General features: G+C 41.8%; 6 protein-coding genes across 13 annotated transcripts; 1 reads left to right on the top strand and 5 right to left on the bottom strand.

Annotated features, from left to right (window-relative positions):
• Nucleotides 1–2,464: 2,464 nt before the first annotated feature.
• Nucleotides 2,465–26,339, bottom strand: camsap1b (calmodulin regulated spectrin-associated protein 1b). 4 transcript variants are annotated; one of them, XM_041042300.1, is made up of 20 exons: nt 25,932–26,339; nt 24,222–24,388; nt 19,792–20,054; nt 15,403–15,564; nt 14,731–14,811; nt 11,753–11,894; nt 11,368–11,507; nt 11,147–11,243; nt 10,558–10,681; nt 9,883–9,968; nt 9,672–9,756; nt 7,115–9,395; nt 6,713–6,849; nt 6,385–6,599; nt 5,951–6,053; nt 5,652–5,764; nt 5,204–5,322; nt 4,434–4,701; nt 4,216–4,337; nt 2,465–2,932 (listed from the first exon to the last, which is right to left on the bottom strand). In XM_041042300.1, the coding sequence occupies exons 2-20, from the start codon at nt 24,385–24,387 to the stop codon at nt 2,846–2,848; spliced, it is 4,791 nt and encodes a 1,596-aa protein (XP_040898234.1). In that variant the 5' UTR covers nt 24,388; nt 25,932–26,339; the 3' UTR covers nt 2,465–2,845. The 4 variants fall into 4 exon arrangements, with proteins under 4 accessions (XP_040898234.1, XP_040898233.1, XP_040898236.1 ...); XM_041042299.1 differs by having other exon boundaries at nt 10,525–10,681; XM_041042302.1 differs by lacking the exon at nt 2,465–2,932 and having other exon boundaries at nt 4,200–4,701.
• A 1,787-nt stretch (nt 26,340–28,126) lies between these two features.
• Nucleotides 28,127–35,630, bottom strand: ubac1 (UBA domain containing 1). The gene is made up of 10 exons (XM_041043008.1): nt 35,200–35,630; nt 34,343–34,463; nt 34,178–34,251; nt 33,954–34,061; nt 33,668–33,770; nt 32,992–33,100; nt 32,587–32,887; nt 31,704–31,790; nt 31,019–31,157; nt 28,127–30,587 (listed from the first exon to the last, which is right to left on the bottom strand). The coding sequence occupies exons 1-10, from the start codon at nt 35,335–35,337 to the stop codon at nt 30,472–30,474; spliced, it is 1,296 nt and encodes a 431-aa protein (XP_040898942.1). The 5' UTR covers nt 35,338–35,630; the 3' UTR covers nt 28,127–30,471.
• A 1,542-nt stretch (nt 35,631–37,172) lies between these two features.
• LOC121184152 (neurogenic locus notch homolog protein 1-like) lies at nt 37,173–76,991 on the bottom strand. 2 transcript variants are annotated; one of them, XM_041041610.1, is made up of 34 exons: nt 76,753–76,991; nt 75,907–75,988; nt 62,955–63,217; nt 62,378–62,716; nt 60,967–61,089; nt 60,553–60,786; nt 59,735–59,890; nt 59,153–59,338; nt 58,474–58,587; nt 55,310–55,423; nt 54,880–55,113; nt 54,675–54,785; nt 53,281–53,473; nt 52,577–52,722; nt 52,291–52,404; nt 51,442–51,561; nt 51,144–51,296; nt 50,812–51,040; nt 50,060–50,261; nt 49,745–49,898; nt 49,379–49,563; nt 48,603–48,735; nt 47,608–47,865; nt 47,408–47,520; nt 46,430–47,001; nt 45,444–45,878; nt 45,179–45,327; nt 43,204–43,417; nt 42,782–42,872; nt 42,337–42,499; nt 40,683–40,981; nt 40,215–40,362; nt 39,979–40,076; nt 37,173–39,849 (listed from the first exon to the last, which is right to left on the bottom strand). In XM_041041610.1, the coding sequence occupies exons 1-34, from the start codon at nt 76,808–76,810 to the stop codon at nt 38,476–38,478; spliced, it is 7,557 nt and encodes a 2,518-aa protein (XP_040897544.1). In that variant the 5' UTR covers nt 76,811–76,991; the 3' UTR covers nt 37,173–38,475. The 2 variants fall into 2 exon arrangements, with proteins under 2 accessions (XP_040897544.1, XP_040897543.1); XM_041041609.1 differs by having other exon boundaries at nt 42,337–42,502.
• A 31,092-nt stretch (nt 76,992–108,083) lies between these two features.
• Nucleotides 108,084–115,736, bottom strand: LOC121184225 (gamma-crystallin M2-like). 3 transcript variants are annotated; one of them, XM_041041771.1, is made up of 3 exons: nt 115,722–115,736; nt 108,500–108,742; nt 108,084–108,362 (listed from the first exon to the last, which is right to left on the bottom strand). In XM_041041771.1, exons 1-3 carry the CDS (start codon nt 115,734–115,736, stop codon nt 108,084–108,086), a joined length of 537 nt encoding a protein of 178 aa, XP_040897705.1. The 3 variants fall into 3 exon arrangements, with proteins under 3 accessions (XP_040897705.1, XP_040897706.1, XP_040897704.1); XM_041041772.1 differs by lacking the exon at nt 115,722–115,736 and adding an exon at nt 109,065–109,100; XM_041041770.1 differs by lacking the exon at nt 115,722–115,736 and having other exon boundaries at nt 108,500–108,917.
• inpp5e (inositol polyphosphate-5-phosphatase E) lies at nt 110,037–116,255 on the top strand. Of its 2 annotated transcripts, none has more exons than XM_041041767.1 (11): nt 110,037–110,199; nt 111,198–112,072; nt 112,830–112,953; nt 113,040–113,137; nt 113,244–113,368; nt 113,579–113,698; nt 113,841–113,948; nt 114,135–114,296; nt 114,413–114,528; nt 114,679–114,815; nt 115,074–116,255. In XM_041041767.1, exons 2-11 carry the CDS (start codon nt 111,267–111,269, stop codon nt 115,204–115,206), a joined length of 1,929 nt encoding a protein of 642 aa, XP_040897701.1. In that variant the 5' UTR covers nt 110,037–110,199; nt 111,198–111,266; the 3' UTR covers nt 115,207–116,255. The 2 variants fall into 2 exon arrangements, with proteins under 2 accessions (XP_040897701.1, XP_040897702.1); XM_041041768.1 differs by having other exon boundaries at nt 110,040–110,199; nt 111,198–112,063.
• Nucleotides 116,256–116,309: 54 nt separating this feature from the next.
• pmpca (peptidase, mitochondrial processing subunit alpha) lies at nt 116,310–122,398 on the bottom strand. The gene is made up of 13 exons (XM_041041769.1): nt 122,326–122,398; nt 120,868–121,070; nt 120,682–120,761; nt 120,329–120,411; nt 120,087–120,181; nt 119,881–119,981; nt 119,440–119,703; nt 119,220–119,312; nt 119,010–119,128; nt 118,824–118,914; nt 118,438–118,500; nt 118,198–118,342; nt 116,310–118,045 (listed from the first exon to the last, which is right to left on the bottom strand). The coding sequence occupies exons 1-13, from the start codon at nt 122,370–122,372 to the stop codon at nt 117,876–117,878; spliced, it is 1,554 nt and encodes a 517-aa protein (XP_040897703.1). The 5' UTR covers nt 122,373–122,398; the 3' UTR covers nt 116,310–117,875.
• Between the last annotated feature and the right edge of the window lie 21,102 nt (nt 122,399–143,500).

Below are 143,500 nucleotides of genomic sequence, written 5' to 3' on the forward strand. Positions count from 1 at the left end.
CAACTACCCCCTTGGTTACGTTCCACTCTGTGCCACCTGCGGCTGCGAGGACATGCTGCTGCGGTACACTGATACTGCATTTTATAGGGTAAAAAAATGTTCTGACCGCCGGTCGGGAACAGACAGATTTGCATAAAGAATTCAAAATCCAAAACAAGATTGCATAATTTGGTTCATGCAGGCTAAATAAAAGTTATATTGCATCTACAGTATGCCTTTGCTGCACCTATTTTTCACTTTCTGTCCAATATGACACATTGTTTAAGAGGTAAAACATATACTGACATTGCTTTTTCTTGACTTTTAAAAGTAATCTGTTTCTATGATTCTCTAGTAGTGCACAGTACTGTTCGTTTGGTTTGGGAAGTGAGAGGAGGCAATAATTGAGGGCTGGGGATGGACTGAACTTTGAACTAGTTCTTGTTTAGTCTGAACTTGCACAACATTGCTCATTTGTCACAAACCTTTTAGGAAGTCAACAAAGTCTTCAGCTCCACAGGAACAGTCCCAGGGGTTCCCATCTAGTCTGATCCTGGTGGACCTGAGAGGCCCGAAGACCTGCGGTGAGACCCGGGTCATCCTGTTCTCAGACAAGTCTAACTCTGTCAAGTTGGTCTGAGAGCGAAAACTGTTTGGATCGATGGTTCTGATTCTGTTTTGACTCAGACTGAGCTTTTTGAGGTTAATAAGCCCGTGAAGCATGGACCCGTTCACGGCTTCGATCTGGTTTTCCGCGAGGCTGAGCTCGCTGAGGAGAGCAGGCCGGCCGAACCAGTCCGAGTTCACCTCTGTCACCGCATTCTTCTCTAAACTGACCCTTGTGAGGTTGTGGAAAGAGCTGAAGGCCGCTTCAGCGATTCCTGTGACGCCGGCGTTGTCAATCCTGAGCCTGGTGACGGAGTTCAGGCTGCTGCTGCGAAACACGGTGGAGTTGATCTCCCCAATGCCATTCACATACATCACCAGCGTCAAAAAGCCAGGGCTGAAATCTACGAAAATCAAAATTACAGTTAAGTTTGTGCACGAAAAAAAAAACTGTGATCAAAGAAAGTTCAATCTGTGGATGTCAGTGTCACAATGTTCCTTGCTACTTTCATGACAATCCTAGGATACATTAGGAGAAATTTGAGAAATATAATGCTAACATTTTTAATGCAAAGATTTTATTTACACGCCAGCTCGGCTGGATCATCCCTTTTGGTCCAGACTGAAATATCAACAACTACTGGTAGGGCTGACATGACATTTGCTAAAAATCTGGGAGATCTTTGTCTACTGCCAAAATCAGCTCAGCCTGAACTGCACTCAGTGTTAGGTGCTACCTTGCATCACTGATAATGTTTAAATTGTACAGATATCATATCAGTATCTTGTCCTTTCTGCTTACACCACACACTAGAAATTAACCAACATTTTCATGTTCACCATGTGACAAAACTATCCAACAAATACCTTTACTCATTCATGAGTTATTTAGTTCATCATGACTGGAAAAGATCAAAATAGTCGCCTGGACCTCAACTTTTTCAGCTTTTCCAGTTTTCCAGAGTGTTAAAGATTCACAGAGCCGACAGAGGAGCTGCACTGATTCTTTGTCTTACTACATATTCAAAAAGCTGTGGTAAGAAAGGTCCCATCAAAATCCAGCATCATCAGCTCAGTGTGTGTGTTTGAAAGTCTGCTTCTGTGGCTTATTATTAAACATTATGAACCAAAACAAAAGTTCTCACGTGAAGGGATGTTCCGGCAGATCATGACGGTTCCTTCTTCATCACAAGAGCAGCTGAGCTGCACGTTCACCAGCAACAAAACGAGGGCAGCAACAACTGTGGAGACGAGAGGAATCACATTAGTTTTAAGACTTCATCATTTTCAACAGAGTATGAAGATGAAATACGTGCATTCACCTGTCATGGTGGTCGATCTCGTCAATGCAGGATGCAGGTCTACAGCTTGGACTGGTGGGACAGTTTACCAAGTTTGATGGTCTTGTGATCACCTGAACTACCAGGTGTGAAAAAGAAACACAGTTGCTATGGCAGATCAGAGTTTGCCATGGATATGAGCTCTGGCGTTAAGGCATTATAGAAGCCGCTGTTCCAGTTGGTTGGTGGAGTGTGAGTCACCAGGTTCTGACTACTGAAGTTGCTTAAATTAGAAAACCTGTCATGTTGGATATTTTTTTCTTGTTTCCTTTAAGAAGATTCACGCAAACCTGTGAGATTAGTTTTAACTCATAAATCAGAAGAAAAATAAATATTAAAACAAAGATGTAACCACGTTTCATGTGAGGAAAAAAAACATGAGAAGACAAAATCACTTCTTTTGTGATAATAGTGAGCTGTTGTGTAAAGGTTAAAGTCAGTATGGTGTCTAAAACTAGCAAAAGAAAAGAAACAGTGAGTCGCACAAATGAACAAATCAAGCCATGAGGAAAGAATAAAAATGAAAAATGTGATTTTTATTCACTTGAAAATTTATTCCGTTTCAGTGCTTCCATTTTAAAATAAATAGATGGCATGGGATCAAAGATAAAATCAACAAGGATGAAAAGTACACTAGTGTAACAAAAATGGTGACCAAATGCCAATACAATCTTTTAGTTAACATAAAAATACACTCACATACAATTAAAGATCTACCACATCCCCCCACCCAAAGCCCCAAAAACACCAAAATGCAGCAAATGACAAATCAAGTATTCTGTTGTTTTTGGAGACAGCAGTAGTATCGTATGAGCGGAGGCCCTTCAGCTTTACGCGTCAGTACTAAATCTTAATGTTTGGTTTAGTTTTCACACTTTTCGGAGCGCACAACAGCAGTGTTATTAATTAGTTCTTAGCGTTCATGCCCATTCAAAAACTCCCTTACCAACAGAAAGTAAAGTGCTTGTGCAACACTTCCGGTTGTTCTCGAGGCCAACAAATGGTTTCTAAAAAAAAAAGCACTTTGATTATTGTTAAAGACAGAGAGAAGAGAGAGAGACGATGTGGCAGTGTTTGTCAACACCTTGGAGGAATGTTCTTTAATGTTGGTACATAACTGAACCACAGTCGCCCGCCAACCCGCCCACACACAGAAACCCCTTTGTGAATATATATATATCAAATACTGTTATTCGAACCGGGTACAGAGCGGCACGAAAACACTCTTCACAACAAGAGTGTGTGTGTGTGTGTGTCACTCCAGCGGTTAAAGGAGGAAGGGGAAGGGAGGAGGGGGGGGTTACATTGCATGAAAGAAGCCGTTGACAAGTGTTCATGAGTGCACCTTTATACAGGACAATTCAAGAGTGCCCAGTGGAGAGAGAAAACACAACTAAGCTCTAAACATCAGAGAATTCCCGTTATGATGAAAACACATAACATCAGCTCAAACTCTATATCACCAAAAAAAAAGCTCAAACAAAGAAAAAGCATCATTCTGTACCAAAGCCTATCATTCACCCTCTTTTGACACCCTCAAGAAAAAGGATGTTACAAGAAATAAAAAGTATTTAAAATGACCGTCGTTAACTTTTTTTTTTCCTTTTTGCTATACACATATCCAGTGCTACACGATCAGCGTTTTTTGTTTAAAAAGCGGTTGAATAAATAGACGATAGTACCACGATGCGTGAAAGGCCAACGGATGTCTGAGGGAGCCCTGAGGAGCTCCCCCGTGACAAAAGAAGACAGTTCAGAGCAGCAGGTTTTTGGATCCCTGGTGAGGCAAAATCGGTAATGCCAGCCTGATTCGACAGATTCGACAGTCCACGCAGGAAGAGATTGTTGTTTTTGTTGGGACAACAGAGCAGTCCGACAGTCCTAAAGGGTCGTACAAAGGTCCTTTGCTTCGGATTTTCTGAAGAGAGCGACAGACATCCCCTCCCCTTGTCCAAATTAGTCCAAAGGAGAAGCGCTTCCGGAGAGAAGGAAGGATTTTAGTGCTGCAGCTGAGCTCTTGACCATGACAGTGCTGAACTAATAAATACTTCATGTAAAAATGAACATCCACCACACATGAGAGAGAGAGAGACAGGAAAAAAAAAAAGCCACATGCTTGAGTCGTGGTCGTTGTAGAAAAACAGAGCCGGACCAAAAGAGACCTGAACAGATCGCACTGAGATCACAGGGAGGAGAAGCAGATTCAGCCGGCGCTCCTCTTTCTGTTGCAAGCACCAGTCCCTCAGACCACCTGTAACACACATGCACGCACGCACACACACACACAAACCTTTTCCCTTGCTTCTGCCTCGGTCCACCTACAGATGACCACATGTTCATAGATGTGGCCTCTCCTGAGTAGGTTTCCGGGCCGAGCATGGCGTTGAGCTTGGCTGTGAGCATCAATGCAGTCTATTCAGGACACAAGCAAGATGGGGATCAGATGATTTGGGTGACAGAGGGTTAAAAATCCAGACTGCTATTTTACACTTTTCTTTGGCACAGCACTTCTCTTGGCCTGCCACAGGTGGTTGTGGATGGTCAGGGCGTCCACGCTGACAGACACAGTCTTGGCGGGAATGACGGTGAACTGCTTTCGGTCTGAGCTGTACTTGTACAGCTTGTCAATCATCTTCTTGCTGATGCTCTTGGGTCCGGTGCCAGTGAGCTTATGTATCTCCTCAGTGTCGGGGAAGTACGAGTAGAGCGCCCTAAACTGGCAGCCGCCGTCACGAAACAGGATCATCAGGTGGTTCGACTCGCACTTCTCCAACTCCTGGTAAGAATGGAGCAAGAAAACATTTATCAATATGGCTGACATATGACATAGGTACATTTAAATATCAGGCTTTCAAGTGCAAGGCCACTGACTAAAATCTTAAAAAGGCAGGAAAATCTGAGTGAGAGTAAGACATAACATTTCTGACCCAACCGTAAGAAACTACATAAAAAAAAAATGGTCAGCACCTTATATTGGAAGACTGGACATTTACATAATCACAAAAGCAGATGTGAATAGAGTAACTGCTCTTATGATAATGTTAAAAAAAAAATTCTGAAGTGAAGGTGAAGGTTTGGTCAAAACCCAAACAATTATTCAGTTTGCAATGATGTGACAAAGAAAAGCAACAAATGTCTTTTTATCCTTGAAAAGTGGCTCCTTGCACTTACATACTTGCACTAAGATCTTTTTTTTTTGTGTGTGTGTGTACAGTGACTTCGCATGAACAGGTAAACCAAACAACTCCTTACATTTTAACAAACAAATATCAAAGTACCTCGAGGATCTGGTTCTTCTGGGGCTCGTTGACTTTGCCTGCCAGGCAGCAGTGAGAAATTGCATTATGGATGATTGGCTTGTTTGACTTGGCACTGGGCTCCTTGAAGAGTTTGGGACCTTAAAGGAAAAAAGCCAGTTGCACAACATGAGTATTATGTAACATGAAAGAGAGAAAATAATGAGTCAGATGACTGTAAATTAGCTGCAAGTCTAAATCATCCAACAGCCACTTTGGCAGGTAACAGCTATCAATTTATTGTGTTTTGAAAAATATGACAAACAAAACAGTGAAACTGGTGTTTTTGTGTGTCATGCTGAAAGGAGGCCTCACATATGACCTTTCTGTCACTGATAAATGGATAAAAAAGAAAAAGCACAACTACAAGGCGGTAGTACATCTGATAATAGCTGAGGGAAAAAAAACATAATGAAATCTGTGCACTTACCAGTATATTCAGCCATGGAAGTGATGGAAGAAGCAGTGGAGCCATTGTCCCAGTCTCTTTCTGCAGTTCGACTGTTGTTACGACTGCCTGGAAACGACTCCACAGAGTCGCAGCTGGGAGGAGACATGAGGGAAGGTGGTCCAGGTCCAATAAAAATGATTTTATAAACAGAAATTAGAATAAATACTGCAAATCTTAAAAATAAACAATGCACGGAATATTCTTAAGCATGAGCTCGCAGGTAAACAATAAATAAATAAAATAAAATTAAATTAAATTAAAAAATGTGAGCATCTTACCGCTGAGAGCCAGCTCCTCCAGAGTTGACACTGTCAGCCTCGTTGGTCGCGGCAGAGGCCAGAGACAGACTGGAGCCTGACTGGGCGTTGCTCAGGTTGTCAGCTATAAAAAACAGAACAGACCATTTTAAACAAAATTTTGAAGTTACTGTGAAATACACAGTAAAGACACAGTTTACAGGAAGTCATCATCAAGACAGACTACATGCAATTTGGTAGTTGTACTTCTTATACTCATCATGAGATGTTCACAAACCTCAATAAGATAATTTAATTTTAATCAATAATCTGGCATGTCAAACTCACCGTAATTTCACTAACTTCAATATTTTAAGTGAAGAAAATAACAACGGGGGTGATTAAATGAAGCGCACCATGATGAGACATGTAAAGAAAAACAGCTACATGTTAAAATAGTAATGTAAAGATCTTACGTGTGGAAGAGCACTTGGAGAAATTTTCGCTGGAGGATTCCTCTCTGAAGACAGACTTCGGTCTGTGTTTAGGTTTCGGTTTGGGGGTTTTGGGCTTCACAAGGCCTTGCTCCTCAAACATCTCCTGCTGCTTCCTCCGCAGATACTCCTGCTTTATCAGCTCCCGCCGCGTCTTCTCCTCTTCTTTACGCAGGCGATCCTCCTCCGCCTTCCGTCTGGCATTGCAATCAAGCCAATTTATTTATGGAGCACATTTAAAAACAACGAGTGCATCTCATAGGTAGAAAAACATTTGAATCCTTATGTTAATGCTGGTAAAATGAGTTACCTTGCTTCATCTCGTTTCAGCTCAGATTCGGCTTCGAGTTGTTGTTTACGGAGACGAGCCTCCTCAGCTTTCTTCTGCTGCTTCAGCAAGAACGCCGCTCTTTTCTTAGCGAGCTCATCCTCGGCCTTCTGCTCATCCTAGACCATGCGAAAAAGATCAAAGGATCATCATCTGTATATTAAAGGATTTATCTTCTTTAATCTGTAATTTAGTTCATTATGGCTTCTGATAATCAGTCAATTATCAGAAGCCATTATCAATCAATCTGTTTTTTTCCCTATGTAATTTCATTACATAAAAACCTGGTGAGCTGATGTATTAATGGAATCATCATAAGTGTAGTAAAAACAAAATTAATTACACAAATAAATAAATATTTCCATTTTCATGCAAATTCATTACCTTGAAGAAGAAGCCCATGACTGACTTCTGCTCTCCATCACCTCCTTCTGTCGTTCTGTCCTCAGCAGACTCCTCTTCCTCAGGAGCTTTCAGATCCGACAGATCAACCTCAATCAGGTGGGCTTTGCTGCGCTGCACCTCCTCCGATGGTATGTTCTCTTTCCCTGAACCGTCTGAAGAATTGAGCTCAGACTCTCTCATGGTGCTGGACAGGCATTCGTCGAAGGACACTTCTGGGGCAGCCACTGCCGTCAGGTCCACTCGGGCCGGCAGGCGCATGTTTGCCTCGTCGTGAAGCCGGAAGGTGGCACTCCGCACGTGGCCAGAGCCTGGCCTGTCGATTGTCTCTCCTGCTGTGGGTTTTTTGGGGCTGTCAGGCTGATTGGCCCTGGGGGACCTGCCCCCAGCTAACTGCCTTGGATGCGGTAATGTCTCTGACCCACTCCTGGAGGCCTGTCGGCCTTGCTCCTTGGCTATTTTGAGCTCTGACGGTTTGGACCTGGAGCTCCGGCCTGAGCTCAGCTTAGGGGGTTTCCTGGTGGGGGCAGTGCCAGTGCCGGAAAGGGGCTCCACATAATGAAAGCTGGCCCCCGCCTTAGACTCACAGTTTTTGTCACTGGTGAGAGGAGCTGGAGCAGCACCTGGGGGGGACTGTACATTCTGTTTCATCAGCAACTCCTGCTGCAGTGACAGCTGCATCATCTGCTGCTGGATGCTGCCGATGGCTTCATTCAGCAGCTCGATGGAGTGGCTGCACTCATTCAGGTCCAACTCTTCATCTAAATAGAAGCTTCCATTGTTTCCTTTCTTGTCTGCTTCTAAGGCACCTGGCGGGGTGGTTCCCTCCACCTCTTTGTCCCCCCTCAGGGCATCAACACACATATCATCTTTACTTGATTTTTCCCCATTGAGCTCGTCTTTAGAGATGTCAGCTTTAAGTGGGTTTGGTAATGTGTCACTCTTGCCTCCGCCTTTCTTGACGATGTGCAGAAAAGCTGCCTTTCCCAGCTTTTGCCTCTGCCTCGCTGACAGCACTTCCATCTTCTTCTTCTGGTGCTCAATGGCACGTCGCTTCTCCTCCAGCTGCATACGTAGCTGGACAAGTTCAGAAGCTAAGACATTAGCACCACCGCTACCATCGCCTGTACGAGTGCATCCTCCCAAGGGTGAGGAGGGGCTCTGGTCTCTTTTAAACCTCCACGAGGACGCCAGGGGCCCGCTGCTCTCTGATCCATCTGGAGTGGTCCTTTGGGAGCTAGAGGCACTGGAGCGTAGGTCATGGTTGCTGCCAAAACGCTGCTGCTGGGCTTTGCGTTCTGCAAAGGAGGTCATGCGCACACTGCCGCTGGCCATGCTGCTGGCCTGAGAGTGAGCGCTGAGACAGGGGCTGGAACGACCACTGCCGCCGTTCATGTCTTTGTCCTCATGCTCTTTCACATTCATATCTTCTTGGAGTTTGGCGGATTCTTCTTCTTCATCGTCCTCATTGAAGGTTTTCCTGGGCCAGCTTGGGTCTTTAGTGGTAATCGCTTCATCCAAATCCTCTTCCTCCTCATCCAGGTCTTCCAGCTCAGTCTCCAGGCCCTGGCCAGACTTGGGTTCTTCGGAATCAGAATGTAGGTAGAAACCCCCAGCTGGCTCTCTGGATGAGGGGTCCACACTGCTAGTGACAATGGGTCTTAGACCTGCCTGACCCTGTGGGGGCTCCTCTGAAATGTCTGCCTCCTCACCTGGAGGTGTAAAGGTTTGGTTTAGGTTGCAGGGTGCTTTCCTACGAACAGCTGATGCAGATCCATCTCCTCGGCGTAAAGAGCCCCTCCCTGAGGAGCGGGGCCCTTCACCACTCTCCTCCTCCTTGTTTAGGCATACAGACTTCTCTTTAGCCGTTTTGAGCACGGCAGGCATCAGTGGTTCAAGGTAAAAGCTATCTGGTGCAGGTTTGGACTCAGTGGAAGGTTTGGATCCCATAGCGGCAGCTGCTTGTGTCCCATCAACCCGTTTGGGGGTGGCGGGACCATCAGTCCTTGCAACTGCCACCAGAGTTTCTTCCTGATCTTCAGCGTTGACACTGCCCAGCAGGCCGTGGCCGTTGACTCTGCGCATTGCAGCCTGTGAGGGCTGGTGGACAGAAGTCTGGTGTTTGGGTGTAACATTGATGACATTGGACGCCAGGCTGTCCTTACTTATGGAGCGAGCCAGACTCACACTGTCACCAGAAGCCATGTCGGCGTCACTGTCTGTGGCTGAATGCAACATGTAGGGGCTCAGTGTGGACATTGGTCTGCGGAGACAGAGCATGGGAAAAAAAATCTGTATAACGTACAGGTTACAGTATACAGAGTTAATATGCATTTTTGCACTCACACATTTGAGCTGTACTTATACCAACATTTTCCCATATTTGTCAATTTGTTTACATAAAGATCCTATCCTTATCCATTATTTTTTGACATATCTATCTGGAGAACTGGATATGTAAAATAAAAAGGTTTCTGAACTTGTTACATTTGTTCTGAACTGAAAAATGCATTTGTGCTATTACACTGTTTTCAGGTACCTCTGCCTCTTGTCAGGCCATGCTGCAACAGAGCCTCTGGGCTGTCCGTCCATCTGAGTCAGGGAGTTTGAACGGTTTCTCAGACCTAACCAGAAACAGTATGTATGAGTAATCACGAGGTGTGAAACAAACAAACAGCAGCACGACGAGTTGAATGTTAACCTGCATCTCTATGCTGACATATATGTAAGAGCTCGGCTGTTTTCCTTACCTGCACCATCCTCTCCTTGCTGCTTCTGCTGTCTCTGTCGCAGCGGCAGAAGTGGGTGGGAGGGACTGAATGTTGGACCCCCTTTACTAAAAGCCAAAAAAGAACAGAAATCAGTACATCTTAATACATCTTAATACCATGTAAAAGCTATATTTCCCTGTGCGCCTTTTTTAGAAGCAAGTTTTTTTTTTAACAGTTAAGCAGAATTACTGAAACTGTCGTCAAAATAGTACCAGCAGAACAGATTGGCATAAACACTTTGCTGGATCAGCTCAGTACACAGGTCACGCCCAAGACAACGAGACATATTTTCTGCCAACCAAATGCCATTCGAACACCCACAGTGAGACACAGGTATTTTAACACAGACAAGAAAATGGAGATGGAAAAATCTTTTCAGATAGCTAACCTAAACACAAGGGCTAATGAGCACACACAGACAGGGACAATACAAAAAATATCTTTTCTTAGTGCACATTATTATTCACCTTGGTGAAGACAAAGGGTTAGAAGTGACGGGCACATGAAAATGAAAGTCAGACACCACTGCATATCTACCCATCCTTGTTGGGGTTACTGTAACTGGTTAGCAGACAGGATCATGATGAGGTGGAATGAGAAGGAAAGTGAGAGAAGACTTACAGGGGGTCAGAGTCTTCAGGGTGCAGGAAGTACCTGTTACAGACTTCGGGGCTGCTCTGGTTATCAGCCACGCCAGGGCTGGCCAGGAAGCTGCGCTTGGTGGCGTTGGAGATGGGCACTGATGGACGGGCACTCTTGGGCTGAGCTATGGCTCGAGCTGAGGTGAGGAGAAGGACAGAGGTGTTGATCATTAAAACACCGGTAGTGACTGAGGTTCGCTGTCACTACAAAAGTTCAACCAGGGGTGAGTGGGATTTATTTCTAATTGTGACCCTAATACAAAAAGGTAAGACTTGTGATTACCTATAATCAGGTCTGCAACTAACAATTATTGTCTTACTCTTCATTTTCTGTTGATCGGCTAATTAATCAGTTAATTAATTATTTCAGCTCCCATGATGAAAAAATTACAAAAATGAAGAAAATACCAGCTTCTAAATCAATGAAATGCTAAATATGTACAGGTGAGAATTTTCACATTTTGACTTAAATGAATTTATGCGTTGACTTTCATGATGCTAAAACCACGGTCATGCTTTCGTTATGGTATAACCTGGTGCAAAGCAGTCACTCTTTCACAAATGTGATATTTTCATCCTGTGTGTGTAGTGGTGATGCTTACGATCTTTAAACTCTTGGAGGTCTCTGGGCTGGACAAATTCTGGCTTGACAGTCTCAAACCACCAGAAGAGTTCAGCGATGAACACCATCACGTTGTGCTACACACAAAGCAAAAGAAACATGGTAAAAGGACTTGAATACAGACTCTTGATTTGTACTACCAGGTTAAAGGTCTATTTTACTGCAAATGTCTATGAAAAGACAATATGTGAGTTTTTGTACCTTGAGCACGAGCGGTGAGTAGAGCACGTCCTCTGTTGTCAGATAGAAACTTTTATTCAGATACTCGCTGGCAAACTCTCTGAGCAGCTGGATGTTGTACAGGCTATCAGCGATGGAGGGTACTTCCTTCAGGCAAATATCTGATCAGACAGGCAGAGAGCAGGTCAGATCAGGACACAGCTCAATGACCTGTTGGCTATAAATGTCACACTGACTGGACTGGGACAGTAAGCCATGTGTAAGTGCCAGAAATAGTATCACATGTGGATACAAAATCCAGTGCTAGCAAAGAAAGCTTGATGCTTCTAATTCTTTGAGGGCAACTGATAATTAGTGTGATGTAGCTATTAAATGAGGTTGTGTTGAATGAGGGCAAGAAACATACCCTCAAGCTTCATGAGGTCTGGGCAGTAGTAGTGGACCACAGTAAGCAGAGCAGCTCCGTCACAAACATCCCTCATCAGGTCTTCAAGCAGGGAGAAGAAGGGCAGCTGTCGGCCTGACGCGTGCTCCCGGCGATATCGCACCTAACCACCGGGGGGAAAGCATGACAAATTTATTAGAAGAAAAGCCACAGCAACAACACGCTCCACCACTGTGCTACAAGCATATGACAGTTAATGCTATAGCCAATTAATTTAAGCATCAGTTCAAGGTTCTCCCCAGGAGTTTCAAAGCAAACAGTATTTGGTTTTATTCTCAGAAACTCCTCTTCAACTGATCCAACAGCAGGTTTATTGTTATTATCACGAGATGCTGAATCAAAAGGTCGAGGGGCACTATGATCACCCAGTTTAGGGAGAACCCTGAAGACTGGGTTTACTGTGAGGAGATGGAGGTGAAGGCGTTAGAGCAGTGATATGAACAAAACGGACTTGATGGTCATCATCCCCCCCGGCTTCGATGGGAAGGCAGTTAGTGGTGGAGCCCAGTCAGCCCAGGCAATGTGAAGCAGCTGACTGGGACGGAAACTGGGGTAATCACTGGCCCACTTATGGGAAATGAGCGTGTGGTTGGTACAGATACTCAGCCACGACAGATGCATCAGTTTTGGACACATGCTCTTTACAGCTGGTAAGGACAGGCATTTTCAGTATTTATTTCAGCTTCCGAAATTTGTTAAATATAACTCAAACAATACAGGCTAAACACTGTTCCATAGTACACCCAATACTGTACCTAAAAATGGAGATCACTTACAGACCTACATTTGATTTGGAGCAACATAAATATAGACCCCACAGGATGCCAAAGCAGTCTGGACTGACTGGTACTGCTGCTCATAACTCCAAATTCTTCTGCATGACTTACAAATATTCGCTTTATAGTGGGAACACTGCTTGTTATGTAATGAGTAACCCATCTGAGGTTCTCTGTGGCACTAATAAAAGAGTCGTGAAGGAAATTTATCAAAGTTATCAAGGAATACAGATCAAATTAGCTTTGCACTGGTATGGGGTCCAAAGTCCGTGGGAGTCACACAAACAATAATAAGAAACCTGATCAAGAGCTAAATATACACTCATTGGACACTTTATTAGCTATAACTGTAAGACCTGTAAAATCTAATGGAATCCAATACAACATAATATCATAACAACTACATCAATTTTGCATTTACAGAAATAATAACACTCAGTTTGCATTGACAAAGTCAGGGAGGTACTCATTTATCCTTATGTTTATTACTGAAGTTGTAGCTTGCAAGGTAAAGCTAACCCTAACCCTTTGTAATGGTATAATATATGGCAGAGCTGTTGTACTGGATTGCATTAGTTTGCATTCATGTGCCTAATATTGTGGCCAGAGAGAGCATTTTTCAATAACAATTAAAGGTTTCAATAAACACAATTAAGCATAATTTTCACTGGGTATCAGTCCTCAAAAGACTGATAAAATGTGCTAATTCACAGCACAAGTCTGGAGAAATTATGCACAATTTAAACAGGCTGAACAGTGACGGAGCAAAAAGTATACTGATCTAAACAACATACAACAAACATCACTTAATATTTACTTCAACATATCTATTTGGAGGCTATTCCAGAAAACTACACCAACTGAAGTGAGGAAGCTTCTGTCACAAGTGAAACTAAAAACCACACAAGAAGCTCTATTACAAGACAAGCTCTACATAAGGGAGTCCTCTCCTGACTAGGAGGAAACACTGTACCGCTTCGGAGAGCCCCTCTGGCTCCAGCATGCAGTGGGCCAGCTCGTGCACAACATCAGGCTGACACACACACACAGAGACACAGAGAGCAGAAATACTGTCAGAGGAGACCGTGGGGGACAGAGGAAACAGTGTGCGAGAGCAGAATAGAGAGACTGGAGGGAGAATGACAAAGCAGATCAGTGTGAGGAGGTGGCCAGGGATGGGACTGCAAAGCAAAGGAGAGGTGCAGGCATGGATTTGCTCTTATTCTCACAGGGCAAGCAAATACCACACACACACACACACACACACACACACACACACACACACACACACACACACACACACACACACACACACACACACACACACACACACACACACACACACACACACACACACACACACACACACACACACACACACACACACACAGCAAATCTTCATGGCCTACTTGAGCTTGAAATGAGATAGCACACATTGCATAGCTAAAGAATATCCTTTGATCACTTGACAAAGGTCAGAATAACCTTACACCTGTGTGATAAATTTGCCACAAGGGGAAAAAAAGGAACAAAAAAATAACTGTCAGCTTTCTCCCCCTTGCTGACACACTGGCTACAAGCAGCACAGAATGAGCTTGAATGAGCCATGGTGGAGTGTGCGCGCACATCAACACAGAGCTATGCGTGCAAGGGGGAGAGGGGGAAGAAAATGGGGATATGGGGGGAGGAGGGGGACTGGCATCCAACTTACAGGGACTAGCTTCCAATACCATTTGGAGGGAGACTATCCAGTTTGCAGGGATAAGAGAGGGGAGGGAGGGACAGATGAGGAACAGGAGCAGAAATATTAACAGGTCAGAGGTCACAGACAAAAGGATTGGATCTGCTTCCGGTTTAAACAGAGAAAAAGAGAGCAGAGTCAGAACAACTGCCAATGCCAACAGGGAGAAACATTCCTTATGAAAACTAAGGATCCTGCTGCTGTGTTGAACCATGTTTTTATTTGATAAAAGATTTTTGTGTCAATGACATCCACCTGGATAAAAAGGAAAACGTCTCTAACAGAAGGCATTACTTCTTTAAGACCCTTAAAAGCCAGAAATATGGAGCTACTGGTAGAAATTTGCTGGCCACTTTGGGTCTGGTATTTTGGTTTTTGGATTCCTGTGAAAGAATCAATAGGAAGACACTGAGTGGCTTTACCTTCTGGTGGCTGGGGGACTCCAGTGGGTGGTGCTTGACTTTGTGCTCCCTTTCGGTAATCTCCCTCATCTTCATGTTCACCTGCAGCAGAAGTAAATACATAGAAACCGAGTTATGCAGTAGTAAGCTGGTTACTGTAAATCTGTGAGTACACATGCAGCAGGACAAGAATCAGAATTGTCTCCTACACTCGACCTTATTTTGGAAGACTGACTCATTTGCATCTGAAACTTTAATAGGCTAAGCAATTTATATCATCCATCGAAAACAGACACTTTCCTTTTCCCAGACAAAGATGGTGTGGGACACCATGATTTATGATTACATTGCGTCATGGCGTTCGCTGCCTCAGGCCTTCAATCCGTTGAAAGATGACTGCAACATGAGCCTGAGCCTCTTGTGTGAGCATCAGATCCTTATTCCAATCTGCTGGCCCATGTCTGTGCACCAGTGACATACAGGTCTCAAGAAGACGAGTGAACCACTGTTACTTATGATGTCAATGTGAAACTGAATATTCATCCCACATGGTGCTGAGCGAGTAGCAGCCCGTGATCACAACCATGTGGATTTTAGAGAATAAAAAAAAGCTAAAAACCCAGTAAAAAGTTTTCAATTTCAGCGAGCTTATATCTGGGTCGTGTGTGTGTGTGTGTGTGCGTGTGTTCAAACCTTGTTGATCCAGAAGACCATGGCGTCCTCCAAGTCAAAGGGCAGCTCCTTGGAGGCACTGAAGGTAGAGAAGCGCTTGACGGAAGCCACCACTTTCTCGATGCTGATCATCTCCACTGTGTAGGCCATCATCAGGGCATCGATCATGGGCATGTGAGCACTCTGGGTGAGAAAGAGAAAGAGAAACAGAGGACAATTCAATTTCATTGGATTTTTTTTCCCCCCCAGTTTCCAATACAATCGGAATCAATGCTGGAGGCAAACAAAATGAGACTGCAACCTAAGGCAGATTTACCAAAAAAACATAACACAACACTGAGGTCATTAGTATAGAATATGATCTAATACTAGCATTTATTTCTAATTCTACCACGCAACAAAGACTATGTGTATTTAGTGTACCCTGTGATAAATGAGCAATGGTCTATCATTTAAAATAAAACAGCATCTAAAGCCTCCTCTGCCCACACATTTTGAAAATTTCAAAAATGAAAATGGCAGGGGCAACAAGGGACTGGCCAGGTGAGCAAAGATGAGAAAGGGTGCAAGATTTCTGGACCTCTCTCAAGCTTTATTGATTCTTTTAAAACTACTAACTGACCACCAACTGTTCAGTCAGAGATTCTGGTGTGTTATACTAGTGGCAGCTAATGCAGTATTTAGCCACTAGCCTTAAACAGCGATGAGGAGCAGGCTACAGAGGTCTGGCAACTGAACTTTCTAAATCCACACCCTGAGATTATCCCACTTTCAAATTTATAATCTTCAGGCCCTACTGAAGTTCACTGAAGTGACATCACTTGAGGCAATTAATCTGATTCCATGTATTTTCATTGTGGGGCCAGATAAGGCTTTTTACAACTCTTTCACATATACTGACAAACTTTTATGTATTGAATGGCACCATTCTGAAAAGCCATCAGACATGTTAAAACCACACAGTTTTTAGTTTGTTTCAAAAATATCCCAGCCATTACTCTGACAAACAATCTTCCATCTTTGAAGGTCATATTCTGCTGTAAAAACTACTTAGTGACCAGTGGATTCTGGGACTTAAGAGACACTATGGGGTGCAGATAAATGGATTAATGGATGAGGGTACTGTCTAATTCATAGCTCCAGTGGGACAGTCCTGAGGTTCCTTAACAATTGTGCAGCTTTAAATAACCAGCAGCCCTGTGGGTGTCCTACCTTAAACCCAATCTCAACATCCTAATGAAATCCCCAGCCCCAGCAGGGGCATCCTTACTGCGAGTGGCCTAACACCTGGTGCCTACCAGTCAAAATATTGATCCCTTGATTGCCAGGGTGGGAATTAAAGCTGACCAAATACTAATAAAACTTTGTCCCCAGCTGTGAAAACCCAATTTTGGTAGTAAAGTCTCATTCTATGTACAAGTCTGTTACTAAGGGTTAAGTCCACAACATCACAGCACCTGAATCCATTACAGAACAAATATATACATGCCATTTTTTCAGTGCTGTGTGTTACATGCTGCTAGCCTAATCCAATTGGTGATGGAAGTGGACAGAGATTAGGCTGGTTAACATAACAAATGAGAGCTATTCACAGCTTTCTCCACAGCACACAGACAACAACAGTGAGGATCCAGACAAAGGCTGACTGCAATATTGAGGAAAGAGGAAAGATAATACATTAAAAAAAGATGAAGATGAAGTAAAGGAAGCTAAAGGCTGCTCAAGTTCTGCTGGGTCATTTGATTCACTTGCCCAATGGCTACTGTTGTTTAGCTGATGTTTTGCATTTTCAAAGGCAATTTAAGCTTTAAGGCCATTTCATTCATGTTTATTGTCCTGTTCTAAGATCCCAGCAACTAGTGAGTACAATATTGTCAGAACCAACAGAAGAAGTTTATCAGAGTTGTATGAAATATACAAATATATGGTTTACTTTCACTGCTCTTGCATAAGCAGTAAAGAATAGCATTTCATATTGAAAAACTGATACACAGATTGTATCAGGGGAGTGCAAAACGGAAAAAGATCCGATTAAAAACATCAGTATGTCAGTAAGTGGTGCTCAGTAAATACAAAGAAGGGCAAAACTAACAGCATGGTGTGCTGTTCAATCTTTTGTTCTCCTCCAACACTCACTCTGCCCTTCATCAGCACAGAGTAAAGCCCCATGGGGAGCAGAGGGCTGCTGTTGCCCTGAGCTGTGGGCGTGCATGCTGACAGACAGACAGCGTGCACGCACACAAGTTTAAGTGGACTCTACAGAGTATGGCTGGCCTCTTAAGGTTTTACAAGCCCCAGCTGTTGCCGCAACAAGAGTCAGACAAGGTGCAGAGGGGCTGTCTGCAGGTATGAGATCTCTTTCATTCACACAGACACACAAGCTCGGAAAATGCAAGTTGCCATGGAAACGCCTTGTCAAGTCAGCAAACTGGGAGGGGGGTTCCAACAGTCTATCAGAGATAAGCAGTGTCCTGCTCAGGATTTTCCATTCCCTCACCAGGCTTTGTGTCTGGCTGCTTACACACAGGCCTGCATGGATTATTTTGTCAGGCCGTTCACAGGAAAAGCAGAAGCACATCCCCGACTAGCCAGCCTGCAGAGAGGAGGCCTGCTCAACACCATTGCCGGTTTCCATGGTAACAAAAGGGTCGGAAGATGGCTGAGAGCAAGTGAGCTGGTTGGCGTTTATTCTATCCTGTGTGAGGTGCTCTTGGTGAAATTGTGAGATATCGGATCTCACTGGACGTCATTCACTACACTGTGACGTGGTAATGTTGATTCAGGTGAGGACCTAGAGGATGTGGGATTCACACCAACAACAATAAACCAACAATAAAGCTGATCTGTGAAAATATTGTGAGCATTACACTCATACGATGACTATGGAAAGGGTCAGTAGAGCCAAGCCACCAGTTTCCTGCATAAAGACATATGACCTCACTGTCAGCACATTTACTTTTGCCCCAAAATCAAACTAATAAATCAACACTGGAGAACAGTTGCGTGAAAAGCATTTAAACAGAGCACAGAAGGACAAAAGGTGAAGATTTTAAAGTGCCAACATTCAGCAAATGCTCTTAACAGATTTCCAAAAATGTAGGTGAGAAAAATATTACAGACAATAAAATCCATTCTTAGAAGTATTAGCGCAAGACTAACCCTCTTAACACTGATGCCCCGATTAAACTGCTTGTTCTGAGAGGGCACAGGCCTCCATTTTTTTTTACCATGAACTAGATGAAAAGCGATATTGTTGAGAAAGTAAGAGTATCAGTTAGTTCCACATGTGGAAAAGTCTTTCAAAATGCCAGTTTCTTCACATTCACTATTTAATACAAATAAGGTAGGTGACTGACCATTAATTCTAATAAAACCATAACTCAAACAATTAGTTGTAATTTTTTTTGTAGTTTTACATACACAAAAAAAAACAAAACAAACAAACAGAAATATATTTGCTCCAGCTTCTCAAAAGTGCAGGTTTTCTTTGGCCATCTTAATAATAATTATAATAATAATCAAAACAATGGCAGATTAATCAATAACAAAAACAACCATCAGTTGCAGTCCTAAATGAAAGGCATCAATCAGTAATTATGAATTGTGGTCCACCCAAACTTTGAGTGCAATGTAAAAACACTGGTGCATTGATAATGAGAAGCTGTCTTTTAACTTGGGTTAGAAATGTTAACAGCAACTATCAAAGACTGTCACTAAGTCACTAAATGTCACCCAAGACGGACAAGATATAACACTGCAATGGCACAGTAACACGACACAAATCCTAATCTCAGCCCTATCTTGCATGGAAGTCCTCACACAACTAATCTGAATAAAAATGATAAGGGTTCATTCAAATCAGCCAGAAACTGTTCCACCACTTGAGGCTATAAAACATGTCTGACACTCACTTATACACAGCGTATAATGTGAAACAATCGCAAATAACTGAAATTTTATGCCAATCCAGAAGGTTTTAAAGTTACTCTACACAATAGATAGAAGCTTCCCAGTGTCTCAAATGCCCGTGGCTGAGATTGATTGCGCTGCTGGATGAGGATAAAAGCAATAGCTAACTCCACTGATTTTACTATGGCAAGATAGTACATCAGAAGCAGGAAGGGCCAGGGATGTTGCAGGTAAATTGTTTTAGCTTCTGGTATGGTTTCCTTATTCTCTGACAGGCAATCTGCCCTACAACATACATTTTGTAAAAGCGACTGCAGTATCATGGCCTGCCTGGTTCTGAATATGAACACAATGAATATGAACATAACAGTATTACTGACTTTTAATTTCATCCAGAGCAGAAGCTAAAATTGAAAATGGTCATTTAGTGCACACTGAGATTGAAAATAGCAATTTACAACTCTGGAATCAACAAGGACAACTTTGAGTGCATCCACTCACCATTTTGATGGGCGCACAGGCCAGGTCTCCCTCTGTGACGGGTGTATCGTCACTCTCCACAACATAAATGCCCTTCCTGGACAGAGCCTGGATGACTGACAGGTGGGACTGAAGAGAAGCTGCCTGCTCTGTCTTGAGGATGAGGGTGCAGACACGGCAGTAGAGCTCACAGGACAGCAGCAGGCGGATGACAGGTGGCTTTATGTGTTCCTGGTCATACTGGTCTGTGTAGAATGGGTCCCTTAAGTCCTCTGGAATATGGTCTGCAATGGAGAGAGTGGTTAGGTGAACCATGTGTTCTCCTAAAGTAGTATGTGCAGTTTAGCTTTCAAATTGTGACTTGGATTGAAGACAGATATATGGGTTAAGCTGCTAAGACAATAATAGAGCAAGATATTATACAATGAAGCAGGAATATGATGGTGTCTGGCAAACACCTTCAATGCCGACACCTCCCTCTGCCTCAGCCTACATCTATCAAACTTCAACAATGTCAACAGACTACAGGAATGCTACAAAGCAAAGAGCTTTCCATATTGTATTTGTTCTACACCAGCTTCAGTTTACTTGGAGCAAACATGGCCATTTGTAATTTTAAGTCATAGCTTATTGCCTTTAAGAGTACACTGGAAAACAGATCCGAGTCTGCAGTGACAGCAGGCTTCTCAGGTGACATGGTGGGGCTTGGACAGTGCAAATTTAACAATACTGGAGTCACAAAAACAAAAAGAACACTATGACCCGCACAAGACTTTCTGTTGCTTTAGATATGAAGTCATTCTCAAAACCAGAAACCAAAGCCATATAAGGGCATGGGACGAAGGAGCACTTGACCCGAGGCACGCACAAACCAAATTCATACTGCAAGGTAATCCACACATGCAAGTTTGAAATAGGTCTAACATAATGCACAAAACCTGTCCACAATTGTAAAACTTTTCAGCAAAATGCTGTGGTGATAGAAATAACCCTGGCCTGTTAAATCTGTTCTGAACTCTGCCTGAGCTCCAGTAACACAGCATAAGCTGCATGTGTGTATGTGATATGTTCTCAATGTCTGCTCTGACTGACGGGATAAAGGGAGCCACACGTCAGCAATCTCCTGCTCACAAAAACAGGAAGGCAGCTTCTTCTAGCTGGTTTTCGTGGATGATGATGTACCGAGCACAAAAGCTGCAAAACTGCACAAGTATGGAGGCAAGAAACTAGGTCTTGAGAAGCATCTAAAATATGGTGGAAAAGAATAATTACTGCGACATTTGTTTTTGTCTTTGCCACCCTCCCTGTGCACACTTACAGTCTTGTCATTTGCTGATGCAACTTAAGAGGCAGTTAGGAGCTTCTAGTACCCTGCATTAAACTTCCCTGCTAATGCATATCTGTTGTCATGTGAGAATGAAATTGCAAAGAGGCATGCATTGAAATAGCAATTTTAATATAATTAATCATGCTGCCCTTATTTCAGTAGCTACTAATGCTCAGGTCATATGTACTGTATTCTACATGCATTACGACAACACAAGCCTCTGCCATCATACGCACGGCGCAGACAGGGATGTTGTCGTACAACAGTATTAATCTATTATGCGTAACACCCAGCAGTGTGGGTCATTCCTGGAGAGCTGCGTCTGAGTATATAAACACATTAGAACAGTGGGAGTAATTGTGTACGAAAACAAAGGGGTCTGGCCGGGGCGAGTCTTCACGTTTGACTTCATTCCACAGACACTGATGTCGTCTGGCAGCTGCCCCCCACCCTCCTGCCACCAGGAGCCAGGCTGAAAAATTTACTAACTGGGATGGGGTGGAGCATGAGGATGGGGTCTGAAAACAAGAGCCAGGATGTGCTACAGCACAGTCAGCCGACCATGATCAGCACCACACCACAATCAGCACAAGCAGGGGAGCGCAGGGCAACAACCAGCGATGTGCCTGCAACCGTGACAGGTGCTCACAGTTACTGGCGATGTGTCTGCCTGTCTGTCTGTCGCTCAGGCTGGGAGCAGCTGTGGCACATGCAGAGGGCAGCAGGACAGAAAAGATGTACACAAACACAGGCATGCATGATCAAAGACTAAACAGGGAACCCACACTGATGAGTGCATACCAGATGCACCTGAATCCCTAACAACCCCCACATCATGAGATGGCTGCACTTATTTATAATGGAGCTACGTCACCAAGACTGTTTACACGGCACTGTTTGAGTATGTCAGTCACTGCACAAGCAAAGTAAACAACTATGCAGCATTAGCATCATAAGAGACACCATATGAGCCATAGGGTGAAAATCAAATGGGCTTAATATATTCAGTTCCCACAGGAGGAAGATAATTGCAGCTGCACCTGAGTGTTTCCACCCTCTTTGGGCTACGAAAGCTTTGGGGCTACCGTCTGATTTTTATGTTGACCGAACAGCATGTCCAGCACATCATTTTTGTTTTTACAGTGTTCTTCTGTTCCATCTTTTGGCCTGCATCGTTAGCCAGGGCCGATGATGACAGACAGTGAAATGAGCAAGCAAATGTCTATGAGCTTTGGTATGAACTCTGAGAAGAAATGAGCCCAAGTAATGAACCTTAGAGCAAATATTGTTTAGAGCAAAAAGGCTGGCTAAAAAAAACCACAGACAAAAGAAACAATAGCTTTCCATCCAGCCTGGATTATTATTAAAACTCCAACTTATTGTCATTTGTTTACTATGAATGCTTCAGTAGCATTAGAAAATCTGTGTAATGACCACAGATATGTAAGAGACCACAGACCACAAAGGAAAGCTTGTACAAGCCTCTGCAATAATGATGGGTGATTTGACCAGAGACTACACTGATTCAACAGACATGCAAAGCAGTGAATGATGGGACTTGAGCATCAGATAGCCGAGGCTTACACAGACTAAGCTTAACTACTATGATAAGGAGACACTGTAGCACACCAAATAGGTAACTAGCAGCCCTGCAGCAAAACAATGATGGCACGCTGCGATGTTAATCTGGCAACATTTTCGAACACTGATGATTAAACACCTGCCAAATAGTCAGGATGTTCTCTGATGTCTGGGTTTAGAGGTTAAAAAGTTATTATGTGAGTGAAGGATCTCAGAGAAAAATTATACCATTTTACCACACATGACAATTTTTTTTCTAAAGCACAAAATAAAATTGGACTACAGGCCTATTATGATTCATGTGAATCTAATTTGGAAACATGTAAATACCATAGCCTAGAGATATAAAGGGCAGGAGTTACAGTTTGTCAACAGGACACACTGTTTGTGTGTTTCAACTAGAATTTTGGAGCTGATACTGATTGTAGAACAAGGAAACTTGCACACAAGAGAGAAAAAAATCACCCACATTTGACTGTTAAGTTCACTTCCAAATGCTGATAAGAGGTGTGAGGTTTTCAGCACACTCACTGGCTAGATCATAATAGCCAACCACCACTCGTTCCAACCCGATACAGCAGGCTGCACTAGTTGCATTTGTAAACAATTTTACTTATATCCTAACTTTCCAGTCTTAGGCAACTGACTCTTACTCTCAAGGGTGTTTCTAATACTTGGTTCATCCCACCACAGACTGCAGCCTCCAAAATTAACATTAGGCCGAATGAACATCTCTCTGAAAAATGTCTTTATTGTGCACTTGACCTGCGGTAACCAGTTTAAAGAGGTGGATTTCATGTAACAGAAGCCAAGCAGAGAAAGTGCTTGGGTTTTTAAGGCTGCTACTTTTACAGCCACAACAAAACACATCCTTAAAAGGCTGTCCTGGATTTCACACATCTCATTCCTGAAATTTATGCAGTTCTTGACTGTTGCAACCACAGAACACAACTGCAAAATCTGCCCTAAAGGCCCACTTACTAATGATGATACCATCTTCTTAGGGAGTGTGAGTGACTGGCAGCGCAGATCAGTATTTTCCATGCTCTGAGTACAGTCTAACAAATATAGCCTAATCCTCAGTGCCTGTCACTCAGCCTGGTTTGGGTTCAATCTCACTGGCCACCCTACAAGAATGGATGGATCTGGTGACTCAGTGAGGGAGGTTTCAGTTGCCAAATGTCATGAGGGAATTAGTGTTGGCCCTGAGTGCACACATACACAAATATTTCTTTCTCTTGGGCTTTTGCTGTCAGTGTTTCAGTTCCGAAGCTTAACACAATCTGCTGACCATCAGTATGTTGAAAAGAGTAAACACATTGTTCCAACAACAACATCAGGATTTCTGGAATAACTATGAGAATATGAGGAAAATATGCAGCAAATGTCCAGGCACTATCTTAGGATTCATTAAACTCTCTGTGGTCTGTGATGGTACATACATAGATATTATTCACAAGTAAGTCATACAGATGACTATGAATCTAAAACAGAAAATGTTCTTAACATTTGTGTAGCTTGAGTGTAAATTTACATTACTTACCAATGCCATAGGCTTTGGCAAAGAGCCACCGCAGGTTGGCAGCTATTTTCGCTCTGGCGGAGTCATACATCTCCAATGGTACAACATCCATTGTGCCTTCTGCAACCCCAGCCAAATCCACTTTTCTCCTGGTACTGTCCCCGCCAGCACAAAAATCAACATCCATCCTTAAAAAATAAAGATAAACATGATTTTACAGTCACAATTATATTGAACAGACTGCAGAGTAAGGGAAACAGCCAAATAACAGGACATCAGCCATCCACAATGTCAGGTTGCAAAGCCCCTTGGCTTGGCTTCTGAGTAGCTGGATGCTCCATTAGAGTAATTCTTCAATAATTAAATAAAATCTCATCTCGCCTGGTGTGTATTAAGGAAATTATTGTTTTGGGTGCTGCTCTTAATCCTCCTTTTCATTGGTCAATCAGGGCTTGCATCTACTGGTTCAGACATAATTACCAAAGTAGCATCCTTGCAGGCATGATCCCATTCATTAAGTCAAACACTTGATAACAGAGTAGAGACGATGTCTTTACAGAATCTGGTACTTAAAATGAAAGTACAGTGCAGCTATGGTGACCTAAAGCAGTCCTGAACACAAGGATGAAACTTTCTGTTCATTATTCTGTACATAGAGGAAAGCATACTGTTTTGTATACTGTACTTGTCCTCAACTGCATAACAAAATATATGTGATGCTGCTAACTTTTGTCATCATCTTAGGTTTTTGAACCAAAATCACTTACAGAAAGCACATTGTGATTATAAACAAAGCCTGAGAAATCTTACTGGTTGGTGATAAACCATTCACAGACCGTGCAACAAAACTCTGATAGCAGTTGCCTAATCCAGACTCACAACGAACAATGACTGCATTTGCTGTCAGAGCCCACAAACTCTGGAAAAGTCTTGTTACCTCAGTGACTTCCTTTAAATCTGTCTGTGCCCTGACTCTTTTGATTGATTTGGGTAGTGCTTTGCTTTGTTTTTTGTTCTCCTTTAAAGCACTTTATTTTCTTTCCTAAAGTGCTAAGCACTTAAAGGTTATGATTACTACTATTAAAAAATGACTGCGAAAAGTCAGATGGACTTAGGTTTCTAAAAAGAGCCTGAATCAAACTCTGGACTTTCACTTTCCATTTCCTCTCCTGACTGATGTCCTCCTTAAACATTTCCACCACACTGTTAGTTTTGTGAGACTTACAGCTTTCTTATGGACACTTACAATTACCTAAACATAAAGAACGTGTCCTACGCATAATTTCTAATACACTAATCATGAGGGGATGAAGAGGGAAAATAAGTGCTTACACATACAATCACACTAAGGTCCTCAGGCATGTTACCTTTATTTTGACAGAAAAATGAACCTTGGCTACGGTATTGTTTTATTACCTGTAGCATTAACTCAACGCCACATTACCATTATGTTACCATTAACGGCCCAATGCTGGCTTGTTGGACAAGCTAGGTAATTGCTAATTAACTAGATTAGCTTTAATTTTGACATTAGTAGGTTGGTGTTACGGGAATCTCAGTTACGAAGTGACGACCGTTAAGTGACAAAGTGAACATTTGCCTAACATGGGGTTAGCTAAACGACCATGCATGCAAATGTAAAGCAGCTAACTAACCGGCTAACCGTTAGCTTGGAGCAGCCCTGCATTCATCGGCCCAATGAATGACGTTAGCTCGCTGGCAACACATTACCTTGAAAGGTGTGGTGTATTTCCAAGTCACCCCTCAGTTCCGTCGGGGAAAACAATTAACCAAGGACCTGCCTCGCTGTACAGTGGCCTGCCGTGTGGAAAATACACCAGCAGCAGCGACGCATCATAGCTAGCTAATAATGCTAGCAGGGAGTCTGAATGGTCTCCTCCCAGCAACAAGACTCGGACCGCGGCCTGTGTGACAACCGCTCCACGGCGAGACTCCCAGCTGAAACAACACGCCAGGCAGTGAAAAGGGAGGGCTTTCCAGCGTAGAAGCACGGCGTTCAGAGGCTCTTCTGTGTAAAAAAAAAAAAAAACTATCTCTGTATTAAATACCTCATGTTAGATAAGACACACAGATCTTTGAGGCTCGGTCTATGCAGCGAGAACCAGCGGTGTGTTCGCGCTCTGCCCATAGACATGTAATTATCATCCCAGCCTTTCTGAGGGCAGCTACTGGGCATGCGTGATTACCTTCCAGACTGTTACTAGTAATACTGGTAATAACTGGCAATAATATACCAACAGTTTCTCACTGTCTTACTTGTGTTTTTTTTGTGTTTTTTTAAGATAAAACACGAGCCTGACTCGGTTTCTATTATTTAATAAATCACTGCCCACAATTGTTGTAACCTCCAGACTCTAGCTAAAATATTTGTTTGAGAAGTTGACTAAACAGTAGAAACATGTAACATGCAACATTTCTAATGACACGAATAATAATGGAATTAAATATTTGTGTTACTACTAGACTGACGGCAGGAGCATGTCCACTTGTCTCTTCCTAAATTATTTAGGGAACACTTATCTTACGGGTCCGTAATTTACAAATAAATTCCTACAAAGTTTCCCTGAAAGAATGATCTAATTTGGAGATTTTGGTTGACCAGTTCCAGTTAATTGTTTGACTAACAGTTTCTTTACCAGTGCACAACACAACAGGTCAGCTGATCGTGCAAAAGTGCTCAATTACCAAAACACACTAGGAAATCTCCAGTGAAATTATCAGGCGTTTGACCTGTAAAATAACGTGTTACAATTATTTCCTCGTTTCAGTATAAACTTTTCACAACATACATTGTGTACACGTTTTATTATTACAGCCGTTCTGAGTTTTGTTCTTGTGACTTTGACCAATGATGTCACCTAGTGGTGAAATGTGGTACAACATTTGAGTGTTTTTTCTATAGCTATAGCGGTGCCAACACTTGATTTGAATGCAGTCAAAATCATAACTGTTGGTATTTTAATGACCATAAATGAAAGTCTGTCATTCAAATAAAATAACAAAACTGAAAATGTAAATTAAAGTGTTGTCAGGCAATCTGCTGTAGTGGATTGCTGCATAATTTAGAAAATAAGGGCCTCCACTGCTATTGCATTGCATTAAAATTACTGTTAAAAGAGGTGTTTCTAATTTAAATACATATATACTTTTAACTTCAACTTCAGCTTTAGTATCATTAGAAAGGAACTTTGCAGCAGGCAAAGGTCGGCAGGCAGACATGAAGACAGGTTATAGGGGTACAATGATGACACAGCCTCAGCAATTTACTGTCAGAGACATAGAAGTAGCCAAATAATTTGCAGTTCTACTTAAGATAAAGTCCAATATGTTGCAAGGAATTACTAAAGGAAACTTCAACTGTAAATATTCAGAAAATTACTTAGTAGTAATTTTACTTAGAGCACTTAGATTACAAAGAGAGCACATATTCGCAAAGCATGACTGAACTGAAACAATTCTGGCATAAAACCAAACTTTGTCATCTCCTGACAGTACTTGATTTCTAAGCTGTAATGTAGACTTGTATCTTTCATCAATTACTGTGGCTGACACTCCTGAAGACTGGCAGAAAAAATAATATGCAATTCAAACTCGCAACCTAGGATCACCTTCTATTCTCACCCATTGAATAATGCATGTGATTCATGTCAAAAAATATCAATTTAATAATGTGAGGAATAATGTGATCATAGTATGCATGAGCACATGCACGAAAAGAGGGCTGCAAAATGCCATTCTGTGCACTTGCTTCACACAGTAAATCCCCCACTGACCAAACAAAACGATCAATTCAACTTTAAACTCATCGCTTCACTCCTACACATGTAACTGGTCTAACAGTGGAATTTCCTGCCACTAATTTGCTGTCCTTTCAGTTCCTTAAAAACAACACAAAATCCAAAGAATACAGCCACAAAAAATAACTTTAATGCAATAGTGATTTCGATGCCAGTAGCCAGGAGGCTGTTTGAATGAACACGCTGTGAGAGTATATTGCATAGGTTGTTGATCTGGGACAGTCCTGCGTGAAAGCTGAGTGAAAACAGAGTTCTTTTTGTTCTTTTCTGTTCCTGTTAACCATTTTGAAAGAAGTCAGCATTTTCTGTGGACCTTTTTCTTCAAATGTACAATCTCCCAATGTTTATTTCAAGATATTATGGGAAAGAGCTGGTTTCTATGCATGCCCATGCAAAGCATGGAGGTGGTGAGACAGTTGGTCACTGTGGCCATGATAAAGGTCCACTGCAGTGCAGAAAGTGTGCAGAGAGGCTTCCAGAGACATGTGTAGAAATCCTCCATCATTCAAACATGTTGCACTACTTTAAATCACACTGTGACCTACCAGTCCATAAGCACATTTTATAATGGTTTGTAAAAACAACATTTGAATCATTTAATATTTTCACATTTGTAGATTAGCTTCGAGGTTTGCTAAAACTGTTATAAATAACAACAAGTTACTAGTTTGGCTTTGATATAAATAATGTAATAATACATAGTTCAAACAAACACTTCTCTCTAAAAACATTTAAATATTTTTCAAATATTGCATTTACGAAACCATGTCTTGTGGTGCTCTTATTCATAAGCAAAGTTCTAGAGAGATTAGTTAAAGCCATTTTCAAATGCCAAACTAGAAGGGGGTGAGCAGAGGTTTGCCATAACGACAGGTTTAGAAAAACAATCTCAGCCTCCCTGAGCAGAAAGTCACAGCAATACCACATTTTAAATATTGAATAAAAACACTCAAAACCTTGGCAAAACACACCATCCTCCATATTGTTTTTAACTCCCAGTACAACTAGAAGAGGCGAGGCTCACCTTCTTGTAGCTGGAGATTTTAAGTACTCAATGTAAAGGCTAATATTGTATAACACACTACCCATTGCAGTTCACACATCTCTACCACTCAAGTCAAATATATTTCTTTACAGGTCAACATAAGTCCTTGCTATTGCACAGAAATACAGGGTATTTTCAACGGATATATCTAATGACAAGGCAGGCTATATAGTGACATTTTGGTTTGGTTTGACAGCGTAAATGTTCATTGCTCTCAAAAGAAAAAGGTAAACCAAAGGACCAACATTGGTTGAGTCTCAAATTCCATTATTACTTCTTTGTGTGTATAAAGATGCTTGCATCTCCGTAGCATGAAAGCGAGCATGCATCTTCATCATTCAAATTAAAGGTTAAAAAGGCAAACCTCCTTTTGATTAGGCTCAGCTTCATTTAACATCCCACTACAGCCTTTTGAGACAAAACACGAACCCTTCTTTAACTTCCTCAGTGCTGCAGTGAGCAATATTCATCGAAGTGAACGAGTGCCAAATGAACGTAACATGATAATATGACATTCAAGAGCACATTGACAATAAACACACAGGCCTAATATATTGTTTTGTTGCAAAAACATGACTAAGACACAAACAGATTAGTGTACAACTTTGACCAGCCTCTTATAAAAACATGACTAAGACACCAAGTTTAGTGTACAGATTTCCTCTAAAAGGCAAGAACGTCAAATAAATATTCTTGATGAGGCTCAAGGACAAACGTTCTCCTCTTTAAACGGAGAGGAGGTTGACTAAGAGTTACCTCACAGGCATGAATGGAGAGAGAGGTAATGTGTCTGAAAGCCCATTTTCAATGTGCTTAACAAACGCTCAACATTGACCACCAGCCTCTCAATTATAAGCAGTTATTATGATGAAAACGAGACAAAGGGGAAGAGAAAAACAAAACACGATGCTGAAAGAGGTCTTCCACACATTCACCACTGATGAAATGTAACAATTTAAAGAGACAGACAAAACTGTAATTGATATTTAAATATTGCAAAACATACAAAAACAGTTTTCTTTGAACTGTAAACATTAAATTGATGTCTGATGCCATTTTTGCACATGGAGAAATTATATAAAATAAATCATGTCTGTCATAACTATAAATTGTTCTCATTAAAATGTAAAAACAACATACTAAATCTCATTTTTTTAAATTATTACTGTAATAATGTTTATGTTAATATTTCTCTCTTATAAGTGTTTTTACTGTACTGTTATAAATAGTTATATGTATAACATCTCAATTCATACTTTGACTCCTCCAGCTTTGTCTTTACAAGGCAAAAACAATACTTGTGTCTCTGCCATACTCAGATACACGCACATCCATACACACAGCCCAAACGCGCACACATACACACACACAAGCTGCCACAGTCACACATGGGGGTCACCAGGAGTCTCTATGTGCGATTGAGAGTCTGGAAGATTCTGGATATTTGGAGCATGACAGGGCCAGTCTCAGGGTCGTTCATCCACTGGGTGCTGTTCAGAGGATTCTCTAGCATGTCTTCAAATGCTGCACACAAACACAAGACACACTGGTAAGAAATATATTTAGCAAAGCTAGCAGCCTGCAAATGTATATGTTAAAATTTGGTCAGGGTGCTTTCACACCTAACCTGTCTGATTCAGCCCACTGAATTCTCTGGGCAATATATTTTCTTTCCTTGGTCCAGACCAAATTAACTCTACTACAGGTGTGAAAAGGACCCCAGATGTCACACTGTTAAGTTCTTTACATTTACTAATTTTGTTTCGTTTTTCTAGTCTAGCTTCAGCTGGTTCTCACATTTTACAGAATGAGATTGTAGCTGTGCAGGAGTTTTCAGAAAACCTACCCCACAACTCAGCAGACAAAGATGAGAGATGTCATTTTTCATATTATTTGGGATAAAATTTTCCTTTAAAGTGTGATTTTGTCTGCTTACTACTTATTTTTGACTGTACCTAGCAGAGTCTTGGGATTGGTTAGACCCAGCTGGACCACTGGATTCTCCAGGATGGCTTGGAACAGTGGGCTGTTGGTGTCGATGCCTTTGTCCAGATCTTCTGGAGAAGGTTTTCTGTCTCCCAGCAGCCACTCACACTGCAGGAGGGAAAAACACAGTGAGAGACCAAAGTTTGAAAATACATTGATATCTTTGTGGAGGTCAGCGTGCAGAATCAGCAACGAAACAGTGTGCAAATTCAATTTTCATACAATGACACAGCAGTTCATTTGGATTATTATTCATAAACTAATGAATACTCCTTGAAAGTTGATACAGAAAGTACGGCATTGTTGAGTTTTGAATTGCTTAAATGTCAGTTACAGGAATGAGCCAAACATGGCCTGAGTCAGTGGCCAAACAGTATAGCTTCAAACAACATCAAAACAATTAAGGTGAAAGCATTCGGTCAACTAACATCAAGCCAGTTTTTATAGCCCAAAATATCATATCAAATGGCTTTACAATGAAGGTTCCACACATATTTTTAGTACAATTTATCTATTTGTGAGTCTGATAAGCTGGGAATGGAATCACAAACAGCCAAAATAGTGAAATATTTTTCAAATCTGGCACTGCTGTATTTTCCAGGTACAAGCTCAAAGACTACTGCAAAGACTGCAGTCATAGATGGATAAACATACCGCAGCATCCTGTTGGTTGTTATTGACTCTGAGAGCATCAATCACCTCCTTTTCATCAAAGCCCATCTCCATCAGGGCAATGACAGCCTGCAGAAACAAAGAAAAAGACTGCATGTTCAGTCTAATTACAACAACATATGCAGTAGTAATTCTATGGAGCCCTGCAAGTGTCTGGGGGCCAAAAAACTAATTTGTGCACAGCAGAAAAAGCAGTGAGGTGAAGTGTTACAACCATTCAGGTGGCAGCTCTGTTGGAAAAAAAATTAACCACAGTGGAAGTGTTTTGTTGGAGGATGGAGTTTTAATCACTTCTCTATTTTTGGAGATACTCAGGAGCAGTGTTCCTGGAGAAACTAAGGTATATTCAGCTCTACAATTAGGGAAGCGAGAAGAAACACAATGGGAACACAATCTAAGTTATATGTATAAAAACTTTAAACCCACTAAGTACCCATGAGGTTAGTAACTTTTTGTATTGATGAATGCATATGAAAGCTTCAATATTATGTACTACCTTCTACTGTATATTTGCTGATGCAATCACAGGCTGCAATTATTTTCACAGTCATCAATCTTGAATCTGGTAAAAAGAACTTAAAATCTCGGAGTGGAAAGGAGTCTGTCTTGCACCTGCTCTGTCTGTAGGATTTGTGCTGATACTATATCATACAGAGTAACGAAAAGAATAACTTTTTTTTTTTAATTTTATGCACACCAGTGTTAATAATGTTGGAAACTGGCTAAATGGTCCAAATAGACAGAGAGCAGCTACAGTGAATGTGTTTAAGCTTGCCTTCAACCTAGCAGCTCTAAGCTGAGTTTTAGAAAAGTAAGTCATGGTCACAGTGCTGTATGAAAGCTTAGACTGGATGAAGACACCCACTCTTGAGTCCGGTCTGAACTCCCGTTTCCTGCGGATCCTCTTGAAGATCTCTGTGAGCTCGTCCTGTCTGCTGCTCTCGTCTGTGCTCGACTGGCTGGAGAGGCTACGGAGAAGGTTAGGACTGGAGGCTGAAGCTGAGGCAGAGGCTGAAGCTGAGGCAGAGGCAGAGGCAGAGGCGCCGGGTGTGGCAGCGGCTGTGGCTCCTGCTGCCCCAGAAGAGTCCTGGCCTGGTAGTGGAGTGTCTACAGATGGGTCATCCACATGCTCAATCAGCCACTCCATGGCCTGGGTTACTGACATGCTGCAGAAAGAAAGAACAACTTCAGATTAAAATGCTGTGGATGAGGTCCTAGTAGTATGACTCTTTTTGAGTTGTGAGCCTTTAGTTAACAAGTACGGACTTACTGATTCAGTCTGAGAGCTTTGATTGCCCTGCTCTCAGGGAAACCCATCTCTGTGAGCTGCTGAAGGGCTGTTTCATCCACCCGATCCTCCTCATCTTCATCCAACATCGCTGACAACAAGAGAAACACAAACATATCAGAGGACTGAAACTAAAGCTGCGTAATATGTGTGATCTGTGAAAACAGATCACACATAGCAACAGCAACAATACGTATCTATATGTGGCTCTGATATGTAAAACAAATACTGTTAATGAGGTTAATTGCACTGAGCGTGATGTTAAAAACTAAAACAGTCCATAAAAGGAAGTATATAATATATTGTGCCTCAGGGTTTTAAAATGAAAATCAACTGGAGACCTTGTACTGCCCTTAGATGTGAATGTGTTTCTTATAACTTCTAATACATACTGGTGACTTATTCTGGGTTCACTCTACCTCTTGCCCAACGTGTGCTAAGATTGGCAAGAGCCTCCTACAATATTTCATAGCATAAAAGGTTTAGAGCATTCATGAATGGGTGTATAGCTGAACTGTCTTCTTCAGCTTCAGTTGCAGAAACTCATTTTTACTGTCTCTGGTACAAATCAAACAAAATATTCTGCCATCTCAGCTTTCCTCACAGTAGCATTATTAATATACACTTGGAAATTGTTTTAAGGGACCCTAGGCTTTACCATTAGCCTTTTTGAAGAGTTCAACAGCATCAGGGTTCAAGGCAAGAAGCTTCTGGGCGACTTCAATGAGAGAAACCAGGATTTTTCTAAGCTCCGTCTGAAACTGGAACAATACAAACATAAACACACAAACCCATCAAATATCAACACCATCTTTGACACTACCAAGTTTAAATTGCAGAATAATAAAATTTGTATTCACAGAATCTGAAATTTTTGCCAGTCTGCATTTATCTGCATTTTCAATACACATTGTCGACTTAAGCCGTGATTCTCAGGTCCTCACATCTCTGATATTGTGCTGGGTAACAGTGCGGTCAGTGTGGCGCGTGGACAGGTTGGCAGTAGCTTTCAGGATAGCATCTTTGTCTGGAGCTTTGTTATCTTGTTTCTTCTGCAAAAACCACCAAAAACAACAAAGAGTTCAGTTTTCTGATGCAGGTTGTGCAGAATCTGAAAACATGATAAAAAGACGCTTTCATTTCTTTACAAAAAGCTGAATAAACGTACCTTTTCATCTGAAGTAACATCAGGCATCTTTGGAAGGGTTGGTGGCGGTCTTTTCTTTATGAGCAGCAAAACGTCTACAACATATAGGAAACATGCTCAGCTCATGAAAAACACTGTAGGATTCTTTTAATAATTCTAAAACTTATCAGATAGGGGGTTACATACCTTTGTCTCTAAGGTTTTCATCAGCGACAGTTTTAGTGTCGGTGAGAACTCTTTCTGTAGCAGCGTGTATAAGTTTATGGTGGGTAAGTGTTTTGGGGTCTTCTAGACTTCCATGGACATACTGCAAAACAAGCACAACATAAAGCAGCTCAGAACCAAGACGTGAACAGTATTTTTTATGTTCATAATATAAAACTGAATAGCTGCAAATTCTCACATGAAAGAAGCGAGAGGCAGAATATGTCTGGTATTTCTATTCAACAAATAACTTGATATAAGTTTTTAACCAATTAATCAATCATCAAATTTGTTCTTCACAGATATTCTGTCAGTTAATTTACTGATATGTTGATTGATGGAAAATTAATCTGTGACAATTTTGACAACTGGTACTGGATGACTGTTCTTAGTTATATAATTGTAAATGAAACAGGACTACTAATAATTTCATTATCAATTTATCTTATGTTTATTTTTTCAATCAGTCCGTAACTGCTTGGTACTAATTTTTATTCATTTTTATTTTCCCTATAGATCACCACTTGCAGTTTATGCTATAGGCCATAGAAGGAGAAGAGAGATGGGCTGTGTAATAATAGACAGGCTGAAAAGCAGCATGCCTCTGTGGGAACAGAGAAGGAGCAGAATCAGGCTGCTAGCTCCTGCTAGCCTGAGAGGGGCAGCCAACCTGCTAAATTATAAATAGCAAAGTCTACCCAGTTACTATAAATACAAAGCTAGTGACACTGACACTGACAGTTTACACAGAGGGCATGGTAGGCTGCAAACACCCCAGGCAGAGGAGTGACAGGACAAAAAACAGCAACAGGAGAGACACAAATAACCCAAAAACCTACATGTTTCAAGCACTTCTCCTTCAATTTCTCAACTGTGGTGTCTTCCGTGACCTCCTCCAACCACTCCGTGCCATCCATGGTGCAGATGTGTATTTTCAACACTTTCCCGGCAAATATCTTCTCCTCCTGGACGAACATAGCTGCAGTCTTGAGACTAAAGAGTACCACAGTCCAGTGACGTTAGCTAGCAGCAGTTGCTATGTGCTCCTGGCAAGCTAGCGTGCTAACGTTAGCACCCAGCTAGCCGTCTTTCTGTAAATCCGCCGACAACAGAGCGAGAGCGGGCGCCGATTAGCTTAGGGCCATTCTCGGTTCCCTTTGCTGGTTTTCGTTGCAGTGGCAACCGATTACCGTGTCCGGTGCTCGCCAAGTTGTTTATTTTTCCCTGTTAACACACAAGCAGCCAGCCAGCCAGCGACAACCCTATTTTTTTACTGTAATTTTTGAACTTTGAACTTCAACTGTGCTGCTACCGATGCATCATGGGAGTCGTAGTTGATTTATCAACTCAAAATACAAGAAAAATGACACAGACTCCGACTAAAAGGTACAAGTAATGAGTGATGAGCTCTCAAAAATATTATTATACAGCAGTTCAAGGCTCACATACCAGGGTGGCAGGGAGACAAAATAATCTGAAGGTTAAAAAATAATGAGCATCTGAGATAAAGTGTAAGTTATGCTTGGAGACACCGGAGACATAACAGGTGTCTTCACAAAGTACAATAAACAGCATACACAGTACATTAGGTCAGGTCAAGACAAGTTGTATGTATTTCACATAGAATTGAATATACGAGTGCATGATAAGAGATTATATGGCTATATGATAAATTGACGTTACACACACAATAGTTTTTTATGCATACAGGTAAAAACACGATATATGCAGTATTATCCTCATTTTAGATGTCAAAAGGGTTTGTGGCTCCGGGTGTTTTCTTTTCTTGTGGGAGACGCTCCAAATGGCTCTTTGAGTATTTAAGGTGACCCCTGGGCCAGACCTTGGTTTTTAAACTATCATAAACAATGCTAAATAACAAAGTGTGCAACTGTCTGGGGCCCCTTCACCTCTTGGGGCCCTGGCTCACTTCATGTTGACTGGTTTGTGCTAATTTAGTTGAAGATTTTGTCTGTGACTATGCACCACTGAAACACAGTATCATCTGATACAATGTAGGCCATTGCCAAATCAGTTGATCTAATGATTATTTTGTCAAGGAGTCAGTTTGTTCTAAAATAAATAAATAAATAAATAAAATAAAATCATGAAGACACTGGGACCAGAGATTATTGGCACTGCTGCTGGAAAAAAAAAGTGGCAAAATAGGTACAGCAGGTTCTTCATTATTCATCATTTTCTGACCTCCTGGGGGCTCCTGTGTTCTAATATCATCTAAAGACCTCAAATTTTTCAGTTTTATCTTCATCTCTCCCTTACGTGTGTCCAAAATAAGCACAAGTTGCACCATAGTGCAGTTGGACCTTACCTTTAAGTAAATGAATGGTGATATTCAGACATAATAATTTGCACCACAAGATGGAGACATACCAAGTAAAATGATAGTCTGCCTCTTCAGCAAATGTAAAAAGATTAAATGATGTGCCATATTGTGTGAAGAGAAAGGTCAAATTTGATCTAATGACACACTCAGTTTTGCCCTGTCAGAGATGGATGCTTTTACTGTATCTACTGTACCAGATCTTTAATTGTTTAACTAATCCCTTTTCTTCAAAGATAACAGAATCTATCCAAAGCGTATTGATCTTTAGAAGAAAAAAAAAGACAGTTCTCTTAAGTTTAAGACACACAAGTGCCCTTTATTATAACAAGAAACATTTTTACAGATTGAAAATGAAAAAGGAAAATACATTTCTTGCAATTTTTATAACTTTATAAGAGGAAGGAAACATATTGCAGATATTACAATTTCACTACAACCTAATGTTTTTCTTTAAATTATAAAAATTTGCAAACTATACCGGGGAGCTTCTTACAAAGCAATGATGTGGACACAATTGAGAACTTAGCCAACATTTTTTTTTTTCATTTTACATAAGAGTAACAAAAACATTTCAAAACGTACAGATGGTTGCCTCAGTGGATTTTTATGTGTTACAGAACAGTAAATAAATATCAATTTATAAAACCTCAATATTTATGCTTTTTCTTTTTATGAGAAAATTGTTGCCTAACAATATATTGTATCTATTTGTATATAGTTCAAATTTATTTATGCATAAGGGATAGTAAAATACAAAATATATATATTCTGTTCTGTTTGATATTTTAGAGGCTGTCAACTGGTGCGAGACCTATCAAAATTGCATGCTTAAGACATCAGATTTCTTAAACAAAATCTTGCTTACATGGGAAATGCATAACATATTTACAAATGGATGAACACAGCCATAGGCTCAAACTAATAGGAGGGACAGGGGAAGCTTCCTTTTCCCTCTGGACAACAACATACACTGTGGCCAACGGGCCAGTTCTCCAACACCACAGGGCTAACAGATACTCAAGCCTGTCTAAACTGCCAGTCTCCAAGACGGCCGTATACTGTACACAATATCACATCTCCACCACATCTCTACATATGAATGCAATCAAATCTAGAGGCACAACATAATGCTGATCCACTGATTCAAGAAATGTACACAACTCTAGAGAGTGTAACTAAGAATCACGTTATATTTAAAAAGGGAAAAGGACCTGTGCATGAACAGCATGTGTTGTATTAACCTTCGCAACTTGCTTATCACTGACTGACTAGAATATTTCCCACACTTAAAACAAATTGAAATAACACTGAAACTTAAAACGTGCTCTATAAAATGCCCCTCAATCATGATTTTCTTTATAAACAAGATTATACAAAAAATAACATAATATAAACAAAGACTGAGAAATGATATGAAAAAAGGCAAAGACTAAAAGTCCTCAAGGAAATAAATACCCAGTGTGTATGCTGCGACTTCACTGCAGGAAAAAGTACTAAAAGAAGAGTCTCACTAAAAGACTGTCTCTGTCCTGCGTACAACCCAACACCATGGATCCCCGAAATTTCTGTAAGCAGGCAATGCGTATAAATAAGACATTAATAAATAAAAAGAATGGATGAAAAACAGGTGTTGCTGTTAGTATGAAAGCATATAAAAAGTCCTATTAAATCTTGTTTACAGCTTTGCCCTTTTTCTCTTTTTTTTTCATAGAGTGCCTTTTATTATAAAAAAATATAGAACAGCTCATCTGGGCATAAAGATACACACATCTTATTTGAACTGCTCAGGTATATGTCCAATCTGAGACTGCATGCTTGTCGGTGGACTTGAAATACCCTCTGACCAGTCGGACATGTTGGAATGAGGAGATGAACTGGACCACTGATCAGGAGAGCCAGGGGAGGGGGTCAGAAAGGGGTGGTCAGGCACCTGGACTTGATGGTTTGGGGTGTTGTCCATGGGGCCTGTATAACTGTGCTGGGAGGGTGGGGTGAGGAACTGGGTGCTGGGCATTGACTGGTTGATGGTTGAGGGCATAATCTGGGTCTCCTGTGGCAGGATGGTGTGGATGGGCATGCTGGAGTTGCCTGTGCCCTGCTGGAGCTCCGGGGAACTGAGCTCAGTGCTGATGAAGTTCTGGCCGTTGGTGGTGTTTGAGCTCTGGTGCAGCTGGATGCCCTGCTGCTGCTGCTGCTGTTGTTGTTGCTGGAGCTGCTGGAGGTTCTGCATCTGCTGCATCTGTTGAGCCTGCTGCTGCATGATGTGGGGCTGTGGACCCAGTCTGGTGCTCTGGATCCCCTGGTAGGTCATCATCTGAGACAGACTGGTGGTGGGGTGGCCGTTGTGGAGGGAAGTCATCATCCCATGCTGACCTCCCTGGTGCAGACCTCCCTGACCCCCCGGACCTCCTCTCATGGGATTGAACTGGCCTGGCTGGCTCATGTTGCCGTGCATCCTGGACAGCCAATCACACTGGCCATTCATCGCACCCTGGCCATTGGAACCAGACACGGGCAGATGGGTCAGACGGGGAGGCAGTGGGTCAAACTGCATGCGAGCCAGCTCCTGCTTGTTTGGCATCACCATGTGGTTTACAGCCAGGTGTGGGTCAGACATACCCTGCAGATGGTTTAGGGATACAGATGGCGACTGCTGGAAAGGTGAGGTCATCATGGGTGGTGAGGCCACATCAGAGACATAGCCGTGTGGAGACTCCAACGAGTCAACTGGTGACAAAACAGCTGAGCTGTCCAGGAGGTTCCCAGACTTCCCATCCTGGGAATTCTTCTTCTTCACCTTCATGTCTTTGCCCTCCTTGCAGCCGATGCCCTTGGTACTGGGCTTGCGTGCCTTTTTGCCCTGCCCTTGAGGCTGGGGCTGCTTCATGTTGCCCAGGTAGCCGTTGGGTGAGCAAAGAGGGGGTGACAATGTGGTGCTGAGTGACCCCCCATGCATGGGAGGACTTCGTACCAGATTGTACTCGTCCATCAGCCGCACAATGTCGTGATGCATTCTCTCCTGTGCAATGTCTCTGGGCAGCCGATCCATGTGGTCAGTTATTTCTCTGTTGGCAAAGTGGTCCAGCAAGACCTTGGCAGTCTCATAGCTTCCTTCCCTGGCAGCCAAGAATAGAGGTGTTTCCTCCTGAGGCATTGAGAGAAAGGAGACAACACGTTAAGAGATTCACAGATGCACAAGGAATGTTGTTTCGGAAAGATGGTTCCCTATTGTTCTACAGTACAAAGTGGAAGAAGAGACCTATTGTTTTTATACCTTGTTGTTTTGCATGTCCTTGTTGGCGCCGTTCTTGAGGAGAACAATAGCAGCCTCCACATTATTTACTGCTGCAGCCCAATGCAGGGCAGATTTACCTGAAAAGACAAAAACAGGGTTATTGGATCTGAAGTGTTCTTTTGATGCATTTAAGTCTCTCCAACATTTGACTATGTTCAGCAGTAAATCATAATCATCTTTGAGGCTCATGTAAGCGTAATAAAAATAAATTTTACCAAAATCATCGATTGCATTGACGTCAGCGTGACAGTTAATGAGCTCCTCCACCATGCCCTCCACTGCCAGCCTGGCAGCCAAGATCAGGGGTGTAGTGCCATCATGCATGCGGGCATCCAAATCTGTGGCACGGTTCCTTATCAGAATCTATAGAGACATACAATAGATTATTCATTTTGAGCTAAACACGATTCCACTGACCTAATCAGAACTTCATACTTCAAAAGGTTGACTAATTTATTGTTTAGTCCATAAAATGTCAGAAAATTGTTTTGTCTTAAAAAAAACAATGAAACCCTATTAATGGAAAAAGAACAGCAGAAAATCATCACATCTGAGAAGCTGGAAAAAGCTGTTTGTCATTTTTTTCTTGATGTAAGACTGATAAACCAACTTATTTTTAGTACAAATACTACTATAACACGTAGGAAATAATTAGGAAATATAAGTGTTTTATGAGAACCCACCTGGAACACCCCCTGGGCATCAGCTGCCACAGCAGCATGCAGAGGCGTTCTGCCCATGTTGTCCTGGATGTTGGCATCAGCGCTGGCCTCCAGCAGGCGTTTGGCAGCGTCAGAGCGAGCGTAGCGGGCAGCCAGGTGAAGAGCGGTTTCACCCGTACGGTCAGTCTGGTTGTGAAGGTTAGCGCCCTGGTAAATAAAGTCATTGATCACATTGGCAGAGGCGTCCTCCTCTTCCTCGCTGTTGCCTGTTTCTAAACCTCCCCCACTGCAGGATGCAATCATCAGAGGTGTGAATCCATCTGCACAGAGAGAGGAGAAGGAGGAGAGGGGTATGTGAAAGAAAGAACTGGTAGGTAACGGACTGCATGGTCAGCACAGACCCAGTAAACTGCTACAAAAAGACAAGAGCCTGCACTTCAAAGCATCAGGCAGATCAAAACAAAGCAACAAACAAATCGAATGCGGATTTGACACTTTTGCCTGGGTTGAATCATCACAGCTCTCTCTTTTCGATAATGGATTCTGATCAAGGCCTCGGCACAGGAGAAGCTTCAGAAGGAAAGCGAAGCTGGGGGGATAGAGGCCAGGGTTTGCTAAAGCTAGGCTGCTGCAAAAACGAAGCATTAATATCTAACTGTGAGAGGCAGCGCAGTCAGTCGACTTGGATAGGTTTTCTCCTCTTCAAAAGGATAGCAAGCCCCAGATCTCGCAGATTTGGTCGATTCAAGTGCATCGATCCACGACGGGGAAAAAAAAGTGTGCTCTCAAGTTGTTAACCCTGCTACTTTGATTTCTCATAGCTTTTCTTCAGGGAATTTGGCACTTATTACAAAACTGGATTTTTGCATTTGATGCCTTCATTGGTTTTTGTAATGTGAAATACAAAAAACAGAGGCCCATTACTGGTCAAATGATTAATCTGATCAGGAATCAGTGTTTTCCCCCAGGCGCCTGGCTTCCAGCTGGCTGCTTTGAAGAAGATCCTTTACCCTGAGGACATGGGGCTTTAGCAACTCCTACATGCGCGATTACACACACAAGAAATGTGAAATGTTCCCTCAGAAAAGGCATGAATCAATCCAGACACACACACGCACACACACACACACACGCATTCATGCACACAGAAAAATACACACTCACACTAAAGAGGTGAAACGTTTGCTCAGAAAATGTGTGAATCAACCCAAATACACACACTCTACTAGAAATGTTCAATTCTTAAAAAAGTTAAATTTTTGCTCATGACCCTTAAAACCAAGCAATATCTACTTCAACCCTTTTCATAAGTTGAGAGCAGTTCTACTAAAGAAAGATTTTTCCTTTTCAGATTGTTTCACTTGATTTCACTGAATTCACTTGAAAAGAAAAAAATGTGTCACATTTTCTGTAACAGAAATATATATCTTTTCTTTCTTATACCTTTAATCATCTTGAATAGGTCATAAGTTATCCCACACAATTACAGCTTTGTTGAATGATTAAAATTGTATTTGATTACTCTTGCAAAATCTTAAAATACCTATTGTTGTTTATGAAGACAACCAAGCCATCCAATGTAAAAATAAACCAAAATTTGTTCCACACCCACTCACATAAAAGTCCCTTTAATATCCTTAAGATGTAAACGATATGTTAGTGTCTAGTAACCCACCTGGTCCCCGGACATTGACATCCATGCAGTCATTCTCAATCTCGCCCTGGGGGGGTGTGGGAGCGATTGAGGGGATGCGAAGGTCTGCGGCATCCAGGTGCTGTTGCGTCCACTGGCGGTGGTCCGTCTGGTCGTCCACCTCCAGAATGGCTTGTTCGTCAAACTGCTAAAACGGGGACAGCAAGAGGTTAACCACCTGAATTTGAGCATGAGAGGCTGAGTTTACATCAAATCAAATAATAATATAAGTTAATTTAATTTTAAATGGATACTAAAATCACTTACCAACAATTTTCCAAAAAATAGAAAATGCACAATAAAGTAATTTTCTAATTAAATACAGGCAATTTTAAAATTCCAGAAGTAGTTTTTGTGAAATTGTTGCTCCTTGTTAAAAAAAAATCCTAAACCCTTAAAACCTCTTTTATTATGTCTGTTTCCTTACCCTGAAGCGTTTTGCATCTGAAGGCTCGTCCTCTCCCCATTCATTCTGGGTGTCATCCATGAGTGAGATATCAGAGGTGTTTTTTAGTGGCCTGCGATGAAACAGAAAACCCAGTAAAAATCCTTGTACTCAACTACCTCCATCTCATCTGAGCCACTCACCATTAATGGTGCAGCAGTGCCGAAAAACAAAAGCATTGATTAAATCCATACCCCACCCCTCTGCCCCAACAAGTCAATTAATGCGCACCTAAACCTGCATTATCATTATCATTAATGATCCAGCAGAAACCCTCCTTTTCCAAATTTGACTGATCACCAGTTACACCCATTTTGTCCTTCAGAACTAGCCCTTCACCTGACCCGCGAAGAAACAGGTACCCGATGACACTGAGCGCCACTGGAGAATAAACGGAAACTTACTTTAATCCCACTGAATCCTCTCCGACAGGCTCACGTCTCTTCTTCTTGCTGGTCTCTGTGGTCTTGAAACCCTCGGGGAGCCAGAGGCGCCCGTGCTCATGGCGGCGCTTTCGGGCAGCCACCATCCCCACTCCGAGGAAGGCCAGTATCCCTACGCCGCCCAGGACCAAATAGATTGGGTAGAGATTCGGTGAAACATTTTGGTCCACATCGCCTGGTAGGAAAAGGGACAACATGGTCACGACGGGGCGAGGGAACAGACCAGGATCAGCCTGAATGCTGGAGCAGAGCTAGTCCGGCTCTTCTTCGCCCCGTGGTTTCCACTCCAAAAACACAGTGCAACCAGCAGCAAGCTCCAGAAACTGACTGGCGATCCTCACCGTTTGTAAAGCTAGCTTCTACTACCTATTCGGTAATAATCAGAATTGCTAACCACTTTTCATCAAAAAAGAAAAAAAGGGATGGGGAGTGATAAAAAAAAGAAAAAGGGGGAAAAAAAAGAACACCACCACCTCCTCTCTCCCTTTTCAACCTAGGGTACCAGGAGACAACTTTACCATTTCTTCTTTAAGAGAAAAAAAGGAGGGGGATTAATGAACTTCAAATTACTGCACGCGCTTTAAGCTGTAAAGACGAAGGATTTATTAGGATTTTCGAGATAACAAAGACTCCCAACTTCTAGCACACTCCCGATCAATTTTTCCCCTTCTCTTTTTTTTTCCACTAACGATTTTGAAATGATAAACTCCCCCAACCTAAACCCTTAGAGATGCATTAAGTCCTGGTATTACATTCAGCGAGGTGAAGGTTGCAGCAGCCCTTCACACTGTGGGATGAAGTGTGTGTGTGTGTGCGCGCACGCGCATGTGTGAGTGTGTTATCTATGAACGTATATGTGTACATGTCTGAGAAAGAGAGAGACAGAGACAGAGACAGTGTTATATTGTGTGAGCAGGGGATTGGATGAGTTGATTTGCAGCAATTAACCATTTTGGAGCCTGAAGCCAGTGGATTTAAACAACGAAGGAAGGATTGATTGTTTAGGCCATGAGATTCACAATTGCATTTGTTCACTGCTGCATAACAAATACACAATCAAAGAGCAGCAGGGTTAGGACCCGACCAGAGGGCGCAGCAGATACTTTCCAGTGTGAGTATGAAAGAGCATGTGTCTTATCCACTTGTGTATGAGTATGAATGCGTAGCCACAAAAAAAAGGCCTCAGAGAACCATAACAGTGGTTTTACACATTTTAGCCAGTTTACAGCAAATCACATCTATTTCACATCACAGCACATCAGAATGCAAACCTGTCAGTAATGTTTTACATTTCTGGCTGTGTTGTGCCCTACAGTTTGGTTTATACTCAAATAAACATCAATTACCCAACTTTTATCTCTTCATTCAAATTGGCAATAAAATTAAATTAATGTTTTGTGGTAATGCAGTTTAAAGGATGAGACTAGTGATATGCTATGCTTTTGTTGCTGTCAACAAATCACATTAAAAGAACAAAACCAACAATGTCTTAGTCCATCTCTCAAATGGTCAAGTTTATTTGTTTTTACTGAAGATGTTAAGCCTTAAAAAAAAGATACATTTTTGTAAAAACATAATGTCTTTAAACAGCTGGGCACTGTAGCTTTCAGCAAATATTACTCAAAATTTGTTGGGGAGTTTTATATATGCATGTATTTGTCAGAAGGATTGCTGGTTTTGGTCATTTGGGAACTGTTGACTTATTCTTTAAGTGAAGTTGAAAAAGTCTGCACTCCATTAGCACATAATGACCTGACTTTCACTGTGATGAATTACACAACTAAAGCAAGTTTCAGAACTCTGCTACACGATTCTCAGAGATGAGTGGAAAACAACTGAAGCCGGTAAAAGTAGAAAGATGTATCTAAAACTCTGTTCAGCAAAAATGCGAGGACCTTTTCTTTGATTCATTTAGACTCTTATAAGGTGTACTCACTGAAAACAGCTTCGATGGTGTACGGAACATCCAGTTTGCCACTGGAGGCCAAAGCCCCGAGGAAGGCTGCAGCATCGGTAGTGCTCTGGAAACATTCAGTGGACTGCTGGAAGCACTGACGGTTGTCCACCTCCAAGTGGACAACTGAACTAAAGTGGGGAAAAAGATGGCACATCCAGGGGTCATATTAAACCAAAGACTATTGCTTATCATAAAATTACAAGGAGGAAGGAAGGAAGGAAACATTTTGAATACTATTCCTCACCCTTTGATCTGCAAGTGATCCAACTCCCTCTTCATCCTCCTGCTCCCTGGTGCCATGTCATAGAGGCTCCTCTTCACCACGTTCAGCACCTTGCCAGGAACCTCTGACCACGAGTCCACCGAGCGCTTGACGTTGTACTTCTTCAGCTCATGTTCATTCCCGTAGTATGGGTATACCATCATCTCACCCTTGCTGTTCCTCCGGAATATCACATTGGTTCGAAGGACACGGCTCAGTTCACGCAGAAAGCTAGAGGAGTTGCTGAGGAGCTGCTCGGGTGTGATGTGGACCACCAGGACCAACTGGCCCACCGCTAGCTTCTCTGGCATGTTATTGGCACAGTCCAAGCCATCCCACTCACACTCAGCATTGTTGCAGCCCTGGTCACAGTGGTTATCAGCATAATGGTCCTTACAGTACTGGTCATAGAGAGGGCTGAAGAAAAAAAAAAGCATAAGTTAGGGGTATTGGAATTTGGATGTGAAGTTCATTATTTTAAGTGTCTCCTTTTAGCATGAAACAGTATTATTTGGCCTTAGGTTTAACATAGAACAGTTTAGAAAACACAAAAATGCAAACCTATGTGGAGTCACAAATAAACAAAATTTCAATGGTGTCCTGCTTCTATAATGAAACAGAAGCAAGGCGTGACACGAGGAGGTACATACGAAATTAATATCATAGTTTAAATGTTCAGATAAGTTATTAAAAATATTATACACTCAAAATTCTGGATTCTTTGAAGTATTTGACATCCTGAGCTGGAAAAAGCGAAACCCTGACACCTTAGGGGGAAAAAAGGTGTCATAATTGTTTCATCTAAACTAAAAAGAAAAAAATTCAGCTACATTTTTTAAAATGATTTTAAACAGCTATAGCCCCTCTGTGGTACAAGTGCTCCTCCTCTAATCAGAAGCATGCCAGACAACATCAGCACATATCAAATAATTTAACTGAATGTTTCAAAAGATCAAAAGTCTGCTCACTTGCACTGTCCCTCCAGATTCTGGCAGTCAAACCCGTCGTAGAGGCATCCTGCATTATCACACTGTGAATCACACTTTCCATCGTTGAAGTATCGCCAGCACTGCAGCGAGGCCGAGCAGTTCTTCCACGGATCATTGAAGTTGAGCGAACAGTCGCCGTTGTCCCAACCACACGCGTGGTTGTTGCAGGACACGTCACAGAACTTGTTGTGCTTGTGCTCCTCGCACTGTGGAATCTCGCAGGCGACCTCCACCTCCGTCGGTGGCAGGATGTCGTGGCCAAACCCTCCCGGGAAGTTGTAATCTAGGATGTGGCAGCGGAGACCATTGAAGTTTGTGGGGCAGACGCAGTGGTAGTACGGTGCCTCAGAGGTGTATTCACACGTGCCGCCATTGTAGCAGGGGTTCGAATTACAGGGGCTGTCGGTGGGATACTGGCACCCGGGCCCAGTGAATGATGGGGTGCACAGACACTTGAGACTTTTTTGGCCGGAGATGCAGGTGCCTCCGTTTCGACAGTGAAGGCTGCCACAGGCCTGGGCGTCATATTCACATGTGGAGCCAGTAAAGCCCTGTCAGAGGTGCAAAAAAAAACACATTAGAAAAACTAAGCAAATAGTTCAGGGCTCATTTTATAACAACTAAACTAATAATAATAATTTCTATGTATTTAAATAAATAATACATATAATATATACTAATCTAAAAGTGAAAATCTAATTTGTGTCTGTCTGTACTTGTGTGGATCAGGAGACCAAATTCTGCTCACGCTCTCAAATTGTGGAGACTCCCTCACAAAAAAAGCCTGTTCCTTTTATTCTAACCTTTTATTTCAGGAAAATTTTAGGGTAAAGGTTGGGGTTAGGTATGTAGCACTTACGGTTAAAGTTTGCCTAACCCTCCAGGGGATGAACAAGATTTATTAGCACGTCCTTACAAAATCTGTGTGCGAGTGTGTGGAAGCTTGTGGGTACTCACAGGGGGACATTTGCAGATGAAGCCATGTGGCGTGTTACTGGCTACAGCACAGGTCCCGCCGTTACGACAAGGCTTACCCTTACAGCCGTCGAACACTGTGTCGCAGCGCTGACCTATGGAGGGGTCACACACAGAAAAGGTCAAACATATTATTTATAGTTAAAATATTCTCACACATTTTGTGACCTCAAGCTGTTTACCTGTGTATCCGGTGCGACACTCGCAGCGGTAGTTGTTGGTAAGTTGGATGCAGCTGTGCGTGCCCCGCGGGTCACAGGGGTTGGATAGACACTCGTTGACGTCTCCCTCGCAGCGCTCCCCTACGTATCCGGGGGGGCAGATGCAGTGGTAGCCTCCGACTCGATCCACACACTTGCCTTTGTTGAAACACTTTGGCTCTTTGGTGACTGGGTCGGTGAACGGGTTGCAGTCGTCGATATTAATCTCACAGTGTACGCCTGAGGGTGGTATGGTAGGGGAAGAGGGACACGGAATGTCACTTTAAATTTTGCTGTCAAACACCTTTGTTAAGTAAGTAAATGTTAAGTAATTTTGTTGGTATGACCATTTTCTCTCTACCTGCTTCACCTTCTTTACTATAAAGTGCAGTAATCACTGTCCTCTAGCAGCAGAAACTTTTGCAAATAGGGACATAACATTCAGTTGAAATTTGAACTGATCTGCACCTAAAAATTTTCAGTAAAAAAATGTAAAAAGCAGCTCATTAGGGCTGTAAATAGAGTAAACTGAACTTTAACGGTGTCCCGCTGCCATAATGCAACACTGAGGAGACTGATATTACAGTCAAAAAGTTGGATTAGTTGTTAAACACATCAAACTATAAAAAAATTGAGTCTTAAAAATCAAGAATCAGAAAATAAAAACTATGTTATTACAGGCTGTGACATATTTTAGTGTCTTGATCAAAATATCTCCAACAACATGTTGGCTTTTTTGGGATATGCCCAACTCCACTGGTACTTTAGGCTGACCTACAACACACACCCCCTTCATGTCTGAGAGAAAAATCAATGGCGTATTTGACAAGTAGAGGAAGGGATGGAGGCAAGACGGGAGGAGGAGTTTTCAAACATGCCCTGGGTGCTGTTAAGCCCTAATTAATGAAGCGTGGAGACAAGGAGGAGTGGATGGAAAGGCAGAGTGGTGTGGAGGTGTGTGCGTGGGGTCTGCTGACCTTGGGTTCCCCGGGGACAGGAGCATTTGTAGGTATTGATCAGGTCAATGCAGGTGCCCCCATTCTGGCATGGCTGGGAGAAGCATTCATTGATCTCGTCAGAACAGTTGGTCCCCACGTAGCCTGGCATGCACTGAAAGACAGAGGGAACAAGAGAGAGAGAAGAAGGAGCCAAGAAAGAGGAAGAGGAGGAAGACAGGGAGAACAGAGGGGAAAGTTTAATCAATGTCTGACATGAAACAAAGGTGGTTTTTGTTTACCTGGCTGTTTTCTGGCCTCCATCCTGCCAAGGCCAGCAGATCCCTTTTTCCAGGGGAGATTAACATAAGCAAGCAATTTGCCTTCTATTTATAAACAGGCTATTCATTAAGACTGCATTGTGTTGTTTCAGCTGGAAAGATTCCTGGTGTACACCCAGCCATTTTATCAAATTCATGAAACAAAACTGAGGATTGAGATTTTGAACTTGCAAAACATGGTGTGAAAGTTTGATGAAGAGCTTTGAAACGCCAAGAAGAATGGCATTTTTAAGTACTGAGTTTGAAATTAAAATTAACATTAAATCAGACTAAACTGTGTCATTGGGCTGATTTTTAGTCTGTCACTAAGGGTAAATGGACTTAGCAAAAATGTATTCAGACCTTAGAAAAGTTTGCATGTTAAGATGTTAAATGGACCAGATACACAAATAAATAAAAATAGCTCGATAACAGCTTGCAATTCTCATTTTTTATATCAATTCAAACCAATGGGTGCAGGTTTCTTTCAGTTGTTACCTTGCAGGTGTATCCACCTAAAAAGTCGGTGCAGGTGGCTCCATTCTGGCAGGGGTTCGGGGTGCATTCATCCACCTGCTCCTCACAGTAGCTCCCAGTATAGCCGACCTGGCAGTGGCAGTAGTGAATGTTTCCTGCATCCAGACACTGACCCGAGTTTTGACACAGACGGGAAACCTCGACTCCTACACAGAGAGGATGAGGTTTTATTTGCTCAAGGGAGATTTTCATACATTTTCACCAACATGTTTATTCTCACTCAATATATAACATAGTGATTTCAATAGACAAAACACCTTTGCACACATTTTTAAAGCAGACTGATATGCACACACATATACACACATAAAGAAACACACATCTTACCTCGCTGTTTGGCTGCCACCTCACAGGAAACACTAGGTACGTCACAATAAAGACCCGTCCAGCCCGTCTCACACTCGCAGCTGTAGGTGGTGCCCCTCTGCCAACAGGTTCCCCCGTTCTTACAGGGTGACGAGTCGCACCAACGCACCAAGTTCTGAAAGGTGCAGGAACATATGAGATAATAGTCACATTTATTTTTTACCAATTTAAATATACCAGTAACCTTTTTATTTGCTAATTTGCAGATGTATAGATTTTTAAGTGCATTTAAATTATTATATTTCAGTGTTAAGCATCCAACAATCCCCCTCGTACCTGACAGCTGAGACCGGTGTAACCATGAGGGCAGGTACACTTGTAGGTGCCGTAGCTGTCCTGGCAGGTGCCGCCGTTCATGCAGGGTTTGGAGTCACACTCGTTGATGTCATGTTGGCAGTAACTCCCAGTGAAGCCGGGAGGACATAAACATGTGAAGGTGTTAATGCCATCCATGCATGTGCCGCCATTGAAGCAGGAGCTGTGGGGTTAAAAAAAAAAAAATAAAAAAAAAAAGAATGTTTATGAAATACACCAAAATGAGCTGTAAAGTGTTCTGCAGCTTTTTAGGACACAGACAGGAGGAGAACAAAGCAATAAAACTCTCATTATCTGAGCTGCAGGCAAAGTCGCATCTGATTTATCTACAGAAAGTTCACTAAAAACAAATTTCCTTTACAGCACTGACCTACTTCATATTTAAACTTACTTTCTTTCCCACATAGCAAAGAACTCTACAATTGTGCTCTATTTTAGTATACAGTCAACTTGTATTGCTCATGGGACAGCTGCAATTTAGATGTTGAAGTCAGTTGTTGTAAAATAGTACTCCACCAGAGAGGGCAGTAGTTGACAAGAAAATGTAAGTGAACCTGTTGATCTGAACAGATGCCGTAACTCACCAATCTGTGGAAATACACAATCACCAGTGTTCCCCTGTCTGTCTTATCTTTTAAAATAAAATCTGTAAAGCTTGAATATGATACTTTAAGCTCTTGATACTAATATGACTTTTTTGTTGAGCTCTGTACCTCTCAGTGCAGTCAGGAGTGTTATTTTCACAGTGGATTCCACTGAACCCGGGCGGGCAGGTGCAGGTGTAGCTGTTGACACAGTCGGTGCAGTTGGCTCCGTTCCTACATGGGTTGCTCTCACACTCATTGATGTCCTCCTCACATTTTGTTCCCCTAAAGCCGGGCAGGCAGGTACACAGGAAGCCGTTCACCTCGTCCTTACAGAACCCTCCATTGCTGCAGGGGTCTAGATGGATAGCAGTGAATGTGTTTTGTGTTTTGTAGATTGGATTTGCGGATCTTTGCTCCAGAGAAAAAAAAAACGAAAGGAGAAGAACCGGAAAGCTTACTGGGCTTGCAGTCATCAATGTTGGTTTCACAGTTGCGTCCAGTGAAGCCTGGTTTGCAGCCACAGCGATAACTGCCCAAAGTGTTCTGGCAGGTTGCTCCGTTGTGACAGGGATTCTTCACACACTCTGTGATGTCCACCTCACAGGTTTGGCCTTAGAGAGAAGGAAAGCCGAAGAGAATATTTCAACTTCTCTTTAAATGAAAGGACAAAACTAATGTGTTTAGATAAAAGTATTTCAACAATGAGAAAAAAAAATTGTTGCTGTAGGACCCAGGTATGATGACATTGATGTTTACCTTGCCATCCTTCAGGACAGACACAAGAGAACCTTTGATAGTCCTCTGACTCCTGACATATTCCTCCATGTTTGCAGGGTTTGGAGCTGCAAGGGGCCATCAAGGTTTCACAGTTCTCTCCTGTAACATGTAAACATCACCACTTTCAATCAAAACAAATTATAAACTATGCTTAGCTTTCACGGTGTGACATCATGTAGGAGTCATAAACTTGGAGATAACCCAACCCAAATGGACACAGAATCATCTTTCAATCAGTGCTATCAGAAGATTTTAGCCAGGTTCTGTCAGTATTCGAGGCCTGCAGAGACATTTCCCTATCTGTTTCCACAACACACGGCTCGTACAGGAAGCCGGCTCCAGTTTCCGGCCATTGTGAAGCCATTTGCTGTTCTGTGAGACAGGAAGCAGGCAAACAGGATATGTGTCAAGCACCCCGTTCCCACCCTGGCACAAGCAAAAGCCTTTTATTATTCAAAGTCCTGTGGATTTTTCCAAAAAGACGACTCAACAAATACAAGAAAATTTGCCCTTAGCCTTTCCATTATTATCTGTTTTGTCAAATAATAAGTGAGATGACAGGAAAACATTTCCAGCTGTCTTTATCCTGGATGCTTGTGAAGCACACAGAAGCAGAATGAGTCAGAGGTTTGGTGTCTTTGAGCCCTGAGGAAGTCTTGCTGCTGAACTTTACTCAAGAGTTGTTTCATCCGACGCATGTTTTTGCTCTTTGCCCAGTAACTTTAAGTACACAGGCTGTGGAAACTGCCGCCCCCAGTAAGTAAGGAAATGCCTGAACACCACGTCAGCACATGGGTGTATCAAATATTTTCAATAATATTTTCATACCCGTGTAAGGCAGGACGCAGTTGCACTTGTAGCCTGCAACATCGTCAATGCACGTCCCCTGGTTGAGGCAGGGGTTGGATGCACATTCGTTGATGTTGGTCTGGCAGTTTGGTCCTGTGGATAGAGCGGGGGAATATATTACACACACTTCAGTTTAAGCTGAAGGTCAACAGTCAAGTGGTGTGGAGGGAAGTGTGTGGTTTGGATGACTAACACACTAACATGCAAGCCAAAACACTGACACACACAGACACACACGCTCATCCACACTCACACAGATACTGACCAGTGAAGCCCATGCGACAGGTGCAAACATATCCGCTGGTCATATCCTTGCAGGTGCCTCCATTCATACATGGGTTGGATTCGCACTCATTGTTGTTGATGTCACAGTTTTTGCCGCTCCAGCCAGAATCACACAGGCATTTATAGCTGATCGGGGAGAAAATGTTGGAAGTTCTTAGTGATAAAGCCAAACTGACAGGCTTTTGTTGCATAATTTCCTTCCACTTGAAGTCTACCATCAGATATTTGTAAGGAGGGCTGAGCACTGGACAGCAAAACTTTCAAGTACTACCAAGTACTACCAAATCTGTCAAGTACTGAGAGCGGCCACAGAAAGGGTAAGATTCTTTATCCTTTTTAATTATTCTTTGATCAGGTAGCTCAGCACAGCGTTTAGCATATAAGAAGTTTGACCTCTTTTGTTATAGGAATAGTTTGATGTTTTGGGATATACGCTTTTTCGCTTTCTTGCTGACAGTTAGATGAGAAGATGGATACCACTCTCACACCTGAAGCTACCCGTTAAAGCTAAGTTGACGATCTGCCGGCTGTAGCTTTATTATTTAATGTACAGACATGAGAGTGGCATCAAGGTACTCATCTGACTTCCTGCAAGAAACCAAAGAAGGTTATTTCCCAAATGTCAAACTAAAAAATATTTTTTATATCATTTTGGAATCTGCACCAAATTTCAGACTGCCTCACCCATTGACCTTGTCTTCACAGTGCCCGTGGATGCAGGGATTGCTGAGACACTCGTTGACTTGGGAGAAGCAGGTGGCATCATGGTAACCTTCTGGACACATGCAGGTGAAGCTGTTGATGCCATCAATGCAGGTGCCGCCATTGTGACAGGGGTTGATGGCGCACTCGTCGATGTTAATGTTACACATAGTACCTAAAAGAAAGGAGAGGATGGTTTGCTATGTTTTCTGAAGGTTCCTTGTGATATATAATCTTTATTGATGTATAGACAGTGAACTGACGGGCTTTAAAATTACTACAATAATTTCTGCAACACCAGTCTACGGGACCATTTTGCGCTCTATTTGAAGTTTTTTTTTTTTTTTTTTAAATACACAACACCAACCCATACAAGAGCAGACAAAAGGGACACACAATGAAGTCTATATCTCAGAGCAGTGAATGTATCAATTTCTAGAAACATGAGGGGTTTTAAGTCCCCCTTTGTCGGCCACTTGAGGCATTGACGCCATTCAGCCCAGTGCCACGCATAACATAAAGGCAGCCCATTTAGCTTTAAAGCAGGCACCGGCTTCCAAGCTTTTAAAAGCTCAACTTTCAGGAATCTTTCAGGGAATCTTTTCTCCTACTCAAATCCCTGGTGCCTGTGTGTGCCAGAGTGTGTGTATGTGTCCTCTCTTTGTGTGGGAGGGCAGCTTGCGTGTCCTAACAGCAGCAGGTTGGGGACAGGGTGGAGCTGGAAAGTGACACCGGTTGAGCCTTGGATGAGTGTGCGCACTCGCTCGCCATCTGTCACCCTCCCCATCAGGACCACGCTCCTCTGTCCATACCCTCGATCCTCAGATCCCGCACCTTAAAAGCTCATTTTGTCTACTGGTCACCTGAGACAGAGGCCACGTTTAACCTGGCTTAAATCAACTATGATGCAATGATTTGACAGGTAAGAGACAGAGAGTCACCTCCACCTCATGAACAAGGACAAACTTCCATCCACCTTAAAAGAATGCAGGAAAATAGATTTCTTGGCTGCAAAATATGCCCACAACCTTCAATACTTTGTTTTCTTGTTAAAACTGAATATTCAACATGTTAATTCAGCTCAATGAAATTACCTGATTAAAATAGGTTATACAAACCTTACCATACACACCTTTTGACACACATTTTATGAAAGTTGGTAAATTTTACGAGCTTAGATGTTTGCCCTCTTCCTACAGTTCCCAACTTTCTGCTCCCTTTTCGGGAGGCAGTAAAAGTTTCTACTGTTTAATTTTAGCTTTTGTAGAGAGACGATGGCAAAGTCTTCTAGCTCTCCGAGGCTGAGCTGAATCCTTTGCCATAAAACGCCCACGTTCAAAGCCTGAGCAATAATACTGTATATTCAAGCTGCTTACCAGTGTAGCCCGGTTCACAGGCACACTCGTAGCCATTGATCTTGTCGATACAGGTCCCGTAGTCACAGGGATTGCTCTTGCAGTCGTCAATGTTGATTTCACAGTTGATTCCTGGGAGAAAATTGCTCTCAGTATCCTCAAATTTCAGACAACAGTTTCTCTTGTATCTCTTTTTTTTGTTGTTTTTTATGTGTGTGGTCCTTACCTGTGGTTCCCTTGGGGCAGATGCAGATGTAGGCATTTTCTCGGTCTTGGCACGTGCCTCCGTTCCTGCACGGCTGGCTCAGACACTCGTTGATGTTGGTTTCACACAGCCTGCCGGTGTATCCAGGCTTGCAGTGGCAGCTGAAGGAGGCCAAACCATCGATGCAGGTACCATAGTGGCAGGGGTCAGAGTAACACTCATTGATGTCTGTCTCACAGTGCCTCCCACTGTAACCTGGCAAAAGAGGTGTTTTCTTTAGAATTGATGCATTAACTTTGATCGTACAGTCTGTCTAGAAATTTGGTATATTTCAAAGGCTTAAATGCCCAAATTCCCCTGGTTCTGATCTGTTTAACTTGCCTCTAAAAGCTTGCATTCTATAGTTTCAGCTTTTGCTAAACCTTTCTAGCTTTTGTTAAAACTTGTATACCTTCAGTGCACTCGCAAGTGTACTTGTTGGGCCCGTCTGTGCATTTGGCGCCATTTTTGCACGGCGTGCTGGCACACTCGTCGATGTCTATTTGGCAAAGGTTCCCAGTGAAGCCTGGAAAAACAACAAGAGGGTGTTATTGTGTGTGTGTGTGTGTGTATGTGTATGTGTGTGTGTGTGTGTGTGTGTGTGTGTGTGTGCAGACATGGCTACTGTGTTCTCACCATTTCAAACCAGTCCCGCTCATAATCCCGAGCCCATACTATAAGAGCTCTCAACGAATCAGAAATCTGCATGTTAATTAACGAGCGCGAAACACTACAAGCTCTCTATTTTCCCTTTCTTTTCTTTTCAGCACGACTCCAAAAGGAGAAGGGAGAGTGGGGGAACCAACTCATTTAAAGAGGGAGGGGGGAGAGAGGGAAAGAAATGAGGAAAGAATGAAAGTTGCGAGGCCTCCTGACCAAGGGGTGAGAGACAAAGGAGGGCCTGTCTGCTCAACGCCTCATCTGAGCCAAACTGAGCCTGTTGCCTCCTTTGTCCCAAAAACTTTTCCATCACAATGTGCATTCTCCTGTCTTGCTTTCAGCACTACTCCACTACCCCCTCCACTCCCTGCCCGCCACTAAAAAGAGCCAGCTTGACCTTTGACCCTCCACTATTCAAATTCCTTGTCATTCAAAATCAACCAGTAGGCTTTCTCCTTTTCCCTCATCTCAGATATTTTCTTCTGATCTCCCCTCCGTGATACGATGGTACAGTCCGAGGACTAGTAGGATGTTGTCTGATGAAGCGATAATGTTCCACTTCCCCTCCCCACCTCGCCGCAGGACCACGCAGGTGGTTTAAGCTAAAAAGGACAGACTAATCCAGCGAGGAAGTATTTGTGTGGCTGGCGGCGAGCTGATTTCTCCCAATGGACTTTGCTAGAACCATTCACTGTTTTCTGACTTGGCTGCGAGCATAAACATGACGTGAGGATCTCAACATAGACACAGTAGAGACACGTGTGTATCTTAGACCATATTAATAGGAACAAAATTGGGGGAGCCAGGTTGTGAAAAATCCCTGTCCTTTCTTTGAGAATTATGCAGCTAATAACTGGATTTCGCTCCACATCCTCCTGCAGCTCTTTTCTACAAGATAAAGGATCATATAATCCAGTGAGACAAAGATATTTTTCACAACTTTGCCACCAAAAAGCTGTTTTTATTAATGGCTTAAAACTGATCTATTAAGAATTTATGATTTTTTTTAACCATTTATAAAGCCATTAGTTCCAAAATATAAACTGTTTGTAAAGGGTGCCTTATTTAGAAGCAGTAACACTTTCTTTTAGCCAGATTTTTAATTTCACAGGAATTTTTCGCTGATCCTCTTCAGTAGCTTAAGTGTTTGTATGAGTATATACTTTGATATGAATATTAATAAGCCATTAGTTACAACCAAAAATCATTTCATGAAGGTTGTGTGCAAGTTTAGGACTCACTATGAAGTATGCAGTCTGAGAGACAGTATAAGACTACACAGCCAGCACAGCTCTACAACTGAAACGCTAACCACATATAAACCACTGAATCAACAATAAACAAAACAGCCAATAAAGAAGAAACTTCAGTGCTCAAAACATGGGGCATCAGCTGTTTGCAGACAGAGAGGGGTTAGCAGTTAGCAGTGCTGCCAGATTCCAGCAGTGGGGAAAAAAGATGGAACAAACCTCAGCGGTACAAATTGAGTGTTTTATTTGCCAGGATACGATGCAAATGTTAAGTTTCATCACAGTTCAGTTACAGTGCCTGAAAACGCACTCCTGACTGAAATCAAAAAAGAAAAAAGAAAAAAAAAAAAAAGGCCCATGAAAGAATTTCTTACCCAGATGCACACATATGCATACACACACAAAAGGTGAAGCAGACATGCAAGCATGCACAGAAGCACACACATCATGCACCTCAGTCCCCAAAGAGGGATTTATCCCCAGACTGCTGGAATCAGACATTTCATTGGCTCTCAGCGGGGTTTCCATGGCTATTCCATGTACAGAAATGAAAAGAGGGGACCCTCGCCTCGGGCCTGGCTCGCAACAGGGACAAATTTACATCTCAAGCAGGGCGGTTAAAACCCCTCCCCCTTCTTTAACCCTCCCTTCCTACTTCAGCATAACGGTCTGTGCGTCTCAAACCCACCCCCCCACCAACACCCCTCCTCATCCAGCCCCCCCCCAAAAAAACACTTTCACCACCACCACTTTGTGTTGCTTCCTCACATAACCCTCTCTCGCTGTCACACAGAGTTCTCGTAGGCGTTAAGCTCTTGTGTTCACTCTTGTACCCCCTTCTCTATTAATTCTAAAGCTTCCTTGTAGGATGTCTTTCTTTCTTTCTTTCCATCTTTCCTCCTTCCTTTCTTTTTTCTCTCAACAGGAGGAATCCTGCCTCTCTCCACCCAGTCCGCCTTTGATCCACCCGACTCAGAACTCCACTATTTTCCGCCCAGAAAAGAAAGAACGGAAAAAAAAAATCACTTCCACCTCAATGATCCCACTGAAAGAATGCAAAACAAAAAAACACTTTTGGGGAGTTTGAAGAACCTTCCTTTCTTTCTTCCTTTCTCTTTTTATCTCTATCCAAGATTCAATAGTTGCATTCCTTCACCCCTAAATAAAGAATTAACGCCTCTTGTTCAAATAGTGCAACTCCAATGGCATTTCTGAAAAAATAAATAAATAAAAGCCACAGCAATACAACTACCTGGCCTCAAAATAGACCAAACGACTACCTCACTTGCCAGCACTACACAGAAAAAGGTTATTTTATGAAGCGTTGCAGACAGCTATTATTAGCTCTCCCTTATTCCCAGTCACTGTCAAAAGCCTTGTTTAGAGCCACAAGTTTCTGCTCACTCATCAGACTTTGTAAAAGGGATAAGAAACTTGTTAAAAAAGTTCAAACTTCCTCGAGCCTTTCCCTTTAGATTGTGTTTTTTTCTCTCCTTCTCGATTGCTGCGTTCATTCTGGGCTACCCGGGCCTGCGTAAGCCTGCCTCAGGGCTGGGATTAGTGCCCGTCCAGAGAGGTGTTTGTGTGTGTGTGTTTGTGTTTGAAAGAGAGAGAGAGCCTCCTTCCCCTCCTCCCCCCTTCTCTGCAGCAGTACGGCAAGCCTCACCTGTGGGGCACTGACAGTGGAAGGAGTTGATCTTGTCGATACACTTGCCGTTGTTCAGGCAGGGGCTGTTGGCGCACTCGTCCGTATCGATCTCACAGAACTTCCCCTCGTAGCCTGGCCAATTAGCAAGGGAGCACCAGGAGGGAGATGGATCGGTTAGACAGAGACACACAGTGAGAAGCATTTTCACACTGCTCTAATGTACCGCTGTAATAGATTTCAAATATACACAGTGGCTATAAAAATATAGAAGTAAGGCCGCAATAAGCAATTATTTTCTCAAGTAATGGACTGAAAGCTTTAGGGTGGCGTCATCAAAGTCCTTGCTTTGAACTACAACATGTTTAGTATTTTTGTTTGAAAAATGATTAATCAAGTACGAAAACAGTTGCTGGTTATTTTTCTGTTTATTGACTATTCAATTTAGACAAACTGATTCAGTTGTATTTCTTTTCAGTTTAAGAGATCGATCAATTTGTCATAGTTATAAAATCCCAGAAAATAGTGAAGCAATTGCTTGTTTTGTTGAACCAACAGACCAAAACTCGAAGATAACTCAATTTACAACAATATTTTAGGCCTGGTTATGCCCTGTGAGAATGTGTTAAATGTCACTTTCAGATGGTTCAATAGTTTTCTGGTTAAACATGTAAACAATCCTCAAAACCAAGCGTCTCACCTGGCATGCAGATGCAGTGGAAGCCTCCTATCTGGTCCAGGCAGGTGGCCTCATTCATACATGGGTTTGACATGCACTCATTGATGTCCAGCTCGCATCGCGGCCCCACGTAACCCTGCTGGCACTTGCACTGGAACGAACCCTTGGTGTTTATGCACTTCCCTGCATGCTCACACGGGTTGGAACCTGTTTCAGCAAATGAATACTTTACTTTAACAGTCCCTCGTGTACGTACAAGACCTAACAAGGAGCAATTTAAATGCAGAAATATGACAATGAGATGATTTGAGTGTTTTAGATGAAGCCAAAACCAAAGTCTCAACTGTGTGTGACTACAGCAAAAATAACCCTGAGGGTGATATTTACTGTGAGTAAGGGGACAATTATGGGCACAAAAGAACTCATAATAACAGGAAAGAATGAGCTCGCATTTTTGTTTGTATAAAAGGAGTTAAGAATGTATGTGTAGTGACCGAAGCTCTCTTGACAGTAGTACAGTTAAATATCTAAATTTTATTGGACTAATCAGTACAGTTGAAATGTGTCTTCAATCAGCCAGATTTGAGGCAGCGTGAGTTTTACCCAGTGCACACTCGTCAACATCCTGATCGCAGGAAGCACCGAAGTATCCCGGGGGGCAGGTACAAAAATGATTTCCGCTGACGGGGTTGGTGTCACAGTTGGAGCCCTTTTGGCACGGGTTACTGATGCAGGCATCGTCCAGCTGGCACAGCAGACCTGGTGCAGAGTTCATAAGGTGGACTTTATTACACTGGACAGAACGTCACCCCATGACTTCTTGTTTTATGAACTGCAACTATCCTCAAAGTGCAATACCTGAACTACACCAGTACTTTAAACCTACAAAAATGTACAAGTCACATTTATACTTTTCTAATTATCAGTGTTGCTTTTTTTTCACTGTGATATGAGCACCAATTTAGCATATATAAGCAGCATATAAACATTTAATAAATGGTTTTCAACACTATAATGCAGTTATAAGGAGTATTTATTAATGTATTTATCTACTTTAACTGTGAGAGCAGAGGCTGGTAAATATACAGATATTTAATAACTAATGACAAATGTGTCATCTTCAACCTGAAAGAAACACAACTCATATTTACCAACACGAGCAGTTTAAGACACCAAAACCACAGGAGAAACCAAAGATCTGCATTTATAAACGTCACTTTCTCTGGATGGAGCACTTACTCACTGGTGTTGACTTCACAGCCTTTAATTTTAGTTGGTTTTAATCTGTTACTTCTTCACATCCCACAATAACATTTGGTCAAAGGCAGCTGATCTACAGCATTTCAGCTTAAAAGGTTGTTGCCTTTTCATATAAAACAATTTTCTGTCAAGTGTTAAGAACTAAACAAACATGGAAATACCTGTGCGGCCATGAGGGCATTCACAGTAGAAAGAAGCTACACGGTCATGGCAGGTGGATCCGGAGTGGCACGCAGCGCTGGCACAGTCATCGATGTTCTCGCTGCAGTCGTCCCCGGACCAGCCGTTTACACACACACACTGGTAACTGCCGTAGGTGTTGTGGCACGTGCCGCCATTTTGGCAGGCATTGGGCATCAGTTGGCACTCGTCAACATCCTCTGTGCAGAGCTGACCTGTGGGAGAACCAGGGGTCAGGGGATTAAAGCTTAATTGGATTATATCCTAAATGACAAATTTTTGCCGCTGGTTTCCTGACAAACTCTTGTATCAAGAGTTGATACAGAATCAGGGCATCAGCACCATGAGATCATACTAATGTTATTAAAACTGTGCTGGAACATTGCCTTACAAACCTGTAAATTCTGGTTTACACTGGCAGTTGTAGGTGTTGACTCCATCTACACATGTCCCTCCGTTCTGGCACTCATGATTGGGACAGTCATCAATGTTGTAGTTGCAGTTTCTTCCAGTAAAACCTGAGACAAAGGGGGAAAAAAAGATAAGATTACACACTAATTAATTTGTTACAGCGTGTGTTTGCTTTTGTCAAGTAATTTCTACCAGTGGAGGCCTCAGATTTTCAGTTACTCCTTTCTCCCGGTTTGAGAACGTTCTCCCATTTACAACAAAGGGAGTGAAACTTCTCTACAGTTAAATGTGGTCAACTGCCTTTTTCCTCCCAAGAAAGAAGGCAGCTGTACCCTCTTGAGGTCTGTGGCAACCTCGCCATGTAGTAACATCCACTCTGTTATACAGTTACACAACAGACAACCACTGGACTGTACAAGTGGCACGCTGGGAAATATTAAGTGAAAATCAAAACCAGTACAAGTACACTGCCACTGCCAGGAGTCTTTTTGGTCATTGAGATGAGACACTTTATGGTGTACAAGCACAAGTAGGCCTCATGTGCATTCCCTTCCTCAAAGCGTTTGCAAAACCATTTTTTCCAAAACATTTGAAACCTGTATTGTTTCCATCCATGTTTGTCACCTTGTAGTTTTTTTCTTGGCATATTACAACCACTTGTTGATCAGAGGAACAGTGTGAAACCGTTGGCAGTTTGGTGTCACCTACGTGCTTGGGTGCATGCATGTGAGACCCCAAAACACTTCTCCATGAGCTAGAAAAGGTAACTTTATGGACTAAAAGCATCACCTGGCTACCTGAGATATCAGATGAAGATATGGGATTCATTACACATTACATGAATTTCTGGACTCAATGGAAAACACAAAAACAAGGCAAAGTCATTCTGTGTGGAGGTGATGAGCTGGTGTGCAGGACTATACTCCCAGCAAGCTTTTCTTCACTCCGCTATGTGAAAAGGATGTTGTCCTTTGACTATTTCCTTATGATAAGCCTTGATGCCTTCCTGCTCTGCGTTGTTCACACACAAATGCACACACATGACACACACAGGACACAACACAAGCAGGAACAGCCCAGCCTTAAATGACATCATCTCTTCACCAGCAACAAGCAGGCACTGATATTTAAATTCAACCTGAGAGACTAAGCAAGGTCAAATTAAAGTGGATGGTGGAACACAATTAAGCTTCAATAGCTTCCTCCATTTTGGGCTGTCTTGTTCTCGTTTCCCTCAATCGCACAAAGTTGTCGGTCAAAGTTCGCTAAAAATTCACAGGGATTAAAATGCTGAAGTAGCCAGGCCTGAAAACAATGGAATGGGAGATCAAGATATCTATGAAGACTTGTAAACTGTCTCTATTGTGGCTCCCCAGCTATGTACGGTCTTCCTACCTGGCACACAGGAGCATTCGTAGCTGGTCTCTCCCTTTTGGATGCAGGTGCCTCCGTTGTGGCAGGGTGACGGGTTGCAGGGCAGGTAGCGGCTCTCGCAGTGCTTCCCCGTGTACTCCACCGGACACTGGCACCGGTACCCGCCGACCTCATTGATGCACACCCCATCGTTCTTGCAGGGCGATGGGTTTACATCGCACTCGTTGATGTCCTGTTTGCAGGTCTTTCCAAAGAAGAATGGCGTGCAGGTGCAAATGTAGTGGGAATCAATGGAAGAGCACTGGCCGCCATTAGCACATGGGTTTGAAGCGCAGGGGTCAGCTTGGTGGCAAAATTTACCTAAGGACACAGAGTAATTACGTTCTAGTATGGGCGGTGCTAGTCTATTTTTCTTCTAACTTAAAGAGGTAGAATTACGAAGCAATTCACATGAAAAAAAGGATCAGAGGGCTGTATTTTTTCCCATCTTGTTTACTACTTTCTATCCCATCCTGTTTATCATCTTGCGACCCCAAAGATATTGACTAATGCCTGAGTTAAACCACTACTCTGCTGTGATAATACTGCTGTGTGTTACCTGACCATCCAGGTGGGCAGCGGCACTTGAACGTCTCGAGGCTATCAAGCTCACAGGTGCCTCCGTTGCGACACGGAAAGCTGATGCAGGCATTGTTGACGGGCGTCAGGCACTGGGGGTCGGTGTAGCCCAGTCTGCAGGTGCAGGTGAACGTCACCGTGTTCCCCTTGGACACGGGGCGACACGTGCCACCGTTCACGCATGGTGAGCTGACGCACGGGTCAGGAAACTGGCAACGGCTTCCTAAGTATCCGTCCCGGCATCTGGGAAAAGAACAAAAAAGTGGTCAGGAACATTTTGCATCTCTACATATAGTTGTTGACAGGGGAGAGGTGAGAAGGTTGCATCACTGAGGAGGATAAATGGCTTCTGTAGACTGTGATCTGCGTCTTAATCTCACCTTCATCCCTCAAAACCTCAATAGCTTATTTTTTTTTACAAAACCAAGTATGGAGGCTGAATGCTGTGCTCAGTTCATTGGGTCACGGGATCAAGCGGGGATGATTTCAGTTGTAGTGAAATGCATAGTTAAAACTCTTAAAGACTGACTGCATGTGAGACTTCTCATGTGCATGTTGTTATTTACGTATTTTGTAAAGTTGCTATGATATGATTTATAATTTATATCTTATATCTTATATCTTATCTATATATCTACGTGTATTTAAAAATGCACCAGCAATAGTTTTCCTTTCTCACGTTGGCCTACTTTGTGTAAGTTTGTCCAGTTTAATTAAAGTATGACTGGTTAAAAATTCTGGACTTCTGGACTGGACTCTGGTCATCTGGTAAGAGTAAATTTAGAAAGAGAGTCACATTGTCCCTAATCTGATAAAGTCAATTTATTGTTCAGCCTAGCAGTAAGATTCTCAGAAAATCTAGTTACCCCTTTAAGTAATTTAACTATCAAACAAGACAACAGCCACCATATCATTATATTATCATTATCAACAGGAACAATTTATGATTTAATAAAAACATTCTTTCTGCAAGACATTTTAGTCTACTAATAAATATCAATTCTTTAATCATTTTTTCATTTCAAATTATCATTACAAAGAGCAGAAACAGTCATAGGGAATTCCTAAAGACCTATATTTTCGTCTATCCAGTCTTTTGCAGCTCAGAACTGACTGGAGAGTTCACAAGGGTAAGACAACACTTCAGAATAGCAGGGGCCATCCCTTTGTGCGCTACTGTGCCTGTAAATCACCTGCTTGGGTAATAGCCTTCACCAATAGGACTAACTATCCATTTCCCTTAAAAGATGGTCCTGCCCTGCCCTGCTGTTTTTACAACACGGCAACACAGTCATGAGAAACAATGCTTTAAATGGGACATTCATCTTTCTGCCGTGACCCCCAGCGAACAATGTGTTTGAGGCTGTAAAACAGAGGGGTCTGAACAGAGGGAGGAGGGCAGACAAACTCCTGTGATGTTTCTCACAGGTTGAGTCTGAGTCATAAATGACCGCTCGGACCCCAGCGAACAAGTTCCCAGAGACACAGAGAGGGTGAGAGAGGGAGAGAGCTGCCGCAGATCACAGGGACATATTCACACATTTACAATTACAATGAGAGGAGCTGAGGAGTGTCCCCTGAGGATACGCGCGGCTCAACAAAGGGGCCACACACACACAGCATGCACACACCAATACCTACACAGTGTGCAGTCCTCTACAGACAGACACACATACACACACATACAGGAAGATTACACACGCTTATGTTCACAACTGCATGCATATATACACAAGATACTGTACGTGATAATTTTAATTAAACTATGATTTTTGGACTATTTGAAAGTCCAAAAAACTTTTTTTCATTTAAAAGTAGAAGTCAGACTTCTGAAATATTATGTATTGTCTCAACACAGTCACAGTTAGTAAAATTAACTTTGCCTAAATAAAATAGTCTAAAGTTGTATTATGTTTTGAATCCAATCGAACAATTAGAGAAATATAAGCATATTTCTATAAATGTTCGATCCCCTTTCTTGCTGAGAGTTATGAGACTGAAACGACTCTCATGGCTGATAAAATAAAAGCTACAGGCAACAACTGGCAAGCGTAGCTTAGCATAAAGACTGGGAACAAGGGGAAATGGCTAGCCCAGCTCTGTCTGAAGGTAACAAATCCACTTCTCACTAACTCCAAAGATCTAAGTAGCACACTATACCCTGTTTGTTTGATCTGTACAAAAGCCTAAGTGTGTGCTTTATGTGTGTTTCTATTGCAGTGACTTCTTGAATTCTGTGCTGGTTGCCTGGAAAACTTCCTAAACTCGGGACTTTAGGAAGTTGGAACTATTCCTTTAATGTATGGGTGTGGAGATTTTCTTTGTTTTTCTCACTGGAATATGAAAATCTTAAACATTTTTTAACACTGAAAACAACCACCTCAGACCCTCTACATTAGACCCTCCCTACCGCCACATTCCCATTTTCATCGCTTTCAGAGATCCAATACTGCTGTCAACAACGCTGGGTGGCCAAGGAGGTTTGAGCATTACAAAAACAAAGCATCTACTCAATAGCACTGGAGACAAGAGGAAAAAAAAATCTGCGGTATTTGGAATTCTTGTCCCTAATCTGTCTTTTCCAAAAGTCGAGACACAAGAAAAGCAGCCATCATGGCACCCTTCAGCAGCTCTTCGGGCTGAAATGTGCTCGCTTCGACCCTTTTGTCAGCACTCATTCATCCCGAGGACAAGGCAGCATCTATGCCACAGTGTTTGAGCTGCAAGCCAACATTATGGCAACTTCAAAGCACCGTGCCACCACCTCAGTGCTCGTTATTCTTCCCTCCCCAGAGAGGTTTTGCTGCAGCATCAGACAAGAAATGGGAAGAAGATGAAACGGAAGCGACTGTGGCTCAACCTCTGTCAAGAAACATGAAAGATTTTCTAAAAGTAAATTCCTGTGCAGAGGAAAATTACACAGAGAATGTCTAGAAATCAAAATTTCTTAGGCTTGTTTTTTTTTTCCGGCACAGACAAACAACGGTTCTCTTTGAATATTGTTGTGTTTTATTCTCACGCAGAAACAACATTGTGCATAAAACATCCTGCCGACATCAAAGCAGCCTTCCCACGACATTAAAACCCGCCGTCACTCTCAAATACCTGACCAGAGCCAGCAAGTCTGTTAGCCCTGAGGGGCTGGCAGGACCATGTCCCCAAACATTCCCAGGGGGTCCAGCCAGTGTATGTGTGTGTGTGGAGGTGGGGGCCAAGCCGTGGCCCCTCTGTAGGGACAGGCGTGTGTTTAGACAGGGTCTCCCTCTCAGGGGATTAGGCAGCCTTAGGACTGTGGCAAGGAAAAGAAAACATCACATGCTAGGCTGCCCGCTGCATAAACAGTAGTAGTGAGTGGTGGCATGTCACCACGTTGAGAGCAGAGAGTCGGTACCTTGGCCGAGTGTCATTTAGCCTGGGATGACTGGCTAACAAACAAGCAGTGATGCCAGGAGTGATGCAAATAAAAAAAAAATCTCTGGAATGTTTTCTTTACAAAATCACAGTCAAAACTATTATTAATAAATTAGTCAAGTAAAAATCAAAATCACAAATTTGCTTCAAAGGGTTTTACAATCGGCAACATGTGACACCCTCTATCTTTAGAACCTTCATTCCCACAAAAACACTTAAAACAAAAGTCATAATGATGCAGTGTCCTCTGAAAGGAAAACTGAGCAAAAAAAAAAAAGGATTTCAAGTCACTCAAAACTGTCACATATCGTCTTCTATCGTGTACAGTCCCGATTTGATGAGATGTTTTTGTTGCACGTTACACTCATTCAGTCACCGTGGGCCGGCAACTTAGTTTTGGGCATCACATTAATTCCTGGATAATACCGTCTTATTCATCCTAAAGAGTTCCACAAAGTGGATATTTGTGATGATGATTTGTGAACATTTACCCTGAAAATTGAAATAAAAATTTGGATCTGTGCATCTGTCCAGAAATAAAGGAAACCTTAACAAATATTATGAAAAACATTATGATAAACAGCATATTTTATTACTATGATTTGATTTAAATCTTCCTGTGGGTGCAGATGACACCAGAAGATCATTTTTAATAACTTTAATTGCTCTACATCTTTAATTGGACCCAATGTGTTTTTCCAATGTGCATCAGACATCCTCTCTGTTGCAGCTCCACTTTCAGAATTAAAGTATCTTTGCACTAAAACTTGTGATGTAACTTGAAATTCCTCCCCATAACTTCTGAGCATCTGTATCCAGACACTTAGAGGACAGTAAATGAGTGTGAGTGTGTGTGTGTGTGTGTCGTGGGGGTTAGATCTGGCTGCTAGAAGGCCAGTCTAGTTAAGCCCCAGTGGTGGCGGGTGCTGAGGTCGTGAGGCGCCACACGAGCTCGCTGGAAAAAAGCCGCAGGGAGCAGGTGCGCATGTTAATGAGGAGACAGCAGCTGCTGCCCCGGCCATTCACCCCCTCCTCCCCCACCCCTCCCATATCCCTTATCCCACCACTCTGCCTCCTTCCTCTCCATGGCACCCCATCCTATTACTGTCCCAAAGCTTGGAGAGAAGCAAAGGCCCTGAACTGCAAAAAATGAGCTTGTTAATTTATGAATTAGCCTGAATTAGTTTTCTTAGAGTTAGTTTTATGTTAATACAACTGAGTCAAGCTGACTGGTCAGATCTTTTACTTAAATCTCAATCTCAATGATATTTTAAATGACATCTTGAGTTGGACATTTTTTTACAGTGTTGGTATCTGAATGGCTGCCCCCTCCCACCCCCCGCTTCCTCTAACAGCTTAGCAGAGAAATGAGGAGCGAGAGAGGAAGAGAAAAGAAGAGGAGAGAGAGCGAAGGATGAGTGGGCCCATTGTTTTTCCTCCCCATTCAGAGCTGACCACAGGCCGGGCGTATTCAGCTGTTACACCTCCTCTTTCCTCTCCTTCCCCTCCTCTTTCTCCCTCTCCTCATTTTGCCAAAATAAAAAAAAAAACTTTCTCTGAATCTTCATTATATATGGCTCATCCCTGAATTTCCCCCTTTTTTCCTCATCATTGGTTTCACTTCCTCTGTTCAAAGCTCTATGGTTGCTGGCATCCATTCACTCCCCTCTGAGCACCTTCTTTCCCTCACACCCCCTCACCCCATTTTTCATACACCCCCATTTCTTTTCATTTGTAAGACACTGCATTAGGATTTATAAGTCTCAACTGACTACAACTCACTCCCCCAAAACTTTCTTCCAAGGGACTCCAAGCTGCTCTGTAACTTTTTAGCGCTCTGCGATGTTTGAGGCCAAGCGTTAGGCAAAAGAAAAGCTTAAAATCCAAAACACACACAAGCAGTGGGACAAACAAAGGAGTCTGAAAGAAAGGAAACTGGAACTGGTTTGGTTGGGTTTTTGAGGGGAGAAAGACAGAAAGGGTTTGCCAGTTCAGAAGGAATTTTGGTGTTTACTCTAAAGAGTCTCCTGTCCTGATTCTTAACCCGAGAAACCTCAATAGAGGCTTGCTGGCAGCCTCACTTTATGGTTTCTTAAAAGAACTCACACCAGCTTTGAAACCGGCATCTGCCCTCGCAAAACAGCCCAGTGTCTCACACCAAGGCCTAAAAGACAAACAGATAGAGCCCCCTCACCCTTACCTTGGTGCACGTGGACACACTATCCAAACACGCTCTGGCTGAGGTGCAAGCAGTAAGTCAACTGTAGCACACGCTAGACAAAGAATGCTAACAGTTTGCTCTTTAACTTGGCGAGAGCCCGTCAAATACGCGCTCAGCACAAAATGGCTTTTATAGGCATCGAGCTTAACTGCCCTAATAGGAGCTCAAATGTATAAAATAAGGGGGTAAGACAAAAGATATTCAACGGCTCTTTTATGGAGTCTTAGTTGTGTTCAAAACAAACAGAGCAAAGCAGCTGCTTCAACAAGAGAAATCTGCCGGCCTGGCGAGCGGGATAATCTCAACAGCAGCAGGTAAACTGGGCTGCTGGAAAGGTAAATAAAGAAGACATGAAAAGAGGGGCACAAATCAGAAGCTGAGCAAATATCAGGTGTTTGGGAGGTATCGTATAACTGCAGGACAGCAGTGGAATTATCTCTGTGGTAAGGCCGATACTGTTATTATCTTTTCTGTCATCCCTGCCCAGTAGCCCCCATTGTTCTCCCCTGCGCTCACTTCTGCGCCGTCTCTTCTTCAATTGCTGCCACAGTAGCCCGTGGCAACAGGTCTGCGACACTGATGGGATGCATAACAGGGCCGGGCGGCGGCTCGAGCCTCCAGCAGATGTTGTGGTGACATCTGACCCTTGGCCAGGCGTCACTCCAAAGGGGCTTTCCTCAGTGTCGGGCCAATCTGCCATCTGCCATCTTTCTGAGGTCACACACAGATGGGGACAGAGGCTTTGAACGTAATATGTAGGCTACACATGTGCACTGTATACAAATAAAACCCCAAAATGAGCATACAGATTTTAGTAGCTGTAGGGGCCCTACTCTGTATGGCTTTTAAGAAGCTTAGTAAATTAGGTTGCGCATTTATATAATTATTTGCCTCATAAAGCCCTGTGGGAGACAGCGTCAGTGTCGGGTTTCATTTCTGTAAATGACATAATTAGGAATATTTTGGGGACGTTCTTTGTTTGCCTGTTTTCTTTTTTTAGGTTGCAGCAAAGATGGTCCATGTTTAGGCTGTTAGCTAAAGGAAAACATCAGTTCCAAACCAGAAGCAAAGGCCCCTAAAATGCTGATAGGCAGGACAGACAGGAAAACTCTGCACTCTCAGAACTATGGTAAGTGCAGCAGACTGATTATTTTCATTTTTGATTAATCTACTGATTATTTTCTTCATTCACAGTTTTTTTTTTCTTTTTTTGGGGCATTTTGCAAAAGCAGACAGGAAATACAGAGCCAAAAAGGGAGAACAAAGGCCACACTCAAATCAGGGGCACTGCGGTTTACATGATACACATCTTAGCCCCTAGAAAGTCAAAACTGAAGCAGAAAGTTGTACAACAGCCAGTATGGGTAATTATTTTACCATTGACTTTTGTTCTCTCTTCTAAATAATGTTTGACGAACCTTGGATTTTGTTTAAAACCTGTCTGCTTGTGTTTCTTGCCCGAAGAGCTTTTGTCCGAAATATTGCCAAGCTCCCAGATCTCAGAGAGGATGGCAAAAAGGAAGGAAGAATGGACAAATATTTAAATCAGTTAAATAAGAAAGAATAAACTGATTTGTCCATTAAGGCTGTCATTTAATTAACTTGTGGTTTTATGTCATCTCTCTCTCTCTTTTTCTCAGGCATCTTCTTCAGTGACAAAGAGCTTTCAGCCAGGAGTCAAACTGTGTTAGTGGAGCATGTTTTCTACCTCTGCTCACCCTCCCCTCATCCCTCCTGTCTCCCCGCCACCCGTTCTCATTTCCTGGCTGTTTGGTTCTCTGCCTGGACTAAGTCCCCTTTAGTCTTGTCTGATCTGTTTTACAAGCATTGCCCAGGGGGCTCTCTAGTCTCCTTTTCCTCTACACTTCCCTCTGTCTTTTTTTGCCCTCTCCTGTGTTTTCCCAGCAGCATACAGAGTGAAACCACACCGACAACTCTGCCACCACTGGCGAAGAAAATCAACACTGAAATGCACGTTTAAATTCAGCTTCAATCACACAAATTGAGTCTACTTAAATAAAAATAGCTCTTTGGCTAAAACCAAAGCTGGCACAAAAACAGGGTTGTTGTTTGTTGTGGAACTGAAACCAAAGTTACCACCAAATCCCCACGGGCTAGAAATTACAGGGGAGGCACTGCCCCTCTTTCCCTCTCCTTACATCCATCCTTCTTTTCCTTCCTCTCTAATAGTAAAGGAGAGCTGACCTGGCCAGCCCACATCTGGCAGCCTTCATTAGAGACCCTGTTTATTTGGGAGTATTATGGACACAGCCCATGGGAAAGAGCCAACTCCCCCAGGGATCAACACTGAGTGTGTGTTTGTGTGTCTCTAATGACTTCAGCCACTGCCTGCTTCACAAGGCTGGGAACCACTTAAAGGCTTTTCGGGTGTCTGAAGGTGTAGCAGTGCAACCGGACCCTCAGGTTGTTACAGTACACGGCAACTTCAGGGTCTGAGCCAGGGCATGCCAAAACATCCCATCACCTCATCCTCCCTGCGACCCGTCACCCTCCATAAATCAAGACCAGGCTCAGGCTGGTTTTAGATTTTATGATTTAAGAGCATAAATTTTGTGAGTTAGCCAAACTACAAAGCGAACTGTAAATTGGTAACTAGTAAACACACATCACAACCCGGTGTCTGTGTGCTGCCACTCTGTATTGTTTAAATAGCTACTGTTTAAAGCTGAAAAAGTAAAACATGAATGCATATGCTGTAACTAGACAGTCGTCAAGGACAAACCGACAGCTGTTTTCTATGATTTCCAAGCAGATATATGGATGGATTTAAATCCTTAAGTGCAAGTCACACTAAATCTAAAAATGTGTGTATTATGTCTGTGTCTTAAGATTTGACAGGTTTATATCCCTGGGAAGGAGTTACATTTCTGACTCCCCACTATCCCTCATGTCCTGCTCAACTTTTATATTTAATATATTAATATAATTTTTGTATATTTAAATTTCTTCGTACCGGTCACAGTTTTCACATTTTTGTTAAACCCCTTGAAAAGTGTTTGTTTTGGTTTTTTTTTCACCCCGCCCAGACAGTCCTGGCTCAGACACTGCCGCTTGTCATGTGTTGAGCTTACGATCCTTAAGGAAACTGTCATTTTTCCCCTGTGTAACAGATCCTGATTGGTATCAGTATTACAGTCTACATTGCTGCTTAGCAGAACAAACTGCTCTATTTCACTACAAAGGCATCACACTCCATTCTTCTCAATATCCTGTGACTGAATGTGTGTCAGGCAGTGAGAGTGACTGAAAGCTAAAAGCACACCTGGCAGACAAAGTCGATCTGTTTCTGTGCGGAGCTGAATGGGCAAAACCACAAGTAATCATGGGTATTATGGAGCATGCTGCTGTGTGGGCGAGTGCACGTCCCTCTTAGTTGTTATACTATAACCCACAGACAGGTGGTCTGGCTGAAAGAAGAAAAAAAAGAAATGAGGAAGTGTGGTTTGGAGTATGCCAAGTGGCTTTGTCTCACACACACACAGACACACACATGCTGACTGTCAGTCCTCTTAGCCTGCGATCAAAGTTTATGTGATTTGTCTTGGCATATGCCAACTAGGGAGGCTCAAATATCACTAATCCCCGGCGCTGAGGTTCCCCACCACCAAGTCGCTTCATTCAGCCAGATCACTCTGCCGATCAGCCCTCTCACCAGCCGGACTCTTGCCAAAGGGAACCTAACACTGGCGGCAGCGGTCATATAAAAGCCTTGCGCTGTGTGTTTCTCGTCGTGTGATGATATGATCAGATACAGCACCTTTTCTTCCCTCGGGCCACTCTGAGGCTGTTTCCTGACTCTGAATGGAGGTGTGTGGGGGGGAGGGAGTGTAGAGTGTGTGGGGGAGGTTAAGATAGACTCATCTGACCGGAGCAAACAGAGGTGCCATTGAAGAATCCCCAGAACCGGAGAGACAAGGGCTCACTTTCATTGAGGTGGATGTATACTGTAGCAGTCGCTGCACATACCAGCAAGGAATTAATGACTCTGTTTGTTATCTGAGGCTGCGTTCACTCCGACAAATCTGAAAATCCTAACTACAGGATTTAAGTGCTTGTCATTCTCCCTGAAATCTCAAGCATTGCAAAATGCCAAACTATTGTGGCAAGAAAGTAAAAATGGAAAAAAAAAAAACGATTATAGGAAAAAACTCCCGAATTCAAGGCTTTTGTTGGAGCATTCAGCCATATCAGACAAAAACAAAACAATTCTAAAACAGTCTGAAACAGCCAGCACCTGCCAGCCTGGCGAATCAAACCAGCAACTTTCCAGTGACAAGCCCATTTGTCAAACGTTCCCTGTGCCCTTTTAGGAAATCTTGTCAGCTTCAAACTTAAGCATGAGACTCAATTCTTGATTTTGGCAACCCAAGGTCAACCCCAACCCACGGTCTTGTAACATTAACAGATACATCTCCATGACAACTGAGCAAGCTCTATTTTCCAATGAAGACCATCTGATGCAGCTGAAAGATCTGAGGAAAAAAAAACTGAAGTGGACCTTGAGAACTGTTTTGCCAAGCTACTATTTCCAAGGTCGAGAAAACATTTCATGCTTAAAATGCTTTTTTGCAGCAGCAGCAGCAGCAGGGGTGGAAATGCCTAAAAACTATCCCAGCAGCTCAGAATTAATTAATTATCCAAAATTCAGGTGTATGAATCTTGACTCTTGAATCTTAACTCCAACACTGGCAGAACCTAAATCCTAAAAACCCCTCATCATGTGACTCCCTGCTATCAACAGGCTGTCAGAAATCTGTCATATTTTTTTCATCACACTGACTAACTGGTAATGAATGTATGTGATCTCTCAGCAGCGTCCTTCCTCGCTCCTGAACCGGCCTGACATCTCTCATCTCTCAAGGCTGCTGCGAGCTGCTTTGATTCTGGCCATTGTGCCACTGGAATTTGGGAGTTATTTTTCCTGGTCTGGATTGGCTCAGCTCCGTCGCTGCTCTCTGCTGCTGCTGCTGCTGCCAAGCCTCTACAGTAAATGAGAGGCCTCCTCGAAGCTCTCTGGAGATAAACTTCAGTCAGGATCTCACTGGGCCAGGCAGGCCAGATATGAGGAGGAGATGGTATTTATGGTATGGCATGTCAAGTAGGCATCTCTGTCAGACTATGTATGACTGAGGCATCCAATGCCACTTACTTGACCTCCATATAACACTTCAGTTCAAGAGCGGCAGCTTTTTGAGGTGAAACCAACTCATAATTCTGTCAAGAACAAAGTGAGGCTCAGAACAAAAAAAACTCTCTACATGCTTTCTTTACGAAACACAAGAACATTATCAACAGTTAACTGATCAACCATTTATCAATTAACCCTTTACTGCAGTAGTTAAGTTAAACACTGTCAGATCTTCAGCACTTTTGTTTAGATGAGATACTTCAACGAGACAAACCCTAGAGAAAGCTTCAAACGGGATTCACCTGGTTGCAGTTATTTCCTGCTGTTAATGTACTGATACTGCCAGCTGTGCTTTACAAGAGCTGCAGCATTGACTGTGTGAATGCACTTGCTGTGCAAGTCATCGATCTCAGAGAACGCTCACAGGAAGTTCATGGAAAAGAACTGGCGTCAGTAAACCTGGCTCTGGGTTTTGGAGCTGGAAAGAGACGCTAAAAGCTTGCTGGTAAATTAACCTGGTTGGTTCAGGTTTGAGACCAGTGATTTAGCTTATCTAAAACCAGGAACTAAATATCAGGTTATGTCTGCCTCTCTGAAATCATTTTTACCAATCTTTTTTGTTTTTTTCTAAGTTGCACAACGTTATGCAAGCACAATACCAAAGTAAGAGCTGTTTCAAACTATACACTGTTTGAAATCAGAAATCCTGACAATTCATAATGTCACTAAAATAAATGAGTGAGAAAAAAGATAACATTTTTACCATGTTCAGTGTCACTTTGACTAATCCAGACTTTTTGAGAGTATACCCCAAGAGTTACCTTACAGAGGATATCAGGTTCATAACCGTAAATAAAAGGGATCTGGAACATTGTTCTGTGCTTGTGTTCAAGAAAGGTACTATTCAGTAACACCAGCAAGGAAAAACACAAAAATATTTTCAAATTTTTCTTTTCAGTTCCAAGTTTCTGCTGCCCAAACCTGATAAACTTTTTCTCAAGAGTTCCCAGCCCTCTGGCAGCACCGTGACAACTAACACAATAAAAAACAAAAAACAATGTCTTAAACACACACACACACAATCACACACACACACCACACACTAAGCTTAGTGCGCTCACTCAAACCTTTTTAAAACTGCGAGGATGCCCATCTCCATGTTTAATTGGAGAAGTCTGAGGAGGAGGACAGTGCAGAGACACAATGCTGGCTTTGTGGCCCAGTGAAGAGGTGAGGTTTTGGGGGGTGAGGTGGGGTAAGGGGCTTATGAGGGGTGAATAATGCAACCAGACCAAATTAAGATGTGGCGGGGGGCCAAGAAAGCTGCCCGGGTCTTGCAGTCCTGAAGCTGTGACCCGACAGGCCCAATCATCCGGCGGTCACCGACAGTAAGATGACACTGGACACTGGCTGGTGCTGCTCATGCCAGGTTGGAAACACAGCCAAGTGCAAAGAGGGCTATTGTTGTTTTAAAAAAAAAAGAGCTCTGGGCAGGGCAGGAGTTTATTTTTCTTGTTTACATGTGAACTGAAAGCATCTTCAAATATAAAACTCAGAGGACAAAGTGTAGAAGTTTTAAGCAGGTTAGAAAACATCTTCCCTCTGCCATCTGTCCAGGGGAATGAGGGAGAGGGTGAGAGCACTGAGGGCCATTTAGGAGGGGACAAAATCCCAGGAGAGAGCCTGGGGTGGAGAGGGTGGGTAGGAGGACAGGGTCTGAGGGTCTCTCTGGGAAGCCTCACCCAGATTAGTCACACAGAATTAATCGCAGCAGAGAACAATGGTCGCCCAGCTTCTGGCAACCCCAGCTGTCGCTCCGTGGAAGAAAAGAAAAACAAGATTTAGGACTGCGAGAGTTTGGCTGCAGAGGGGAGAGTGTGGTGGGAGTAACACATACACACACACACAAACACTTTCTCTCACAGTGACCCCTGTCCTCATCAATGTCCACTCATTTCTGTCTCTGCTCCCTGACTATATGCCTCCCAGAAATAGCAGCACTGGTATGAGCGCTCCACCTTTAGAGCCCTCACATGTCAAATAAAAATCTGAGTCATCTCAGGTTCCACAATCACACATTTCCAAATCATCTGTGCAGATTTTCCCACATCATTTATTCATTAAAAATAGAAATGCAGATGTTAGACTTACTTGCACTCCCCATTCCCATCTTGAGTTGTTTCACATATCCCCTGGTTCAAACACGGCTCTGTGGACATGTAGCATCTCAGGCCTGCAAAAGGAAAGTTTTAATACACCTGCACTTTGCTAAAACTCCGAAATCAGTGGTTATTTTCAGCTGGCAGTTGTTACAATATAGCATTCATTCCAGGTGATGCAGCCAAAACATATAAATAGCACAGGTATTACTCCATTTATGTGGAGTCTAGGTGTGACTCTTTCCACCTCAAAGTGCAGTTTTTGTAGTGACCAGGGACTTGACATTGATTTGGCAGTAGCATGCTGCTCTCTGCAGCTGCCACAAAAATAATGTGCCATTTGGGGACTAACACAGCTTCGCAATATTGTAAAAAAAAAAAAAACCCACACTGCTCCAAATCCAAACTGCAGAGGCATGCCTTTACATACTAGTGAGAAAAAGTTGAGTGTTTGCTGGGCAAGTGCGCAACAGCTGCCAAAGTAAAAACCATAAACTGATCCCATTTGCAAGACAGGAAAGTAGTGAGCTGGTGAAAACATGACATAACATGTTTGGGGTATAATGCCAACAGGTGCCTGAAAACAAATAAGTAAACTTCATTAATGTAAATTAACACTACACTTCGGAAACTTGCAGGAGAAGTTTAAACAAAAAAAGTAAGGGGGGAATTTGGCTGTACTGCAGTTTCAGTTCATCAATTTACTAACAAAAGTGTGTCTATCAAGATATTAAAACTTCCCTGTGTCCCGTAAAGGGCAGATCAGTGCTAAAACTACATTTTCTTATCTTGCTGAAGAGTGAAAGCTCCCAAAAAGTGCGAATCCCCCGCCACTCACCTCGTGTTAGTCCTATCAGCGACAACAAGAAAGTTAGTTTGACAAAGAAAATATGCATTCCTTCTGGTTTAAAATGGTTTTACAAATCCACGTGGGTGTTTTCATAGATCCGATATTGTGTCTCCCCCTCCGACAGGTGAAAAAAATAAACAAGCACAAACAACTTTCAGTTCATCCTTCTGTAGATCCACAGAGAAAGTAAAGCGCGTCTGTGAACTCCGAGCATGAGATGTTGTCACTTCAGGTCCCGGGTTGGAAATGACTTCAGGGACGCACTTCTCCATTCGCTGCTCCGCATCGAGGGGCGTTATTCTTCCGTGGACACACACACACACACACACACTTGGACAATCACACACTTGAACAATCACACAGTTGGTCCCCAGACAGGCACAAGCTGTACAACTTGATGAAGAGATAGAAAGGAAGTTTGTTTTCATTCCCCGGGCGTTTTCCCGCGTACTGATTGGTTAATTAACAAGTCTGAACCATTTGTGCAGTAATTAGTCGGTGACAGAGGTTTTCATCGCACACTTATCATGTAAGGTCTGAAAAAAGTTAGCTTTGGTGTTAGCTCAGACAGTAAACAGTAAGTCCTTAAACAAGCAAATGAGTGTGGAAGTTGACCTTTGGGAGTATGAGTAACAAAAACAAACAAACAAACAAACAAACAAAAGCACTTCACATAGTCAATAAAACAGTTTGGTTTGTTTATGTCGGTTCATTTGGCTTAGTTTGATTGTATTTTATGATAATCTAAAGTTTTTAGGTGTTAACTTTTTAAAGGGGATAGGAACAGTTTGTTAAGACTTCAGCTGTACTTTTACGGAAATACAGCAAATTAACAGTTGCAGCATAAGACAGCAGGTATTTACCTGCAGCTTATGAGCTTTTGGTGTTTTTGTGGTTCACCTTAAAGTTGTTTATGCTAAAGTTATTCCAAAAATATATACATGGAAGATTTCAAACAACAAATAAACCTTTGTAACCCGGAGAGAGGATCTATGAACCACAAGAAGTGAGTTTTGAAGGGAGCAAGAAGAAGTAGGAGTAAGAACTAAAGAGTTTGTGCTCTAATGTGTCGATAAACATACAAATTTGTGAGGAATCCTGTTCTGCTGCCCGTAAACTTTCACACGTTGTGCCCAAAATAGCTTCTGTGTCTTCCTGTTTTAAACTCTAACAACCAATATCCACGGTCATTTCAGTCAAAACTGTGAATGCATCTGCGCTAGGTTTTTGCACAAAAATATCATGATTCCATACCGCAAATAGGTAAAAAGCAGCTTGATTCTAGTCCAACATCGGTCTAATAGCTTGTGTTTAAAAGCCCACATCAGTCACATCAGGCCTACATCAGGGTATCACAACCTCACAAGGCATGGGAACCAGCCAGTTAGGATCTTCTGCGCTGATAAATACACGCTGACAGCGACTCACGCAAATTTTCACTGAGCCTGCAGAGTCAGCAGAAGCAGGGGGAGATTCCCATCAGGTGCGTTGTGAACAGAGTCTGAGTGACTTCACACAGGTAACTGCTGTCATGGCAGAAAAGATGTGTTTGTGTAATTTTACTTGTTCTAACTGGAGTCAGTAGTTGAGCGTTTAGTAGGAGTTTGCCCTCCTCTTTACCTGGGAATAATGAGACCTTTGAAATGTTTCCTGCCAAAATCAGCTTTTCTTTCATTTGGAGAAATGCAAGACCCGTAATGGAAAAATCAATGAATTTCCCAAACAGTGTTTGCCAAGAGATGACTGAAAGAATTTCTAAATAAATAAATAACACCCCTGCAGCCTACATACATGAGGTATCAGAACACTGCAGCACTGACTGGACTGCTTTGAAATCCTGTTACCATAAATTCTGTTTAGATTTGTGTCAGATAACTGACGTTCAACTGTGATAACTGTCTCTTTCAACACCGTCAGGACCTCATTTGTTTAATAAACCACAGAGTGACACACAGAGACTCTGCCAAGACGTTACAGGTGAAACAGCTGCCAAAAAGGGAGGGGAAAAAAACCATCAAGCAGACGTTTAAACCCTGAGGACAGACAGAGAAACTGTTAAACAAGGAGGTGGCTGTCACAATGAGAAGCAGGTCTGGCTGTGTGTAACCTAAATTTAAATCAGTCTGTTTACATGCACACTATAATCAGATTAAGGTAATACTATATGGGTATTGTCATGCAGATGTCTCAGTCTAGTTATCTTTACCATGTTAAGCTCATAATCATCTTTGGCTGTTTGACTATTAACCCACTTAGATTTTAGCTCAATCATTCAATTAATTTAAGCACTTTAAAGGATAGCTTGATTTCATTTGGTGTTTTGAATTTACACGTGAATCAAATGCAAATTAGACACCAAATTAGATTCAGTTAAACTTTAATTTAAACGAGATGTGATCGAAAGCCCTGGAACAGCTACTAAAGGGACTGTGAGCTCAGATTGTTTAGACTCAACATGTTACTCTGTCACTTCTAGTTGCTCACATCTATTTAAGAACAGTCAGGAAACCCTATCCAAAGGATCTCAGTTTAGCTTTGAATGTGTTTTATTTTTTAATTTTAAGCTTAATGGTTTGTGCAAGCAGCTTATTATGACTTATAGTTACCTTTTATCGTAAGGCTACCAGTCGTATAAATTCAGACGGGAGCAAAGGAGGAAGTCATGTGACGTAGTATATAGAGTGATAAACCGTGTTGGGAGGAGTTAGGGGTGAGACCACTTCCCATAACATAAGAGCAGATGGGAAGGAGAATTTCGCTCAAACAAGAGTTTCCACTTCTCAAGGAAATTAAGCAAGATGCTATGGTCAACCATGTCAAATGCAGGAAGGTTCAATAGTATCAGAACTACACCCTCATTCAAAGTTTGACCTGAGTCTCAGTCCAGCACTTTATCAGGGTTATTCGGTATCAGTTTATACTTAGTGACTCTTTCACAGTGACGGTCATCTCCCAGGGGAGTAGGACTCACCTGCCACTGAATCACAGCGTGATCACACTTGCACTGTGGTGTGCAAATAACAAACATCAACAAACCAAAAAAAAAAAAAAATCCACCATCCCTTCTGCAAGTTTTAAGATATTTTCCAATATATATCTATAAAATCTGCAGTTTGTTTAAATAACTCCTTTTGTGCTGTTGTTCATTGTGACAAGGGGAAATGTGTTTATTGCATCACATTGTGAGGTGGAGAGTAAACAGGATTTGTGTTGATTTCCTCCTCATTGTGTTGACCCCGGGGTTGGGGTCCGTCCCCACGATCGGTGCAGCACAGATGGAGAGACCTGTTCTACTTTGTAAGCCCCATAAAACAGAGACAGCTGCTCAAGGCTGGATCAGATCAGAAAACCACACCACAATCTGTCTGCTACAGTGGCCGTCATCTTTCAAGTGGCACATGGATAGGTTTATTTGGAAGACATTATGGTGGTTTAAAGCTCTCATTTTTTTTATTCTAGCCATCTAATGAGGGATTACAATACAATATACTTAGAATGCAAAGTGAATGTTCAGTTGAGTTCAGGACTAAATGTATGAGGAGTTTCTGTTTTATGTCATTGGAAACTGACTGTTTTTTCAGATCTGGACATTTTTACTTTCGGATCTGGGAAACTGAGAAAATAATTGGTAGATTTATCTCTAATGAAAATAACTGTAGCCTTAACGGGCTACGGGCAACCTTAAAGGGTTCAAGGCCAACATGCATACTAGTTGAAGCTTAAGTGTCTCCAGAAATGCATTATGGGAGCAAACAAACCTGTTTCAAAGCTGTTTAATAGGCAACACATGTTCTGTTTGTCATCTACCTTAGCTTGGGTTTACTTTAAATGTACAAGGATGATGTTGGCAGCAGCGTAACATAAATTTGTTCAACTGCTGCACTCACTGTATTTCACGAATGACCTTTCTGCCAAGAATGTACAGTGTTAATATCACTTTGCATAAAAGATCTTCTGTTTGGCCTTTGAGAAAGTGTGTGGGTGGGCGCCGAGCAGCCTGCAGCGGCAGATGTGGTGTGTACCAGACAAGTCAAGACATGCTGATGTAGCTCACTGTCATGTAAAAAACATGTGAATTTGGATCTACTGTGACAGAACTGCTGTAGGGATAAAGATGATTGTCAGATACTTTGTCTGTACTGTAATTATACTAATACAGTAAATTAAAAGAAGCGAAGAGTAAAGAGATGTTGAAAGAAACTAAATTATCCCCTTTGATAGTCAGAGACTGTCAAACAGCTTGTGATGGTCAATGAATTATTTCATAATAATATATTTACTTGGTGCTGCCTCTTTGTGTCAGTGTGTGTTACTTTAGTAGTTTAGTAGTTTGTGATTTCACAATCGCATCTTCTACTGTCTGTTAATATATTGAAATACAGAAGAAAAGTCTAGGGTTGTTCTGTTTTCCTTTTTTATTTTTTCAAAAAAATCTAAAAAAAAAATACATTTTGGCGTGACACTATGTCCATGTATTTTGTCCAGGAAGACTAAATAAAAAACAAAAAATAAATAAAGACAGAACAACTAAAATGAACTCAGAAACATGATGTAAATCTCTACAAGCTGTCTTTTTTTGAAAAAGTGTTCAAATATTTTAGACCATAAAATAAACAGTCAAGAAGTAACAGTCTCTAAAAGTGTCCATTACTGTCAAACACTCTCCTAAGAACAAGTGACTCGAGCATATAATCTAACAGAAGTGTAAAAACTTTTTGTTATCTCTGTGTCATGCTTGACATCACATCTTCATATTTTCATGTAATCACACACAGTAAGATGTGTTCATTATCTATACACTTCATCTTGAAAGCAAAGGCGTGACACTTACAGTAAATGACCCCTGAAAAATGAGCTGCTCTGCCTCGACCCATCAACAGACCAGCTTCCTGTGTTTGGCCCTCTGAGTGCTGACTACTGCACTGCAACTGTTGTGCAGACGGTTTCATTCTGTCACCACACTCCTCTGTCATTGTGGGTGGGCCTAAACGATTTGTTGTTTCATTATCCCAATCTAAGGATGATCCTACAGTTATTTCAATAGTAACCCTAATAGGTTTATACTGAGACTGGCTCTACCAAGCGGCAACAGCCTCAAAAGACAACTTCCAGATGTCTGAAAATCAAAATCTCCCACACTCAACTCTTTCCACTGGTGTTAACTAAGTGCCCCAAAGGATCTAAGTAGTCCCAAACAAGCCATTTGGAGCTTCTTCAGAGACCTGTGGTCTTCTCTCGTTTCCAGAGAATTACTACTACCAGACCATTTCTAATTATACAGTCATGTTTACTGCTTACTCATTCGCAGGCCTGTAACAAGCTTTATGGATGGGGAAAGAATTGACCTTCCTACCCTCACATCCCCTGAGGGACTGTCATTAGTTGGACAGGATTGCTTAGATTCAATAGAGCTAAAAGTCCGTAAAAAGATAAGGAGCCATGTGGACTGCAGTGCATCAAATTTATAATGCAGCATTTGGTACTAAATGTAGGGAAAATACAGAATGCAAACGGGTCAGCTGAAAATGGAAAAAAAGAATATTCTATAGTTCAATATAGAGAGAGAGTTAAGTTTTTCAATGATACATGTATAATGATTTAATCTTTACTTGGGTTTAAATTGATAATTTTCTTTTCATGGAAATTCATATTTTTGGATGGATATTAATATTATTATAATAAAATTATTCAGCCACACATGGACCTTTTTGGATTTGTTTCTGGGAAAGAAAAGTTGCACTGATGTCATCATCAATTTTTTATCAACTTTTTTTTTTAATCCCTTCGTTGATAAAAGAGCAAACAGAACATTTCCAGGTATTAAACTTGAAAACATAAAATATAAATTATTAGGACTTTAAATTTCCCAGAGGCCATGGTGTGTGAAGTGATGAATCAGTTTATCCATTCTCTTCCTCCTATTTCTCATTTCTGTGAGAAAGACATTACTGGGGAAGAATCATGCACAAAAGCTCGATCAGCTCTTTTGTCTGTGTTTCCTTTTCCCAGGAACCCAACGTTTTTTTTTCAGGGCCATACCTTTAACACCAGACGTTTGATTTATTGTCAAAATCTACATCACATCCACCACTGAGACTGATCTTACAAGGCACGGTGTCCACTGCACTACAAAGCATACCTGAGGGAAGGAAAATAGGCCATTGTATTGCAGCCGTATTATTTCCTTAGTGTTTCAAGCACGGATTAATGTATCCTGGTGTTGCTGTATTGTTCTTATCAGGGAGGAGGGTTTTCTGACTTGAATCATGGATTATGTTGCCCAAAGTGAGGAAATGCAGGCGAGGGTCTTTGGCTCCTGCTTTCCTGCAGTAGCAAGGTTAAGGGAAGGAGGTGGCTGCTGAGAATCTTGGTGGCAAGTGCAATGTTGGGATTGTTTTGAAAACTCCTGCTCCAAAGTAGGGTCTTGATTTCTGGAAATTTGTTTTGTGACTATCTCATGTGGAACAGTTCACTGTGAAAATAAAAATTAGAACCAGTAAAACAACGTTGAGGTTGTTCTTGTCAAACTCCCAACAGCAGTAGCAGGAGTTCAGTAGACATGGAGATGATCAGGGGCTTTAGGGGCTAGTATACACCATCAGTACATCCGAACTTGCTGGATGGTCAAACAGCAACACCTGGGACTGGGGGTGGGGGATGCTTCATTTCAGCCAAAGTCAATTGCTCTGTGTAATTAAACCCAAATTTACTGGATGTACTGTTGTATTGTCTCCCAATGGTATTTTTAACCCTCACATGACCCAGTCTGTAGTCATACAACTGTCTTGAGTGGACCAGTGACGGGACTGCTTATAAGTCATCAAGATAGTCATCTTTCCCTCTTCTAAAAAAAAAGAATGTTAAGGCCGCACGCTACACTATATAAAGACATCAGAGGTATGAGTGTGTGTCTTTCCCGTTCTTTTGTCTGCTTGCAAATCAGCTCTTCACTTGAACAGATGTGCAATATCCCTTTAATCTTTTCCATCTCCACTATCCATTGACGTGAACATCAGGTCACTTAAAGACAACTGAATAATTTCCTTAACCACTGAGCAAACTCCATCCATTCCTGAGATGCAGTAATCTCACAACCTTGAATCGGACAAGTCTTCATTTTTCCAGTTACACTTCTCTAAACATCTTACATCTAATTGGAATAAGATTAACCAGTCAAAACTACTGACCCAGAAAGTTAAAAGGTCATTAGGACTGCTTCCTTTGCTACTACCCATTAAGCTAATTATACTAATGTTAGCTGGTGTGTTGTATGCCATTAGCAACATGCATTTGTCACTTTTATGTCTGATGCAGCTGCTTCCCAGTATTGTGGCGCCCCAACCACGTAAGCACAATGTGCGGACAGCCAGACGCAGCGGGTCAGTGGTTCTCTAGCCCTGAGTGAAACAGAGTCGTGGGAGGTCCAGAGACCCTGGTTCTGTTTTTGGACATATTATCACAAACAGGAAGTCCCTGCAAGCCAGTCACACAGGGCCACTTCCTTCTTTTGTTTACAAGGGGGGTTGAATTAAACTAAAGTTGTACCACTGTTTGCTGCTCCAGCATCCACTCTGCTTCTCAGTCTACTTCAGTGAACCTTCTTTCATGGTGTTTCTTCACCCAATCACCTTGTTCCCAAGCCTCATTGAAAATAACATTGAAAACTAAACATCTTCACTGTCCCTAAATGTCATAAGTATTTTTATTTATTAATTTACCAGATGAAAGTTGTTCACATTTGGAACAATAGTTTGACAAGAATCTTAAAAGTGCTGTGGGCAAAATCATAACAGCTACTGAGTTCTCATGTCAACAGATCTATTTCCATCATAACTTAGCATCTGCTCATGAAGACTGTGTGATATGGTTGAGAGGTCCAGAAAATGTTGGGAAAATGTGCACTGTTTTTAAACAGCAAATCAGTCAACAATGAAAAATGCAGTTCTAAAAATGCAGTTCTCAAAGTGACCAAAACTTTGATTTACAGAAAGATTCTAACACCGTTACACACCAAAAGCGCAACTGCCAACCAAATGTGCAGGGCAGAGTGAACTGAAGCATGTAATTCTATAGGGTACTACATGCTGCATCTGCTTTCACGGGTACAATAAAGCATTGCATTCATTGCACAGTTTCTTTTATGCTGAATGATAAAAGATGGCTCACTCACTCCAGAAACTGCAGAAACATAATGATACACAATGCAGTTCACTTGTGAACAGCTACCACAGTGCAGATTTCCCTTTCAAAGGAATGCATTTAGCCTGTTGCGGCTTAAGACGTACTGTGACACACCTCTGAGCCACTGTTCCCAGGCAGAGAACACCATTCCTTTGTTCCTTAAATATTTGATAATTACCACAGAGAGAGCTCTCAGCCCCTCCGCATACCACCACGCGTTACCTTTATGTGTTTCGTCAACTGTGAAAAATATTCCACTCTTTGCGTCGTGTGAAGTCTCAGCCATTATGCAAAAAATCAATTTTTTGCGAGACCAAGTAGTTAAATGGAAAAGTTCTATCAGCGGCTGTTCTGAGGATGCAAAGGCTTTTTAAGAAGATCATGTGTTACTTTAAATGTTGGCTTCCCAGTGTTACACTGAGGCTATTTGCCTGAGGTGCAGCCAGGAAAAAACATTGTGTTTCAGTGAGTTTGGGAACTACGCTGCCTTTCCTTTATTAGCATTTCTCAAGGGACTCCGTAATTTCACTTCTCCTCCATTCATCACTCGTTCCATCTTTCAGACTAGACTTCTCTTTCTCATTTATAATCAATTTAACCTTTGTTTCTGCCTCCGCCATCTTGATGCTATTCATTTTCCACTGCCAAACCCCTGGCAATGGAGCGTAGAGAGATTCTCATCTATTTCAGTCTTTCATTCTTTGTTGTCTCTTTTTACATTTCAGCTGCCAGCCAGGAGCATTTCACTCCCACACATACAGTGGCACTACCATGTGTCAGAGGTCCAGGCTTGTTTAATTCCCAGGGGTGATTTTCGCAACTTTTATTCATTTTTTTTCCCACAGTTTTAAGTCGAAAAAGCAAAACTTCCCGTAAAATATAAAAATAGACTTGATTCACATACCATGAAAGGCCTGTTTTGTTGCTTAAAAAAATAAATTCTCAATGAAGAACAGTGACATGTTGTAGGTCATGCACAAGTCTTTAACAAGATAATCTCGATCACTGCTGTTGCAGCTTTGATCATTTGCCAAAACAAAGACCCTGGAAAGCAGCAAAATCTGCCACACAAAAACACATTCAGTGATGCCAGATTTTACACCATGATGTCACTGAAGGGCACCATATTCTCCGAGGTTGAATCACTTCCTGCAGAATGAGGGCCACCACCTAACATTAAAGTTAGGTGTGTCACCTTTTCCTAGTCACGGCCCAGTTTGCTCCAATTTTGGCATTCCTACTTTCTTTATGTAGTTTCATAGCCCAGCCTCTCTGTTGCACACATTTTTGAGACATTACACAGACAGGAAATAAAGAAAAGTGAGGTAGAAAAGTACATCAAGAGCTGCCAGTGAAACCTGTCTGTTTGAAAGTAAGGGTGTGGTTCTTTACTGTAACCTGAGGCCAAGTCTGCTCTGATTGTAACAGCCCTCCTTTCAAATCCATAGTACTGTGCAAGTTTTTAGCACAAAAAGTAAAGTGAGGATGCTTTCAAAAATGATGCCATGTTTTTATTTGGGCTCGTTGTCCTGCTGCAGGATGAATCTGGGATCAGATGCTCCTTGATTTTTACATGTTTTTACAGTGAAACTGAAACTGAAATTCTATTTTGCTTAAAAATCAGTGCCAATGTCTTGGTGTTTGTTTTGGCTTCTTTTCATTTTCTTCAAATTGCAATCAACAAAATAAAGAAATAAGTTGTGGTTTGTCATCATCACAACTGGACCCATGAAAGAAAGATACTTAAAGCTGGCTAATGCCACCACTTTCATTAATTTGGGAAAATCAGCACTCAGTGTTGGCGATCAAGCTCCCGATGACTCAGCAGATGTTGAAATAACATTAATGAAAAGTAACGTCTAGTTTCCAGTTTCTGAGTGGAATAAAAATGGGAAAAATGGGAAGAGACGTCTCAAATGGATTTCAGTACATACCCAAAGCTATGTTGGCTTGTTTCAACTTTTGTGGGATAAACAGAGCTTTAGAGGGCCAACATGAAAACAGAACTTATGTTCCAGACGTGAGAAAACCTCTTTCAAAACCCTGCTGACATTTACAACTATGCTAAAAGAATCTGGATTTATCATTGTAGCGCATATGGACTCCCGTCCTGTGGCAAGATGGGCAGCGATATTAAGAGGAATTTAGTTCCCAATTCTCTGCCAGAAGATCACCTGTGACTGTACAAGTTTGAACTGAGCCCCCAAACTCAGAGAAATAATATGGAGAGGTATAACTCCAGCTTAAATTCAGTGATATGTTCAGGTCTTGTGATTTACTCCAGTCAGTAGCTCACACACTTATTGTCCACTCACTGAAAGATGTCTAATGTGACATGTGTTCTCCTCTGATGAGACACTGATAAGGGAGACATGATGTGAGAGACTGAAGTATCACTGTGCAGCTGGGACAGACTGGCTCCATGACCCTGTGGGATTGTGGGTAAATATCTGCAGCTCAGTCATGGGAATGAAATAACTTCATGTCAAGTCTGTGATTGCATGGGGTTACTGATATGGACTTAGTCGGTGCAAGGTCACCGCTCGGACCGAAAGGGACTTTCTGTCTTTCTCTCATTAGGGACTTTGTCTCTCATTTAACTATTTCCCTTCCTGTTTCTTTTTCTGTCTCTGCAAAACACACAAAAATACCCTCACTGTCTTCCTTTCACTCTTTTTCCCACTGTATGTCTTTATAGGAAAAATATTTGCTGAAAAATAACTGTTTACCCCAGACTTTGATGCTCTCCGGCTTTATTATTCTAAGATTTAATTTCTTTTTAAGTCCTCAAAGTTTGGACTATATAACTGCAAGCCTCACTAATGTGTGTGTGTGTGTGTGTGCTGCTTGTTTGTGAGAGTAATCTTGTAATTGTAGTTTGGGAGAGGGAAGGAAGGGTGAGGATTAGCGCTCCTCTGTGTGTCGCTGTGTAATGTATGCATGAGAACAGTGTGGGAGCTTGTGACACGGTGCCACACAAAGAGCGAGGAAACCAGGAGCTCTGTGGGACAATGAAGCACCTGAGGGTGTTCAGCTCGACACTCGACGCTTCGGAGGAAGTGGAGGAAAGAAACAACTCACGCGCACTTTATGTATAACAATGAGATTTACTTTTTAGTTAGATGGGGGACCTTCTTGTTGGTTTTCTGTAAAGCATACTAAAGTGCAATGTGGTATAATTAGATTTGACCTCATTTAATTTAAATGCACTTATCCTTTATTTTCATACTTTTCTGTCTTGCCCTACCATGAGTCATTCATTCAAAAGCGATTTAGAATATATTTTTTCATCATATAGCTGGGTAGTGACTCCTGGGATCACATTTATTCCAATACTGTACTTAAATACAGTTTTGAAATACTTTTACTGACACTTTATTCTTCTACTCTGCAACATTTAGTATCTAATAGCTATAAATTTAATTACAAAATAGTATGTAAATAGGAACTTTGACATAATTTGATGACAGAGTTTAATCCTCCTCATGACAATTGTGGTTGCTTTAATTGTTAAGATTGGTTTCTTCACTTTTTTTTACTTATTTAATTCTGTGGCTGCTTTTCTAACCATGAAAAAAATAGGCAAGGCTCTGAGGTCTGTGTCTTGTATGCTCTAGGAAAATTTGAGGGTGCAGTTACCCTTGAGTAGTGCACAGTGTGTGTTTAGAGCTGTCTTGCTGAAACCAGCAGCCTGCTTCTGCCCAAGACTCAGAGCTGGTTGAACCAAAATGGTAAATTTATGGACCAGACAGCTAAACAATGAGCTGAAACTCAATGCAAAGCTCCATAAAGCCAAGGGGAACTGCAGACTCGGGTGATAAGTCTTTAAAGGTGCATCATTTCAAACAAATAAAATAAAAACATTCATTTCAAAAATACCCAATACAGATAAATGAACCATGTTACATTAATTTGGGAAAATATAACATGCACAAACACAGAGCACAGAGTGCAGCGGACTGATGGAAACCTGGACACAGCATGAGAACATAAAGTCACAACAATGGCTCCTGTGACAAAATGGATGATAAGCACCAACAAAGTGCACAAACATGCAGTGCATACTTCCTCCACGGTTGTACCGAGCTAACAGAATCACCTACTGTGCCACTTTTCCCAGCGGCACGTACACAGTTCAGAGGAAGTAAATGTTTTGTTTTCTGCAATTAAGCTCCTTGGCTTCTAGCTTTAAAGAGGCTCACTGTTCCAGGTCTCATGGTTAGGTCTGCCGGATCAAATACATATCTGACTTTTGTTCAGAATTCCCCTTTCACCTCCAAAAATTAAGAAGAACTTACATGAATTATAGACCTGGTAACTGTTTGCTTATGTACTTAATCCTGCTCTTGAAAGAAAACAGCTATTTGAGGCTCCAGCTCCAGTGCAGTTCACAGGGTACTTGAATATCCCCTGTCTAAGGAGAGACAAATACAGTAGTCTGCATATATAGACCTGTTTGTCCCTGGCTGGCTCTCATGACCAGACAATCTTACAATGGTGGGAAATTTATTTTCCAGCTGGACTACATAATTGCGAGACATTAATCCCTAAACAGCAGCTGTGGGAAAGTTCTGGAGAAATAAAAGGTTTATTACACCTTTTACACCTATTAGCTGTGAATTGCTCATCACTTCCAAGCAAACAAGGACGACTGAAAAACAAAACAATGCATTGTTGAAAAGGACTAAGCATTTTCCCAACACCTATTCAAAGACACTTTTGTTGACTGACAGGTGTTCAGACTAAACCTTTTCAGCTTCCACTTCTTGCTTTTTGAAGATTTTCCTTTGTCACTTAGTGATTTGTGTTCAGGCACATCAGTAATTATTCCTTGAGATGTTTGTTTTCTCGTTTTCCTACTGTAGAGAGACTGTGATGCAGGTGTTCAGACCTCAGAAAGGTCAGCGTGTACTTTGAGGTGCATTAAATAAGACTTTTAAAGCCATAACACAAAATGCTAAGACAGGGTTTTTGAAAAATATGACTCAGTCATTACTTGAACATGTGCCGAGACTTGCTGGTCTTGAGAGCTCATCTTACGGCCAGTATTTTGTTTTTGAACAGAGAGTAACCACCTGTGAATAAGTCTTGTTCTCAAGCCAAAACCTATAGCCTGTGTTCTCAGGACTTTCTGATCCTGTTCACACTGAGAGCAAACATGCGGGCAGCTCCTTATTCTTTGAATGAAGCCCAAAATACCTGTATTATGTAACCTGGTGTTAATGTAACAACATGGTGCTGCCATTGATCAGGTCACCTGACCTGATGAAGAAGTGTATATAAGAGCAAAACCACGACAGAGGTGGGTGGCAGGCTTTGGGGCCAGGCCTGAAGGCCACCTGACCTGATGAGGAAGTGTATATAGGAGCAAAACCACAACAGAGATGGGTGGCGGGCTTTGGGGCCAGGCCTATTTAAGGTGAAAAAGTTGCATGTTGGGATGTTTCTTTTGTTTTTAACATGGAAAATTAACACACATATATATTCAAAAACTACAGTAAAATGAAATAAATATAAATATCCTTTACACAGTTGTCAATATGAGCCGACGCAGGAGTGAGAAACACCCACTATATGAGAATTTTGAACTTTGCAAAGTCCAGAAAGAACCTCTTGGGCTTTGGTGCATAGTTAACTTGTCAGTGGGATGCTCAGTCAGTGGTGTTTCAACTGGATTATTGCTGAAGACCATCAGAACCACAGATTATAATCCAGCCATCATCTACTCTACAACCCAGAACTACAATGATCTTTACAATATTCTCATGGGTTGAAAACATCTTTTTTTTTTCTGATGAGAATAATCTTCCTCTGTTGCAACTTGTGTATGTGATGGTCTTCATTAAGTGGCTCTAATTATGTTTGCATGCATGAACATGTATCGCCTCAAGTCCCTGGTTGATTCAGTTCACATCACTGGCCAACATCTGCAGGAGGCTCGAGGTGGAAATCATGTGTCTCGAGTGATCTGCACGACAGGAAATGGCCTGTTATTCCCAGCACTGAACTGTGATCAGCGCAGCACAATACAGCAGTGTGGAGAGAGATCAGCTACAGAGATACCAGAATGAGATCTTTTTAAAAAAAAACAAAAAAAACAAAAGCTCTACAGGAAAGCAACTACATGTTTTTGTAGGTATATAAAAGTTTTGGTGTGAAAAAAAAGAATTAAAAGTGTATTTAAAGAATGTTAATGTTGGTGATTATTAGGAGTGTTTTTCAGAATACTAATGGTTAATCATGTGAAAGCTAACCTCTGTCCTCTAACATCAAAAGCGTCAACCTTCAGGTCCAGGAAAAGTGCGATCGTGAGATTCACACCTGCAGCACAAACTCTTATCAAGCTTTTCATCAGATTCCCACACTGTATGCCCTGCACATGACTCTCCCTCTCTGTTTGTGATTGTTTGTGGAAGTGCTGACGCTGCACGATGGAGTTGTTTTCGTATGTCGTTAGTTTCTCGTGGCCTAGGTACCCTGCTGCCATCTAGTATCTCTGAGACCAACATTAACCGACACCTGTCATCCTGTTTCATCCCAGCTGATGGTTTGTTTCCCCTCTCCATTCCTGCAGCACAAAGGAAAAAGCCTCAGGGTTACTGACCATTGTTTACCAACCAACCCTGTATCTTTTTCTCTCATTCTGCACAATCATTGGTGAGTTTTTCTGTTTTTTTTAAGCAAGAACAAATTTCCTTCAGAGCCTGGGAAAATCTTCTAAATGAGGAAATAATATTGACATTTGTGCCCACACAGTGGTTTTCCTGCTACCTGAAACAGGTTAGGTTCCACTGTTCTCAGCTATAAATACATAAGCATTTTTATATGGTGCATGATCCAAAAAACACAGATATTGTAGTAATGTCTCTTGAGAGGAGTGAAAGAGATCAGCCTGTCAGGGTTTTGAAGTGCTCACTGCTGGTTGAGCTTGAAAAAAGAAAGGTGACAATCTCACTGAGCAGTTGTCATTTTGCATAAACATGTTTATCCTCTAAACTGTTATCGCTGAGTGATCCGTGACAGGTTTTGCATAACAGAATTTCACGAAACTATTTCGCAGTATAAATGTTTTGGTTATCGTGTGTTTGTATGGCAACAGAAAAAAAAACACTCTTTCATATGTCTCCTTGTCAGATTTACAGTAAACCAGCCCTGTAACTGCAGGCAAACAAACTCATAAACAAAGAGGGCTATTTTTACTCATAATGGGCCCAGGCAGCAGGCAGTAGTTATAATGGGCCCACTGCTTTATCATCTGATGAAGAGGGATTTTGCGTTCAAAAGTTAGTCGTTGAAACTTTTTCATAGTTCTTGAAAATGGCCATTTTTTAAGTAAGACTTCACCAGACTATCATTTTACTGTAGAGATCACACTCTGCTGGCTGCACTCCACTGTAACCCCGAGCACCCAGTATCAAACACAAGCCTAAAAAACTGTGCAGGCTTCTGCGGGGCAGGCTTCCTCTTGGTCTGGGTGCACTGGTCATTGCCTCTCACTGGTCATCTGGTCTCTTCTGGGAACAAAGGCTCTTTCTGTGTGGAAATGGACAACGTTGAAAACAAGAAGGCATCTGGCTCTGACACAGTCAAGCCGACGGCGACGAGGGCCGCACAGGCTCTCGTCCTTTCATCGCAATTATATTTGGTCCTTCTCCTAATTGCGGAGAGATGGCTGGAGCGAGGCAAGGAGAGGCTGGAGGTCTGGACTGAGGGCTTTATTGAACGGAGGATGGAGGGAGGAAGAGAGGGATGAGGCAGGGTCAGGGAGATGGTCGCTCATTAGGGAGTGAAGAGCTGCCAATCTCCCAGCTGCCTCTGCTCAACACAGGGATTACCGAGGAGGCAGAAACAGAGTATGTGCATAGCTGTGGTTTGCTCTCTCTACCAGTTTTATCTTACCTACCTATTTTTTTTCAGTTTCTAAATTCTTTGTCCTTATTCTTTCATTCAGTTTCTCTTTTTCTCTATCAGTGTTTCTCTATCACTGTCTAGATTTTAAAGCTTTTGATACCCCTTGTTGTGTTTTTATCAATTAGCATCACCTTTCCTCCTGTGTGTGGGCAAGGGAGCATATGAGCATGATGCCTCCTGCATCATTCATCACTGATATCTGCACTGAGGCCCATCTGCGGCATCATGCCAATTAAACAGGGGCATTCTGTCAATTTTCATCTCCCAGTGGTCATCCGACCGGGCAGCACAGGAAATACTGATCAGCTGCTGTGTCTCCTTTTAAAGCCCAGGAAAGTACCAAACTTTAACAAGGTGTTGGATACATTTTGTGACAATTTAAAGGTTTATCACCGTTTATGCGGTGAGTTAATAAAAGCCACAAATTCCCAGAGGACATGCAGCGACAGATGGAGAGAAACAGAGGGTTTTAAAGGAGGTTTTATCTCCTGTAAACATGAAACTTTCCACCACTATTATGTTCCTATTATTGAACTTCATTTGGTTCATTTGGTTTGAACCTCATTCTTTTTTGTGATTTAAGTGTATGCTAGAGACAAAATTGCCAAAAATGTTAACCAACCTTTACCAGGACTTGCTTGCTTGTCAACCCTGTCTCAAATATCATGTCTCTGCATAATATTTGAAACAACATTTTTTTTTTTGAGAGAAACGCAATGCCATCCAAACTACAAAACATAATTAGGAAGGGCATTTAATGGGTGTATCTGCCAAGTTGCAAAATGTACATACAGGACATTCATTCACAGGATACTTTAATCTGTTTTCCCCACACATGATTTTAGTTGAGGCTCTTACGGGACTTGGTTCATGGTAGGGAAAGATTGTGGTCTTGGTTTTAGCACTGAAACAGTAAAAAAAAAAGAGTGCATAACATTTCTCGAAGTATGAGGCAGCCATGTTAAAATTTTACAGAAATCATCTTTCCAAAACTTTAACCAAAGGGCTTCTGTTGCCTAAACCTAACCACACACGGGCTCAGAATGAAAAACCCGGCCTCTGCTGTAACAGACCTGTGCTTTGTGTGCTTAACATCCACCCTGACCACCTCCACACTAATTCTAGCACAAAAATGTACCGCTTCATCACTCCCAAAGTGTTGCCACTTAAATCAAAGTGGCAATTGTGGTTTCTTTAAAACATAGCCAGCAAAACACAACGGTATGTGATGTAATTTGTGGGACACAGGGTTGTGCTTGTATGATAGACAACCCTTTGGAGCCAGAAAGAGACTCAGGAGGAATCCAGCAAATGAGGAAAGGAGACAAAAGTAAGGTCCCCACAAGGTTCCTTATTTATTTTATGGTTAAAACTTTGTTTTATGATCAAATTAAGATTAAAAGTTGGGGTTATGCATCAAGGTAAACCTCCAAGGAATAAATAGAAGCCAACACAATGTCCTCATGAGTCCTTAAGTACAGGTTTGTGTGTGTTTGCCTGCTTATTGTTGCTGGACCAGTTCCTTGTACTGTATGTCGGGGACCTGAATGAGGACATTGTTCCTGTAGTGATAAGGTGTAATTCACGCTTGACTGTGTACGAGAGTAAGAATCTCCGGAAAGTGTATAGTTTGTTCCCTCCATTCAGTTCCCGCCTGTCAGGAGGAAGCCAAAGTTGATTTCACTGCAAAACAGTGGAGGACAAAGAAATAACACTGAGGACAAACAGCTGAAGCGTCTGCACAAGTTTGCTTTAATGTGACGTTATGAGCAGTGCTGGGGAGTAACCAGTCGTTTTGCTTTGTGATTTACTCTAAAAATGTGGGAATAAGATGGATTACATAATGGAATGGAGCAGTTCTTTCAAGAATTAAATCAATATATATTCAACTCAACACAACTAAACTTGAACAACTGTTTCAGAACATTGTCTCTGTTTTTACCATGATTTGTACCAAAGCTTGAAATTCTGAAAGATAAAATACTGACAGTTATTGAGCTGCTCTTTTAAGGTATTTTCAAAAGTACTGTGGAGGAGAAATAATGAATCCTTTATTCATTTCTTTTCTTGGCTGAAAAGTAGTCTGAGTTGAATATTCTCAGTTTAAAAATGCTGGAATCAGTTTTAAAAGAATGTTAATCCATCAGTAAAATGATCACTGACAACACATATTTTCTTCCAAAATATCTGATCATGCTGAGCAATACCTGCTCATAGTGACCAGAACATTTTCTGTGGTTATGTTCAGGCTGTGGAAGCACTCAGTTAAGTTTGGAAAAGATCGCGGTTTTAGTTTAATACAAAAAAAGTTTGCAGTGACTTCAAACACAACTTCATCTCTTCCCTAACCTCAACCAAGATACTTCAGTTGCCTAAACCTTACCACAGACGGGAAACAACTTAACTGGGAAAACAACTTATTTTACATATAAATGTAATGTCTAGACCGGGCTGGACCTCAGTGTTCTTGGTGGTGGCTCTGGCCCTGGATCTACAAACTATATTTCTACAGTTTGTCACACACCAACCCTTGATAACTGATGTCAGGTCAGATGTGCCAGATCTGTCTGGAGTGCTAAGACTCAGCTTAATATCTCTTTCAACACATCATCTGTCTGCCTCAGACTGAATGCCATGAATGGCTGCCATGACAGACATAAAAGGGACCAGATACCACATGTCTGTCCTGACAGACAAGGCACTGGTCCAGTGCTTTTTCCTCACCATTAAGATTTGTCAGTCAGACGTCTCAGTATTTGTCACGTGGTCAGTTCAGCCCAGTTTGATCTCTTGAACTGTCCTGATTCTGGAAACTCTATGAATCTCAGACTTCATACAGGTCCAAACAAACACAAAGTTTTATTTGTAACTGATTTAAGTTTGACAACAGACTGTGAGTTGTGAGTCACAAGAGACTGTGCCACACTCAGTGTTGACTGATTGTGACAAACCACACTTTGGCATGTGAGGCACTGGCTGTTCATTCCCTTGACTGCGACACAGAAGAGCTTTGTGAAACCTAAGCGGAGATAAGTATGTGTCATCTGTTTGATGTTAATTTGTTGTGGGTCCAAGAAGAAACATTATACTTTTATGAAATATGAACTGCTGCCAAGGCAGTAGCGCAGTGGAGAGGGGGTGGGTTGCATGACACCTCGGGTGGTGCTGACCTCAGCTCGTTCACACGACCCATGCAAAAAAAAAAAAAAAAAAACAAGACAAGAGACGGTGGTGATGAATGTCCATCAGCGAGCTGTACTGTGAGTTTAGAGTTTGTGAAAATGTTAAACCCCTTCTTCTCAGCTTCAGCTTTTCTGTAGTTCTGCTCTCTGCCTTTGTGGGGCAATGTACAGTGTTTGTTTTAACACAGGACAGAAAGCTCATTATATTTACTTTTTTTAATAAGCTCTCTGAAAGACAAAAGACAAGTTTGGAAATGCAAATCCAGCCCTCATTATATTCAGAGATATTTTTGTCTGGACTGTTGTGAAGTCTGGAACGTGTATTGTTGCAATAATATTGACGTGGACTAAAAGGGCGGCAACACTTAACTGTAAATGTGTGAAGGCCGCTGTGCTGCTATGAGCTTTGGGAACAGCTGGCCGCTGTGTTTTGTCCACTGGCCGGACAACTTACATGCTGCCGACAGCTGCTGCACATGCATGTGCACACACACTGACACACAGCTTGCCATTGTTAACAGCTGGCAGGGGTTTAACTGCTGTATTACTCTAGACACGCAAAGTGGGAGGGGATAATGTGGCCTGGTAACCTGAACTGTCAAAACTGGGCATAAATGCAACAATGTGATATAAATTTAGTTTTGATTTATTTTGAAAGAAACCATTTGGGCAGGAAAAAGTCCATGTCTGTCTTTGAAAAAGTCCAGTTTGTTAGAAAGCAGACTTATTTTTATCCATGAGGGAGAACGGCTGGATGCAAGAACCTCCAGATAGGGCTGCTTGTCTCAACATTTTTATAGTCAAATGAATCCAGACTTGCCATCATGTTTTTTATAAATCACTTTTTGGATAACCTCTGTTGGAGTATTTTTTTTTTTCTTTTATACTGCTTCTAATAATTAATTTTTACTGTAAGTTTTCTTTATAACCTTATTCATTTATGTGAGAATGAAATTTGGTTTATGTGTAAAATTCATAATATTCCCATCATCAAAAGGCAGATGACAGAGCTCAGACTGAATGCTAATGTTGCTCAGTGTTTTCCAGCGGTGTAAATAGCCGACTGCTATAACATATTCACCGTATCAACAGTGAATGGTGATAAAATGTCACTATTGTGTTTGCAGCTGAAGTTTTTAACTTAGTAACAGGAGAAAAGGCGGTGGTGAGGGGTAGATAGGACCGATGGAGGTAGTGACACATAGAGACAGTCAGAAAGAGACAAAGATTAGGAGACAGACAGAATATAAAAAGTAACAACAGAGGTGTGACAGAGTGAGGGAAACGAGTGGGTGATCTGGGGTCCCAGCCAGGCAGAGCAGGTCTCAGGCCGGTGGAGGGACTGGTCGGAGCATGGAGGGGGAGGGCTGGGTGGAGACGAGCGAGGTTCCCATGCCCTGGAGGCCCCTGGGGAGTAGTGGTAGCAGATGTGACGTCTGGGGCCCTGCCTCCCTCCCTCTTTCCCTTCATCTCTGCTTCCCTTCCTCCCTGGACGGGTAAGCTGGACTTCTTCCTCTCCATGTCCTTGTTTGTCTGCTGCTTGTCTGCTGAGGAGGGAAAACTCCAATCCATCACCCTGCCTTCTTTGCTCTGTAAATACAAACATAACAGCCCCAACGCTGACTCTTATTGGCCAGGAACAACTATTACCCTCATTAGTGGAGCCCAATCAGAGGAGATTTTTTTCTCCTTGTCTCTGGACAAAATTTAAATACATGTTAAGACCCACTGTTAATTTAAAAATATTGAGCTGCATAAAAACTCTACCTGATTTGTTATTTGTTAATTTATAATATATAAAGATCATTATGAGAAGAAACAACCATGACTTGATTTGACATGTATTAAAGACACAGAAAATTTCCACCTTGAACATTTTCTCCAAACTACAAAACAGAGGAGCACATGAAGATACTGAACTCTCAACCAAACAATACATGCTGGGAAGTCTGCTTATAAGCTGATGATATTTCTTTTGAAGCTTAATTTAATGAGTTCAATGAACTTTTAGCAGTTCATTCATCCAACTCACCATTTCAGGTCAAACAACTTGCTGAACTGACGCTTTTAGGTTCTGAAGTATGATAATGAAAACTAAATTAATAAAGCTTGCATAGTTATGTTAAGTAAATAAGAGAAAGATAATCTGATTCCACTAAGTTCCTGCGTGATGTTTTATGGCTGCTGTACTAAACACTATAATTTAAATTAAGGTGGTATGTGATAAGGGTGTTTTAGGGATTCTTGTTTCACAGTGTTCGGTAATGCATGTGTCTGAGAAAAATTGAAGAAATGGTTGAGACTTTGCAGTGAAGTGCACAGTGTTATGAACCAGAACCATGAGCAGACCTTATCATAACAATGATAAAAGAGATTTGTGGGTGAAAAGAAGGCCGAGCTCAAGGGTTTGAAAGGAAGTGTGAGTCTGCAAAGAAAGAAACCTGTGGAAGAGATACAGCAGTAGAGAAGGAAAGGATCCTCCCAGATCCACCCAGAGCCAGTTTTTCCAAGAGTCTGTCAGCATGAGACAGCTGTGAGGAGAGGCCTTTATCTCACTAATGCACTGTATTACAGCAGGCCTCTTGGAAAAAGCCCTGTCTCTGTGCGGCTGGATGAAAAAGATCCGGATTGGATCCCTCCTCCTCTGAACAGATTAGGACCCTGTGAGCAGTCACACATCTGCAGCCGCCACATTTCTCTTTGAAGCCCTGCAAGTGGCTGTCGACACCCATCAAACATGGCAACGGGAGCGCGGCCTTCGACGCCGCACCGAGGGACCAAATCTCCAGGTTTGAAGACCAGCAGGCGGCTTTCTTTGAGGCCTCGTCCCAAGCTCTCTGATGATCTGTAAATAAACATGTTTAAAGTCCCGGACTGATAAGTGTCTGCTTTGTGCACGGTTTTCACTGGGAATTAGAAAAAAAGAGAGGGGGTGATGGAGGCATAACAAATTAAGAAAGGACTTCCTGGATGGTTGGAAAACAACTGCTGGCCCAATCAGGATGATAGCATCAGGAATAACAAACAGGAAATGACCTCAGATCCTCTGTGAAAAATGCCAAAGGAGTTACTGTAAAGCGGATAGGTCCTGAGAGACATCCTCCCTCTAGGATATGGTTGTATTTTTGGCCATTTTTTTTCTATTCCCAGCTAAAAATGGATGAAATAGAAAAAATAAGCCTCACCCTTGTTAGCTGACCAGTACCTTCATTTTTAAGTTTGTTCATCTAACAACAAGACTTAGAAACTTAGAAACTGATTTCCATGTTTTGTAAAGTAATAAAGGCAAAGGACTTGAGTCCACAGACACAGGTCATTCTTGACAATCTCCACTGATGGTTCCTGATTCTCAGGAAAGGAATTTTCACCATGGTTGAATTGACTGATAAATTAATAAATTGAAAATAAATCAATTCATTGTTTGTTTCTGCACTATTTCATAACAATAAACATAGCAAGACTTGACAATAGTGTGTAATTTTTTTTTTCTGTTACACATCCTCACTACATACACTGTATTGTCATGAAGCATTCTCTTTCAGGCTTTCTATTCACATACATGTAAACTGTGCACCATACAGAGTGGGCTCTTCCCTATTGGTCCTTGGGGAAGCCCTGTCCCAGCAGCACCTGTTTGACTTTACCAAGAGGATGTCCCCTCACCTGCCAGCCCCCCGACCTACACACAACAATGCAGAAAACTCTACACTCCTCTGAAACACAACACAGGGATATACAGTGTTAAATATAGATCTCTGAACACTTGTCCCTGTGGAGCGGCCATACGATACCATTGTCCCTGGGTACATTAACACCCACACTCACACAAAGATGAATCTTTGAGCACGGCTTGAGGACAAGTAAAGGGGCAAGACAAAGGGTAGTTTCTGCACCATGGTGCCTTCCTCTCTTCCTATCTGCCTCCAGGGCAGGGCTTCCCTGTCACTGAAATCGTGATACCAGAGCAAAGAAAAAGATCCTGCAGCATCCCAGTTCTGTTGTCCATAAAGGGTCAGAGTTTGGCTTCCTTGTCAGGTTTTGTTTCAGATGTTTGGCTTTGTGGAAGAGATTTGGTGAATGTGCTCTGCAGAATTGGAGAATCCCATTTTAGAGCAACATCAACTGAGATTTAAGAGACAGTAATACAATCACTGCCCCCTTCTGGTCACGACAGGTACTGAATTGAACAGGGACAAACAGGCTACTCTCTTTCTTGAATTCTGGCATGCTGTGACTGATTATTATGTATCCCATTATTAGATTGCTAATACAGATGCATCAGTTTATGAGACCTTTCAATGTTGTAACTAGTTTTAACTACTTTAACTACATACTGCATGTAGTGTAGACCCAGTAGTCAGCCTCTCAGGAGGGTGAAAAATTAAATCTGAGGGTTCATGATCATTTTGAGTAAATGTAATTTGCACCACCATGCAGTTAAAAACTATATCAAATCATGTGAACAAATGTCCTTTGTATCCATCATAAAGTCTCTGACATTTTCCTTCTCAGGTCAAAGAAAGTTAGAACCTTTCCCGGACTGGTTTCACACATTGGGTGTGAGATAGTTTTTCAGTCTTTCCAGTCTTTATATTTTTGTGAAGCCACTGGGCTGGCAAGAAGCACCGAGGTGCATCCTGAACATGTTAGTTTACACCCAGACTGCAGCTGTGTCAACAGTATGGCCCATGCCACGGGCTCCGCAGATACTGATAATGTGTCAGTATATTATTGAGGACAGAGATAAGGTGGATAACAAGTTTTTAATGGCCACAACCTCTGACTATAAACTGCTGATCTTTGGCTGGTTGAGCTGTGTCAGTTTTCAGTGAATTGTAAATGATAAAATTTACATCCTAACATTTTCAGTATTAAAAAAGCAACAGTTTAAACCTTCCTTACCACATGATTACTGTGTTTTAACCCTGAATGAAAGAGGCTTTCAGTCCTTAACCAAGCTTCAAAGGAAGAAAAGACGTTTTTACCAAATTACACATGAACTCTATAACTCACAGTACAGTTAATAACTCCTTTGATCATCATCGTCCTCATAAGGTTTGGTATGTTCCACTGATCCAGACGCAGGGGGAGTTATAATTAAATTACTCTAAAGTGGCCTCTGCCTCACTTTCCTCTCTAAATCACCATATGGAACTGATCTGCTGAGGTTATACTGAAGGGCCTGGGCCCAGGACAGAGGTCAAAGGTCACTGTGGGTCATCAGGGCCCCATCAGTGTCTTCGTATCACAACTGCCTGAGGTCAAGTCAGCAGTCTCAGACACAGAGCTCAGCTGTAGATTTATTTGTTAAGGCGGATCTCTTCACATAGAATTAAAATCCTGACCACAGTCAAAGGCCTACTATATTTAAAAGTATCACAGAAAGACAACTTCAGTGATTACTCATATTCTCAAAGGGAAAACGAAAATACCAAAACTCTTTAATTTGAGCTCACTATTGAGGAAAAGATGCAATATTAATGGAAAATAAAGAAACTCTCTGGTTCCTTTATGGAGAAATTACTTTAAAGCAGAGACATTTTATCAGCAAGTGAACTCAGCTACTGGTGTTCTACGTGTTTACCTTTTTAACTTGCTAAGTGGCTAATGTGACAAAGGCCAGAGGTTAATCCAATGAAGCAGACTCCCAGGTCATAAAGAGATCCCTGAGCCACTTCAGTTCTTCATTTGGAGAGAGCTGAGTGAAAACTCGAAGGTCCAGGACAAAAGGTGACTGAGTTCACTCATAAAGAAAAACAGTCCACAAGTTATGTCCAAAATTGGACAAAAAGGCGTAATATTAAAATTATTAATTATAAATTATTATTCATTATTAATATTCTATAGATGATGAGATATTTCACTGTTGGACCACAGTAGTCGACTGACAGACATTGCAACAAGTCCTCCAACAAAACAAGTATCTAAATTACTATGTACTATGTTTTTTTTTTCTTGACATTGTCATCTATAGAGCCATTCTGCTCACAATGCTAAAAATAACCTAAACAGAGAACCAACTTCATCCACAATAAACCTCATCCTCAAAAAAATGAATTCATCATTGTGAAGGACAGAGGCTCAGTTTCTTTTAGAAACGGTTTCTCTTGTTTTGTCAGAGTAGGTAGTGTTGCCAGCGTTAGCACTGATAACCACGCACAACCTGCCACCCCATTATAAGGTCAGAGGCTAGAGGTCAATGTCTGTGCCCACCACCACTGACCAGTGCAGAATATGTGTGGGGGGGTGGGGTGTGGGGGTTAGTATACACAAAGGGACACAATAGTCCTGGCTTTCTCCCTTAACTCCTACATCCACTCTCCATTCACTGCTTCCTGGGTATCTGGTGTTAGGAGCAGGCTGAATTCCAGAGTTTGTTTCTTTCCCAAGGTTTCCATTTACAACAAACACCGGGAAGAATCTGGCGAGGATAAACACACAGAGGGAAACACACAGCGCCAGAGCCGACATTCCTCCTATAGAGCTGAGTTATTATCAGTAGTGGCTGGAAACAGAGGAAGAGACTGAAGAGTGAGAACGTCTTGAAAACTTATGACTAATATGAGATTCAAGAAAGAGGCAAAAAATGATGTATGTAATTTTGAGAATTTTCATTTTATGCAACTTTATACTTCTGCTTCACTGTGATTTTGTTTTGATGCCAGTGCATTTATTCTAGAGTTGATAGTTGATTTATTCATTCGTTAAAAAAAAACAAAAAAACATAGCTGACAACTATTTTGATAATGAAATAATTTAAATTATTTCTTTAACCTCTTCTTCATAAAAACATATTTATGATTACACAGGTTTTTATCTGTATGCATTTTTATGTGTGTGCTTATGTGTGGTCATGGCTGGCTGCAGTTACTCATTCAGCCTTGTGCTCCACTGCCTGAGGCCTGTAACGTGTGCCTGCTGTCTGTTGGCTGGAGATGCTATCATGTGTGATCAGTGTACAGAGTGTTTGTTGGCACATGCTCTCAAACAGCAGTTACAGTCGTCACACCTGTGAGAAGAAAACCCATGCACCTGCCTCTGTTTCAGCCCGATGTAAAAATCTGCATCTGTGTGCGAGCAGGAGGGAAATGTGGGATGTAGATTTAGTCATTTACACAGATGAGATCAAGTTATCAGGGCATGTTGAGGCCATTTTACCTGAGGAGACAAATTACATTGCCCTTATTAGACATGTAAGATCAGCAGGGTCATGGGGATGGGACCCAAAGGATCAGTGATGTAAATGTGAGTGAAATGAGGCAGGAGATTGGTGTGGATTACATCCAGCATGTTGGTGCAAAACATCACCCCTGAGGAGGATTCAGCCTCTGTGACTCACTCGTCAAACTGATAAGCTGTTGGTTAAATGTATGTCCAGTCAAGCAGTTTTAATGAGAACGAGTTTCACAGTATTTTATGGTTGATAGTTTCTTACATTAATGTATTTAAAACAATTTCATGGTAATCCATCCGGTAGTTGTTGAGACATTTCACTCCAAACCGCAAAGTGGTCTCACAGTGGTGAGAAAAGTCCCCTGACTTTTCTGTCAGGGCTTCGCCAAAGTCATTAGGATTCCTCCTCTGGGAACCAAGAATGTCTATACCAAATTTCATGGCAACCCATTGAGTAATTGCTGAGACATTTACCAAAATTGCCTTCACTGGAGCCACACCACTTGTGCAGTTAAAAAATGTGGGAAAAATTATGCCTCTTGATGCTTACTGCTCAAGTTGTCATTGTGTGTAACTTTCCTTTCCTTGGATTTGCCAAACTTCTTCCATGGAGTTACTAAAGAAGCCTTATCTATCCTGCAGCATCAAAAATTAACTCAATTCTTCACAACAAGAAAATGCCATGGGTGCATCATTGGAGAAATCATTTAGAGTTTTTTTCATCTCAAGATTCACTCTCGCTACGTAGAGTGATTTTCCGCGTCTCCACAGGCTAAGACCAGGGAGGAAAAATGGAAAGCTGCCAAAAAAGGAGCTGTGATTTTGAGAATCCTGCCTCGGGTTAAAAGACAATGAACTATAGCAGGCTTTGATCTGCGTTCATATCCAGGCAGAATAATGATAGCTCCTTTGACCAGAGCTAATGATGTCTGTGGTGTGTAAGCATATTGCAGAGGGGGATTTGTAGCCACACGGGCACCTTTAATGAGTTTTATTTGTTTTGTTTTATCCCCCTCCACCTCCTTCTCACCTCAGTACACAGAGTAATGAAGAGGGAGGGGTAGTGTGGGTTAAGAATCAGCCTTCTCTACACCTTCATGGGGCTAATTATCCAACCCTCAGGAGGGTTGTGAGGATCATCTCACAGCCTCACCTGAAGGAAAAGAGATTTTTCCTCCTCTCTGGACACATAATTCTACATTAACCTCCTTCGTTAGTCTACATTTGAGTGTGTCTGTCTGTATGCTGCTGTTGTGGATGAGGCTAATTTCACTTGGCATATTGTTACTAACTATTCCCCTTTCAGCATGCAGCTTTACTGACTGATAGGGAAGAACACAAGGTATAAGTTTTAAAATCCTCACAAGTTTGATGGCAAGTTAGTTCACCAACTCTTGAGGAAAAAAATGGTCTCTGCTTTGTTTGCTAGATATTTACGACTGTTCAACAGTTTGACACGTGACTGAGCAGCTGATTCTCAGAGGAATCTGCATGATGAGCAGCACTTTACTAGTACAGAGAGTCATTTGAGTCAACATATAAATAATCAGAACGTATTGTGTAATCAAGCTGTAAGTGGTGTTTTACATGGGATGAACTATACTGGTTATTTATGCATTTATCTAATAATATATAGTAGTGTAACACTCTCAGCAGCTATTTCTCAGCATTGAGACCTTTTACTTGAGATACTTCATGTATAAAAGGAACTGAATACTTCTTTTACCTCTGGTGATAACTGTCAATCACCACTGCAGTGGCTCAAAAGGTAGAAAAAAAGGTTTATGACAAGAAGGTTGGTAGATTAATCCCTAGACAATCTGAGACACATTGCATGTACTAAGAATACCTTCAGAAAACAGACTCCAGAATAGTTTTTTAACTTGAGTAAAACTTTACAAACTTTTGTGTTAATTCTGCACTAAACTAAAACACAGACTCAGAACCTCTCCAGGGCTCAGCATTAAACTTTAATCCATCTGTCCCACATCAGAGTAATTTTCACTCTCTCAGAAGTCATAATCACTGACACAGACATTGCCTGGAAAGTGTGTCCTTTAACCGTATCGGTCACAGCACTTTCTCCACACAATACACTTCCTATCTGTCTGTTGGACGGCAGGTCCCAGTCCATCTCTTCCTCATTAAGCATATGTCTCACTTTCCATTTCAGACAGGAGATAGCATAGAAGTGCACACAAAAGCACTATTTTCAGGCCCTTCTCCTCATCTCGTCTAAAAGTCTAATGAGAGCAGATCAAATATAACTGACACCAAGGGGAGACAAAGGGAGACGTAGCCCTCGATGAGAGATGAGGCGAGGCAGAACAATGGACCTGAATGTGCCGTCACTGCGGCGGTATGGAGCAGGACCAGTGAATGCAGATGATTCTGTAATGAGGGATTAAGTGGTGGATTATGGGTCTTTATTAAGATGTTTCTGATCCTCATTAGGCTGAATCTCGTATCAGGGCATCGATTCCCTGCTCGCTCGCTGGATTGGCCGTTCTCTGGAGGAAGGAGAGAGTGGAAAGAGAAAGAAAGACTGAAAAAGAACGATAGAGAGACATGTGCCTTTAATATGCTCCTCTGAGGCATCTAACAAAAAGCTAATGTATTTATCTTGTTGGAGAATAAGTGAATAATACACTCAGTTGCCAGTTTACTGGGTGCACCTAACTAAAACTAATGCAGTCTAATACATCTGTCCTGCAATAAATCCTCCTTCACGATGGTTGTAATGTTCAGTTTTTATTAAAACTGTGTTAAAGCGGTGTTGATTCAACTGTATGATCATTCTGGGGGATGTAGTTTGTGGTTCTGCCATAGGCAGCATTTCTATTCATGAGTTTAACAAGACCAACACTCTGCAGCCATGCTAGCTGCTCTTTGAGGCTGTCATTTTGGAACAGCAGTGCTTTGAGCTAAATGCTTGTGTCAGCATGCTAAGGCATTCACACTGACAATAGTAACAAGGCAGGATGTTTACCATGTTCACCGTATTACTTTAGCATGTTAGCATGCTAGCATTTGCTAATTAGCACTAAACACTAAAGAATCAGAATCAGAATCAGGTTTAATCGCCAAGTACGCAAACACATACAAGGAATTTTTTTTTGCCGGCATAAAGTACCGCTGAGGCTGATGGGGATGGGGATGTCTTTGCTGTGACAGCCCAGTAAAACTGATTGGAGTTAGAGACACAGTGAAGAATTCACCTTCACTTCATGTTTGCAGACAAACACAAGCAAGGGAGGAAAAAGATAGAGGCCATGTCCACGGTCAAGCCTGGAGTGGCAACTAAAAGGATTCACAGATGAAGAGATAAAGAAAAAACAAACAGAGATTGACTGGGAATCATAAACAGGTGGATCATCAGGCAGGAGAAAACTAAACACACACAGCACAACAGACAACCTGAAAGGGAATGAATGAAACTGGGCTGGTATAAGTAGGCCTACTAACGAGGGAATGGAGAACATGTGAGTAGGTGGGTGTGGGGAATCAGGTGACTGGGAATGGTAGGAAAGGCTGGGGTTACTGCAGGGCAGGTGGGAGTGGCAGGATCTGAAATGATTGAGTTAGTGATTGTGGAAAAGTGGCAGCCATAATGAAAAACCAGAACTGTCACATTTTGCAGGTTTTCGGTCATAAACCAAAGTATTGGACAAATAGAAATTTTGACTTGATGATGGTGATGAAAAGTCAGGGAATCAGTGAAGTTATTTTAGCTCATCCTGAGAGGGACATGAATGTTTGGTCCAAATTTCTGGGCAATTCATCCAATAGTTGTTGAGACAAACATTTTGTGGCAATCCAACCACTAAATGTCCATTAGGATTCATCCGCTGGGCACCATGGGAAGTTATACGAAATTTCATGAAAATTCATTCAAAATGTGTGAGAGTTTGATGGAAATGGTGGGGGGAAAAAAACACAAATCTTACCGCACCATGTTTTCCCATTTAAGTAATTTTGGTGAACCACGTCCATGTTGTGTGCTTACCTGTGCGACTGCTCTGTTGTTGTGCTCCTAATGAGAACAGACTGAAGGAAACACACAGTCGAGCAGAAACAAACCCAGACAGGCCAAAGACAATATTTACATCTCATGCACCCTCCGAGTGAGTCTACAGGCAAACTGGAACAGTGTTAATGTAATCAGAGAATCACAGCTATTGCAGTATTTACATGACAGTGTCCAAGTTTACTATGTAAGACTCTAGACACAACGGTTTAAATTCCATTCAGATTTAGACTAAACTTCCTTCAGTTCAGGGCAACGACTTCAGCTGCAGCAGCAGCTGTCCTGTATGTGTGTCTCAGACCATCTTTGTAAGAAGCCTAGCAAAGCATGCTCTTCTTCACAAGAAAATAAGGTGATGTTTGGCAAAGTTTGAGACCACAGGGTGTGACTGTTATATTCTGAGGCGAGTACAGGTTACTCTGTGAAGCTTTTGACCACTATAGAGCACTATAGAGCAGTGTTTGGTAAGACTTTTTAAGGGGTCCTGCATGTTATTTTTTATTTAAATTGTGTTGTTTTTTGTGTTCAGCCCCACAACCAAAACAATCTAGTATATGCATCTGCAAGGAGATTGGAGAACCAGACCTGAGATCATAAAATTGTGGATTGTTGTGAAAATTTTGGTGGGAAATGAAAAGTGAAAAACGAATAATTGAATGAGAACGAAAAACCTTCTCTTGTCTGTCTACAACTGTCCCCCCTGTGAGTTACCTGTGAGATAGAGGATTAAACTGACCGGCTTTGGTCCGTATTAATCTGGGGAAAGACCACAGGTGCTCAGAGTAAAAAACAGCTTAAACACACCAGCAGTTCAGGTTATGACAGCTTTATTCAGTGCAAAGAGTCTAATAGCAGGAGTCAGTGATGCGCCTCATGCTCATGAACCTCATGCCGCTCCAGCCCATGTTCATGAAGCTCCTGTACTCGCCGGGCCTCATGTACATCATCCTGCCTCTGTAGTGGGGCTGCTCGTACATCAGCCAGTGACCCTCCATCACGTTGCAGGACATGCAGTTGGACATGCGGTAACGGTCCATGATGTTGTCACAGTCGTCCATCAGCTCATGCATCTGACCCCCGAAGTTCTCCCTCTCGTAGATCCTCATCCTGTAGGATCCCCTGTACTGTGGTGCAGAAGAGGAGTAGGTGTAACTCAGAACATTGCACAATTTTCATAAAACTTGCTGTAAAAAAAATTATTGTATTTTAAGCTGTCCACAGATATCCTCCACAATAAATCCATCCACCTATAAGGTCTTACCATGGGGATCATGCGGCAGGACCTAATGCAGTCGCTCATGCCCATCATGCTCATGTAGTCGGCGTACTCGCCCCTCCTCATGAAGTACTGGTTGCCCATGTAATTTGTACGGTCGTACACCATGAAACAGCCTCTCTCCACCCTGCAAGAGTGGCACCTGCTCAGGTAGGAGGACATGTCAGGGCAGTCACTCATGCACTCATAGGAACGACCCTGGAAGTTCCTGTCCTCGTAGAAGATGATCTGAAGGTGGTAAAGAAGCAGGCTTTGGTTAGCACATGTGAGGCAAATGAGAGGCACAGGTGTCATGTGTTCAAGTTTAAAACTGCACTTCTATTTTTTTAGAGTATGGGAAAAACACTCAGTAACTCTGGGTTTGTCACTGTGAGCTACACTTTTCACTATACACAGCCAAAATGTTGAGTTTGGCTGTATTCCTTCCAAATACAGCATGTGTTGTGTTTAAAGCCATGAGGGCAATTTCCAGTTTATCCCCTTTAGGATTTGGTGGCTGTAAAAGCAGCAGAAGCCTCAGAGTAGTAATATTATGAAAATGAAAACTTACCCTGCTCATCATGTTCATTCCAGTGGAAGTCATTTTGCTGGTCAGTGGGCTGCTGCTGTTGCTGCTGCTGCTGCTGGGACTGCTGCTGTTCTTGCTCTTGCACCAAACTGTACCCTGCCTGGTTTAACCCTTTTCTTTTATACCTACCCCACAGACTGGCCTTTTGTCTAAACCCCCTGAGCCAGCAACGACGCCATAGAAATGCACAGAATATGGAGGGATTGTCCACATTTCCAGGGGCCGGTGGGCTCAGAAACCTTTTCAGCTGCCATTTCTCGCACAACACAGGGGTCACAAAGTAGGTGAAAGGGTTAACAATTGGAGGTCACACCTTGACATTGTTTTTTCAGTGTGACATACACAGTTTTGTCAGCAACAACATTTTTTTCTGTTGTTTTTTTTGTTTGTTTTTTGTTCCTGACACATAGTGTGTCATTCATAAAGTCACTGACTTTAGCATGTTGCAGTGCTTGAGGAACATTTTTGTATAGCATTCTGTCTTCACTTCTGTAAGTTTCACGTAAACACCATACTTACCTACATGTAAAAGCATTGCAATAATAATTTTCTGAAAGGTAAACATGGCAAAAAGAGTATAGAAAAACATAAGTGAAAATATATAAATTATGGCACTGATTAGTTTGATGTAATAAAACCTATGTTTAACCCTTATTATAACCACACAGAGTGACAGAAACTCAATCCAGTTAAACTGACAGTGATTTATTGGATGTTGCCACAATGTTATGAACTTTACATAGTGATACAATGAGCCATGTTTTGCTCATGAAGAATGAAATGTAATTTAAAGATATTTAAAAAAGCTATTAGAAAATGTTAGGAGGGGGTCTTAGCCACTGGTATTAGTATTGTATTCCTAATAAAGTGCCTGGTGAGTGTATGTACTAGACTCTGATTCTTATGCTGCAACACTGGTCAGGGGCCCAGTTGGCAGCAACAGTGCAGCGGTGGCTTGTAGTTCCACTTCTCGGCACAGGAAGGCGCTGTGACCCGTGCTCGTACCCACCCTGTGATTCTCTTGGTAACAAAATCTGTGTTGTCAAACGTTGCTAAGGAAGTTACAGAGCTACCCATTAAAATAGCCACTGTGAGACTAACCAGCACTGTACCAGAGGTAACTTCACTTTACCATGAAAAGGCGTAAATAATTGCGCAAGACGGAAACGATCAACATTACCTATACATTAAAACCATTTTATAAACGTCCGCTTTAAGCGTTAGCTTAGCTAGCACGTATACCGCTATTGTTGTGCTAACATTTAATAGCCTTGCTGACTAGTTGCTGTCTGGTTATTAGCTCACTAAGTTAACATAGAGGGTTAACTACTTTGGTTTATGACCGAACTAGTTAAGCGATGAAACTGTAAAACGACAGGATTTTTTGATTCAGTCTCTTGGCTAAGGTTAGCATTAATTAGCTCACGCTGCTAGTATTCGTTTAACGCTAACTAATTCTCGTTGTTAGAGGTCACAGTACAATCCCCAGCTAAAGCTGCATGTTTAACAATAGTTGCTGACAGCTATGCCAACAGTACCTTCAGTTGTGCAATCAACACAAACAGGTTTGTACTATTAACTGATAAAAGTCAAAAGTAGGTAAATCTTACCATACCTCATCTGCTCTATCGTGATGGGAAAATGAATAAACGAATAAAAGTCAGTCTATATTAATTTTATTATGAATCAATATTTGGATCATAACTAAACTGAACGACGCTGAAGCTTCAGATTTGCCGTGTCTGATACAGTGGTGAAGGGAAACTTAATAAATAAATAAAGAAAGTTTTACAAATCTTAAACATACAATAAAACAAAGCAATAATTACTAAAGCGGTACACTGCAGTAACAAAGATGATTAAATGAACAGTTAAAGTTATGTAAAAATAACAGGAGACCTATAAGTGTTTACTTTGCGGTCTTTTATTTGACAGATTATTATTTTAAATTACGAATTCATATGGTTTTCTACTGAACTTAGAGCCACGTGAAAGCAGCTCCTGCAGTGTTTACAGTCTGCCTGCAAACTTCAGACTGAGGTGTCCATTTGTAGCTAAACAAATTTGTTTCGAAGCCAGCATTTCACTGAACCATTTTCTCCCCTATATCTTCAGGTGTATGTAACTTAGCGATGAGAGAGCATTGTCCACCTGACCACAGCTGGTCACAGACATGACGAGAGGATGGCTGAGAATGGAGAGGACAGCGGCCTCCTTCAGTACTGTGAGGGTCCTGACCTAGTTGTCAGTGACAGCAGGCCACTCAAGACATCCTTGGTAGATGTCAAACCATGCAAGGAACATAATGAGGCCCATAAACTCACTGTTAAAAACACAGAGAGAGAGATCAGTCCATACCAACCTCGGCCACCCTCACTACCCAGGCAGTCGAAATCCAGCAAAAGTGGCTCAGTTGAAGCAACAGTGAGAAACAGGAGGCTAAGAAACAGCCAGGAGAGTCTGAGTGACCCGGCTGAGACTGGCTCCTCCACAGACTCGCTTAAAGAGGACCAAACAGTTCCAGCTCCAGGTGGGCTTGTTGTCAGTAGTGCTGCCACCACCAGGAACCAGGACTCCAGTGTGAGACCCCACTCTGCTGTTGCGACAGGATCCCCAGTCTTCCGGGAGAGAGGGGGCAGTCTTTCTGAGTATGAAAGGAGGCCTCGCAGCCAGCAGAGTGACCCCACAGACCACTGGGTGAGGTCCTCCAAGGTGCGTCTGTCTCCGGTGCAACCCACTGGGCCGCTGCCCGCTCTAGAGAAGAGCTATGTGTCAGCCACTTTAAGGGCTGCTAATAGGATTGACAAGGATTGTTTGGATTATGTCGGGCTGGCCAGAGAGAAACTCGGGGAGAGACTCCACAGGAACCTGAGCGACAGCCGACTTCTGGAGAACATGGGGTCAGATAGTGCCTCTGTCAACTCCATGAGGTCCACCTACAGTGTGCTTAGCCCCATCAGACCGCAGGATGTGAGGAACAGGTACAGTAGGTATAGCAGACCATGTAGATGATGTAGCTGGAGTCATCCTCAGGTTGGATGTGAGGCTTACTCTTTCTGGTGTTAGAAAGCTATTCCAAGCGTACCTAAGCTCCTAATTTAGACTTGTGAATGACATAAAACTAGCTAAATTTAGAACCGGATCTGTGTATTTCTATTAATGCATTAATACATTGCAGTAATATAGCTTTTTAGTTGCACTTATAGACTGCTTTGTCAGTAGTGTCTCAGTCTGAGCTCTTTCCAGGCTTCAACTACCTCATCTTTATACTCATCAAAAGAAAGTTACTGTGCACACGCACTGTTTACAAATGAGGTAAAGTATGTTATATCCACTACAAGGTTCTAGTATTGATTCTGTCCTCTTCTTGGAGCTGATAATTATAGCACATCTGGAGCTTGGTTCACTATCAAGAGTGAGTGTAGAAGCAACTGCAGAAGACTGTTAATTTTGTCCTGAAATCAAGGCTCCAGAAGCAGAACGTGACAGTGTGGAGGGGGATTAACACGGGATCAGAGGAGATGCTTGTTCAGCACAGTTTTTGACAGGAGGAGGAGCAAAAAATTAGTCTTAGTTGGAACCCAGTAGGGAAATGAGTGACATTACATCTTAGATCTTAGTCTTTTTCTTATATTAAAGATTTAGTTGTAATCAGCTGAGATGAAGCATCCTTAACCCATCCACTGTGCAAGTCAATTTAGTTGCTAATAGAAGCTCTAATTTTCCTTTCCAACGTGTACTCTCTAGGAGCTTTCTGGAGGGCAGCGTGCTGGGAAGCGGTGCCCTACTTGGGGCTGAGGAGCTGGACCGCTACTTCCCCGACAGGAGAGTTGGAATCTACGTCGCCACGTGGAACATGCAGGGAGAGAAGGTACGGAGAAATCATTTCCGATCTTATCAGTGCCATCACAGGTTCAGGCACCAACTGACTTGTAACCGAGTTTCTGTCATTTTCAGGGGCTGCCAGTCAACTTAGATGATCTCCTCCTTCCAACAGACTCTGAATTTGCACAAGACTTTTATATTATTGGGGTTCAGGAGGGCTGTCCTGATAGGTATGATGTGTTTAGTTTGGTTTTCATCATGATCATTGAATAAAAGTGAGCTATTATGATTGATTGTTGGCTGTAAAGTCTATTGCGTATGTGACCGTGTGTGCAGGAGGGAGTGGGAGAACCGTCTTCAGGAAACTCTGGGACCTTATTACGTGATGCTGTATGCAGCATCACATGGGGTTTTGTATCTCACTGTATTTGTCAGAAGAGACCTCATCTGGTTCTGCTCAGGTCAGTCACAGAGTACAGGATATAGACATCAGTTTGGGACTGAATAAATTCTGCTAGACCTAAAAAAGTTAGTCAAATAATCTATGCTTTGCTTTGCTTTTGTGTAATTTGTGGAAGATGATGGTTACATATCTAGTTCACAGTTAGTTTTGTGTTTGTCCATAACTCATTTGACCCCAACCACAACATTTGTTCTGTTGACCCACACAGAAGTGGAGCATGCCACAGTCACAACCAGGATCATCTCGCAGATCAAGACAAAAGGGGCTGTGGGAATCGCCTTTACCTTTTTTGGCACTTCCTTTCTGTTCATCACATCCCATTTTACCTGTGAGTAGAAAGGTTTCCAGGGAGGCCGCACACTGAAGCAGTGATGTACCATAACAGGCTGTTATCAGAGTGGCTGTAGATGGGACTGGTCTGTTCTCACAGTCTCACATGTTTCTAATTTGTTATTCGCTTATTCCTCCAGCTGGAGACGCCAAAGTTTACGAGAGAATACTTGATTACAACAAAATCGTTGAGGCTCTAGCTCTTCCGAAAGGCCTTCCAGACACCAACCCCTACCGCTCCATACCATGTAAGACTCTTTTAAGTTACTCTTCGCTGTAGCGATCTTTTTTCGTGTCCCAGCTCTTGTCCTGCTTCTGAATGCAGAATAAAATTCATTGTTATTGTTGTGCTTAGTTCGAATTACAGCCTTGATGTTGGGAAGAATATTGGCCAGCAATCTTTGATAATCAGAGGATGTAATTTTTAATTGTAGCGGACGTCACCACAAGATTCGACCAGGTCTTCTGGTTTGGAGACTTTAACTTCCGACTGAGCAAGGACCGGGTTGATGTGGAGACTATCATGAACCGCACAGTAGGCGACGATATGAACCCCCTGCTGGAGCACGACCAGCTCTCCAAGGAGATGAAGGATGGTATGTTTGCATGTAGGAGGCAAAATCTCTGTGAAAACATTTAGAAAAGTTTTTATAGAAGAACCTTGTTGTGTTTGATTGATTCTCACCCTGAGAATGTGCTTCTGTTTCTCCAGGTTCAATCTTTAAAGGCTTTCAAGAGGCAACAATACACTTCCTCCCCACGTACAAGTTCGACATAGGCTGTGACATCTACGACACTACTTCTAAACAGAGAACGCCTTCATACACAGTAAGAAGAAAAACAAAAAAATCAAAATCCATGAGATTTAAGATAATTACATGCTTTGTTAATACAGTCAGAGAGGTTCAGTCTCAGGAGAGTTAAACCTCTGTGTGTGTGTGTGTGTGTGTGTGTGTGTGTGTGTGTGTGTGTTCACAGGACAGGATCCTGTTCAGGAACAGGCAGGCTGAAGACATAAAAGTGGTCAAATACACCAGCTGCACCAGCATCAAGACCTCAGACCACCGGCCGGTCATCGGTGTCTTCCAGGTCAAACTAAGGCCAGGCAGAGACAAGTGAGTCACAAAAAGTGTTAGTGGCATCAAGTGAAGGGTGCCTTTAACAATGTATTGACTTCAGTGTCAACAGCCACTTTATACTGTGAATTGTTCTATTGTTATCAAAATAAATTATGCAAAGTAGTTACGAAATGTGATTCTTTAAGATTAATCTCTGAAATTGGAGTACCAATATTAGAGGAAGGTCTTGTGATATTTTCTGCATTTTTACCTCATAGCTATCTGCTGTACTCTATTTGCTTCTGTGTTTGTCAGTATCCCTCTGGGTGCAGGACAGTTCGACCGAGGCTTGTACTTGGAGGGCATTAGGAGGAGGATGACCAGAGAGCTGAAGATGAGGGAAGCCATGAAGAGCCAAAGTAGCAGCACCATCTGCGCCATCTCTTAGACCCTTAAAGTCGACTCGTGAAGACCAGACCAGACCAGACCAGACCGCACCAGGCTGGACTGGATCAAACTGTGCCAGAAACAGGCAGGCAGGCAGGCAGAAGAGGACCAAAAGGAAACCAGAGTTGTCTTAACTACGCAGAACTCAGTGCTGGTTGTGGTAACTGAGCAGAGTGCGCCCTCTATTGGGCATTCTTGGGAACTCTGTGAGTGTGTCTGTCTCCTGGCTGTACTTGAGGGCAGGGACCTTGAGGTCAGACAGAAGTTTGCAGGCACAGCAGCAGTCTGGCCTTTATTTATTCAGCCCCTTCAACTCAAACATGACTGAGACAGAGTTGGGGGGGGGGGCTGCCATCGTGGCTTATTCTTCAGTCACATGCTGCAGTGTGAACTGATTTAACATTGTAGGCTGCTCTGTGTAACTGCATTTCATTTTCTAATTCATTTTTCGGCATTTAAAAAGCATCATGAACCAGTGTTACGTTTTTTTTTTGTGCTACATCATTGTTCAAATGCCTTGGAAATTGTCATCAAATAACGAATGAAACATAACTGCAGTAAACACTTAGGTGTCTGCCACTGGTCAATTTTTAACCTGAATTTTATTGAGCTGAACGGTTTAGAGGAGAGATGCTGTGTGACTGAAGAAGGGAGCTGTTTTACATTACATGACATTAATGAACACTACGGTTATGACGCATTTGACAGCTTATATTTAACTTTTTTAAGGAACTCACTTCCGATGAAATAGATGGGGCATTTTATTTATACTGTTAACGCCTGTCACAAGTTTTTCTCTTATTAGGCCAAGTGATCCTTTGCGCCTGATTGTAACTTATTGCCTTATCTTTCATCTCACTGTGTAACCTCATATACACTATGAACTGTCCTTGTACTGTATGTTATGTACTGCATTAATGAACTTGCATTCCCAGCATGAAGAGCAGTCTGCTCCAAAAAAAGTGCCTGTGGGTTTCGTTTTCATTTCCTCAGGACCTCTTATCTTTTTCTATGTCACCTATGATGTAACACCCCTTAATAAACATTTTAAAACACACTTGTTTGTTGGTTAAATTGTTGTACATTACATTGCAATGCAAGACCTTTAAAATATATAATTTTATTCATGGAGGTAATTACATTTATTTACCAGCTGGTGTACAGATGTTATGGTCACATTTAACATATTCACTGTAGACAGAAGCCACTGAAATAATATTTAAATACACTTGGGTGTCTTTGGATGAACATCAATTCAAAGTTTTTTTGTTTTTTTTTTATGTCTTATCTGGCAATAGTAAACCTCTAGATTCACGATGAGGCAGAGGAGACATGTCTTTTTAAGTAATAAAATTTTGTGTACTTATTTGCTTTATAGTGGGAATCTAGACGAGGTTTGACACCCTGTCTTTTGGTTTTGGTGTGATACCTAGTAAAACCAGGCCCAGGATCATGATATCAATACCAATATCGATATCGATACACTTTATTGTTAAAAACAGGTAATGTACTATAACATAAGGCAGAGAGTACTGTAAGTCATGATGCTGATGCATTATTAACAGGCTACCTCTGGATATATTTAATGACCACTGAAGTTACTAATTTCCCAAACATGAGAAATTTCTGTTCTATTTTTTTTACTTAATCAAGTGCACGTTAAAACACAAGACAGAGTTCAATGTAAATAACATTAAGTGAATTCTCTGAGCTTACTGGCACTAGTTTTGTTAGTCAAAACAAGACTTCGTTCCGTAGTGGGGGATCGATGTACCCACCCCTGCCTCGTGTAACTGTCCGGCAGAGGGTGAATAATTTACCAATGTCAAACTATTCCTTTAATTTATCCCCTTAAAGTTTATTGAAATTTACAAGGGCACCAACACAACCAAAAAACAACAAAAGGAGTCAGTCTCTTTACAGTACATCTGAGACGGTGACAGAAACCATGATTTCCGTCTACAGTTGGCTACAGTTAAGTAGTTGGCCACACTGATCCCAAACTTTCCAGCAATTACTTTATTAATTATTTAACTATTGCTCTGTCTCCTGTGCCTGTAAAGGGAGATCATTAAGTGCTGTTGTATAAATAGAAAAGATCTGAAAAGATTGCTCAAAGTTTTTATACATTATCTCTGGAAATAGAGCAGGTCTGATGTGGAGCTCATGAACTTTAATGAGCTGTGGGTCTGAAAACTAAGGAACATAATGGCTCAATAAAACATAAAAGCGCTGACACTGCTGGGGATGTTAGCCACCCCCGTCTCTTGCCTCTATGCTGATTTACTCTGAAGATCAGTTCACAGTGTTAAAACATAAAAGGTTGGTAATGAGATTTTTAAATGGGAAATTAACACTTAAATGTTGGCTTTGTCCCTTTAAAACCAAACTCCTGCAAACCATCGGTAAATCATGACGTATGGCTTCCTGCCCACAAACAATAAATACATATACTTCAACTGTATGTGGACTACTTAAGGGTAAAATTTAACTTTTCTTTAAAATCCCCAGGCCCAAAGGTTCAGCTGAGAGCCAGGGGATTAGCTCCCTCCCTGAGTGAGCTGTGCTGAGTTCTGTGTTGGGAGGGAACACTAGTGTAAGCTTCCAGTCCAGTTTATTTACACTGTTGTTTGCCAGTTCAGACCGGCTAAATGGCGATGGGGAGGGGGTTTATCGGAAGAGACGATACATGCGGGGCAGACGTCCGTCCTTGCTGGACAGGGCGGCCTGGATGTTTTCGTACGAGGGCAGCTCCGTCAGGTCTCCCAGAGCTGCTACGGCGGGTTTACTGCGTAGCATCTTGGTGGTCACTCTTTTAATATCACTGGCTGTCACATTACCTGGAAATTAATTATTGATAGGTGAAAAAAAAGAAATGAGAGATGAGGAATTTCTCCTTGTTAGGTTTCACTTTTATGAAATTTTAAGGCCATTTTCCCACAAGTTAGAATGAATCACTATGAAAAACCTCTAACTTTTGTACAGCACTCACTTATTAGATCACACAGTTCATGTGGCAGCTTTCTCTTTCCTGTGGAGAGAACCTGGCGGCCAACATCTTCAAAAATGACCGGCCGTGACTCGAGGTTCATCATCAACATGGACTTAAGCTGAGTCTTGGCCCTCTCTAGTTCCATCTGGGCATAGAGGAAAGAAAATGCGTACTTTTCGTCATGTAACAATAATTTACACTACAAAATCTGAGGTGGAGTTTCTCTGTAATGATTGTTACCTCTCCTGCACTTCCAGCCATTTGAATGAACTCTCTGGTTATGATTTCCACCATTTCCCGCACCTGGAGACGATTGTAAAGTAATGGTAAAAACTGTGCATGAACATCAACATCAAGACCACAGTTTCACAGTTATTTCAGCAAAAGCAAGGAAGTATGATGAAAACAAACAGGTAAAACATAGCCTAGATTTATATATTATTACAGTACATCACATTTTTCAGTTCCAGCCAGCACGATATAACAATAATTCCCAATGATGAATGAGCCTGGATAAACTTTTTTTAATACCCTCTAAGATCTTTATTGTAGAAACTGAATCCAATGCTTTTGAAGACCTTTCAAGACCTGCAGATACCCTGCTGCTGTCCTGGGCCTGTACCAACCTGTCTGGGGTCTGCGCTAGCATGGATACACAGCAGTCCACTGTCCTCATAGCTATGATGGTAGGAGGTGGCGTTGTACATCCAATGATGCCTACAACATAGGAGGAAAACAACGTCAGAGAAAACTAATAAAAACTAGTTGCCTGTAGTCTGAAACAATGCTGAACTAAATCTTCAGATGCTCACCTGTTGAGAACGTTCAGGTAAAGGCGGGTGAACATGCCTTTCCCGGGTCCTCCTGCAGAAAAGGAGCCTCCTCCACCCATCATCATGTTGAGCACTGCGAATGGGATGAAGTCGTCCTCCTGTAAAGGGAAAACAAACCTTTTTTATCTGGGACCTTGCTGCTAACAGGTATCACACACCTGACTGGAGACACGCACTGCAAACACCCACCAGGAAGGAGCAGCTCTCCAGGCCGATCATGATGTGGGTGAGCTCTGGGATCGGGGTAGGGCCAAGGCTCACATCTGACATATCCTTCTCCATCTAAAGATAAAAGGTGAGGTTGCTATCACAATTTCAAATTAATAATAACTGCAGCAATGCTTACAACAGTATCTGTTATCAAATCTGGTACAAAGATAACTTGAAAACATCAAAACAAACTGATCACCTTGACGATGCCACCTGTGTACTGAGCTACAGACAGGTCCACGTTGGCCACAGTGCCTGTTTCCCACACTGGCTTCACATCCAGTAGGTATTTCCGGGCACATTCAACCAGCTGCTCGTGTTCGATGCCCACTCCTGCCAGCACCATCCGCTCGGGACGGTAGTAGTTACGAAGGTAGCTGTGAAGCACTTTCTTGTCGATCTTGTTCACATTTTCTGCAGGACAGAAGCGAGGCAGTCCGACCGTGTTGCCTCGATATGCAGCCTGGAAGCGAACAATCAAAGGTCACGCAAATGTTGAACAGTAAAAAGCTACAGTACTTCAGTAAAACAAATGACATATTTGGAGTTTAAATTCTTTTTTCTTTCAGGGCAAACTGTATCTTTCACTTTAAACAGAGAGCTAGTTTTGTACTGTCAAAACCAGTGATGTGTAACTCACAGCGTGGATCATCTCAGTGAGTAAGGGTTCAGGATCAGGCCTCATGCTTAGGTCTTCTAACTCAAAGCGTACCACCATTCTGGTCATCTCGATCTCTTCATCTGCATGTAAACAAACATATTCACTTTACCAAGACACCAGAGGAGACGCCTCGCACAGTTCTCGAGGACTGATCTGTCATCTCAAGTAAAAATGACTTAACTCACCCAAAAGGCGAGGCTGTAGAACAGCATCGGACAGAAGACTAACCACTGTGTCCAGCCCCTTCACTTCAGCAGACACTGCATACATGGTGGTATCTCTGCACGGTGTAGCGAAAGACACAGCACAAACAAACAGCAATTACTCATAAAAGAGGAAAAGGACAAGCTTCTGTTTAGAAGGCAGAAATATACAAATGTTTAATATTATAACACTGAGGCAGACATCATGCTTAAAGACGTCATACCTTGATGTTTGGCAGTCGCATATCCCTCCATGCTTTTCCAGCGTTAGCAGAATTTCATCTTTACTCCCATACTGAGCTGTGGACTTAAAAGATAAAAACAGACTGTTGTCAACATCAGTTCACAATGTAAGATGATCACCTCTCATTTTGTGCTATTTACTTTGTTGTTCCACTGTTTCTGTTTTTTCTTTTTCATCGTGAGCATGTTTGGGGCTTCACTGTTAACATGACTTTTCTATTTGTAACAGAGCCAAAACCTAGTCTTTCCAGTTAACTTGACTGTCAGCATTAATAATCAGCTTGGACTGGACACACTTAATGTGTGTGAATGAAGTCTCAAAAGCAGTACTTACAGAAAAGGCAAGTTTCTCTAAGAAATGTGCTATTCCACTAGGGTATTTTGCTTCATATCTGGATCCAGAGTTTACTAAAACTACAAAAGAAAGAAAGAAAGAAAGAAAGAACATTTTATCCACTTCAGTCTGATCCTGAACAAAAATGGGTACAAATACAATTTGCATATCATTCCTGAAACTCACTTCCAACTGTGCAGAATTGCCCAAACTTGTTTTGGGAAGCAACTTTGAGGCCATTTTCTAGAGTTGTGATCTTTGTCTCATATTTTTCCTGACCATCCACAGATGCAAACACTGGCTTTGGGATCCCAGTCAGTGGTGTAGAGAGGGAGATATTTGGGTACCTGCTGCCACTGCTGTACTTTCTGTAGGCTGCGATCCCAAACCTTTGAAAACAACAAAGCAATGCTTCTTCAAAATCCTCTAAGTAATATTTATGCCACACTATTATATATTAATGAGATAAGCAAAATATAAGATACATCTCTCAGTAGTATAACACAACAGAAACACTGAGTTTAATCAACAACTCTTTCAACAAAAACTGAACATTATAACCTTCATGAAGGATTTATTGCAAGACTGTTGTATTAGACTGCAATTTCAGCTAGTTGTATGAAATAAACTAGAAAGTGTATTTACATATTGATTGATTGATCGGTTGTTACTATAGTGTCACATATTTCTAAATAACATGCCCACATGGGCTTATAAGACACAAACAGACAAAAACAACCAAATCATGCAGCCTCCCATATGATATGATTAAACAAACAATCCTGTATTTTTTCCCCCATGCTTTAGAAACAAAATTGAGTTACAAACACAACATTAAACAACCATTCCATCCTTTTCTTCAGTAAATGCTCAAAAATATTCCTGAATTTCTGTGATACATTTAATTTAACACTGGTATTCTTGAATTCTCATAACATGGGCAGTTTCCACACTCAGCTTTTTTTTTAGCTTTACAACTGAGATTACTACAAATAGCTGATTGTGACCTATTACAAGCTGGATTTTCTTCCTTCTCTGGTGTTTTTCTTTGTGACAAGACACACTAATGCTAACGTTAATATGTGTACACGTATTCATTTATTAATAGGTTTGTTTTTTGTTTTACCATTCCACAGTTACTGGCTGCTGTATGTTAGCCAAACTGCCTCTCTGGGACATTAAGGATATACTCTAAGTCACCAAAGCCATTTAAGAGTTGCTGACTGGGCCATTAGACAGAAAATTAGAGCAACGTCAAACTTAACTCAAGCTTTATTCCTGTGCATTTAAACTATTTAAACTACTACTCCTATACACAAATAGGAATGAGTTTATGAACAAATGCCTGAAAGACCTAGGTAAAACACTCAAAGATTTAACTTCTTCATCTCTAAAGCTGTTCATCTATGTAAAACCGTCCCATCATCGAAGCGACTGGTGATTTTCTACTTTTTTAAATTTAATTAAGTCAGGAAGCAACATTAGCCCAGAGCATCGTGCTAACTGTGAGTGAGCTAATCTCATGTGCTGAGGAGGCAGAGGCTTAGCACCGAAGACCCTGAATTATAAGGGTAGTGTTGTTTTTCTGTGTTTAAGTCGAGACTGAGGACAGTTTTAGAGCGTTTATTTATAACGTGCTATTACCTTTGAACACGACTCCAGGTTCTACACCTCGACATGTGAGTCGCCATCTTCGATCCTCTGTGACCGGAAATCAACCCGGATGATGATGAAAGTCTGCAGAAGCACTTCCGCCGCAAACACAAGAAAGAAACAGAGAAAGAACGTACTGCTTTATTTCTTTTATTGCCGTTTTGTTACTGTGATAATGGTACCATATAATTAAACCTTATATCATCTTTAACCTCCTGAGACCCAGAGGAAAAAAAAGGTTTTGCCTTTGTGATTTTTTTATGATAACTTAAGTGTTGTGGTTGAAAGAACCATGTTGCAATTTTTTTTTAAAAAAAACACATTAGGTTTTTTTTTTTTCAACTGTCCCTTGTAGTGGGCATCGGGTCTTGGTTGATACATAATGTAATGATGTTATGATACTGAAATCATTTTTGTATGGATTTCCTTTAAAAATTATGTTCATGTGCCACCATTTACAAGGAACATCCCTTTCGCTCGTGGTTTTCCAGCCACGCCCCCAGCCGAGGCCTGTGCTCTCTGCATCTCCACCATTTACAAGGAACATCCCTTTCACTCGTGGTTTTCTGGCCACGCCCTCACTCAAGCTCCAGAGAGAGCCCATGCTCTCTGGTTTTCCTCAGCCACCCTCAGCTGTCCATTGTAGTGGACATCGGGTCTGAAATCCTACACCACCCACACCACTTTAATCACATGCCATGAAAGTCAGTGACATCCTTGGCTCCTGAGTGCCTCCACTGAGTGCACCCAGGTGATGTGACAGGTGTATTAAAAAAAAAAAAAAAAAAACACGGGGGCCTGTAAAAGCCCGCCCCCCTCCTCTGTTGCGGTGCTGCCCTTTATACAGTCTCCCATGAGGCCACGGGGGCCTGTAAAAGCCCGCCCCCCTCCTCTGTCATTCAGACTGCTTCCATCACGGAAGCAAGTCAAACGTAACAATGATTTGCTCATGAATCTGGAGCAAAGAGTATTCTCACTTTGCAAGGATGAAGATTCATTAACTCCCAAACAAATCTGTCTGCGTCTCTCTAATGGGAAAACAAAAGAGAACAATTGATCCTTTTGAGTGGTCAGCGGGCCAAGAGCATTTTTAGCTCCCATTTAGCTTCCCACCACTGAATCAATTTTGACACAGAAGCAGAAATAGCTCTTGAATAACATTAACACTTCCGCTTGAGTTTGAAACATTGTGCTGCAGAAAGTTTTAACTGGACTGTGCAGTTGCATCAGATTTGATGAACTGAGTGAATCATCATCCAGTCATACGTCTTCAGTTATTTCTACAATGTTCTCTATCTTGCAGGTCAACGCATCAGTGTTTTGGTTGATGTTTCTGTTGTCATACTGCAGCTCAGCCTATGAGCTCCAGGACACCATCCACACCCTGAAAGAAGAAAACCTCCACCTGCAGCACCGACTGGAGAACCTCACCCGGGCTCTCAGAGATTTAAAGCACCTGCTGACAGAGCACTCCAAAGGTAAGAGCAGTTTTATCTTGTTACTGGATTATAAATGAATGAATCTTTAGCACTGGTTGAATGTTACATTCAAGCACTGTACTTAAGTACGAAAAGTAGTAAATTATGTTCTTTTCACTTCTACTCCACTACATTTTAGATGGAAAAAAAATAATTTTTTGCTCAACAACTTTTATTTTACAGCTTAAGTTACTACTTATTTTACAGGTTAATGCATTTTTCATGCCAATTGCAGTCCTATACAAAATAGCTCCATCTCAACAGACTAGTGAAGAAAATTCTATCTTCTATCCCATTCATACAATAATAATAAACCTAATGATTTTTCTGCATTGAGTACTTTTAATGTTAACTAAAATTTTCAGTGGAGAACTTTTATTTGTAAGGGAGCATTTTTGTGGTAAAATAGTAAAGACATTAATACTTACACCACTAATCTTCAGAATGGAAGTTCTGAACAGTCATTGCTTTCACAATCTCACACAGTTTCTGGGGGGCAACATGACACAGAATACCTGCATGCCTGGAAGGAGTGGTCCCAGCACGGTGAGGTCTCAAAACGAGGTCTGACATTTTGAAAAAGAGCCTTTTCTGACACATAGATGTCTCTGTCTCAACAAGGGTCTTATGTTTTTCAGGCATTAGCGCTGAGACTCACCAAATGTTGGAGCAGGCCTTCTGTTTGACTGAGCTCCACAGTGCTGCTCAGCCTGTCTTCATCACCCCGAGCTTCCTCCGCCTCCTCTCATTTCTTTTTATTCTCACACTGCTGTTGTGACTCAGCTCCAAAAGACCAACAAATGTCAGCTTATAAATATTTCACCTAGATAATAGAGTCTGTACGACTGCAGTATAAAAATTGTATTTTGTAAATTAAATTATTATCCTGTACCTTGATTCAGAAGCAGGGGCATGAATGTCTTGATAGTAGCTATGACTCTCACATGGTACATAAGAAATATGAAAATCATTAAATTATTTTATTATCATTAAAAAAAAGTATTCACTGACAACCTTATTTTCATGATTAAAATGAGGATTTGAAAAAAGAAATGTAGATAAAATTATAGGCATGGTATATGTAAAAAAAAAAAAAAAGATGTACATACATGTACATGTCACAAGAGCAAATATGCAATGTGCACATCAAAGGTCAGAGGCCTGAGAACAAAACGTCAATAATTAACATATCTTAATATATATGTAAGTTAATTATATGCTGTACCATTTCTCTGCACTGAGAAAAGTCAGTGGGTCTTTACCACAAAGAAAGCCCTTTCAGTATCTACACTCAGCACAGATTGCTGGAGAGAACTGGGATGCTACACCTCCTTTGGTGGATTTATGTGTTTGATGTTGTCCTGAATCCAACAATGTTACATTTTGCCTGCTAAATCAGTCTTTGTCTGCTTAATTAAAATGACCCTTCCTGCATAGATTATAAATCGGTGCATTTGTACTTTAATTTCCATTTGATTATGCTGAATGGATTGCCAATTTACATTTGCAAGGACTTCATCTGGCCCCAGTAGACATGTGGCAAGACTACAGTACAGTATGTAAGCTGCAGCCATGCATGTGAATAAGAGAGACAAGCCACCGCATGAGCAACTTTGTACGTCCATGTACTCTTCTCCCCTTTTAACATGAAAAGAGTTCAGTTTAAGATTGAAGCAAGATTGAGAATCTACAGCCATGCCAGTGGCTCTGTGCATTTAAGTACAGAGGTGTATTGTGCTAATATGCTCACAAAAGCTCAAGAACAAGAGAACAGATCTTAAACTGAGATTGTCTTGTTGATAGTTGTACTTCGTTTACAGTTATCTCACCTACTAGCTAATTCTCTTACTTTATGAAAACAATCATTTTAATATGAATTCAATGACCAGTTAAGATAGACATATTTTACAGTGTAATCTTTGCTGTTATACTTAAGAGCCATGGTTGTCCTCAAATGCTCTACATAGACTGATTGACTGTTGCTGCAGTCATTATCACCCCTCATTAACCTACATTTAAGAGGAAACAGTTCAACCAGCACTTACACTTTAGCCTTTACACTGACAAATCTTTAGCCTTTTTAACCTTTACACTGATAAATCTGCTGAAGATGTTGATCTCTGTATGTTTCATTCACTATCATTTATCATTGTCTCTGAGGTGTTAGCTCACACAACCCTGCAGTGGTAGTGTAGGAAATGGTTTGAGACTGGCCCACAACCACAAGGGTGAGGGGTTGATTCAGTGTGTACCTCAGATGGAATGACTGATATTATTTCAGAAGAATGAGAAAGAAAGAACAGTGATGTTGAAGTCAAAGAGTTTTTTGCTCTGCAAGTTAGACACTAAATATGAAGGGCAGTATATTTCTGTAAACAAAGGCAATTTAACATTTTTCTGGACAAACAATATTTGCATTCAAGTAATACAAAGTCCATGAAAATTGTTTGACTTCATATTTTCTAATATCTTCACTCACTACAATCAGTGGACACTTGGCTTCACATTTTAATTTATTTTCTTGTGAGGAGAGTGTAGTGTGTAGCTCATGTTTTTTTTCTGTGTCCTGTCTAAATAATGGCTACACAATTAAGGGTTTTGTGCTTCATTACAGCTGTTGGCTTTGAATGAGAATGCAGTGTGTGTGTGTGTGTGTGTGTGTGTGTGTGTGTGTGTGTGTGTGTGTGTGTGTGTGTGTGTGTGTGTGTGTGTGTGTGTGTGTGTGTGTGTGTGAAAGGGGGGGTGGAGGGTGTCCAGTACATGCGAGCGGCGGTTGCTTGGTGTTCTCTCCCAGCTGGAAGCTCGGCAAATGCATCAGGAGAACAGAGATTCTGTTCATTCTACTGACAGACAGACAGAAACTGACTGAAGACGAATGGGCTGATTGTAAACCAGAACAGAAACAACACTTGGACACGAGTAGTGTAAGTATCAATACTCTCAGTGGTCTTTTAATGAAATGGATAAAAATGCTTTGTATTGTGAATATCTGACAAAACTTGCATCCATCTTGTATTGACTTTACCTTTGCAAATCTGTAGGGCTTTTTAAAAGCCTCTTTCTCACTGGGACTTCTGAAGGTGTTGTGTGCTGTGCTTTTTGTAGCTACTGATATTTTCAGTTTTCAATCATATTCAAATTCAGCTCCCACCCAGTCGCACCATATGATGTGTTATAAAACAACCACTGAACATAAACTGAATGGGCGCTGAATGTATAGTTTGCTGTGTCTCTTAGCTTTATTTATCTGTGGAAGGCATGCAAGCAGTTAACAATGCTAAATACATTTTTGGTCCTGTGCTAATGTTAGTAATTGTGTTGGATGCTCATCAGGGTGGTGAGGAGAGTCAAAGAAACTGCAGCCCAACAGAAACTGTATTGTTTTCATTTGTTGCTCCTGTTGCCCAAAAAAAAAAAAAAAAAAAAGAAATTACTTGACAAAGTGTGCACTCAATGTAAACACTGTTACTTTTCATCAGCAATGCTAAAAAAAAAAAGGACAAAAAACAGCAAAATGAAAAGCAAAACCTTGATTAGTTGTTTTTATGCCATCTGGAAAAATAAATGGAGATTTGCTTATAAAGATTTTAAAGGAGAAGAATTTCAGCTTGTTGCTTCTAGTTTTTCAAGCGAACAGTCCTCTAATCTATTAATCTGAAATGATCTGGTCAGCTTATTCACTGGAGCTATAGTCCATTTTAGTCCCACCCAAACAACCCTCCTTATACAGTACCTGCCAGAGACTGAGATTTACTGAACAGTGACAACATTTGGAGGAATATAATACCAAATATTAGGTTTTGTCACATGTAAAGTGCCACACAGTGCAAAGTAATGTCAGTGGCTGGACTGCATTTCATGGTGAGTGGCACTCGAGATTTAAACTTAGCATGTCCAATCATTATTTTATTTTATTTGGATACAAAGTAAATAAAAACAATAAATAATATTACAATAAATAATATTTAAGAAATATAATAAATAAATATTGAAAGAAAGAGCATACAAGTCAGTGTGTGGGCTAAAAACACTTTAATGACATGCTAAACAGTGTAAATGATCTGTTGTGAGTCAAACAAATACACACCCCCGGGCTCTTAGCATTATGTTAGCCACTAGCCCTGCTGAACCAATCAAGCAATTCACTGATGCATTTAGTTCAACAGTGATGACTAATGTACTAATGTCTTGAATTAAGGGGTTTTTGTTTGTTTTTTTCCATCAGTCTTGAATGCTTAAATACATCAGACTGTATTTAGGCATTTAATACCTCGAAAAGAGGTTTTATTACAGTGTGACAGACAAATTTCCACGTAATTCATGTATTTTCATCCACCTGTTTTTGTGCCTGCTTTCAGTGCGTGAGAGGAAGCACCAGAAAATCAATCATTAAAACATTTTTTTTGTTGAAATATTGCAAAAACCATGGTAGACAAAACTTATGGAAACTGTAATATTCCTCAAATTAATGAGACCATAAATACCATATTTCATCATGTCTTCCACATTTTTAAATTAATATGCCATGTCGTTGCACCTTCTCCTTCTGCAATGATTTAATGGCACCAGACTGGAGAATTAGCGCCTCCCATTGTTTATCTCAGTGTGCCCCAACTCCTAATATTACCGATTGTGGATGGAAACATTTATTTGAATTTTCTTTTCAGATTTTTTTGTAAATGTGTTTAAAATATGCACTGACTGATGTCCTTGTTTTTTTGATAGTACAGTTTTTTGCCTGAAAACATGCAAAACTGATCGATTTGATATGAAGCATTTCTTTACGTTTCTCTCTGGTCTCTCTGTTCACATTCTTCCTTTAACCTTCATCAATGAATATTCAGTTTGAACCCTTTATAAATCAGCCTCTTGAGATCAAATCTATGTCATCTGCATGTTTCCCTTCAATATACTCTGACATTTACTTGTGCAAATTCACCAGTGCATAAGCAAAAATTGTGGCATGTTCAAACAATCAAGGCTCGGCCCTTACATGGCCATGTTGAGGATCATGAAAGCCTATATGATCAGACGGATAGCTGTCCTTGCAGGGACCAATAACTGATCTTCACAGTACAAAGCTCCGCAGCCTCTTTTCATGTCACTTTCATTGAGTGGAGGGTCACAGTGCGAGCTCTATAAAGTGGCTGGGCCCATTCAAGGGACTAAAGAGGACAAAGCTGAGCTTGCTGCGGTGCCACAGACTCACAACCAAAATAGGAATGAAGCAAAGGGTGAAGGGAGGGGAGGGCATTAAGAGCAAGGGAGGCAGAGAGAGAATAATGTTAAATTCATCTGCTGAATACATTTGCTGGAACCTGATCAAAAGTGAATCTATGCAAACGGCAGGTTCAGCATTTTGTTGTGTAGAAATGGCAGTTGTGGTATAGGATGTGGTACTGGTGCAGTTAGAGCACAAAACAAAAAATGAAGTCCTATCAGATCAGTGAAGAATATCTCATTTTCAGCAGACAAAACCACAGGAACACTGTTACAATTGGGGTAAAAATTGAATAGCACCAACACACCAATGGGTGAAATTTACCCACCACGCATGACAAGGGGCTGTTTTGACTCAGTGTTTACTCCCTATTTTACTGCTGGGTTATTTACCCAAACTATTGTATTCATTTTGGAGCAACTAAAGAAAGATGTTTATCACTAGCTGTTGTGATCGTAAATGCCGATAGGAAAGGCTGATTTTTTTCTGACATACGAAGATATCTGTGGCATTTGCCACACTTCACAAATATTTACCCACTGTATACCACTTCTTGCGTCATGATTATAGCCTAACTGATTCTGGATTTTTGAGGCCAATGTTCAGAAAGTCAGACACACCGTCCAATATTCTAAACCAGGTGTTTGCAAACTGTGTCCACTGAAATTGCCTGGTAGTTCTTATTTGCATCAGAAGCAGCACTATGATGGTGTTTACAGACAAACTCTTTGTGTCCAATGTTGCTGCAGGAGAGGACTGAGCCATGTGCAGCTCATTATTGTTTCAGAGACAAGCCAACAATGTAAAAATGAAGCTAACTATGAAGCTAACAATGTAAAAATGAGAAATTGCAGATAAAATCAAACTTAATTTCAAACTTCAAACTGCCTGTCTTTTATGTGCGCACACTCTCCCAGCTGGCACCATGGCTGAAGCTGCATGGTGGTTTCCTTATGCCTCCCAGGGAGCTCTGCAGTAGGATGCATGTCTGTGTCTCCATCTGGATGCTCCCACAGATGACTTCCCACCTCTGCTTACTCATCCTGTCTAGCTTGGCACTCTCATCCCAACTGGGTGAGTCTATGTACCTCTTACTGTGGGTTAGTTAAGCAGAGGTTTCCTAATTCCCACCATACTGTATATAGATATACCCATGTAATATTTTTTAAGTAGTGGTGACAAAACAGTTAATGTCATCTGGTTGTATCAAATGTCAATTTGTTATTTATACTGTGTGTCCCAGGTTTGGAGGATGTTTTCTTCAGTCCCCAGAACCAAACAGTCAGGGAGGGAGAGGGGGTTTTCTTCCAGTGTGTGTCTGGGGAAAGTTCACCTCCTGCGAGCATCACCTGGCTCAAAGATGGGACAATGGTCACAAGAGGCAGACAGATTCAGGTATGCAGTGATGGACAGCACCTCACTGGCTAATTCACTTAACAGACTTGTCACCGAGTGACCGTGATACGGTTTATTTAAGTTGATTCAGTTAATAAAATACTTTTCTCTGTGGGGAGCAGACACATCAAGGCAACAAAACTCAGGGGAAGGTTCAGTTAAAAATATAAAAATATTTTTATTACAAAAGTAGGCTAAAAACAATGGATAAAAGAGTACTCTGAGGAATCAAATTAATATAGTCCCATGGCTGTCCACTCGCCCAGTGTAGATGGGTTGAGTGTAGATGTTCCCCTGGACAGCAGGTCTCTGCGTGGCTGTTGGTTGGTAGCGTGAGGGGAAGACAAAATGAGGTATCTGTCAGGGTTGGTCAGCTACCTATCAGTCTTCCTATGATGTATACAGTCCCAGATACAAAATCAATAAACCTTAGGTGGGGGGCGAAAACTAACAAAAAAAAAATATATATATATGGGTAAATAAAGAAATACAACAAACTCAAAATAAACCAACACAACCCAACTCGAGAATTTATATAACTAATCCATTCAAAATAAACCCACTCCAAACACAATGGCCCGATCCACAAAGATTACTACGATGTTTTGGGAAGGAAATGACTGGACCCTGAGGTGCCAAACTTATCAAACTCAAAAATATCAAAAACTCCCAAGAACAGGGGAAGACAGACAAATCATCACAGGAAACCCAATGCTACTTCAACCACTGAGGGGTGGAACGCGTCCTCTCTCCCTGCTGCTCTCCCGTTCCTGTGCTACAGCTGCTGCCAGTGTAACTACCGCCCCCCCGGACACACCCGATTTGGCCGGAGCGTTCCTCTCACGCTGTTTATCGGCTCTTAGAATAAGATCGCGCTGCGACCGTCTGACCAGCATTCGTTCTCAGCCGTTTCTTACACGCAGCCAGCTCAGCTATTACTACTCTCTACTGCTCCCTGCTTGCCCATCTCTGCCCGCGCCCACTGACAAAGGGGGCAAAAAAAGACTTCCTGCCACCACACACACCTGTGTCTTATCCCGTCTCAATTAGTTCCGGTCGGTGCGCACGCAACCTCTCACACACACATACACACTTAGGCACACACACATGCACACTTAGTCACCCTGACAGACTTGAATGGTTTCTGACAAGGTTTCTGCAGCAACCACCAAAAAAACCACGGCCCTAAAAGAAAAACCATGAGCCAGGGGCTGTGGGTGGGCGTTGGTGCCCGGCCTGAACTGCATGCACTTTTTGTTAGAATTTTAAAACAACGAAGAAAAAAAAACAAACCTTTAACGTGTTGCAAATCTGGAATGCTCATTAATAAACATATGCTTAAAGGCATTTAAACGAAGTTAAGTATTTGAGTTTGTATTACTCAAAATTTTGACGCCAATATTTTTTCGGTTATCGGCCTCCTTGACTACTAATAATCGGTATCGGCCCTGAAAAAACCATATGTGACATTAAAACATTGCATTGAACCTTTCAGCTCACACACTGAAGAAGGAACTGGAAGAACAGTTTGTGCCTGCAGTGAAAAAGGGGTGTCTATTTTTGTCCCTGATTGGCTGAGTGTCCAAATACAATTAAATTTCAAGGATTCACAGGCATCAAAGAGTTTCTAAGAAGCCTCATTAGAGGGCAAAGCCTGTGTGATATAGAACAGTGCTTGTTCACTTTACATGATCGCTAACATTCTCTGAGTCAATGGACTTGGTCCAGTTTAGAATCTTTAATGAAGTCCATTGGTCTAATATTTTTAATCAGGGCACAACAAAGATAAAAATGAAATATTATCGACACAGGTGTATTATAGTTTATGCTTCAAACTGTGTTTTCTGTTTCAGGGTGAGTATGGAGGTGGTCATCAGAAGAAAATTTCAGGCACTCTACATCTTTTCAACGTAACATTAGAGGATGATGGGATATACAATTGTGTCACACACAATCCTTTACTCAACATCAGCAGGAAGAGCAAACCAGCTAAACTAACTGTGCAGGGTGAGTGCATGTTGTTTTTTTTCACTCTTACACCTTTCACTTCATGTCTGATTCATCTAACAGGTTACATAAATAAACAGCAATTTACATTTGCAACTAACAATTATTATTTTCATTATTGATTAATCAGCCAGTAAATACTGTACAATGCCGTCAAATCCTCACTTTCAAGAAACTAGAAACTTTAAATATATTTCTAAATAATATATCTGGAAAAAAGTGACGAATTGATTGGTCACTCTGAGTGTCTGTCTGTCTGTCCTCCAGGGGTCCCCAGACGGCTGCAGATCATCCAGGGCCCTGACAACATCACTGTTGCTATGGGAACTGAGGTCTCCATGCACTGTGCCGTTCACGGCTTCCCTGTTCCCATGGTGCACTGGTTCAAAAACGGCTGCCTCCTGACAAACTGCTCGGCCTTGTTCAGCCTGCAGAACAATGGACAGCTGCTCACATTCAGGTCTAACACTGCTCGGGACAAGAGGAATATTAATTCTTTATTGTATTTTTGCCAAATTGTAATGATGGACAGAGATGTATGCACTGTAAACATGACAATAACAACAGTGAAAATCTATGATTTACTACAGGACAAAGCACATATAAGGGTGAAAGCACAAACATTATTGGAAATGTACTTCAAAACCAAAAAAGCAGCAAGCACAGAAACACATGCAAATATGGGGAACACATGCAACAACAACGGCTACGCCCAAAGGGCTCCAGGACGTTAGAAGGGAGCGATGGCTCGTCCCAGAGCATGTGCTTTCACTCCTCTATAAGTTTTGGGGTCGCTGCAATTCACCAGTATTGAGCCTTGATTTTTTTTTTTTTGAGTCACACTGAAGTTGGGACACACACTGTCTGGAGTTTTGATTGTCTAGAAGTGTTTTTATGTTGATTTCATATTTTCTGGCTGTGTTCTTCAGGAATGTGACCAAGGAGGATGAGGGCCTATATCACTGTGAAGCATCCAACCAGAAAGAGACAGTCAGGTCCCAACCAGCCTTCCTACTCCCAGCTGGTACTGTATGACAACATCTGCCAGGAATTTACTTTTTACTCGCACAACCTGACTCTAGTGACTAAACGGGAAACTGTGATAAGTACACATACAGGAAATACAAAAGTACATTTAGCAACACACTTTCTTGTGTCTCCAGAGATGGACTGGAGTTTTGTGCAGCAACCCAGAAACGTGACAGTGAAGCGAGGCGAGAATATCACAGTCATCTGCAGACCTCCACACAGCAGGCCAGCAGCCCAGGTCTCCTGGTTCAAAAACAACCAGCTTCTCACCCCCACAGCTCATGTAACTGTGCTGCCTAGTGGAGACCTGTTCTTCTATAGGTGTGTGTTTTTTTATGCATATATTATATTTGTATTTTAGGAAATGCATGTGTGTATGCATACAATTTCATGTCACCAGAGTGAAGTTTTTGTAGGTTTTGTAAAGTCAAGCCCACGGCCATGTGTATGAGTGAGCAGTATCATTTTATCAAAGCAAATTTAAAAGGCTTTCAAGGTTTTTTTCATAAGCTGCTAATAAAATATCTATGAGTGTGTGTGTCTTTTCAAGTTGTGTTGACATTTGTCTTTGCAGCATCCAAGAGTTTGACAGTGGGAGTTACTTCTGCAGGGCCTCCAACATCCACCTTCAAAGATTTCTCACCTCCAGACGAGCGATACTAACTGTGCTGGGTATGTTACTACAGTAGAAGGTCTGGTTTATTGTGGCACTGATCTCAAAGTGTTGAAATTTAGCGGCCACTGTATAGGCCTCTGTAATGAGGTATAACAGTCTTTCTTATTCTTCTCCCGTCCTGGCAGCCCCACCAACTGTGAAACTGTGGCCCCGGCTGTTGACGGTGCCTGTGGGTGCTCGGGTGGCACTGGAGTGTCAGGTGTCAGGTCAGCCTTTACCCTCCATCAGCTGGGTCAAGAGAGGCCACTCCAAGCAGACTGGAGGCAAGATTGTTTTGGGGTAAGTTAATGTCCTTAGGTGGTGGAATGTAACTGTGCACATTTACTCAAGTACTGTACTTTTGTACAGTGGCGGTTTTTGGCACGGGGGAACCAAGCAACCGCCTGGGGCGGCATCACACTGGAGGCGATACAACCACGTGGAAAAAAAAAATCATCTGCGCCACTAAGCAGTTTTCTATTAGTGTAGGGAATTGGCAAATTGGCGCCCCCTGCAGCTGCAGGCGCCCTTGCTTGCTGAGAAGGTGCCGTGCTCAGAAGCCGTGTGAGGAGGAGGGTGCGGGGGACAGTTCACCTCTGGGTCTCCAGACAAGCAGTGAAGAACAGATGAGAGGAAAAGCAAGAAAAAGCAAAAGCTGAAGAAAAAGAATTTGGAGGGACGGTCACAAAGAAGAGAAGGGCTCAAGGTTTTAAGGAGTGTCAGAGGAAAGGTTTAATAAATTGTTCATAGGCACAAGCATGTTTTTCATTGTTCATTAAAAAAAAGAAAATTAAAAGTTTTTGTATGAAAATTTATAGTTTTAGTCTTCATTCGTGGATTATTCAAAACTACTGTATGATACAGTTTTTCAGATATTCTTGACAATGATGTTTTAGAAATTTGAGGGTGTCTTGCCAAGGGAGTAATTCAATGTAGAACCGCCACTGCCACCTCTGTCAGGGTTTCGCCTTTATGCACTTCCTAATCAGGGTTTTGGGAGAGTGTGCGGGCTGTCCCATCTCCCAGCATGCACTGCAAGCAATGCATGTATAAGAGTGGCACTCCGACTTAGGGTGGTCGCTGGGCTTGGTAGAGTGTGGTGGCTGTCCCATCTCCCAGCATGCACTGCAAGCAATGCATGTATAAGAGTGGTTCCCAGACTCAGGGAGGAAGGGTAATCGGAGGGTGTTTCACCCAGGGAGCAATTCAATGTAGAACCGCCACTGCTTATGTACAATATTATAAAACCCCATTAAGAACTACAGCATCTCCTTTACATCTTTCTCATACAGACTGAGAAATGCCACTCTCCACATCCAGTCAGCCAGGAGCTACGATGAGGGGGTGTACGTGTGTGAGGCCTCAAACACACTGGGCCAAAGCCGCAGCACAGCAATGCTCAAAGTTGCGGGTAACTTTTAAATAATTTATAATTCAAAATCAGTTCCTAACCTCAGTAGATACCAGCTTTCTTGAGTTCACTTAAGTCCGGTTTTTGCCTAAAGTGCAGAATATGAGTTGATTTTCCTCTTTCTCCTCCCAGTGAGCCCCATCATAGTGACCTTTGTAGGTCAGGTGAGCTGCAGGATCGGGGCATCAGCAGTCCTGCCCTGCAGGGCTGTTGGGATTCTGCCCATTACATACACGTGGACCAGAGGCAGAGCAGAAACACAGTCGCCCATCAGTCCTACTGAAGACAGACACATTGACGGTGAGTAGCAGTATTGTCATTTGTCGAGTGTTGAGTCATTTGTCGTTTCGAATTATTTTCGGTAGCAAGCATGAAACATTTTACAAGCAAAACCTCAGTCTAAGTACACAAAGACTCGATGTGAGTTCATCCCTACTCTCTGTGATGTCTGCCTTGTTTGTGCAGAGGATGGAGCTCTGCATATTTCAAATGTGCAGTGGTCTGATGGAGGAGAATATTACTGTACTGCTGAGAACCGAGCAGGACGACATCAGAGACGTACCACCCTCACTGTCTCAGGTACTTTGACATCGACTTGTTGCCGTGTAAGACACTGTGCTTAAAGAGGGAAGGAAGTTGAAGTACATGAGTTAAGATTCCTTTCTGTGTGCTGGTGCCATGGCCTGGAATAATCAACATCCTTTAATAAAGGAGGAATCAAATTAATCACATTTGCATTGTTCTCTCATATGACTATTAACATATATGCTCAGGTACAGTCTAATCACTGCATGTTCAGAGTGTATTTTTGCTGTGCTCTGAATATGTAGGGTATTTATTTAGTTTTGCAAATTGACACCTATGAGGCCTTGTGATGTTCTCATTAAGATTCCCAGTGAAGTACAATCACTCACACAATGTATAATTATGCGACAAGATACTTCCTTGACCTCATATGCACAAGTTTCACTTTCTTGCTGACTCTCTTTCACGCTGTCCTCTGTCCTAAGCTGAAGATCATCCAGCTGATAGAGGCAAGCAGACAAGACTGGTTTTGTCTGCTGTGAGTAACAACGTTGTGAAACTCTCCGCTATGGCTTGTGTGGTGGCGCCAGTGGTGGAAAGTAACTGAATAAACGTCCCAAAAATAAACATACATTTGCAAAGCAGAGCTTTGCTTACTCTTATTTCTAATCAATGTGACCCTGTGGAGGGTCCCTAGTTTGAGAACCATTGCCATTGCATTAACACTCTAATAATGTCACATATATATCAGTCACAGAGACCATTTTTCTGCAGAATGAGAACTTTGATCTTTTAGGTACACTTTGCTAATAACATTTATGTACTTTTACTAAAGTACAAACTGACTTTGACCTCAGTGTATTTACTTGTGATGTATTTTGAAAATGGGGTATTAGTACTTTCACTTAAGTAGTGGATCTAAGTTCTTCTTCCACCACTGGGTGACATTGTTTTGCTCCCAAATCAATGTGTGGATGTGGACTATATCTGGTTTTCATGTGTTGTCTTGATCCAGGAGCTGTGAATTATTCTTGATTGTGTGTGCTCTTTATTTGTAGTGACTCTCCATTGTCAGTGGGTAACATCACTGCTTTGATATTTATGGCCCATAACCTGCTTATGACTTGTTTTGTGGCTTAGTTCATGTCAGCCAACGTTCAGTACTGTACTTCAGTATCATACTGTTTCAGTACTGAAACTAAGTGTCTTTTTTATCATGTTTTCTAGAGCATCAACTCTAGCAAAGAACTGCCTGTTTCCCATCCAGCTATGGATGAGCAACATCTTAAGACAATACATCATCTACATGTGCAGGAACAGCATAAGAAGGCCACATGTATGTACTTTTGCAGCTCCAGCTATCATTTCTAAAAACAGCAGAAAGACAGCAAACCCCCATGTTCTTCATATTAATTCTGAAGAGAAAACAAAGGTGTAAAGCTTTTAGACAGCTATTGTTTGTCTGATCTAAAATTATAACATTATCTTTTAGACTTTTAGACAAACTGCTTGAGCTTGCTGCACCTATGGTTGTTTATCACTATATGCCGAGGTAACCATAGTCTGTGTGAGCACTACTGCTAGCTGCCATTTCTCACTGGAATATGTGTCAGAGAGAAAGAGTTGACTATGAATGTTGTCTGTGGTTTAAAAAAAAGTTTTTAAAATGCAAGGATGTTTTTTTTTCACTATTTCAGGTTCTTCATCAAACTGTGATGCTACAACAAGTGGAGCTACCACATTTTCTACATTTTCAAGGGGAGCAGTGGCTGAACTGAAGATGTCACCGGAATCACTTGGCCTTCTTTCACAACACCACCTGATTCAGCCAACAACCAATCCAACCCAGCCGTTAGTTGCACAGATGCAACCTCCTATGTTGCCACCTCCTCCTCATCCAAACTTCCAGTCAGTAGACCATCACACAGTGACTAGTGCTCCGCTTTTAATTTCAGAGAGTGAACCACCACGAACATACAGCCCAACATCGGTAGCCACCAGTGGAGTTTTGGGTACTACCCTTCAGGATCTTCTCACTGAAAATCAAACCCATTTGGCATTAACATCATCATATACACAATTTCAGCATCAAGTCAGTGCTGAATTGTTGACAGCACCTGATTATCAAGGCTCTTACATCAATGCTGTGTCTCTAGCCAGTCAAACCACAGAGCCTATCAGTGAGATGCCCGTGACTCAACCACCCTCAAAGCTTCCAGTGGGTGGATCGTTTGGCTTTCTCAAGTTGGATTTGTCTTCACAGACTCCAACACAGAGTCCTGTAACCCAAACTACGACGAGCCACACTGGTTCAGTCACCCAGCTGCACCTATCTCAAACGCAATCTCACCAGCCAGTTACAAAAAGTGAATATTACCAATCCTACCATGAGCCAACCTCAGCCCAGATTTCTCAAACCAAGCTGCAAAACCCAAGTCACCCTCGACATCAGCAGCCCTCAACAACTGTCTCACAGACACCCCAAACTCATCCTCAACAATCCTTTACTTTGAATTTTTTACCCAAGTTCCATCTTGAGCTATCACCAATCCAGCATTACTTGCCCCCCACACACCCTCTGCCTTCTTCTATTGCTACAGCTCATCCATTCCTACCCTCAACAGCTAAACCAACTTCAGTCATTTCTACGTTTCCTCAAAGCCAACCTCAGTCACCTCCAACACAACATCCACAGCCTTCAATCTCAACCATCCACCCTCATGATCAGACCTCTGATCCTTCACCATTGGACCCCGACATTCCCACTGTCCATCAAGTAAACATGCCTGATCATGTACAACCAAATGTGACTCAGCAAGGTGACCCAGCACAGTCAGCTAAATCAGCCAATGACACTGAGCTTACAGAGTGGCTGAAGAGGAACACCTCCCAGTCACCTATGACCAGTAATGATCCCAGGTAGGTAAAATAAAAAGAAGATAGGTATTTCATGCCACGACAGTACCACAGTTTGATGGTAAAAGCAGCACAGCAAAGCAGCAAGATGTCACTTTTGTTTGTCTTGTATACTCCAGAGTGACGCAGCAGTCTCCTTCATGGCTGCCAGTGCTGGAGAAACATGACATCCCCATTGTGGTGGGAGTGGGTGTATCTTTGGCCTTCATCTTCATCACTGTTACCTTCTATTCAGTGGTCCAGAAGAATGAACCCGCACCAACAAGCCGCGCAGGTCAGCTGCTCCATGCATCACGTCAGCGCACCTATTTTAAATTCTGAGCATGTTTACTGTCTGAAAATAAAAGGAATATTTCATTTAATTTATTAGAAAGACACGAGAGTGGTATCGGTCTCATCTAACTCACTGCCAGAAAGTGAGTAAGGTGTCAAACTATTTCTTTAAAGCCAAATGACATGTTCTTAACAGCTCAGAGGAACCTGGGTGTACCCATGCGACACGCTGAACGACGAGCTGCAGGACGTACATATGAAAACAGGTGAAGACGCCATTAGACGGTACAAAATGAATGAGACAAGGCCTTAGAATTGATCTGTTTGCCTCTTTGGCACATTAAACCAGAGTGCTGTGTATCTTTCACAGAGCTTTTGAAGATGATGATTGTGTGGCAGTGATTGAGCAGAGCCCAAACACTTCAGACACCCGAGCCCGACCTCCTGGACCCAGTCTGGTTACAGTGCAGATGGAGCCCACATTTGAGGATCATCAAGAGGACACACAACCTGCTCTGGACAACCACTCAGTCACTGTCGAGACTTATCCTGAGCCCATTCTTGATACAAAGGTTTGATACCACAGAAACACACGAGTGAGAGGGTGAAATATTTGTTCAATTTTCAATATTTTTTAGGGGAATTTTGGGCATGAACTTATTCTACTAACAAGTTAGCGCAGTGGTAGCCCAGAAAATTGTGGGTAATGCAGGACCCAGATTTTGACAAGGAAGAAAAAGGGGTGGAATAATATAGATATCTCTGGTTCTGCTAAATTACAAAAGAACCCTTTTAAGATAACAACATGGTAACAATATGTCCTCTTGTGCTATCCTTTGGGTAAACGATTGACAAGTTATCATTAAGAAGTGAATTCCTGAACTATTTCAGATTGATCCGTCACTGGAGGAGGAGAAGGGCTGCACTTTGTCCCAGCCCAGCATTCAGCTGCAGTCTGCTGAAGACTGGACCAGTAACAGAGGAGACAACCACAGCCCGTGCCAGGATGCTTTGCCTCCTCCGTCATCCTTACCCTCCCGTTCACCTTCCCCCTCTCCACCATCCAGACGTGAGGAGGGCCTGCGCTCCTCATTAACCCTGCAAAGTGCTGATCATTGTGTAGCACCAATCCACCACAGTCTCAGCATCTCGCATGGCAACCCTCCCCTGCTCCTGTCTCACCATGTCTCCTTGGGTCTCACCACGGTTGCCGTTGATGTCCATTTTTACCCAGCAGCCACAGCTTCGATGACAGTAGGCACCAGCACACATATCAATTCAGTCTCAAATTCCACTTCACTGGCTGCGCCTCTCTTCAGTCCTCCATTAGTCAACAGTCGAGAGAATGATCAATCAACTGCGAGACTTCATCAGTGTAAGTAGCTACAGATTAAGGCATCAAGTCATCCTCACAGGACCAGCCATGTCCAACAGTAACTACCACTATACCCACGATGAGGAACTGGCATAATGTGAGTAACTATATCTTATTGAATAGTTCAACTTTTTGGGATAAATGCTTATTCACTTTCTCTATGGTGGGGTGGGGAGGGAGGCATACTACCTGGGAAACTGTTAAAAACACTCAATGGCTACTATACATGACTAATCTCAGCAAAGTGCAATAACACTAAGTGATAGTTATTTTACTGCAGAGTTGGATGTGCAAGACACTTATGGTACATTTTATTGCCATGTCAGATATATCAGAGCTTTCTGAGTAATTTGACTTTCCCAGCCAAGTGATTATGACTTGGATGTTAACTCCAACATGACCTGAATGCATCAGTAGTCTTGAGTGTGATTTAAATTAACTGCTCCTCATTTGACTGGATCAATCAAACATGGGTGTGATTTAGCGATTACAGAGTAATGTGGAGATGCAGAGCACAATTGTGCAGCGTCTCTACTGGTCCTGACTGTTTGCAAAGAAACCGTGCGGAGCTGCTTATAAACTTGTTTTTATATTGCTGTTTGTGTGCAGATTAAGTGAATGATGTACATTGTGTTAATTATTGAGCTTTTGAGGGGTTGGCGTAGGCCGATTTTTGAACTTTCAACAGAACCAGGCCGGCTGTCTCCTCCTGCTTCCACTTTATGCTAAGCTAAGTTAACTGCCTCCGGGTTTCAGCGACTGTAATGCACAGACACGACACAGTGGTATCGACCTTCTCATTTAACTCTCATCGAGACGCGAATAAGAAGATATTGAGCTATTCCTTTCAAATGAAACAGACACACATATTAGTCTCCTCATCTTTTTGTTAATGTGTATTTCATAGCTTTACTACAGCACTTTCTGTACTGCCCACTGTACTGGTTAATTTATTTAATGTCATGTTACATGTTTAACTGGCTTCTGAATACAACTACAGTTTTACCATGAATAGTCTTGCTTTCTATTGTTTCAATTCTCTATTTTATTAATGAAACACAAAAGAGAAAATGTACGTGTGTAGTATTAATTTATTATTATTTATGTGTGAGACACATTTCACTCTGACTCATGTCATGTAACTGTTCATAGGATAGTTCTAGTATAAGGATGTAAATGTGTTGTGCAGTAGTGACCATTTTAGTGAAACAGCCAAGGATACATTAAGAAAATATTGCAATCTTTGTGACACAACTTGTTTCAGTGACTCGCTCATTCTCTACTTGACTGTTACACCTTTTATGAAACCAAAGGAAGGTAATAGGGGCTGTATCAATAAAAATGTCGACAATACAACCAAAGTCCTTGGTGACATTTTTGCATGTACCTCAGACACAGCCCTGTGACCCTTATTTTCAAAATAAAGCATGCTTTCATTTTCTGAATACATGCTTTCTGATGAGAATGTTAGTTGCTGCACCTTCTTAAAAAGCTCCAACTGTATCTCAGTAGTCAGGTCACTTAGTACTTATCCAGACTACTAGTGTTTAGAGATACGTATAACATGTTTTGTTTAGGAAACGCTTCCATGTAGGGACACCACTTTGGTGCTGAGACACATCAGTTTCTTCAAAGTGAAAGTTTTGATGATACTGAAACAGAAATTTCTACCGTTCGGAGATCGGTTATATTGCATGCATCGTTACACAGACATCGTTACACAGCAGCATGTGGAAACAGTCTTTTGTTCCTAAGCGTTAAGAGGTAGCAGTAGCAAGTGAAGGTGTAAAAGTCACTACATGCCACTGGCTCTGTATAATATATATACATTACGTACTATTATATCTATATATAAACTATATATGTATAGTATATTTAGGAATATTTGTATATTCTATGGGGCCATTGTGTAAATTATTTTTCCATCCTGTTGCCTGAACTACAATGAATTGACCTTAAACAACAGAATTACATGGCATAGCAACTGAATGAATGCTTTATTCTGGCATTTCGTACTCTAGCATCTGCACAGTATGTTCAGCATGACTGTCCCCACGATACAGCAGTTGACACAGCAGTTTTGGTTTCTTGCTCTGCTCAAAGCTCTAAAACTGTAACCACGAAATTTACACATGAAACGCAGATCAATGTTTAGGCCATCAACAAAACCACAGCGGTATGTGGCCAATTTTCTCATACATTGGAGATCCACCTGCATCCTGTGAGTCAGTCTCTGCACATTTAGCCAGTATTAAGACTGTAGGTTTTTCTCAGATCAAATTGTGTAGAAAATCATTTAACAGCTGCACATAATACAACAAGACTAACAGCCTACAGCTATGCTAACAGTCCTGTGAGGCTGTACTTAAGCATATCAGTGCTATGAGCTTAATGCTAATGTCAGCATACTAACATGCTTACAATGTTAATAACTCAACCCCAACACTGGTCTCAAAGTGTAGATAGTCCTTGTCGAATATTACTGAACTACGCATGAAAGTTGCTCGGTCAAAATTTTACTTGAGTTAAAGTACTAGAGTACTTGCTTTTAAACATTCTTAAGTATTCAAAAGTACAAATTACAAAGTACATTTTCTAATACTTTCGACACTAGACATAGACCGATAAGGTTTTTTCAGGGCCGATACCGATACCGATTATTAGTAGTCAAGGAGGCCGATAACCGATATTTGGAGCCGATATTCATTTAAAGTAAAAGTGAAAATATTGGTGTCAAAATTTTGAATAATACAAACTAACTTAATTTTGTTTAAATGCCTTTAAGCATATGTTTATTAAACAGCTTTTCATATTTGCAACATGTTAACTACAATAGACTTGTCTTCTATTCTTCTATTCTGATCTTTGTTTTAAAATTGTA

Source organism: Toxotes jaculatrix, chromosome 7 (assembly GCF_017976425.1).
Source record: "Toxotes jaculatrix isolate fToxJac2 chromosome 7, fToxJac2.pri, whole genome shotgun sequence".
Lineage (NCBI taxonomy): Eukaryota > Metazoa > Chordata > Actinopteri > Toxotidae > Toxotes > Toxotes jaculatrix.

Coding starts and splice junctions, on each gene's coding strand:
- camsap1b (XM_041042299.1), bottom strand. CDS start 24,387: ATGGATGTTGATTTTTGTGCTGGCGGGGACAGTACCAGGAGAAAAGTG. Junction 11,895..14,730: donor AGTCCCCCAGCCACCAGAAG/GTAAAGCCACTC, acceptor CCCGGTGGTTAG/GTGCGATATCGCCGGGAGCA. Junction 9,969..10,524: donor CCTGAAGACTCTGACCCCCT/GTAAGTCTTCTC, acceptor TTTGGCTTTTAG/TAAAGGGGGTCCAACATTCA.
- ubac1 (XM_041043008.1), bottom strand. CDS start 35,337: ATGTTCGTCCAGGAGGAGAAGATATTTGCCGGGAAAGTGTTGAAAATA. Junction 34,062..34,177: donor ATGTTACTTCAGATGAAAAG/GTACGTTTATTC, acceptor TGGTTTTTGCAG/AAGAAACAAGATAACAAAGC. Junction 33,101..33,667: donor ACTCTTCAAAAAGGCTAATG/GTAAAGCCTAGG, acceptor TCTTGTTGTCAG/CGATGTTGGATGAAGATGAG.
- LOC121184152 (XM_041041609.1), bottom strand. CDS start 76,810: ATGCATATTTTCTTTGTCAAACTAACTTTCTTGTTGTCGCTGATAGGA. Junction 51,041..51,143: donor CATTGATGACTGCAAGCCCA/GTAAGCTTTCCG, acceptor CTATCCATCTAG/ACCCCTGCAGCAATGGAGGG. Junction 40,982..42,336: donor TGTCAATGTCCGGGGACCAG/GTGGGTTACTAG, acceptor CTCTCTGTGCAG/ATGGATTCACACCTCTGATG.
- LOC121184225 (XM_041041770.1), bottom strand. CDS start 108,808: ATGACACCTGTGCCTCTCATTTGCCTCACATGTGCTAACCAAAGCCTG. Junction 108,363..108,499: donor CCTGCCGCATGATCCCCATG/GTAAGACCTTAT, acceptor TCTGCACCACAG/TACAGGGGATCCTACAGGAT.
- inpp5e (XM_041041767.1), top strand. CDS start 111,267: ATGGCTGAGAATGGAGAGGACAGCGGCCTCCTTCAGTACTGTGAGGGT. Junction 113,699..113,840: donor CATCACATCCCATTTTACCT/GTGAGTAGAAAG, acceptor TTATTCCTCCAG/CTGGAGACGCCAAAGTTTAC. Junction 114,529..114,678: donor AGAGAACGCCTTCATACACA/GTAAGAAGAAAA, acceptor GTGTGTTCACAG/GACAGGATCCTGTTCAGGAA.
- pmpca (XM_041041769.1), bottom strand. CDS start 122,372: ATGGCGACTCACATGTCGAGGTGTAGAACCTGGAGTCGTGTTCAAAG. Junction 121,071..122,325: donor ACCTGGAGTCGTGTTCAAAG/GTAATAGCACGT, acceptor TTGTTTTCAAAG/GTTTGGGATCGCAGCCTACA. Junction 119,129..119,219: donor TGGAGAGCTGCTCCTTCCTG/GTGGGTGTTTGC, acceptor TTCCCTTTACAG/GAGGACGACTTCATCCCATT.